Source organism: Pseudorca crassidens, chromosome 2 (assembly GCF_039906515.1).
Source record: "Pseudorca crassidens isolate mPseCra1 chromosome 2, mPseCra1.hap1, whole genome shotgun sequence".
NCBI lineage: Eukaryota > Metazoa > Chordata > Mammalia > Artiodactyla > Delphinidae > Pseudorca > Pseudorca crassidens.
In genome coordinates, this window is record NC_090297.1 from 101,170,507 (window position 1) to 101,314,685 (window position 144,179).

Sequence of the window (144,179 nt, forward strand, 5' to 3'; positions counted from 1 at the left end):
GTAGTTGTGGCTCGTGGGCTCTAGAGTGCAGGCTCAGTAGTTGTGGCACACGGGCTTCGTTGCTCCGTGGCATGTGGGATCTTCCCAGCCCAGGGCTCGAACCCGTGTCCCCTGCATTCAGGGCAGGCAGATTCTTAACCACTGCACCACCAGGGAAGCCCAGGGTCTCCTAATCTTGATGAGCTTCTCTGGTCCCTTTAATCTGGCCTCAGGTGGTTTCGTGGCTGCTCTTCCCTTGATTAACAACTGTTCGAATCTCCCCTTTGGAACTCAGGGAAGGTCATGGAGGCTGAAGTCTTGCCTACAAGAAATGGGGGACAAAAAGGCCTCTGTGCCCGGGAGCCCCACAGGGCCCTGCTCAGCATCACTGCCAAATTGGGTCTTTCCTGGATTAGACTATTATATTAAGCAATTAAATATTTTAATCTAAATGCATATAATTTTATTATTAGTTAAAAATCTCTCTCTCCCCCTTATGTTTGTTTCAGGCCACTGTTCTTGTTTCTTCACTGAATCTTAATTTGTCAGTCTACAAATTAGAGGTTCTTTCTAGCTTTGTATCATCCAAAAGTTTGAATAAGCAGGTCCAATGACAGAGCACTTTAGCCCAACACTGAAGACTTTTCTAAAACTGGCACCTATACAGTCATCCTGAGTAACTTTGCTAAACTAAAATTGTTCAACAGTTCTGTCATTTAGCCTAAAATATTGAGAGCTCCCTTGCCTGGCCGCTTCCATAGTCATTTAATTAGTAAGGGAAAGTTCATTTGTTAATAATCTGAGTGGGGCTCTTAAAATGCATATGCTTGGCAGACAGTACTAATCAGTATGAGGTTTCTGGACGCCTATGATGCTATTTACCCAGGTGGACTGATGCAGGAATTATTGCTTTGGCCTGAAGGCAATACACTCAGTCACTGAATAGTAGAAACATTTTGAAATGCACATGAGAAATTTTTGATTTGCCTTATTGTCTCAGAAGATTGAGGAAGAGCTGACTGGACTTAATTCTGACCGCAAAAGGAATCCTGACCCACCCAATGTCCAGAATGCCCAGTCTTCAAGAGCTTCTCTGTTGCCTTGTCCCATAAACCAGCAATTGTACAAGAGACTTCTGCAGTTGTGAAAAACTTCTAAGAAATTCAAGGACTTGGACAATAGGGGAAGGGGGAGGTATAGTCATTGGGAGGAAACCTAAGGCAAAGGAAGTTTTGAACACTGGGCTCCATGTTGAGAGAAGTAGACCAGGGACTGAGGGCAGAGGGAGAAGGAGGTTGTACTATATGATTATTTTCCCAAGACCGCAGACTTAGCTTGGACAGTTGAATTGATTCTTTCCCCCATCAACTGGTATGCATTATTATAAGAGACCAGGGTGAAGCAGTCACTACTCTCAAATCTGATCCCATATGTTTGAAATCTTTCAGCAAACTAGGGAGGCCAGTTATGAGGGTCCTAGCCTCCTTTTGAAACATTTACCAACTTACCAAAAATGTGGAAAACAGGATATTTGAGTGAAAGGAAAAAAATGTAGCAACTTGAACTGTGAATATCAACCTCTCCTTAAGCTATAACCTGAGGAGAGGAGCCATCCATTAGCCTAGGAGTTAGAGTACAGCCAAAGACAATTCATACACCCTGTTGTTTGCAAAGATTCAGAATATGTAGATCCTGCCTTATATGAGAATGGGTGAAGAGAAAAATTGTCCATGGAAACTTTCTAAAAAATACTATAGAACAAAGAAAATTTAACATAATTGTGGAAATTCAAGAAAGAGGACTTCTGTTTCTCATGAGATGGCAGAGATTGGAGAAACTCTCCAAGTTTAGAACATTTAAAGTTGCTGAATAATTTATTTAAATGCTTTGCTGAGTTTGTGGGAGAGTAAAAGAAATATTCAAAACCTAGAAATGACAGGAAAGTTCTGGACAGCATTTGTACACAGGCATATGTGGATCCCTAGTTTTCTAGAGCTTAGATTTTAACTGGGCAGAATACAGAGCCTATGTAAGGTAGGAGGCAAGTCAGATCTGAGACTCCTGTGCAAAGCAACATCACTGAAGGACAACATCCTTAGTGATAAATTAGGGGGAAAAAACAATGCCACAGAGGTAAATAGTGGGGATACTTTAATGTCTTAGCTTTGATTCTGAGGGGAGGAAAATAAGGCAAACATCTTCTGCAAAAATTCCTATCCCAAGCTTACCTTCCCATGTATCTGGGACCAAAATTCACAACAACTCTAAGATTGGAAAACCAACCTCCAAGCCAAATACTTATTCTAAAGAGGTCTCAAGATTAGTGGCCCACCCAGGTCCCTGAAAGAATCAAATGAAAATCACCTCTGTGGGAATATTTTTCAAATTTCAAACTCAAAAATTACTATAGATAAATTCCAAGGAATATGAACTTATAAATACACACACACACACAAAGAAACCACCATGTGGTAGAATCAGAAGACACAAGGACCGCAAAACAGAGGACAAAGCTTGAATATACTGGCATTGTCAAAAATAGAATGTAAACTATTTTTAATAAGCTTAAAGAAAAAAGAGGGCATTTAAAATGTTACAAAAAGGAAGAAGATTATAAAGAGTGACTGAAAAGAATTGAAAAGGAACCAAATAGAATTTCAAGTTCAGATTAGAAATTCAATGTGTGGATTAAAGAAGTTAAAGAACAGTTTAGAATCACCTAAAGAGAAAATTAGTGAATTGAAGGATAAACTGAAGACCTTACCCAGAATGATGCACAGAGAGCCGAGAGAAAATAAAAGGGAGGGGGGCAGGTATTGGGAATTATGGAGGTTAGCATGAGAAGGTATGCCATTATCCTAATCAGAGTTCCTCAAGGAAAGATTAGAGAATGGGTGAGGGTAAGGAGCAATATTCAAAGAGATAATGACTGAGAATTGTCCATCACTGATAAAATATATCAGTTCTTATATTCAGGAAGTTCATGTAGGATGAATAGAAAGAAATCCACACCTAGATACATAGTAGTCAACTGTTGAATAACAAAATGAAGATCATAAAAGCAGCCAAAAGATAGATCAATAGTCTGCAAAAGAATGCAGTTCTTAAGTAGACTTTTAAACAGGAGCAATGACAATGAGAAAACAATGGAAATATATCTTCTAATTATAAATCTAGAATTCCATCCCTAGCAAAATTATCTGTCAAAAATGAGACTAAACAGTTTCACAAAAACTGAGAGTTTACTACTAAATTGTTATTAAAAGAACTCTAAAGAGTATACTTAAGGTAGAAAAAAAATAAATGAAAAAACAAGCTCTGAGATGCAAGAAGAAATGGTGAACAAAGAAAATGACAAATGTGGGAAAATATAAATAACCATCAACTAAATAAAACAATTATAATAATGTCTAATCTTGAGGATTAAAAAAAGATAAAACTAAAACCATGGGGAAAACCACATGTAAATGGGGAGAGGGGTTTGTGATTAGCATTACAGTGTTCTAAGTTCTGTATTCAGGAGGATGGAAGGAATACTGCTTAACTTTAGACTTTTTAAAAGCTATATTGTGCATGTTGAAATTTCTAGGGTAACCAACAAAAGAATAAAAATTGTAATGATTTTAAATTAGATGAATAAAAATATTTTATTATTCACAATAAATATCAATGGACTAAATTTCCCAGTGAAAAGTCAAAGGTTAGGTTTCAGGAAATAAAAACAAAAGCAAAATCCAGTTATATACTGTTTACAATAGATACATCAAAATTTAAGGACACAGCAAAGTTAAAAACAAGAGAGTAAAGAAAGATACAACAGGTAAATACCAAAAAAGGAAAGAGGGGATAAGTAAAATAATATAGATTTAAAGGATAAAACATTGCTCAAGGTAAAGATATTGTCATAATTTATAAATGGTTCAGTTTACCAGGGAGGTAAAACAATACTAGATTAGTATACATATAATAACTATACATAACTATATAACTGTCTCTCTGTCATATATCTTTGTCATCTATCATCTGTCTAATTACTATCATAATGGGGGATTTTAATACATATTTTTTCAGTAATTGATAGTCAAACCAACAAAAATTAGTAAGGATATGAAATATTTGCATAACAATTAACAGTACACCTAAGAACTGCCGAGTGTTTATTTTAAACACACATGAAACATTTGAAAGTTTGATCACATAAAGCAAGTCTTAAAAATGTTAAAAGGATCAGCATCCTAGAGAATACAATCTGAGTACAAAATCAGAAATCAGTAACGAATATTATTTGTTTGGGGAAAAAAGACCCATGGATCAAAGATAAAGAGGAAATTAAAAGTTACTTAGAACTGAATAATATTGAAATAATACACATTAAAATGTGTGGATGGAGGGGATTTGTGGGAAGTAATGGCTGCATAGTTTTAGTATCTTTCTTAATACCTACATAAAGGAGCAGAGAGAGAAACTGGACAGTAAAACCAAGAGCCCAGGGATAACATTTGCAACCAAACTAAACAATATTTCCTCGAATCCTGAAGTACAGTTACAAGTACCACCACTCCAGCCACAAGATAAGCATGGTATCAGTGGCTGTCTGAAAAGAAGAAATGAGCTCAAGACGTCCCTGCTAAGGTCTGAAGGAGCTGGAGCAGAACTTTCAAAACAGACCTGCCAAGACTTCCTTCTAAGGCAGGCCCCATACTCAGGAGGAACTGCTGGGAGTAGAATCAAAATTGAGCAGGAGAAAGGCAATGGAGACAAAGGAAAGAGAAGGCTCAGATAAGGGTAGAGGAGACAAGTGGATCCAGGAAATCTCTTAGAGCAATTAACCATATTTTTTTTTTAACACAACATGGAAAATAGTAGAAGAGGAAGCTCTGTGAAATTAAAAAATCTGCCCTGAACCACATCTTCTTCTGAAACTGAACAACAGAAATGCATTGAGGTTTAATTCCATACCTTAAAAGTGAGCAACAAGAAAGTAACAAGGTCAAAACTCACAGGACGTTATTGTATGAAAAAATAGAATATAGAACAGAATAACAAACCTGTAGGCACTGAATGCACACTAGAGTGTGAAATAAAACCAAAACTACAATCTACTATTTCAAAATGAGCTAATGTATAAATGTTAATTTTCTGATTTTGATGGTTGTACTGTGGTTATATAGAAGAATGTTATTTTTAAAAGGAAATACAGATTAATGAATTTAGGCATGCTGGGAGCATCAGGCTGGCAACTTATTTCCAAATTGCTCAGGAAAAAAAAAATCTTTGCATAGTACACACAACTTTTTATAAGTTTGAAATTGTCTAAAAATTAAAATCTTCAAAAATAGAAAGAGGAAAAAATTTCAGATGAAGTGACAAATATTGAAACTAGACAAAGAAGATAAAACATATGAATAATAGCAGTCCCTTAAGAAGAAACCCAAAGCAAGGACACAAACAAATACTATTATAAAAACTGTAAATCAAGAAAACTTTTTTGAAAAAAATTGTAGATATGAGAAGAGTAAGCTGTGTAATTGAGAAAATTGACCCAGAATAACCAACACTGAGACATGTACAAATACAATTATTGGACTTTAAAGAAAAATATTTTAGGCATCCGGACAAAAAAGGCTATGATTTATAAAGAAAATTAGAGGTATCATCAGACTTTTTGACAGCAAAGCTTTATGCTGAAAGAATAACATTTTAGGTACCATTTAATTTTATATTAAAGAAAATATGAAGGAAGCATTTTATATCCAGGAAAACTGTCTTTCTAGTAAAAATATCAAAAACTGTTATAAACACATACAAGAACTCAGAGAATATTGTCCTCATGAACTCGTCCTGAAGAGTCTTCTAGAGAAAAATCTAAATGATTAGAGAGACATTATCAGAAGTGCTGCCACCTGGCCTCTATTACATCAGGGTCCTATCATCTCCATTGCCATCAGCAAGCTAAGTTGTATAACAACTTCTTTTGCTGTCAGCCCTGGCCTACAGAGGAGAACCTCCAGTGAACTTTATGGCTATGCTGGTGCCTATTTCACCAGTGTGTCCCCTATGGCCTTTGTCAATAGTGTGTAAATTATGTTCCAATGGAACATAATCATCTAGCAGGTCTTCTCATTGTACACAGTATATCCATGCCACCATGCCTGATTTCTTGAGATTTTTAATTTCTTCATCTGCCATCTGTCATGGCAAGTCTAGATTTCAACTCTGCTTTGTGTGAGCTATTGCTTTTTCAATGCTTCTGGAAGCCCTTCTAGTAAGGAGTGTGGACCATTTCCTTAGGTCCTTGTCAGTATATTAAGTCCTGTGTCTCAGTAGAATGCTTGCAAGTCAATGAATCTTTTCCTATACAATTTTATATTCTAGACTTATTCTAGACTATATTCTAGACTTATTCTAGACTATATGCAGTCACACTTAGAAGCCAGTCCCAAGCAAGCTTCTTCTGGAATACGCTGGCTAGGTCTTGAAGCTCCACTTCTTCCCTTACTAGGCCTAGCACACACTCTGTGGGTTTTGCTGCAGCTTGACCCTAGTTCTAGGAATAGTGAATGGCTAGAAGAGGAGATGGGGTGGCTACTGAGAGAGACACATGTTACTTTGCACAGATAAGAGCTCTGTACCCTCTTCCAACAAGAGGGGGCGGAGGAAGGTAAGGGAACCATGCTGACTCTTAATAAGAAGGAGTGGGCTACATCTGCAAGCTCAGAAGCTTCAGAGGAGTCTTAATAGTCAAAATCTTTAGGCCCAGTGACTCAGATGTCCCTATCCCATGTTTCAAGTTCCAGATTTTCCTAAACAAGGCCCTAATTTTGTCATAACAGGCCTACCTGGCTGTGCATTTAACTATCTTTGAAATTCAGCAGCTCTGACTATTAAGTGATAAGAAGAGATGAGAGCTTCTTTGTAAGCATCCAAAAAGGCCCTCTGGCTTTTACAACTGACTCTCAAGTGTTTGTTACCCTGTTCCTTATCTTCTATAGATAAATTCATGCTGCTTAGCAACAGCTATCTAATCCTGTAATCTTATAGCTACTATTTTCTCCATACATCTCAAACAACTGATACATTATTAGCCTGCTAGCACATTCCCTTTCTTCAGTACATTTTCCCAATTCATCACAACTGAAAATTTTAACAAATGGATTATCAGCTGTGCCAGGGACTGTTGGTATAAAACCTACCATCAATGATGGGATCTTCATTGCCAGACAAGCAGTGAGTGATTCAGCTTCAAGATACCATCTTATTGTCTGTTTTCTCTGATCATTTCTGATACTAACTGTTGTAGGTTGGGTTCTTCAGAAGCATAAGTAGACATTGAGATAGAGATTGGGGTACAAGGTGTTTGTTAGGAATCAACATCTGTGAAAGGAAGGGGGAGAAAGCAGAATTGGGCAGAGGAAGAAGTCTATCATGCAAGCCCAACAGAGCCTTGCTCAACTTGGTAGGAAACTCTGGAGCTAGTATTGACCTTCAGAGTGTCTGCCATTAGGCTAAAGAGACCAGGCCTTTGTACCCTACCTCGCTTAATCATGTGGTCAAGCCTGCATTAGGAAGGGCATAATTTCAGGAAGGTAGCTCTCTGCAGCTGAGGTAGATCCAGCTGTAGGCTGTCTACAATCCAACTCCCTGCAGCTGGGCAGCAAGTCCTTCCTTGAAGGGGGATCTGGGTGGTACATCATACATAATGGCTATAGCCTTTGACAGTCGATACTTAGGATGACCATAAAAAATTCAGTTTGAATGATGATAGCATATGCAAATATATTTTAAAATCATAATTGGTGGTAGTAGTAGTAGTAGTATTATCCTGAGGCAAGTATGTATGAAATATGAGATAAAGCAAATGAGTAGTAATGGGATGTTGTAATTCTATTACCCTTTGTATCCTTGAGGGGAAAAACAATTTATATATATTTGTGTATATATATATACATATATATATATAGTATATATATATACATATATATTTGTATATATATATACAATATATACACACACACACACACACATGTATAGTGAAGATTGGAACTGAAATTAATGCAATTGGAAACTAAGATAGTAAACCAATAAAGCCTAAGCTTGGTCACTGGAAAGAATTATAAAATTAAAAAATCTCTGACAAGATTGATCAAGAGAAAAGGAGAGATGATGTATGTAAATAATAACATAAAAGGTAAGAGAATATAATGAAAGACTTTATGCTAATAAAATTTTTTTTAACATCCTTATTGGAGTATAATTGCTTTACAATGGTGTGTTAGTTTCTGCTTTATAACAAAGTGAATCAGCTATACATATACATATATCCCCATATCTCCTCCCTCTTGGGTCTCCCTCCCACCCTCCCTATCCCACCCCTTTAGGTGGTCACAAAGCACCGAGCTGCTCTTCCTGTGCTATGCAGCTGCTTCCCACTAGCTAGCTATTTTACATTTGGTAGTATATATAAGTCCATGTCACTCTCTCACTTGGTCTCAGCTTACCCTTCCCCCTCCCTGTGTCCTTAAGTCCATTCTCTACATCTGCGTATTTGTTCCTGACCTGCCTCTCGGTTCTTCAGAACTTTTTTTTTTTACATTCCATATATATGCGTCAGCATACGGTATTTGTTTTTGTCTTTCTGACTTACTTCACTCTGTATGACAGACTCTAGGTCCATCCACCTCACTACAAATAACTCAATTTTGTTTCTTTTGATGGCTGAGTAATATTCCATTGTATGTATGTGTCACATCTTCTTTATCCATTCATCTGTGGATGGACACTTAGGTTGCTTCCATGTCCTGGCTATTGTAAATAGAGCTGCAATGAACATTGTGGTACTTGACTCTTTTTGAATTATGTTTTTTTCAGGGTATATGCCCAGTAGTGGGATTGCTGGGTTGTGTGGTAGTTCTATTTTTAGTTTGTTAAGGAACCTCCATACTATTCTCCATAGTGGCTGTATCAATTTACATTCCCACCAACAGTGCAAGAGGGTTCCCTTTTCTCCACACCCTCTCCAGCATTTACTGTTTGTAGATCTTTTGATTATGGCCATTCTGACTGGTGTGAGGTAAAACCTCACTGTAGTTTTGATTTGCATTTTTCTAATGATTAGTGATGTTGAGCACTCTTTCATATGTTTGTTGGCAATCTGTGTATCTTCTTTGGAGAAATGTCTCGGTCTTCTGCCCATTTTTGGATTGGGTTGGTTTTTTGTTTGTTTGTTTGTTTGTTTGTGGTACACAGGCCTCTCACTGCTGTGGCCTCTCCTGTTGTGGAGTACAGGCTCTGGACGCACAGGTTCAGCGGCCATGGCTCACGGGCCCAGCTACTCCGCAGAATGTGGGATCTTCCCGGACCAGGGCATGAACCTGTGTCCCCTGCATCGGCAGGCGGACTCGCAACCACTGCGCCACCAGAGAAGCCCCAGGTTGTTTGTTTTTGATATTGAGCTGCATGAGCTGCTTGTAAATTTTGGAGATTCATCCTTTGTCAGTTGCTTCATTTGCAAATATTTTCTCCCATTCTGAAGGTTGTCTTTTCGTCTTGTTTATGGTTTCCTTTGCTGTGCAAAAGCTTTGAAGTTTCATTAGGTCCCATTTGTTTATTTTTGGTTTTATTTCCACTTCTCTAGGAGGTGGGTCAAAAAGGATCTTGCTGTGATTTATGTCATAGAGTGTTCTGCCTATGTTTTCCTCTAAGAGTTTTAGAGTGTCTGGCCTTATATTTAGGTCTTTAATCAATTTTGAGTTTATTTTTGTGTATGGTGTTAGGGAGTGTTCTAATTTCATTGTTTTACGTGTAGCTGTCCAGTTTTCCCAGCACCACTTATTGAAGAGGCTGTCTTTTCTCCATTGTATATTTTTGACTCCTTTATCCAAAATAAGGTGACCATATGTGCATGGGTTTACCTCTGGGCTTTCTATCCTGTTCCATTGATCTATATTTCTATTTTTGTGCCAGTACCATATTGTCTTGACCACTATAGCTTTGTAGTAGAGTCTATGCTAAAAAAATTTGAAAACTTATGTGAGTGGGAAAAAGTCCTGGATTCAACGTTGTGAAAATTTACCAAAACTGATCCTAGAAAATATGAATGTTCATAGAAATGATCTAAGGAATTAAGTTTTAATGGATTTTCCTAAAAAGAAAACACTACCTTCAGACAATTTTATAGGTAGGTCCTCTAAAGTTTCCTGTGTCATCACTCCTGTTCAATATTTTACCAGAGGGCCTAGCCAGTAAATAAGACAAGAATTATAAAGAAACTTATGGAAAGGAATATGTGAAACTATTTTCAGGTGATAATGTTCTCAAATAGAAAACTAAAATATATAATCTGCAGGAAAATTAATAAAAATTTATGAAGTTTGCCAAATATGTAAATGTCTGTTGTGTCTATACAATGGCAATGTCCAGGTAGAAAATGCATTCATATTGAAGTTTAAGGGAGACCAATTAATAGCACCTTTCTTTGCAACCTGAGTTCTGAACCAGGCAAAAAGAGTAGGCACATAAATGCTGAAACACTATTGTCAAAAACGTTGATTGTGGAAAATATGGCTTAAATCTGTGTATATGGAGAGATTCATAATCCTGAATTCCAGAATTAGACAGCCTTATCCAATGAGTCACTTATAGCATAGGAACTCCAAAGGCCTCTTCTCTAGGGGACAAGTTATTTCTGTTAAGCTTTATGCATGCCTTAGGTTAACCAAGACCACATGTTCTCATAGGTAGAGCAGCTCACAAGAGGAAGAGAAGAAGGGGCTGGGCAAAAAAAGCTAAGTTTATCCTTCCAAACCATTAATCAGATTATGTTGCTTCTCTCTCAGGGCCAGCGTGAGTGAGGGGTGGAGACAGGCTAGGATTATTTCACAGGTGAAGTTCCCTCCTCATGGAAGGAAATCCTCAGAGCAGGAAAGGAGTTTCTCCTTCTTCCCCACAAAAAAGAATTTATAATATTACCCTTCCCACATACACCAAAAAATGTTCAGCCCCTAGGAAGAGATTTAATAAAAGATATACAAGATCTTTATGTAGAGATGTATAAAAATTTATTGAAATACATTGAGAAAGACCTAAATAAATGTCCATATTTATTTGACATGAGACATATCGTGGTCACAGACAAGAAGACTCAACGTTATAAAGTTGTTAATTTTCCTAAAAGTCAGTCCACAGATTCAATGTAGTTGTAATAAAATTATAAACAGGGGTTTCGAGGAATTTGAATAGCTATTTCTAAAATTAATGCAGATGAACTAAAGGTCATAAATAGCAAATACATTCCTGAAGAAAAATGGTAAGGTAGGAGGACTTGTTCTACCAGACCAAGTCTTATTTCAAGCTATGAGACAAGCTATTAAGACAGAGCAGTTTGGGTAAAGGGACAGGAAAATAGCCTGAATAGAACAGAATAGAGAGCCCAGAGGTAAACTCATATGTTTCTGATTAAAAAACAAAAAATTATATGAAAAGCTGGCATTGAAGATCAATGAATTAAATGAACCATTTAAGAGATATCACTGAGACAACTGTTATCTATGTGGAAAAATAATTGGATCTTATATACACAAATGCAGGACTTCAGGGAGAAACTGTACAATTTTTAGGGAAAAATATAGAAAAATGTCTTTTGACTTTGGGAGTAGCAAAGGATTTCTTAAAAGAGATTCAAAGGGGCAAACCTTATAAAAATTAGATTGATCAATTTGACTGCATTATAACTAAGAACTTTTTCTTTCAAAAGAAAGTAAAAAAAAAGCCATAAATTGTTAGAAAATAGTTGCAACTTATCAACCAATAAAGAATTAGTATCTAGTTTATATCACACATACCTATGAATTAATAAAAAAGATAAACAAAATATTAGAAAAAATGGACAAAAGACACGAACAAGCATTTCACATTAAAGAAACAACACTAGTTAACGGATGTGCAAAGATGCTCAACTTCATAAGGAATATCACAATTAGGCAGCAATTCATATTGCCCAGATTTATAAAATTAACAAATCTTACAATACTAAGTATTGTTGAGGATGTGGAACAATGGTAACACTCAGACACTGCTAGTAGGAGTATAAATTGATGCAACTTCCTTGGAAAACTCTTTGGCATTCCTTGGTATAAAGATGTGAATATCCTGTGATGTAGGAATTTCACACCAATATATAATATTTCCTAGAGAACTTGCACAGGTGCCCCAGGGACCATGAATGAGATTATGATTGTAACCTTATTTGCCACAGCAAAAACTGGAAACAATGCAAAGTTCATCAACACTAGAATGGATGAATACATTGTAGTACATTCATGTAATGAAATACTATACCAAAGTAAAAATGAATGAACCACAACTATATGCACTAAATACATTTCATGTTGAGTTAAAAAGTCATGAAAGAGTACAAATGTTATGATTCAGTTTGCATAAAGGTAAAAAGGCCCAAGGCTCAGGGCTTCACTGGCAGTCCAGTGGTTAAGACTCCACACCTACCACTGCACGGGGCGCAGGTTTGATTCCTGGTCCGGGGACTAAGATCCCACATGCCGCGTGGTGTAGCCAAAAAAAGAAAGAAAGGAAAAAAAGGCCCAAGGCTCCAGGTTGCCTTTAGCCCTGGCAAAAGAATCACATGGTCCAACCTGATGCCCTGGGGTTCCACACTGGGGTTTGAGGTCAAAGCCTCGGAGAAGAAATGAGCATTCATTCATTCATTCATTATTAAGTTCCTACTCTGGGCCAGGCACTGGCAGGAAAAGTGACAAAGTAGACTAGGTATTTGTCCTTATGGATTAATAGGGAAGACAAAATTAAATAATTATACAAATACATATATAATTACAAAATGTGGTAAGTGCTGTGAAAGGAAAAGCAAAGAAAGCAGTGAGAGTGTAATGAGAGTCCTTCACTGAGGTTTCATGTAAAGTACTTAAGTTGAATGTCACTAACACAGTGCCTGCCACATGGAAAGCACCTAATATATGTTTTTTGAGCGATTGCTACTTCTGCCTATTCTATTCATTCAACAAATATGTATCGGGAATATTCTCTGTGCTAGGTATTATTACGGGTGCTGGAGATACAGCAGTATCTCCTTGTAGAGACCTGGCCATAAAACCAAGCAAGTAAGTAAATTATATACTACATTTGAAGGCATTGAGATCTACTGAGAAAGGTAATGCAGGAAAGGGGGAGTAGAGAGTATTGGGAGGGTGTTGGAATTTAAAATAAGGTGGTCAGCAAAGGCTTTGTTTCCTTAAGAATGTGGCATTTGAGTAAGGCTCGAAGGTGGGAAAAAATGATCAATCTACAAAGGTAAGTATAGATACAGTTAATGGGAAATTGAGACCCAATTTAGGTAAGAAGAAGTAGTTACTTTCAGTTCAAATTTCCAAGCCCAGAGAACATTCATCCTAGAATGCATATAGAATCACACTAAAACAGAGACATATAAATATCTTTTAAAAAATAGAAAAAGATAGATTCTGGCACTGACCAACTGGTTAGATTTCTCTGTGTCCTTGGCAGAATTCTAGAGTGCATTAACAAACAGGTGATGTGTGAGCATTTAGACAAGGAAACAGTTATTGGTGCCCAAATATACCCTATTATATAATATGCCCCAATATCCTTTTTTGTTCTTTGTGTGTGCAGCACAGATTCCATGGGCAACCAATCTGAAATTCTACATAGAATATCACTCTAACTAGAGTTTCACAATGTGCATTAGCGTATTAAGAGCTCCACAGTAAATGAATTAGTTTAATTTTTTTTAAACTCAAGAACCACTCAAAAACAAAACCCAAAAAACTATTATCTGGCAGAAGGAGTATTCCATTAAACACACCTGAAGATACACTAAGTTAGAAGAAAGGATGAAAGATGGGATTAGACTAGACAGTGGAGGGGTTTTGGAGCAAGACTGGACTGGACTAGGCTAGAAGAGCCTTCTGTGAGAACCAGGAATAGCTGGGGGTAAGTGGTGTAGGGGGAGCCAGACTGGCTTAAAGGTCCAGAGGGAGAGCAGGCAAGCACAAGAGCAGACATAAATTCTTTAAGAACAAGTCATCCCAAACTAAATCATTTTTGATGGGTTTATAGAACTTGCAGATCAAGAGAATTCTGTAGACGCAGTGCATTTTGATTTCAGAAAGCATTTGACAAAGTTCCTTATAATATTTGTATGAAAAGAAAGGGTGGGAAGAGGTTAAATGAGAGCACAAATGTCTGAGTATGAGTTGTTAACCCAGTTATTTCCAAAGCACATTGATTGTTGGACTAATGATGCCAAAGTGGAGGGAAGTCTCTTAATGTCTTCTAGCCGGGGCAATACAGAGCAGTGGATAAGCCGACAGGCTCTGAAGCCACAGTACCTGGCCTCAAATCCTGCCTCTGCCATTTATTAGCTGAGTGACCTTGGGCAAGTTACTTAACCTCTCTGTGCCTCAGTTTGTCATCAGTAAAGTGGGGATACTAATCATACTTATTAGATTGCTATGAAGATGATATGTGTTAACTCATGAGAAGTGTTTAGAACAGAGCCTGGCACATGGTAAACACTCAATAAATGTGGATAACTGTTGTATATTCTGTCCTGGGCTCTACATACTTTTTTTTTTTTTTTAAATCTGGGCTCTGATTAACATACAAAAGTCAGTTTCCTCCTATAGCTGGGAGAAACAGATGATATGTTAGATGACAAAGTCAAGATTCAAGAAGATTTCAAGAGGCTAAATGAAGTCTTTAAACTGTGAAGATAAAAACTTCAGAGGTAAAGGTCAAGATCAGGTCTATACTTCAAAAAAATCAATGAAGTCCAGGATGAGGTGAAAGTGACTTAAAAGCCAGTTAATGCAAACACACACACACACACACACACACACACACACACAGATTAAACCATAGAATGCTACGATTGTCTCATTTTTTTTAAAGAACAAAGGATAAGAGAGGAAATGGTTCCAGTGCCATCCATACTCCACAGACCACATCTAGAGGATTTTATTCCTATCTGAGAGCTCCCTGCCTGACTGTAAGACATCTTCAAGCAGGAACATGTCCAGTGGGGCTGCTTGAATGGGGAAGAGCTCCCCAATCCCATTGGGTACGGGCCAGTTTCAGGAAATCGGGACTATTTAGCCCAAAGAAAGGGAGACTAGGAGGAGGCCTGACAACCGTCTTAACATATTTGAATGTCTGCCGTGGAAAAGAGGGATTTGATGTATCCTTTAAGGCTTCACAGGTCTGATGGTTTGAGTTACAGGGAAGCAGTCTGGGGTGGGATATGGTGGAGAATTAATAAATAAGAGGCCTGGACTGCCCCTTGAGTTGGCAAGCACCTGTCATTGGAAGACTCCCCCCGCCACAGAGGGGAGACGGCTCCCTCACCCCGACCCCCTGACCTAGAGGGCCTAGTGAGGGAGGAAATTCCTGCACAGGGAGGAATGTCCCGCTAGGTGGCCTCTAAGGTCCCTGCCGACTCTGAGGTTGGCCATTCTGAGAACAGGGTCTGGTGGGTTGGGGAGAATTTTCTATGAAGGAAAACATTTTATGAGTTTCTGTCTGGAGGGAAATGCATGGGGACACGTGGGAGCTGGCCTGTGGGTTCCTGCAAAGACGGCCATGAAAGAGGCCACTGCCCACCTTCACATCCCCAGCCCGCTTGCTGGGAGCCCGTCTCTTTTCACAGCAGGGAGTATGCCTTGGAGATAAAACCATTTTTGAGAAAAATAAAATAGAAGTGAGGCACGTGTGCATTTTGTAGAAAGGGAGTGCTTGTTTGGAGAGTGTTTTATTCTTCTCCTTCGGTTGTTTTCTGAGTAGCTTGTCAGCAGACCTCTTGGAGAGGCTTCCATGCTCTGGAGTGTGTTTCCAAGTGTTATAGGCACACATGTTTTGGAAATCTAAACAGGCTGTCTGAAGCTGCTTTTGAAATTGAAGAACCATTTTTTAAGTACTGTAGCAATCCATCTGAATTGAATATTTTAAAACAGTCCATGTTTGTATAAAGAACAGTTGTATCTCCGTGTCCTGAACATAACTTCTTCTTGAAGATGATTGGAACTTCTGTGATATTAAAATTTGGGGCCACAGAGGACCGATTCTACAGCAAAGAAGGAATAGCCCCCAGAAACCCTTTGTATCCACCATGGAGGATTTTCTCCTGCCTTCTCTCATTTCTGGGTGGATTTACTAAGGCTTCTGTGTCCCTGGTCCTGAGTGATAATGTAGCTAAACTGAAAAACGGGGCCCAGGTCTTCAGGAAGCTTAAAATCCAAATTGGGAAATAGTTTTACCCACCTCTTGGTGGTAAATTGTAATGGTTGGTGGTAATTGTAAAGCAGTTAACAGATGAGCAGTTCTGGCCATGGCCAGGATGGAGGTAAGACATGCTCACTAGCGCACATGCCAGTGCAATGCAATTTTTTTTTTTTTTGGTAGAACAACTCATATTTGGTATCTTCTTAGGAAACACAGTTACAGAGGGTTGGTTCCAAAGTCTGTTACATAAATCTCAAAGTGCCATAGCTAACACAACTGCTCTACTTGGCCTCTGTTCTTCAGGAGGCAAATTAGAAGGGAGTATCATGGAGGAACTGGTATGAACTTGTGGGCAGCAGAACGTGTGTATCTTCCACTTGGCGTTGAGCAGGAATGGAAAGTAAGAATAGTTAAGACAACTGCATTTGGTAACCCTGGTTAATTTATGCTCGTCAGATGGGTGGTTATATATTGTCATTCAAGATTCTTTTTTTTTTTTTTTTTTTTTGTGGTACACGGGCCTCTCACTGTTGTGGCCTCTCCTGTTGCAGAGCACAGGCTCCAGACGCGCAGGCCCAGTGGCCATGGCTCACGGGCCCAGCCGCTCCGCGGCATGTGGGATCTTCCCGGACCGGGGCACGAACCCGTGTCCCCTGCATCGGCAGGCGGACTCTTAACCACTGCGCCACCAGGGAAGCCCCAAGATTCATTTTTGAATCTCTGTCTTCTTTGACCTAACATCTGCTAAGTGTGTACTACCTGATTACAAGAGCGCTCTTATTACTGTTGAGGAGACAGATTTGTGAACACAAATTCCAATATGCTAGATGTAAAGAATTAACCAAGGCACCCCGTTTTCCAGCCACAGGACAAAAGGAATGCTCCAGGACTGCTTTGCTTGTCAGGTGTTCCAAAGGGAACCTTAAAAGTGTCTTTACTTTTTCAACTTCTGGTACAAGGACCAAAAAGAGGGGGAAAAATGATAGGAAGTGATAAACACTGTTTATGAAGAATGTGTCTCTTCTTTTTCCAGTAATAATTGCCCATGTGAAGGGATTATGCCATTATTTGCCCAATTCTCATGAACCTCACTAATGACACTGCTTTCGACATAGGGAAAATTATGTAAAGGGGGGGAAATTGGACATAAGGCTCACCCTCTTATCCCTGAAGTCTTCCCTGCTGTGTCCCTTGCTTAAAGGACGGGGGTTGCAGAAAGGTGGTTGGGTTTGGATGGATAACCATTACATTTTGTTAAAGATTGCAACATTATGCAGCCATTGTCCCTCCTCTGTCAGGATTTTTCCCCTCATGACTTTCATTTCTTTAGAAAGTGTTGGGACCATAGTCCCTGGTTTCAGGCTGGACACACGTCGTTCTCTTAGAGCCTGCTGGTCTGTATTCTGGAGGACACTGTCCCCCTGACTGCTGAGTACGCACAAGCATCTCATCTAGTCTTTAACAGGGAGCCCAAATTATCTGCTTCCTTTCCCCATGACTTTTTCCTTTAAGTTAATGAACTATATACCTGCTACCTTAATTTATTTGCTCCCAGCCATCTGTCTGCACAATGAGAATTGATTATCAAAGTGAAAAGAGGACTTTGGGGTGAATAATCCTTATCTGAGACCCTTTGAGTCTTAGTTGTCTCATTTATAAAGTAGATTGAAGGAATTTAATGGATGCAATTTAGAAATGGTAAAGGCTGTAAAAATACAAGATGCTGCTTACTACTGGTCCCAGCAATCCCACCTCTTCTTTCTGGCCTCCACTGCCTACTGTCAACATTTCTTAGAGCCCTTCTCACTACCTCCCTTCTCCTGATTCATTAACATGCATTCCTTGTTCTTAAAAAGAAAATGTATTTGCCACTACAGGAATCTGACTTCAACTGTCTGATTTTGTATTCCTTTAACCCTTTCGGTAAACACTGATTTCTTTTCTGTGCCAGGCATTGTGCTGATGAGGTCTACAAAGGTGTATAAGAGGTAGTCCTTAGTCTCAAGGCAATACTATAGAGTATGAAAGATCTGGATTTGAATCTTGGCTCTGACATTTACCCAGCCGGGTGATCTCGGAGAAGATGCATAATATTTGAACCTCAGGTTTCTCAGCTGGTGTTATAAGGAGTAAAGGCAATAACGTGCCTGACTGATCCATTTTGTTAGTCTTCTGTAAATGTTGGATGTTGTCGTTATTATTACTATTATTATGCCAGGTCAGCCAACCCCTGGAATTCATTCACTGTAAACAGCTAATGCAGGAAAGGAGCTGTGGCCCTGCCTGAGGTAGACTGTGTTTGAGAGAACAGGTAAACTCCCCTTTGGTGATGTCATGAAATAACTGAGAAGAATTTGGTGGGAAATACCAGTTCATTCTTGCACTGGGCCTGGTGTGGCTGGGGAAGCACAGATGCACTGCAGGGTGTGGCCATTCTCCTAATCACCTGAGGACATCAGGCCACCTGTCTCCCTTTCTTCCCTTGCCACCTCCACCTACATTTACAGTGTGTTTCCCATCTTTACACTTTGTCTTTCTGTTTCTGCTATGAAACCACAGATTCTGCCTGTATTACAGGGTAACTTTTATTTCCTAAGGTTTTGTCAGCTCCTAGAAGACAGGAAATATTTTACTAGTATTTATGCCTCCTGCAATATTACAGTAGTAGGTGCTCCAAAAGTATGCCATGTATAATTAAACTGAAATTCAGTGATACCCTGTTGATTATCTTATCAAAATTAGTTCCAAACTCAGCCCACAGTCAAAATCCTCCATGAACTTCATCTTCCACTATTCTTCAGGGCTGCTTTAGACAATTTTTCTTCCCTTCCCAATTTTCTCTGCTGTTCTCACCTCTTCTGGAGGTGCTGTTTTCCTCTCTTTACCTCATACTTACTTACTTCTTCACTTTTAATGCTGTGTTCATGTCCTACTTCTGCCACAGAATCTTCTCTTATTATCCAACTGACATGGATTTCTCATTCATTCATTCATTAATCTTTCATCTAGCACTATCTTCATTTAGTCTTGATTACATACTGTTTTATATTGTTGTCCAGTTGTTGCATGCTTTTGTGATATGATAGACATTAGTCCTGCTCGTCAGTATTTCTGGTTCTCCTCGTGGGCCCAGTAGGATTGTACCTAACCTACCTCTTGTTAGTCACACCATGTGACGTGCTTTAGCCAATCCAAAGCAGAATTGACAAGTGTCACAAGCAGGCAGAAGCTGAAGAGTCAGTGCATGACTCTCTTCTTCTCCTACTGTTGCAGTGACCTGTGACAGTCCACAGAGTCAACCCTCTGTCAGCCTGGATCCCTGAAGATGATGTGGAGCAGAGTCCCACCTCCATGACTTATGAAAGACATGTACCATATATGAGAATTTAAGCACTGATTGATTTAAGTTTCTAGAATTAATGTAACAAGGTGATCCTAACTGACACAGGTGTCTTGTTTCCTGAGTAAGGCTAAGCACAAGGACTGAGTCTTCACTGGTTCCTACATGTCTCTTGGGACCTCAAGGAGCATAGCACACATACCAGGCTCTTACTGTTTGTTAAATGAACACGTTTTAATCCAATCACAGCACCTTTGGATTGAAAGGGATGACTAAGGTCACCTAATGTTAACATTCATTTGTTTGAATCTCTTCTATGACTTTTCTGCCTGGTGTTTAGTCTGTTTAAACAATTCCAGTGACAGTAGACTCACACCATTCAAGGCAGTTTTTCTTTTGTTGTTTTTTTAAATTATGCTAGAAAGTTCAGCCTTATATTGATCCAAAATTGATCTCAGTGTAACATCCTGTCCTTGGTCTGAACCACCTCTCAAGCTGTAAGGGAAACATTGGCCCATCAGTCCTGCCCCTCACTGTGCTGTTGCAGAGGAGAGAGGGACGGCTCTTACTTGGGAGAATTTACGTCCATGAATTCCATGACCCAGGCTGAATTTTCCTCCTTGCTCAAGAAAAGCCTCAAAAACCTCCAGGTCACTCGCAGAACAGCTTTAGACATGTTACTAGGGCAGAGCCACCACATGAAGGAAGATCTTTTCTTTGGCCACTCTCAAGTTGCACAACACATTAGAGGGGTTGGAGGAAAATCAGGAGTGCTCTGTGATCATGAATTGTGAGGACAGATAGTCACTATGTGGGATTCCACTGATGTTTCCCTCAGATGTGATAAAGCAACCCCAACTGTTGGCCACAAAACCATCCAGAGACACTCCCCTCACCAGCCCTGATGACCTCAGCTGCGCTGTGTCTGGCCACAGACCCGACGCTTTCTCCAGGGAAAGTTCCATGATTAAAAAGCCATGGAAGCGTCCACTTTCAAGGGTGCTGCTGAATGGATCTGAATGGAAACCTGGAGGATAGTGATTTATTTCTCTGAGCTGCATCTCCAGGCTCTGCAGCCAGTGGTGGGCTCTGCAAAGGAGGGATTCGTTCCCCATCCTCCGTTCCCCCACCCCCGCCTCAAGAGCACTCACAGCCCTGGAGCTGTTCCAGCCTCAGAGGGATTTAGAAAGTTGAAAGCTCAGCAGAGGAAATAATATCACAAATGAAATGGTTTTGAACCATAACAAAATGAGTTTTCCTTGGAAACTGTTTTGTTTCTTTAAATAAAAAACAAAACCTCTCAGACTGCAGAAAAACATGACCCAGAGACTGAGGCAATTTGGTGAGCTTACACACGCCTTCCCACCCGGCCCCAAGCCCTTCTCTCCATTTGTCAGGTCAGATTGAACATTTGTGAGAAGCGACTTCTTTGACAACTAGACACTCCCCAGAAAAGCCTGTGACTTTCTAAGGCCAAGAGATTGAGTTTTCTTCAGGAAGATAGAAAGAAGATAATAGAAAAATGTGATAAATTCATTCAGTTCATCCCACAAACAGTTATTCAACCAGTCTGCTCTCCAGGCACTGGAGATGTGAAGAGGAAAAAGACCCAGTCCCTATCTTCAAGGTGGGAGAAATAGCCATTGAATCAATAATTGTAAAATTTGAGAGTATATATCACACACACATAAAAACATATAAACAGCCTGGTATGTGTAAAGTGTCTTTCTTTGGAGTAATGAACATTTGTTGAGTGCTACCATGTGTCAAGAATTCAATAGTTCTCACTAAAACCCAATGGAGGCAGAGGTACCATTACTATTTTCTCTTTCTAGATGGAGGAGTTGAGGCATAAAATGTCTAAGTAACATGCTCAAGGTCACACAGCAAGTAAGAGGTGACACCATGACTAATACCAGATATGTTTCTATCACCAGTGGATCCATCCTTGGAGTTATATACACACACTTTATTTGCCCCTCCCCACAGACCTGGTAGGTAGGAATAAATGTTCTTGCTTTACTAAATGATGACATGGAGACAGAGAGATTGAGTCATAACTCACCCACAGTCTCACTCTGTGTAATCACGGGCACTCTAGTAAGTGGCAGAGCCAGGGCTTGACCCCAGGTTTGCTCCCAGCAGTGAGCTCTGGACGATGGTCCTAGACAGTGGGTCAGGACAGACCCAGACCCAGATGTAGAAAAGGCTTTCCATATCAACTAGCACCCAGCACGGTGCCTGGCGCTTACTCTCTGTAAGGGTTTGTTGAATAAAATTTAACTTAAGCTCTACTTCAACACTCATAAATTAAGAAACTGAGACTCAGAGAGGTAGGCGATTTGTTTGAGTTTGCATAGCTAGTAAATGCAGTGAACAAAACTGGAATATAAGAAGGCTTTTGCAAGAAGACAAGAGCCTGGTTATTGTAACTGAGGCATGGCAGTATATTCGTATTTATCAAGACAAGCTAAATTGTGTGTGTGTGTGTGTGTGTGTGTGAGTGTGAGTGTATGTGTGTGTGTTGAGTGTATGTGTGTGTTTCTATAGTATTACCAAATCTTAGCGGCTGAAAGGTTCATAAAACAAAGGTTTATTTCTTGTTCATGCTTCAACCCTGTAGGTTGATGGGGGACTCAGCTCAACCTGGGCACTCAGGACCTAGGCTGACAAGGGCTCTGCCCTCGTATGATTTCACCATCTCGACAGAAAGCTTTGGAGTTTTCACTGCAGCACGGGAGAAGAGTACGGATAATTGCATACTGGTGCTTAAATGCTTCCACCAGAACAAGACCCCTGTCACTTCCCTTCACTTCTCACTGACTAAAACAGGTAAGGTGACCACTCTTAACTTTTAAGGGGGTGAGCAGTGTAATCCTCCCTTGTGCCTGGAGGGAGCAGAGAACTGGGAATGCTCGTGAGTGCTAACGATGTCTTCTTCAGTGGCCAAGGGTTAGGTGCTTAGGATCTGGAGTTGGACAGTTAGATCTTTGAATTCCATCTAAGACACTTCTTGACTGTGTGATCTTGATTTAGTCTCTCTCAACTGTGGATGCCTCTTCTGTTAAATGGGGACAATAATAGTAACATGTAGAGCACGTAGCGCAGGGTCTGGCACCATGAAAGCCCTCAATAAGTGTTAGTTACATCTATGAGGTCACAACCACTTGGGAAGTATTACAGTAACATTTGTGTTTTAAATAGTATAGGCCTGGGGGGCAGGTATGAGGGCAACAAGACCAGACACAGATACATCAGTGAGGAAGCTACTGCAATATTTCAGGCAAGAGATGTTGAGGGTCTACAGCAGGGCAGTGGTTACAGGGAGAGAGAGAACAGATCTGAGGAAATCAGAAGGTAAAACTGGCAGGATGAACAGCGATTCTGAGCTGTATCTTAAGGTTGCTTGTATTCTTTCCATAGTTGGTGGTCATGAGGAGGAGTGAGCACTGTGGCAAAGCCCTAAATGGGGAGAGACTGTTACAGGAGATGGAAGCAGCGATGGGAGCCCGATGCTACTCCCTCTCCACTCCCACTTAACCTAGGTTACACGGGGAGTGGCAGAATGAGAAGCCCTTGAGAGGGTGGTAGGGAGGATGGTGCCTCAGGAAGTGTCAGACTTTAGCTTAGACCACAAGGAAAGAGTACAAGGAATGAGGTTTCCAAGGATGCAAAGGAATGAGAGGAGGATACCTGTGCTGGTAGGAACCCAAGATGAATAAGACAGTGGCATGAATATGTGTTGATGGATTGGTTTGGAGCCAGTACCCATTGGGCTCTACACCCCTCCTAGGAGAGCCAGAGCCTGAGGTCTAAGGTCTGAGTGCTGGCAGTGCCATGGCCACAGGATCTTGTATAATTTCTCCCAGTGGTCCCAGAATCTTACATAATCGCTGTCTGATTAGTGTTTGTTAAGTTGGAAGGGAGACTACCGTTAGGGAAGAGAGAGAACCTGAAAAGCCCTCTTCCCAGCCAGACCTGAGATTGTCCTATCACCAGTGTTAGACTGAGGACATCAGGCAGTAAGTGTCACCAACATCTGATGCTGGACTATTTTGCAAGTCTATTCTTGTGAATTCCTCTTCAGACATTAAGTGCTGTCACTTTTGTCACTGCCTTTGAGCAGGACAAGGAGTGTCCCTGAGCTGAGGGTTCCTTGGACAGCCTCCATGATATGGAACTAATAGAATTTCTGTGGATAAAACCTTGGGTGTGAGCATATGGAAGGCTCTGCCTGTCACCGTGTTCCAGAACAGCTCTGGCCAGACGCTGCCCACACATGTGGGTCAGGGGAGGAGAATGAATGGGTCAGCTCAGCTGAGCATCAGTTAGCCTCGTGGGCAGCGCAGAGATAGCCCAGCCTTTCCACTCAGTGGTGGCCCAGTTCCTGTCCATTAGCTCTGCAGATTGCATGTGGCCAGTGGTGGCCCGTGGTCCTCTTTTCAGAGTACTCAGTGCCCTGCAGCACTCTCTTCTCTTGTGTTGGATGGTGTTGATGGATAAGGTGAACATACCTAGCAACGTTATCAGTCACACACGGGCTCCTAAATTGCAATCCAAAACCAAGTAAAAATGTTTCTGGATCAACTGTGCCACTGCTCCCCTCCCTCTGTGCAGGTTATAAAGAATCAACTTGCTTTCATCCTTCCTCCCCCAACCTTTATTCTATTTGCTCATTTAAAAAAAGCTATTATGGTAAAATATAACATAAAAATTACCATTTAACCATTTTAAGTGTACAGTTAAGTGGCATTAAGCACATTCACATTGTTGTGCAACCGAATCAACTTGGTTTTAACTTGACTGCCAAGGACCCTGGTTTCTATCTTTTTCACATTCCTGCAAATACAAAACTGCATGTAGCAGCTCCGTTGGTCCTCCCTGTGTATGCAAACCATGGGAAGGATGGCACCATGGAAAGTACTCTGAAATGCCATCCTCTGCTTGGTAGGAGTTGGGTACTGTTAGATTTCCTAGGCTCTGGCATTTTGCCTGTTAATTAAATGCCTCTTCTTGAAATGGATCCCCCACTGTGTGGACCCATATGCCATTCAAGGCGTTAAGACCCCTCCCCTCCCTTCATGTGAGAGGATAATCATGCCAAAACTCTTTCATGGTTATAGAAACTGGGAAAACAAAAATAACTCAAAATAACATAATATAACATGTCTATAGTTTAAATTTGTCTAACAAAATTGCAGATTGATAAGCCTTAGTTAATACTATCATTAAAAATTTAAGTTCTCTTGTTGGGAAGCCATCCTATGGGCCTGTGTTTCCTTCTCACTCAGCTTCCTCGTGTTGATAGTTCAGCCCAGTGTTGGGATGAAGTAGGAAAAGGGAGAGGAGAGGGTAACGTGTCAGTTTTGATGTTCCACTAGGGTGGCTTTGCCACCTGGTATCATTTCCCTGTTGAGATTGGAAGTTGACATCTCAACGAGCATAAGGTCTTCACACCTTTCCATTCGGCTGTAACAAGGAGAATCACTCTACAAAGACATTCCGTATCCAGGTAGAACTTCCTTTGGGACCTAGAGGTCAGGAAGGTTGGCAATGTGAGGGAAGCTTAGTTTAGAGAATCTATTCAGCCATTTGTTCAGAAAATCTTAACTGAGCGCCTACCGTTGTACCAAGTTGTGTGTGAGATGCTGGAGTAACTAAGAAGGATCAGGTGATTCCTACCCAGTAACTTCTAGTCCAGGGGGAGGACCCAGTTTATCTGTGTATGGATGACCTTGCCTACCCAGATGCTATGCTTCAGTGCAGGGTGACTCCCATGCTCTGGCACTGCACAGCCTGGTCTCATAAGAAGATGCTCTGAGCTACCCATCTCTGTACATGGAGAAAGACCCAGAGCTTTCTGTTTCATTCACATCTTGATCCCAACTTCCTACTCCATCTCTGCATTTACTTGGGACCTGATCTCCTACTTGATCTTCTTTTCAGGCCCAGGCTTGATGTCAGACTCGGGTTCTTTATCTTGATACTCAAGCATTCTCCTGTGGTCATTATAGTTGTATACTCATGTCCTGGATCTCTGCTCTTCTCTGCCCCTGGCCACTTCTTTTTATGACTTAGCCTGGCTCCTTGAACCTCCTCCTTACCTTGATCAGCCTGGCTGGTACCACCTACCTCACCTGGCCCCTTTTCCAGGGGTTAGAAAGCTGTACAACCAATTCTTGAATTACAAATTAGTTTCTCCCTGCTGCCTGGCTGAAGCTGAAACTGCTTTCTTCCTACTCTTAGTAGCTGTGTGCTCAGAGAGTACCATTTTCAGCCCATTTTAGCACAAGTCCAAGGAAAGCATCACAAAAAGAAAAGCAAGTGGTTATATCTGTGTCTGTAGTTACCTATACCTATATATCTTCTTTGATGTCTTCTTGAAGAAACACAGAAGCACTTTCTTTGCTTTATCTCATTTGGTTTACCTTTAAGGCTACTCTACTCCCTATAGGTAATAACCTAGATATAATTGGCAGACATTTTCCCCACTACTTAACACCTGCTAACACCCCATAGGACTAGTGTCCTGTGGAACACACTTTGGGAAAAATGGAGGCAACTCCAGCTGTCTTTCCAGAGATCCTGTGATTGTCATTAAGGTTTAGATTTTCTGTCAAACAAATCAAGGTAGCACCATATGTAAATCACCAAATGTATATGGACCAACCAGTCATTGGTGTCAGATGCGTTAAAATTCTCTTTGACTCTTCATGATTACAAATTATCCTCCACGTGACTATCCGAGTGATCTTTCTAAAGTAAAAATCGGAGCTTTACAGGCTTACCATTGCCTATGGGACAACATCTAAATTCTGGAGAACAAGGTTCAAAACTCATCATGAGTGATTCCTACCTACTTTTCCAGCCTCATCTCTCTCCTGACTCCTATGGACATCTTGGACTCTGTCCAAACCACTTTCCTATGGTTACCCACTATTCCACTCTTTCCTTTGCCTCCCTGCCTTTGCAAATGCCATTTTCTCTGCCTGGGACTTCCTTTTGTCCTTGTGTGCTCCAAGGCTCAGCTCAAATGTCTTTCCTGTAAAAGTCCCCCTTTGCCTTGGTAGGCAGAGCTAAGAGCTTTCTCTCACCTCACATTACCATTTATCATATTCATATCTATTCCATTACTAACTAATTGGATCATGCCTGGTTTTCCCACTTGACTGTGAGCTCTCAGAGGGCAAATACTCTTGTCTTATTCATATTTTTATCCTCAGTGTCTAGCACATAGTAAAAACTTAATATGTGTTTGTTGAAAGAATGATGATTAAATGAAAGAACAATAAAAGTAGAGGATGTTACCGCTTGGTTACAGATTTGTAGCCAGTGTTAAATAGTCCTGGAATGAAAGGAAAATGGGCTTAAAATTGCATGGTCACCAGCTGATTTCTTACCAACAAGGAAAAACATTGAACGAATGAAAAACATAGCTGAATGATGTTATCCTTAGGGAATGGTGAAACTATTCAGAGAAAGATATCAGAGAGGCACCTAGTGTTTTCTCATGAAGGACTTTGATTTTCACCCACATCAAATATTCTCTAGCACCCATAGTTTCTCCTTCTTCTTGCTTCCTTATGCTTTTCAGTAGGTTCAAAAACTCCATGTTAAATAAGAAAATCAAACAAAAACCCTCTACTCATGCTTGAAGTTCTATCTCTAAGATCCATGATAGACCCAATCAGGGTCATCATACGCACATAATTTATTTTGATTTCCTCAAGGCATTGACAGTGTAGCTCATGAAAGCCTTGAAGACAGGATGGAAAAGGTGAATTAAGAGTTATTTGACAATCGAGTTTAAATAAACCTGGTTGTAGATCGGACTTAATCTGGAATCAGGTCTTGGTGACAAGCCAAGCAGCTCTCTTCCATAGCCTCGTCTTCCTGCCACCTCCCTCTTCTGTGTTCTGTCCTAGCCATGCTGGCCTCTTTTCAACTTCTAGGACCTTCTGGGCTTTCCTCCACCAGACCTTTTGCATAAGGCTATTGTCTCCGCCTGGAAACTTCTTCACTTTCATCCTCACCGGGTTGATCCCACTCATCCCTTACCTCACACATGATTTTCTCCTCCCCAACTAGGTCAAACCCCTCTGTTGTGCTCACGGTCCCATGTACTTGTACTTGTAACACTCATCATGGTTGCAGTTTCTTTTATTTGTGGGATATCTTGCTCCTTCACTAGACCATAAGGTGATTTTTCTTTTCCCATGTCTGATTTTTCTCACCAACTTATCCCAGTTCTTATACAGCCCTTGACTTGGATGAACAAATTTATGAATAAGAAAGCTCAGGTCCAAGTTAAGCAAGTACAAGACTCGCAAGTCTGTGGAAGTCTGCCTGGGGTCCAAAGCTGATAGGAGCAAGCAAATAAACCAAGTGAAGGAGTTAGTGCTCAGACAAAGAGAGTTTGCAATGAGTTCCCTGGACTAAGGTCACATTTGTTGATGTTTCTTTAAAAGCTCCAGGTTGGCCTTATCCTTCCTAATAGATGAGAGGATCTGTCAGTATGTTGGATTATGAGATTAAGATTCATATAGAACCCAACATCAGTGATCATTCAAGTTATTGAGCATCTCTTATTAGTCTCATGCTCTCGCCTCTAGGGGGAGCTCAAGGCTTCCCCCTCCTCTCACAGGGTGCTCAAAATAGAAGGGGTGGGGCTCTTAGTGGAAGGAATAATGCAATTATAAATGGAGCTGGACTGAGCAAATGCTCTTATATTCACCCCTTTCCAGTTTGCTCTTGTGTTCTTTTCTCTTTCCTTTTCTTTTTCTTCCCTGCTGTGTTTGCCATCAGATGGGCTTGTTTGAGTTCACAGAAGTCCTGCTAGGGTCAAAGGTGCTCCTGTTCAGGTTGCCAGGGTAGGAGACATTATAGGGATTTGGAGGCCAAACCTATAATTAGGAGTAAAGATCAAGCTTTTGCCTGGTGCATTCTTGGTGTCTTTATTCCTTAGGCTCTCATCATGGTGGCGAGCAGCAGGTAGAAGGTATAGCTAACACATCAGTGAGCCAGGCACTGTGCTAGGCTCTGAAATAACACGATGAGTTAGACATAGTTCCTGCCCACAAAGACTTTAAGTCTCACTAGTCAGTAAGCCACATGCCTGTGTTTAAGCTAAATAATCACTGGTAAAATGGGAGATGGAGGAGTCCTGGTCTAATAATAGTGAGAAAACAACAAGACAAAACAAAAAACTAAGCAGTTGTAATTTACCATAAACTTGAAAGGAAAATCTAGAGTGATGTGGGAGCTGAAAAAGTTTTTGTAATTTTAGGCTCCATTGATAGATATATACTACGTGGATCAAAGGAGTTAATAGTCCTATTGTAATTAGTGCTGGCCAGTCCACATCTGGAGTATTGTATTTCCTTCTGGACACCACATTTGAAGAGGAACATGGACAAATTAGAGTGTGTCCAGAGAGGGTTGACCAGGATAGTAAGGGGGCTGGAAACCCTTTCATACAGGGATGATTGAAGGACCTGGGAACGTTTAGCCTGGGAAATAAAAGACTTAGGTGGGGGACATAATAGCTATTTTCAAAAATTTGTCATATGGAAAAGGGCATGGGCCAGTTCCATGTGTTATTCCAGAGAACACTTCCTAGGGACAATACTTGGGTGAATGGGTAGAAATGTTGGGGAAAGATTTTTAGTTTAATACGAGGAGAAACTTTCTAGCATCTAGGCCATCCAGCAGTGGACTGCACATCCTCTTTTCTTAGCACTTCACTTTCTTGTGTCCTTTTCTGCCTCTCCTTGTCAGGGTCAGAACTGGTTGGCATGTTCCCCATTCTTCCCTAACAATCTCAAATCTCTGATCCTTCTTGGTCACCCTAATGGAATGAAGTCCTAGAATTTGCTTCTATGTGAGTGAAACTAGCTCTTGACAACTGACACTCTGCTAAGCACTTTATAGAGGTGATATTGAATGCTTACTGCAAAGGTATGGGGTAGATAAAATTATCAATTTTATATAATTGTCTGTTTTACAGACAGAGAAACAGCTTAGACAACTTGCTCAAAGCCACAAACCTGATGCTATGGACTGAATGGTGTGCCCTAAAATTTATATGTTCAAGCCCTCACCCTCAATGTGACTGTATTCCAAAATGGGGCCTTCAAGGAAGCAATTAAAGTTAAATGAGGTCATAAGGGTGGGGCCCTGACCCAACAGGATTAGTGTCCTTATGAGAGCTCTTCTTCACCCCACTCTCTTTCTGTCTTTCCCACCATGTGAGGACACAGTAAGAAGGCAGTCATCTACAAGCCATCAGATGGGCTACAAGCCATCAGATGGGAGCCCTTGGCTGGCACATTGATCTTGGACTTCCCAGCCTCCAGAACTGTGAGAAAATACATTTCTGTTGTTAAAGCCAGTCTATGGTATTTTGTTATGGCAGCCTGAACTGGCTAATACAGCCAGTCAGTGGGAAAGCCAGGATTTGAACTCAGGAATTCTGCTTCCATAGACTAGTCCCCTACACACCCTACTATGCTTGCCTCTCCCCTACCAAAATATAAATTCGTAAAAAAATAAACAAAAGAAACCAGGTGGATTAGGAGTCTGGACCAATGTGGACTAATGGAACAGGGTGCTTGTTTTTTTTCCAGTGAATAAGGGGCAGAAGTGTAGGGCAGAGATAACATGTAGCTTTTGTGGGTGTGTCAAGGACAGTGATGTTCAGTGTGTTCTCCAGGATCTATCACTATTTGCTACCTGAGCTGTGCACAATGTCTTTGTTTAAAGAAAACAGTACTCAGATCCACCCTGTAGTCCAGATGGTCTGCACATGTCACCAGACTGAGAGCCCTCTTTATTTAGTGGCACAGTTAGGATTCTGATGTAAACATTGCCCTTCTTTTTCTGACACTCTCCCCTCATTCCACTGGGATCTGGGTATTCCATTTTCATCACATCTTTATTGCTTTACATAGGACAAAGGCTTTTATAATGAATAACAAAATTGAAAAGCTTTTTCCTCCTAAAAGCCTCTATAACTCACCAAATACACACAAACCACAACCCAATAAAGCCATGATTAAAGTCTATGTAGAATAAATCTCTCAATGAGTAGCATTTTGAGTTATGTTACCAGAAGTCATCCAAACCCTTTGATGTATGTTGGGCCCTCTTGCTTATAGACCTCTGTCCTATCATCACTTTCCCCAGCCATGAATATTATGCCTATGTGATTTCTCAGTGGAGAAGGAGTCTTGTCTAATAGGAGGCACAGGGGGAAGGCTTCCTGGAACATGTGGAGAAAAATAAGGAAAATGACCCAAGTGAAAGGTAAATCCAGAAACAGAAAATCAACACCAAACGGATAGTTTTCCCAGCTGGACTCCTTGCTTGTACTGAATCCAGAGGCTGCTGGAATAAGACTGATTTAGAGGGAATTTTGCCCACATTTTTGTCTTCTGGCTCTTGTTCTGTGTAGAATCATGTTGTTTAAAAACAAACAAACAAAAAACCAACAACAGTAACCAAACAAACTTCAATCTCTGAAACAAAATATTTTCCAGATAAATCTATATTTACGACCTAAAACTGCAAATCTCTGACACCGAATGATGCCAACCAATGAACTTCACCGAGTTATCTAAATATACAATTTCTGGTATATGCATACAGCATTCATTTGATTCTGTTGCTTCCAGCAACTATTAATTCAGGGAGAACTAAGTGGCCATCTGTTCTGATAAACTTTAAGTAGCTTGAATTCTTCACAATTGCTCCTAGCAAAGCTTCTCTTAGGGCAATTGAAAGCCTCACTTTTTTGTGTGTGTCCATGATATTTTACTCAAAATCGTGATATTTTTGCTTAATGGATAAAAGAGATTGTAATGGCAGCAGCAACTGTTGTAGATCCATAAAGGAGCCGACTAAAGAGAGAAGGAATCGAACTGGTTGTTATTTTTAAATGACATTCTTCAAATATAATAAACTGTGAATAAACTGTATATTGCCCTTTAACGGTGAGAGCCAGAGGTGGAAACTCCACATATGGCCACCAAGGGATCTGGTTTGAGGTTTTCAAATGCTTGAAGTGACTCCTGACATGGTTTGGCTATGAAATTCATCTGCTTAAAGCTGAAGGGAGACAAACTCTGAGACAGGTGAGAGCTACTTGTTTTATACATTTAACTGTGACATTTTTCATTTTTACAGCCATTGCTGAGAGTTATATCAAGTGTTATGTAAATTGTCCCGGGTACAGTAAAAACAGCCCCTCTGGGAAGTTTTAGGACAGTCCACAATGTCTGACGCTGATGAGAATGACTTTCATCTCTCTGTTATGAAAACAAAGAAACTGAGGGTCAGAGAGGAGAGGAAGCTTGCTCAGATTTATTTTGCGAGGGAAAGACTCTGCATCAGGCCTCCATTATGGTGCTTTGCTCGTCACTAACTTTTTCACAAGTAGGATGAGCCTGGTGCTGTGTGGCTGGTGCCTTTCTTTCTGTCTCAACGCCAAATACAGCTTCGAGGCCTGACTCTTGCGACCCTACCTCCGCCCCGGGCTTCTCTTTGGGATGAGTTTCCACCTCCTTGAGACTTGGTTGTAGCCCCCATCGCATTCTTCCCAACATGATATTAGTTGGGTCTGCCCCTTTCTGACTTCTCCCTACCAAAGAAGGACAGCAGCACTGACCTTGTGGGACAGCAGCTCAGGAGTATAAGACAGAGGTTAGATTCCCAGTGGCTGGAGCAGAGCCAGGACTGTTGTACCCAAGGCCAATTTGGACTCTAAGAACTAAAGAGATGAGTCTGGTTAAAGTTCCCAATGGAGAACTGAGGTCTAGACCAAGGGGAGGCCATATGTGGTCTATGACCCTGATACTCAAGAGTGTGGTCCCCAGAGCAGCTCATGGGCATCACCTGGGGGCTAGTTAGAAATTCAGGATCTCAGCCTCCTATCCTTTATATATTGAATTAGATCCCCAGGTGACTCAGGTGAACATTAAAATTTGAGAAGCACTTCCCTGGAGAACCCAGGGCAGGATCAGGGTCAGGGGCCTGGGGCCAAGGGTTTAGAACTCGGTAAGGATGTGAAAGGAGGTCAGGAATAAGCAAGAAGAGGCCAAGGTGAGGGGGCAGGGTGATTGCTGCCAATACCAGGGGGTGTTTGAGCCTGCTATCATGGGCTGTGGGTGTGTGGCTATAGATGTATCTAGACTAAAAGCTGAAAGAAAGACCAAAATCCTCTATCCAGCCTCCAACTCAGACATAGAGTCCTGGAGGACAGGGGGCCCCACTTACCCTCTGTCTACTCAGGGCCTAGCAAGACACCTGTATGTCATTGATGTGCAGTTGGTCTCTGCTCAACTGAATGAGTCCCCTCAGTCTCTCCTGTCAGTCACACAGCTTGGGTGATTATAGTGGAGAGGTGCCACTGATTCTGCATTTCCCTCCGGAGTTTCCTGGTGAGATAAAGATATTTTGGTATCTTCTGTAGCAAAAATCACCCTGCTGGATCAGAGAGGAACCAGCATTGGATTCCTTGAGAGTCTAGGCAGTGCCCCAGAAGGCCCAGGCTCCCACCTGGGTGGTGACCCATCAACGTGCCAATTCTGCAAAAAGGAAAATAAGCCTGCTGATTCTTGCTATTATCGCTGAAAAGTTCCTGCCTAGATGCCAAGTCCAGAGCCTTGCTGTGTACCTGGGAATCATTACTGCCAGCCTCTGCAGAACCTCAGGAATGAGCTCTGCTTGCAGCAGTCTTCCACTGGCAAGAGTTAACGCTAGGTGCAGCTGAAAGAATGTGAAGGCTGGAGAGCCAGCTCGGGGGATTGCTGTTGCAATCAGAAGACGGCCCAAGTCCGATTTCCAGAGTCCTTTGAAGGGATGCCAGCTCGGACACATGTTTCTAATTATCATATGCAACCTCTAGACAGTGTGCAGGTTGCACTTTCATTATGTCAAAGTGAAAGGAATGGTGAGGGCGAGATGAAGGGGAAAGAGGCTGCCAGGCCGGATGGAGACTGCACTTAGCCATGGCACCAAATGTCAGCCAGGGCATCAAGCTGGCCTCCAACCCAAGTCCGTACCTGGAGCCAGCAGTGCATGGTGCCCACTCTGGGGACCTCTCTTTTTCTTACTTACTTTGAGTCATGGAAACCCAGCTGATAAGCCTGGAGGAAGCCCCATATTCACAAGCTGTTTGACCAGCTCTTCGGCATCTGGTTGAATACAAAGACTGTGTGGACAGCATACGGGGACCTTACGTCCACCCACGGGATTTCACACTGTTATTCTCTGAGTTTTCCCAAGGTCTGTGTTTGTAGGAGAAGCTGGTTCCATGGCCAGTTTGTAGTTCAGAATGAGGTGAGAGAATAGGGGCGGCTCTTCTTTCTCTCCCATCCAGAGCTGGGCAACCTCGTGTTCGGGTTTCACCTTGTTTGTAGATCTGGAAGAAGTCCCAGCACAAACAATAATTTCGCTCAACTTCTTTTTCCAAACAGTTCAGAAGCTGTTTCCTTTGGAAAGTCTTCCCCGGTTTACTCTTTCCACCTGATTGCTTCTTATCACTGTGGCCATCGTCCAGAAGGTTTATTTGCAGTGATTCGTCTGTTGCTCTGTGTTTTTAAGTCAGTGTGTGGGTGCGTGTGAGTGAGGAATGTACACGTCCTGGCTGCTTCAGAGCTCTCAGGGGCTCTCTTTGTGTGTGTATCTGTATATTGTGGCTATATGTGGGCATCGATGTATATATAGCTGTAAGTGTATTTACCTAAGTTTTAAACACAGTAATTTACTATGTGCCACACACTGGACTAAGTGCCTTTCAACTCAACAAAGTGGGTGCTATCATCATCATCCGCATTTTCCATGTAAGAAAACTGAAGTGCAGGGAGTGAAGGTAACTTATCCGATATCACCCAGCCCAGCTAGTGGTGAGGCCAGGGTTTGACTGTGGCGGTCTGTGCTCTTCATCATGACACCAACCTTGGAAAGCTGCTTGGATGACTCCCAGGCAGTGGCTTCAGGAAAGACCTTGCCTTCAACTCAGACCATTAACCCATTTACTGCTGACACAGGGCGGGCACAGATGGGATGGGGTGGTGGTGGAGAAACAGATGGGAGCTAACTTCCATCTTAATTACCCTGGTTGAATGCCCGCCACAGGCAAGGTTGGGCCAGGTGCTGAGGGAGCACAAATGGAGCACTTCCTTGATTTTAAGGAACAGGCCTGGGTTGGAGGGATTCTCCTCAGGCTGCTGCTGCGAGAGGGCCCACCCATCTTCATCTTGGCCCTGGGGCCGCTGAGCCATCTCCACAAATCCAGGTGAACTTTGAGAAGGTCAGAGCTTTCCAGTTGCAGACGCAAGTGAATTGGAGCAAAACAGAGCCCATGTGCTTGACACGTGGAAACTCTCAAAGACAGTGGCATGGACATATATGCACTACCAAACGTAAAATAGATAGCTAGCGGGAAGCAGCGCATAGCACAGGGAGACCAGCTCGGTGCTTTGTGACCACCTAGAGGGGTGGGATAGGGAGGGTGGGAGGGAGGGAGACGCAAGAGGGAAGAGATATGGGAACATAAGTATATGTATAACTGATTCACTTTGTTATAAAGCAGAAACTAACACTCCATTATAAAGCAATTATACTCCAATAAAGCTGTTAAAAAAAAAAAAAAAAGACAGTGGTTTATAAACTTGCCAAGGGCTGGGGAAGTAATCACATCCCAGAGAGCCAGGGAGCAGCTCTGTGGCAGTGATGCGCGCAAACAGAAAGCACAGCCTTCCGGTGCTCTCCTTAAGGTGGTCTTGGTTTTAGAACCCAGAGGCTTGCTCAGAGCTAATCCACATGAACTGCTTAGTGCCGTGCTTGTGGAGAGCAAGCTCTTAGTAAATGCTGATGGTCGCTATCAGCATTGCTTGTCACAAAAGGAACCTGTGATACATCTGTAAAGCTGTCTGTTCACGAACCTCCTTGCCTTGTTGAAAGATGTCCACCCCATTCTAACAAACTTTCAGGGTTTCTCAGCCACCTCTACTTTTCAACACTAAAATTTATTATATACTTCTTAGGTGTGTAAATATATATATATCTACACACATGTATATTACTATTATTATCCCCATTTGACAGATGAAAAATTGAAACTCAGAGAAGCAAAGCGACTTGCCTAAGGTCACACAGCCTAAGCAGAAGTACTTTGCTTGTCTGATTCCAAATCCCATGCTCTTAACCATTACACTAGAACCTCTAGAATCTAGGTGGCCTTCCCGAGCCCAGATTCAAGCAGGATCTGGGCTGAAGAGCTGCTGTTCTTGATCTTACCCTTTGGGGTCTGGCTGTGCCACACCTGTATTCCATGATGTCCACTAGTCAGAAGATTTCCTTTACCCGATCTATATATCTGCCAACAAACATATATTTAGTGAGTACTAGCATAATTGTCACTCTCCTACAATTAACAGAGAAATTATTAAGTGCAGAGTAAATTACTTCGCCTTACCTTTGTATAGAACATGACTGTTTACTTTCAAATAGTTGGTTTTGCTTCATGCTCTCAACTCTGGGATCTAGGAATGATTATTTTCATTTCACAGCTGCAGGAACTGAGGTCAAAGAGGAGCTTGCCAAAGTTGCGCAGATAGGAATGGGGGAGCTGAGCCTAAAAGCTAGCTGACGCCAAGCCCAGTGTTCTGACCATCACAGTGGGAGGCTTCCTCAGCACCAGGGCCCTGGGGGCTCCCACTGCTCCAGTCAGGCCTGTGAAAGGAAGACCGGGGTCACTGCTGCGTGGGCCCCTGTGCTCTCGATAGACGCGCTTCCACTCAGGTCTGCTCCCCAGCCTCACTGTCCCCTCTCTCCAAGGGGACGAGAACACCCGGCCCTTCCCTGTCCTCTGCGCTCCAGGGCTGGACGGACCCTCTGCCCCTAATGCAGATTACGCTGAGGGGAAAGTGGTGAGACTTAGGAGGAGCATTCCTATGTTTCATGGGAATGAAAATAGCCCTTTGGTTGTTGCTGAACAGCTGTATCCCCGTGGTAGGTTTCCCGTTAGGATGGAATGCAGATCTAGGGCAGGCGGGTGCTGTGGTTGAGGGAGGGGGAAGTCACAGAGCCAGACTTGAAATATACACTAGAATCAGACACCATATTGCTCTTGTCTCCCAGAACGAGGAGTCTTGCCTCAAGCTGAGGCTAGCATGGGCCTTGCTAGGAGGGCTGGGCTGTGTCAGGCTATGTACGAGCCAGGGTCTGCACTCCTCTCTTGGGCGGGCGTGCTGGAGGGGAGAGGGAGCTGGGTGTTTGGGGACCCCGGGTAAGAAGACCTCAGTGAGGCAAGTGAAGGAAAAGTTTGTGGGATTTGCAGCTGCTGCTCTTCAGCAGAATATAGCGGGCAGTTTTGAGCTGTTTTTTCAATGTGTTCGAATGTCTGGGGCCGTGGTGACCTGGCTGGCCTCTGGGGGGCAGCCTGGGTGGGTCTGGAAGCCAGAGCTCCCCACTGTGTTGGGGGCAGGGTACAAGCTAGAGAAGGCCCCAGCTCCGGATGGTTTCTTGGATCCTTCCGACTCTTTCCAGCCAAACTGATATTCCCTTGCATTGTGTGAAAACCTTGGCTCCCACGCTGGGACTCCGGAGCTTGGCCTGGAGCAAATGTTGCCTTTGGGGCAGGCTATGGTGTTGGTGGGGAGTGGGGGGACTCGGGGGGTGGGGAGGACCTCCTCTTACCCCACCCTCAGCTTCGGTGTTTCCTCAGCGGCTAGAGGCTGCCTTCCCTCTAGGCAGGTGGTGGGGTCCAGGTCACCCCAGTGTCCTGCAGGGCTGGCGGTGGTTCTCCAGACCCTTCACGACGTTGTAGAGGTTCACAAACATAGCCTCCCTTCCCCGCAGAAGCTTCCTGAATGCCTCCCTCAGCAGCCCTCTCTCCCCACATCTAGGACCCAGCAGGCCTGTCCAGCCCTCGGAGGAAGGGCCCCCAGGAACTGTCTGTCGGAGGGGCCGGGAAGGACAAGGCCACTGGCACTGGAGTCCAGGAAAAAGCCACAGACACAGGTCAGTGGGACGACTCCCTCCCTGCAGCCTTTATCTGAACAAGTATCTTAGCACAGAATGTTCTGGTTGGTGTTTTTTGTACGTAAATCTTTATTCCAATTGCAGTAGCTTTGATAGGAAAAACAGGGCCCATTTCGTCACGCTTTTACCTTAATCAAATGTCTCTCGTGCCAAAGCTGTCTATGTTTCTAATTTGCCCTATTTGGATTGGATTTGGGGGCGGCAGGCCGTGGGACAGGGAGAGTTACAGATGAATGAATACCGCCATTTGCTTTTTTTGTCAGAGGGACAATTGGGGCCTGTTGTTACACAAACTAGATAGGCATTTTACCCTGGGGGAAAGGGGAAGGGTAGGAAAGCAAAATTTCCATTTCAGCTAAGTGCCCTAAAGGGAGAAAGTTTTTTGCCTTTGTGGAAAATACAAAAAACAAAACAAAATACAGACAAATAAAAGTTGCCGGGGAAGGTAGCAGCTGGAGAATGGGTAGAGCCCTGCTCCAGGCTGTACCCTGGAGTCCCTGTCATCTCCAGCTATCTCTAAGACACTCCTGATACAGTCAGTGATAATAAGCACATCCCCGGCTTCAAAAAAAACAAAACTAAACAAAAAAAGGAAACTACCCAGGGTGTTGGATCTCTTGCAAGCCTGGGGATCCTGATGCTGGTGAAGATGACACATCTTCCTCCTCTTTCTGCTCGTGCTCCCTGCCCTCACACCCCTCCCCTGCTCCCCTGTCTCTCCCTCTTGTTTAGTGCCCTCTGTCAGGGAGGAGCAGAGAGGCGTGTTCCCTTCTGGCTTGGCCCACCTCTCCTCCACCCCTTTCCCGGTTATTTGTGTTGGTTCTCACTCATCTTTGTCTTTTCTCCCCACACCATCTTCTCTGCAGTTCCCATGACCCCATCCACCTTTGGTCACTTGTGGAAGTCACCCAATTAGGAATTAAAAAGTTAGTTTCAGGCCGGCCTCTGGTTCCTCTGATTCTAGGCCGACGTTGGGGCCATTGGAAGTGGCTGTGGGGCCGTGAATGGGTGACGAGAGTGTTGGAGGCCTTCATGTTTTTTGGGGTCATGGAGTCTTTCTGCAGGAAGCCACTGGGGGATAAATTGAGGGCCAGCCATTAGAACTAAGGCAATCTTAACATGAAATCAGATCTACTGTGACAGGCCTCCTGAGATTATTTCGTTACAACTCTTCCAGGGAGCTTTTCAGCAAACAGCAGATCTCCCCCTAAAAAAATGAGCCAGGCTTACGGGTCTTTGGTGCCAGTCTCCTCCTATCTATCTGGTGAGTCCCTGAAGGACCCAGCCTGGGCCCCTCTGAGGTCAGAGGCAGCCCCGTGCCCGGCGGCGGGGATCTGCCTTCTGACAAGGCTCCACACATTTCCCCGAATGAGGCAATCAAGGCTCGGGAATCCGGGCTGTGGGGTGGATGATCCAAGGATTAGGTAGCTTTGGCTCTGGAATGCAGAACAAAGTTGCAATCCAGCAGACTTCCCTTCCTAATTACACCCGGCTTAGGCTAATTTAACCTGAACCCGGTTAGCCTTCCCTGAAGCGTGGCAAGGCTGGTTGGGGGGCGATGGGAGAGTCAGGGTTACAGGTGGGTCTGAGGGAAAGCCAGGGGGTGCTGTGTACCTTTCTCCCTGCAGCCTCCATCCCAAGGCTTGCAGATGGTCACCCTGGGCAAAATGACTGGAGGGCCGGCACACAGGCTGCTTCCAAAAATTTAATAAATAATGGTTCTTTAAAACTGTATAAACTATAAATTACCATGCAGTCCTTATAATTTAAAATAATTTACAGGTTGAGGTAGGGAGGGGTGCCGGAGAGTGTGGAGGGGGGAGCTGGGAGAGGTTGAGGGCTGTCGGGCCGGTCAGGCTCTCCTCCCAGCTTTCCTGCTGAGCACACACACGCAGGCCGTGTCGATCCGGATGAACCGCCAGGCGGCCTGCTTGCCGTCCATGGTCAGCGCCTTGACGAAGGTGTGGGTCGTGGTACAATATGAGTTCCAGTGCTTCGAGTCGATGCCCCGGCATCCGCTGTCGACGGGATTGGGGTCCCGGCACTTGGTCTCAAAAAAGTACTGTTTGAATACACTGTTGTTGATGTTCACCTCTCCCAACACCATCACCTCCTTGCCCTTGATGTCCGTGGCGGTGGCCTTGTCCCCCACCCACACGCTGACGCTGTCGCACACCGAGAACTCCCCGCGGTGGAAGACAGGGTGGGACGACGACCGCTTGCTCCTGTGAGTCCTGTTGAAGGGGGCGGCCCCGCCGGCCTCCAAGTCCAGACCCTGAGCGTCCGCGGCCGCAGGTGGGGGCTGGGTGCTAAACAGCACGCGGGGTGAACGCAGGCGCCTCTTTTTAAACAGTTCCGGGTCCACGGTGATCTTGCGGGTCTGCCCTGCCACCCTGGCGGCTATCGCGGCTGCCGGGCCGCTGTGGGCTCTGCGGAGGGCTGTGTCAAGGGAGTGCTGAAGGTTAGTCCAGTGGGCTTGGGGGATGGCGTGTCCTGCTGGGACATTGCTCTGGGTGTGCGCTTCTGCCTGTACGCCGATCCAAAGAGCTGTGATCAGAGTGTAGAACAACATGGACATTACGCTGTGCACCTGGAATGAAACAGAAGTGAGGATTATTCCACCGAGCACTGGGTGTGGAGCAAGGGCAGTTTCTGGGTCCCTCGGAGTTGACCTCCCAAGAGGATGATGAGGAGGTTTCTCCTGGTGGCTAAGAGCAAGGAGACCCTGGAATTGACCATTCAAACTGAGACGCTTCTGAGAGTGAAGGGCGGTGCTACAACAGTTACACTGGGATGACAGGCTTAAACAGGGCTGGCTCCGACAACCTGGGTGTCTGGGCACCCCATCTACAGGGTGCACTTTCCCAGGAAGGGACGGAACCCCTGAAATTCTGCCCAGTGGTGTGGTATGAACTCGGCAGTGCTAGTTACAGAATTCTTTGAGTTCTCTGCCTGCCAGCGAGGCAGCCATGGGCAGGCGGTGTGTGTGCACCTGTGTGAAACAGGATGGCTGGGGAGTGATTCTGACACCTCTCCCAGTGCTGTCTCCTGCCCAACGGCTTGACTCCCCTGGGAAGGCAGTGGGCAGGGCTGCTGGGGACTTGTCTTGAAGCCTCAGCACTGAACACACCCTCTTCAGACAGTAGCACCGGGTCAGCTCTGAGATCTGGTGACTGAAAACCCATGAAGCACCATGTTTGGCAAAAAAAGTGAACATAGCTCTGGGACCATCTTAGCCAGTCCGTCTATTCAGCCACCAGCCATCTATTCGCGTCTATAAATGTGATACTGATAATGGTTTCTCTTGGCGTGAGTGATGCCTTTTTCAAATGCATTCGCTTCTAGTTTCTTATTAGTCTGTGAGTTAGGTTAGGATTTATCATCTCTCTTTCATATGCAAGGAAAGTGATCCGCAGAAATTAACTAACAGGCCTACAGCTGCAAACAAAAACCGGACCAGAAATAGAATCCAAACATGACCCCTTACTAAGCCAGTCTCCCCTTCCATCCTTCCTTCCTCCCCCACTTTCTCCTTCATTCTTAAGTGCGTCTTTTTAAAAATTATTTGATGTTAAGTGAGAGTAGACCAAATGGCATAAGTCATCTGTCCCCACAAGGCACTGCCAGCCCCTCTTAAGCATGTGCCAGATGGGGCTCTGCACTGCACTGTACTGCTTCCCCGCCAGCAGCCACCCCCAGGCCAACTAGCTGTGGGACTAGCTCTGTTCTTGAGCTCACTTTCGGTGAGCTCCTGTGCACACCTGTACGTGTGTACCAGCCATCACCTCTGGAAAGCTTCCCCAGATCTTCCTGGTAGGGTTAGAGGCATCCCCTAGAGAGGGTATTAAACTTCCAATTTGATCTCTCTCCCTCTCTCTCCCCACAGGTCATTCTGCTCCCTGCCTGCTCTTCCAGCCTGGCATGGGTACCACTTCCTCCTTGAGGTCTGCTCAGATCACCCCAGCGAAAAGCCGTCTCTTCCTGTTCTTAACTTCAGAAGTGTGTGTGTGTGTGTGTGTGTGTGTGTGTGTGTGTGTATGTGTGTGTGTATATGTGTGTGTATGTGTGTGTGTATGTGTGTATGTGTGTGTCTGTGTGTGTTCTCTCCTACTAAATCAGTGTAGTGGAAAGAACTCTGCACTGCCTCTGGGGTTAGGAAAACTTGTTTGGATTCCTAGCCCTGATACTTGTTAGCAGAGGAAAGTCACTTAATCCTCCTGAGCCCTTGTTTCCTCGTTGATAAAAAGCAGGCAATAAACACTATTTCACAGGGTTGTTGTTAGGATTAAATAGGTGCTCACACACCTATTTAATTCTGAGTCATTCCAATGTCCTGCGGTCAAGGACTTTTTTTTCTTCCGTTATATTGCTGCTGTTTCACTCTCAAAGCACACTCCATACATATCTTTTCCTAGCACGTAGGTTTACCTCTGTCAGGCTTCTTCTCAAGACTAATATTTGAGCCTGTCTCCCCACTGGCCGCAAGGTCCCAGAGGGCAGAGCCTGTCTCATCCACCTGCGCACTAGTCACTCCACCCCTTGTCTCCCATGGTGGTTTGTGCATAACCCTGCGGCCTCTCTGCATGCTGTGGATAATCGTTTACATGTCTGTCTCCCTGAGAGCACTTTGGAAGCGGTGCAATATGAATTTACGGGGGCCATGTGCAGTGCCTGGCATGTAGTAGGTCCTCAAACTCTGTAAGGAAAATGAATGAGAGAGTGAATGGGTATGGCCAGAGCAGCTCACCATCTGCCTTCTTTCCACCATGATGCCTGGTTTCTTTTGGATTTTGTGCCTGTGACCACGTGCTGCGTTCCTAATCTGTTTTAAAGTGATGCATTCTTCTCTGTAATGTATTTCTATTCAGCTGGAAATAGACAGCTCTTTGATGAGATACCAAGAATAAAACCACCAAATTCATCTCTCTCTGGTTACTTGGGAAAATGTTTGTGTTTGCTCCAGTTCTCCAGCCAGCCATGCAGAGGAAGCAGTGACACATCTGACTTTTCGACCATCACTGGTTGTGCTGGCTAATGGTCCTGCAGATAAGTGTCCAGCTGATTAGTCAGTTGGCAGCTAATTCAAGCCCTTTGCTTTTGCCTTTTCTTGTTTCATTTCTTTCTGCCTCTCAGTACACATTATCTCTCATCAGGTAGATGAAGGGAGAAGAAATGAAATGGAAATTCATCCCTTTATATCCATGTTAGTAACACTTAGAATTTGGATAGGGAAATGACTAAAAGATTAAAATGTAGGATTTTGATGGTAATAAGGGACATACTGCTCCCTATTTCCAATTACCAGAGGTTCCCACCTCATTCTGGAGTCCCCTCTTTGGTGAGCTCATCCTCTTCTAAGGAGTCAACTGAAGTTTCTGTGCAGTTGATGCCCATGCCAGGATCTCTGGTCCAACTCCTCTTTTGAAAGCCCATTCTGAATCCCCAGCTTCCTGATGGGCAACTCCCCATGGATGCTGACATTTTAAATGCAAGACATCCAAAACAAAAATCTTTGTTCTCATAATCCTCACTAGGATCATCATTCTCCCCTTCCTCCTCGTTACTCAACAGAAGCTGCCCCATTGGGGGCCACTTGATGATTTATGAATTAGTTCCACAGCTACTCTCTCTTGTGAGCATCTCTCCCCATCCTCCTAAACATGTTTCTCTGCATTTCCTTTTTCTGTTACTGGAGCCACCATTCCTTCATTCACCAGCTCCAAGCCTCAACCCATGACTGGACTCTTCTCTTTCCTCTTTGACCTCCATCCAGCCCTTTTTGTCTGCTTCAGTAGCATCTTTTTTTTATTATTTGTATTTTAAAAAAAATTTATTGGCGTATAGTTGGTTTACAATGTTGTGTTAGTTTCAGGTGTACAGCAAAGTGAATCAGTTATACATATAGATATAGCCACTCTTTTCTCTTTTTTTAGTAGTATCTCTTGAAACTATACTTTCTATTCTCACCTCTATGTTTCTATTCTCACCTCTATGTTCCCGGTTCAGGTCATGGAACAGTCTCCCAGCTGATGTCCTGTACCCTCATCTGTCTTCTCCCAATGCCTACCATCCTTGGCTGCCCCATTTAACTTCTTAAAGAAGTGCTCTGATCATATCACCCTGCTCAAAGGATCCAGTGGTGAGTGGTTGTCTAGTATGCCACTAGGTTGCTCAGCCTGGCAGACAGACCCTGCTCTCCTTCTACTCCCTTCACATATTTTGCATTCCAGGCAAACAGAATTCCTCAGAGGCAGTGCTTCCCCCCTGTTGCCCTTGGTTCAAACTCTTTTGTGCCAGGCATTCTTCCCTCTGTCCCTCCCTGTGCCTTTTCTGCTCTCCACCTCCGCTGGTTAGAGTCCTTCCTGTTGGCTTTAACACCCACCATAATAGCCGCCTCCACTGGGGAGCTTTTCCTATTTCCAAAGAGACCAGTTCTCTCCCTTCTCCATCTCTAAAAGCATTTCCTTAATGCTCTTTTTTTTTTTTTTTTAAGATTGAGATATAGTAATATATATGTTTATTTATTAATGTATAAAATAATAAGGTCGGGAAGCATAACTAATAATTACCTTGATTTCGATATAGTGATGAGCATGGATTTTTTGCTATGAAGTGATAAAAAATATCTCTTTTGTTTCACATCTTTATTGGAGTATAATTGCTTTACAATGGTGTGTTAGTTTCTGCTTTATAACAAAGTGAATCAGTTATACATATACATATGTTCCCTCTTACGTCTCCCTCCCTCCCACCCTCTCTATCCCACCCCTCTAGGTGGTCACAAAGCACCGAGCTGATCTCCCTGTGCTATGCGGCTGCTTCCCACTAGCTATCTACCTTACGTTCAGTAGCGTATATATGTCCATGCCTCTCTCTCACTTTGTCACAGCTTACCCTTCCCCCTCCCCATATCCTCAAGTCCATTCTCTAGTAGGTCTGTGTCTTTATTCCCGTCTTACCCCTAGGTTCTTCATGACATTTTTTTTCTTAGATTCCATATATATGTGTTAGCATACGGTATTTGTCTTTCTCTTTCTGACTTACTTCACTCTGTATGACAGACTCTAGGTCCATCCACCTCTTAATGCTCTTTTATGGCAACGTATTCCCCTCTTATCCTCCCACCTAGAGGGTAAAGTCCCTGGAGGCAGAAACGCATCCTGTCCATCTTTGTCGTGTGCACGTGACCTAGCCCTCGCAGGGAGCTCCACCTCTTAAGAGTCAGTGAGTGTGTGAACAAGTCTCCTCCTTCTGTGTCCCTTAATTTCTCCATCTGAGTGGTGATGTTTAAGGTGTCTTCCAACTCTGACACTCTTTGGGTTTAAGCAAGTATAAAATTTTCTGCCCTGCCTAGAACTCTGCTGGTTCTACTCAACTGACTACACAGAATTCTTAAAGCCTAATGCGCTACTCCTCATTGCACTGTCCAGATAACCTGTGGTACCTGGTGGCATTTGATCACAGTGGAGGTTTGCATCGTGGAGAGATTGTTTTATTGTTTCATTGAGATTTTAAAATGTTGCAAATATATCTCTCATTTGGGTCTTAGAGTAAAAGGTTTTTTTTTTTAATCGACTTACTCATAACAGAATGCCCCTATAATCTTTAAAAAAAAAAAAGTCTTTTGTTTAAAAGTCATGAGTGGATAAGAAAGAAAAGAAAAATTAGTGTGTTTTCTATTCTAGTAATTGAAAGCACAAAGCACTGTCTACAAAAGAACATTCTCTCCTTGACGTGAACCAGGGGAGGAGTTTTATTTATTTTTTAAAACAACCTTTGAAGCCTTTCTTCTGAAGAGATGACAGTCCTCACTGGGGCTTCACTAAGCAGAGACCTGTGAGCGGGATGATTAGCTGGGGAAGATGCAGTTAGGAGCTCACATGATGGAACATGTTCTGTTTAACGTGTGAATGTTCTGTGTTTGTTCTGCTCCCACCAGAATGGAAGATAAATGACTAAAAGTTGAGGGACCCGTCAGGGGCCTTTTATCCATCTACTCAAGGTCCGCCCAGCTTTCTTCACCCTCTCCCAGGCCAAAGGTACATTCTGTGGCTTTCCAGTGGTTCACACACTCCAATAATAAGAGGAGTTTCCTGCACCAGGTGAATGATTTCACACAGGTTCTGGCCTCACCTGAATAGGTGATGAAGCTGCTGGGCAGAGCTAAACAACTGGTCCACCTCTGTGGCCAGGACAGCTGATGGCGCTGGGGGGCCCGGCGACCGTGCCTTTGGAGGTGCATTGTAGAGGGAGAGAGAGAATTCCTGCCTTCGCGGGAGGAGTGTCGAGAGTGAGCTGTTAGTGATTCTCAGGCTAGAGATTAGATCAGCGAACCAGGGTCACTAAGCGTTAGTAGAAGAGGAAATCCTCGTGGCTGAGGAAATCCAGCCTCCTCCTCCATCTCACTCGCCACATTACGAGTGCGGGTCAGGAATCGTTTCTTGTTTTACACTTGGCCTCCACTTGCAACGTAAACTGGCTGCTGTCTTCAGCCTGGGACTCAGTTGGGTGTTGGGGCCTGCATGGAGTGAGCTTCCCAGGGAGAAATCCCTGAGGCAGCAGCGCAGAAAGGCACGGACAGAAAAAACTCCAGCTCCTCTGCAAGCATCTCCCAAGCTGAATTTATTATGGGGAAGCGTGAACTGGAAGGGACGTCAGAGTTGATCAAGGCCAGAGGTTCAGTGCATTAGAGTCACCTGGAGGACTTGTTAAACCACAGACTGCCGAGCCCACCCCCAGAGTTTCTGATTCAGTAGGTCTGGGGTGGGGCCCGAAAATCTGCATTTCCCACAAGTTCCCAGGTGATACTGATGCTGCTGGTTTGGACACCACATTCTGAGAACCACTCATCGAGTCCAATCCTTGAACCTTAGAGAGGAGAGAAATGGGCCTTGGAGAGGATCAGCGACCTGGGGTTATGCAGCTAGTGAGTGGCCGGCTCTGCACGTGGGCGTTTGGCATTGCTCAGCCTCAGCTGCTCTAGAGGCAAGAGGCCTGAGGCCACACGCGGACTGTAATTGATGGGCCCTGGGCTGCGTTTACTCAACCTCCAACATCAAAATGAAAATTCTGTTCAACAGGATGTGAGTTTTACCGTCCTGAAGCCATAAATCCAGATTCCAGGGAATAGTTGGACATTTAATTGTTTTATATCTTATTTATCGGGTTTCTAGACATCATGCAGACTTGATCCAAAAGCACTTAAAATGCCCACGATAGAAATATGCAGCCAGAAAGCACTAGCAGGTGCAGGCACCTGTGGATTTATTCTCTACTCCAGGATGGAATGGAAACAGAATCTACTGGTCTGAATTCTTAGAGACACATCTTAAAATGAATGAGGAGAGATCATAATTACATCACGATCAATTTAATTGTCTCATTACCCATCACAACAAACCTAGTAGGTGGGTCTTATTCTTCCCATTTTAAGGAGGAGGAAACAGAGACAGTAATAGTAAATAACTTGACCACAGGCAGAAGCCTGGTGGAAGTGGAACTCACCCCTGTCTTCAGACCTGGAGCTCTCCCCACCCTCCACTCCACGGCCAAGGGCATGAAGAGTGATCAGGGACCTTCAATCTCATAAGATCACCTGCTCAGACAGACCAGGAGCTGTGTGGAGGGTCTGACTGGCACTGTCTATTTGAGACCCTGTGTTCTGTGCCTTCAGAGGTGTGTGGCTCAGACTCTTACCATGTCCTTGGAAGCCATGGGGCCAGCCTGAGAGCATGGGCGACGTCCTCTCCAGATGAGCTAGGAGGGCCACATGTGCTGGGTCACTAGGAGCCACCCGGGTCCCTGCTGATTAACAGCTGGCACTGATGCCCCATCCTCAGCCTGGGGCTCATTTCCAGTTGTCCTGGCAGCTCTAGAGCTAGGAACCTTGGTGAGACAGATGCCTCTCAGGTGCTTACCTCAGTGTGGCCAGGACAGAAAGCTGCTCCTTCGGAAAAGCTGTTATTGGGCCCAGACGCTGAGCTGAGCTTGGGTCCAGCATGCCATCCAGCCCCTTGGACTGCACGACCCCGGGCCAGGACTCTGTGGGAGGAGAGAGCTGGCATTAGATCGGCTCTTCACTACGTTCTCTAGTGGACGGGTAGCTGTGTCCCAAGCAGGAGGGGAGGGAGGGGCCAACACAACAAACCCTGTTTTCTTTCTTTCTTTATTTTTTAAATTAATTAATTAATTTACTTATTTTGGTTGCATTGGGTCTTTGTTGCTGCGCGCGGGCTTTCTCTAGTTGTGGCAAGCGGGGGCTACTCTTTGTTGTGGTGCATGGGCTTCTTACTGCGGTGGCTTCTCTTGTTGCGGAGCACGGGCTCTAGGCACGCGAGCTCAGTAGTTGTGGCACGTGGGCTCAGTAGTTGTGGCTCGTGGGCTCTAGAGCACAGGCTTAGTAGTTGTGGCGCATGGGCTTAGTTGCTCCGTGGCATGTGGGATCTTCCCGGGCCAGGGCTCGAATCCATGTCCCCTGCATTGGCAGGTGGATTCTTAACCACTGCGCCACCAGGGATGTCCCAAACCCTGTTTTCTTGAGTGTTGGGACTTTACCAGCATCAGGACCAAAGGAGAAGACAGAGCTCAGCTACCAAAATTGCCAGGGGCCTGAACTTGCACAGACCTGCGGCAGCACCTGCCTCTCACTCTTGTGCCAGAGCTCTTGGTTTCTGCCTGGACACAGTCTATGGCTGATCTTACACGCAGTGTCGGTGCTTCTAGTCCCACATCAGAGTCCTGCTCTAGCAGTCCCCTAATCCAGGATTGAAATGGAATTATTCTGTACATTATACCCGCAGATACAGTAGACCCAACTCTGGACCAGCATAACTAAGGTAAATTACTCAGAAGAAAAAGTCCTGATGATTGAGAACATGTTGGTGTTTTGATGAGAATCTAGAACAAGTCATGGTGGCAAAGAAGGCAACCTGACCACTTGATAGATAACAGAGAGCTGTTACAGAACTAGGATGCCAATCTCAGAGTTCAGATTTTAGGAAAGTCACATTTTACGAATCAGGAGCTAGGGAGCTGATGCAATGAGCTGATGCAAAAGTTCTATTCAATTTTAGGTTGTAGTTCCTAGAAGCAATGGTAGGTGTCTGTTCTTTTACTTCTATAAACCTCGTGTATGTAGGTGTTTCATTCATTCATTCAACAACATTTCCTGAGCACGTATTTCTGCTATGTGCCAAGTACTCTCCTAGGTGCTAGGGACCCAGCAGTGAATAAGATCAACAAGGTCTCTGCTTTTGTGGAGTTTATAGTCTTGTGTGAATAAACATCTTCAGATTCTTTACATGCCCTGCAGGTAAGCAGTGTATGAGGATAGAGGGTGATAGCAGGGTGTAGTGAGGGGCCATTGTAGACAGGGTGCTCAGTGGAGAGTTCTCCGAGGAAGTGGCCTTCAAGTTGATATCTGAAGGATGAGAAGGAATGGGGGAGAGAGCATTCCAGGCAGAAGGAACAGCAAGTGCAAAGGCTCTGGGGTAGAAACAAGTCAAAGATGCTGAGCATGTAGGGAAGAGACCAAAGAAATGAGTTGGAGAGGTAGAAAGATGTAGGGAGGAACTATGGTTTTACCCTATGGGCAGTGGGAAGGGAGTGGAAGGCTTTAAGCTAGAGGGTTACGTGACATTTTTTGTGAATGAATGAATGAATGAATGGTTATGTCTATTGCAGAACTTGTCATAGGGTGGGGTAGCTCTCCCACCAAAAAGGTTGTAGAATGACATCTTTATCCTTCCTGTCTAGATTGTCTTTTCAACTCCCAAACCCCTTTTCCCATCAAGCCTCTTCCCAGTGGGGGGCTACCCCCACCCCCCATCTTCCTGCAACACCCCCTCTCATCTTGTGCTATGGAAGCAAATGTCAGTGAAGCCACCATGGCCCCCAAGTCCCTGATCACACAGAGGAGCTGGAGGACAAGGAAGTAGAAAGGGCCTTGGGTGGTTTTCCTGCTGTTAGAAGTTATGAAATTAAGGACTGAGATGTTACTATTCCTCTTTCTGACCCACTTTACTCAGAATATCATTTTTCCTCTAGAAGTACCAGAAAAACCTACACGTACTCAACTGTGGTTCAGGCCTAGAGATGAACACTTACTCAAACACCCTAAAAAAAGTTAGATTCCGTAGCAAAGACCATTTTCAGGCTCCCTCAGGGTTGCATTGAGCACAGGAGAGGGAGGATAGCAGGTTCCCCACAGCAAGAGGTGAGTATTCTAGGGTCTTGTTGCATCACTCATGGGAAGAGGATCTGGTCCACAAACCCTTCAGCTGGGTGTTTGGACAAACCCGACTGATCACCAGATTGGCATCTACAGAGCTCTGTCCTGGCCCATTTTGCTCTCATTTGTGGGTAAGTTGCCAAGTATCTTTAAACATCTCTGAGGCTTCTCCGTAGAATGAGGAACCAGCAGGGATGATAGCTAAGGTCTCCTCCAGCTCTGATCGCCTGTGATTCTATGGGCATTAGTGTTTCCAGCCTGCATCCTTACTGAGTGCTTAAGGAATGCTTTCCTGCCTGTCCAAACACTGGGATTTATTTATTTCATTAATTAAACACTAAACTTGGAGGCGCTGCACCAGCCACTGTGCTAAGTGCTAGGGAAGCAAAGAAGAATGAGACACAGCTCAACTTCCAAGAGCAAGTAAGCTAGAGGTAAGGAAAGCAAACACATGAACAGCATTTAAAGCACAATATGTTAAGTATGATAGATATCTGACATGATATGGAAAACATAGTGGAGGGAGGAGTTTGTTTTATTTGGCCAGATTAGCCAGAGACATATGTTCATAGAGGAAGGAACATTTGAGCAGGGTTCTTAAGGATGAATAGGAGAGCATCAGGGAAAAAGGGAAAGGCATCACAGAGCCCCAGAAGTCCAACATGGCTTAAGAGGGAGTCTTGGGGGAGGGTGAGAAAGGTATGTGATGGGCCTTATACAGTAGCAGGTACTTAGGAGCTTGCAGAGCTCACTGCTGTGACCTATCTGCTGACTGTACCTTCCTATGTGACACAAAAGGCCTACACTTTAATCTTTGGGACAATTAGGGAAGTAGGAGTGACTCTCTTTGAAAATATTCTATATATTCCACTGTAAGGCAGGATGGCCTCCAATCCAGCTGATTAGAAGGAGAGAGAATGTCGATCTAAATCAAACATTCCACAACTCCTAGGCAGACCTGCCTTCTTGGAGGATCAACTCTAGACCGACCACAAAGGGTTCCCTGGCCATATATCTGCAACCTCTGGGCCAAGCCACTTTTGCACGCCAGGGTCTCCTGCCAACCACATCTAGATGCCTGATTGCTATACTTGAGATCCTGTGTCTTTGGCCTTCTCTTGTTCAGTGTAGGTACCGGTAGTTTACTACTGGAGAGAGCAATTTCCGGCCCAGAATCCTGAAACACTAAGTGATTTTCATAGATATTGTTGTCATTGATTTTAGTCTTATGCTAGTGGAGGTTGGGGGCTCTGAAATTAAATCCGATTTAAATATTACCAATTTCTAATGCAAAGATATTAGGAACAAACAACCCAAATGCGTATCTATTCTTAAACTCAGGTGGTAAAATCACTTAGACAGTTTTCACACTTTTATAAAAGCATGGAAATAAATCTCAGGACAGTGTTCTGTTCCTTCTTACAGGGCACGAAAGAATGCTATTGAAATCTGGTGTACCCCTTCTAGACCAGGACAATGCTGGCCTGTTCTGGGTCTCAGGCTTTAAAGCAGTATTTCTCAAAGTGAGGTCTACCATAGTACTGGCAATATCTTGGAACTTGTTAGAAATGCAAATTCTTAGGCTCTACCATAGGCCTAGCAATGCTGAGTGAAACCCAGCAATCTGAGTTTTAATCTCTGCAGGTGATTCTTACGCACATCCAAATTTGAGAATCACTGTTTTGGAGGGTCCCATTCTGGTCCCCTTCCAATTGCAACCTCTCCCTTGGGTGAGGGATCCAGGGCTGAGAGAGAGTGATAACCCAGAGTCAGCCTACTGCTGTGGGGTGCCTGCTTGACTATAACTTTCCATTTCACGATCCACATTATGTCTAGACCACGCCCCAGAACCCCTGAGCAACCAGACCTGAGTCAGCTAGAGCTAAGGCATCTTCTGAAGACCCCCTGAGGTTAAGCGTGTTTGTATGGCCCTCTCTGTTGACACTTGTCTCAGCCTCCCCTTCACTTTCATATGGTCTCAATGATCTTTTGGTCAATTTCAGAATACAAACTGTTTTGTAAAGCTCCCAAGGTGACCCCAGGCAAAAGCCAGGGCTGAGAATCACAGCTGTACAGGAGGAATGGGAAACTTGACATTGGCTTTGATGAGCTAGCAATTAAGAAAAATTATCAAGAAATTAATATACCTCAGAAAATATAAAGTGCAGGTATGGTCACATCATAGGCAACAAGAAGGTATGAGAATATAGCTTGCAGACTCTCAGGGGGATATTGCCCCTGTCTCCCCTTCCCACCTCCCCACCCCCGGCAATTGTCTAGATATAATTGACATTTGTGAGTTGGAAAGTTTTCTTTTTACTCCTGGCATGCCACTTAAAATGTTCTTTGGTGTTGGAGCTATGGTTAGCTTATTATTAAGTCCAATGATTATTTGCTGACAGTTTTAGTACCAAAAACTGGGGGATGCCTGACCAAAAAGACTTCTTGGACCTCTCATTCCTCGCAGGTGCTGGGACACAACGGCTAGTCCCAAGAGCAGTTTACACCACATCAAAAACGCTAGAGCAGCTGGAGTGAACTGCAGCCTCTTTCCTCCTAGATTCCACCTGCTGGAGTTCTGTGGGCTGGGAAAACTCACTAGAAAGGCTGGGCATTAAGAACATGTTGCTGAAGGCATAATAATAACTTTTGGTGCTGTCGCTGTGGTTTTCACTGCTGTAACTGTTCCCCTTAATTCTCCCCTCTGTTAGTTCTTTCTCTGAGCCTATACACAAAGAAAATTTGAAATCTTTTACATTGAAAGTGTGTTTTCCTCATTTTTAGCCTAACCAGACGTTTTCTCGTACGGAATATGACTGTGGGGTCTGCTGACTAGGAGCTTTTTTTGGGGGGGAAAAATTCAGTTTGGGTCATTTTGAGATCATTTGATGTGTTTTAACTGTTTAGTTGTTTTGGCACATCTAATAGGAAAATAGCCTCTGGCAATAAGGACTTAGGAAGACATTAAGGTTCAGCAAAACCACTGTTCTTTTTGAAAGTTTCAATGCTGACAACTCTAAAGTGCCTTGCCACTTTTCTCTAAAAGAGAAATGGTCCTGTGGCTCTTTTGGAGATGCCCAGATAAATTACAAACTCTTCCTAGCATTTCCCAGAGAGGCAGCTCAAGGAAGAAGTCATCATGGTGTTGACCCTGAGCTTCAGAATCAAAGAGCATTTGCTACAAACGTGCGTGGCCTTCTGGGGTGTGTGGCAGGCCACAATTTGCATGGTATTTACCCGACTGGATTCATGAGCTGTGGATGCATGAGCTGTGCAATGCCAATACCACGGAGAGGTTTTTGTAACGTGGGTAATTACAATGACACGAATGTTGTAGAAGATAAGGCATCTAAACACACAGCAGCCTTCCATTGTACAGTTGTGGGCAGTACATTTTTGCAAGAATATGCTAGTAAATAACAGTCCTTGTAGTGTAGCCCATCAGCTTAGTAATACTAATGATATATCTATAATGTACGTTTGAGTGCCAGAAACAATCCAATAGTTTCAAACCCTTCTGCAACCCTAAGAAAACATCTCCTCGTTTCCAACTGGCTGATCCTTAAACCACAAGAAAAAGATCCATTTCAGTTGCGCATTGGGCCTTTCCTGACTGTTGTTCTAATACTTGGGACTAAGAGGTATTGAGGGAAAGGGGGACTCTCAGGTTGGTTGGAATCAAAGTTTACATCCAACGATACCAGCGCCTACTGAGGCCCTCAGCCCACTGTAGACCGAGATGCCCACCTGGGACAGAATACATGAATGGAAACAAAACATTGCCCGTGAATGCTAACTCAGATCCAAGCTCTTTATTCCATTTGCTTTATAGGATTCAATGTCCTCAGCTCTTCTTGAGCTCGCCTTTTCCTCTCAGTGTATGGTACGTTTCCCAAGCAACAGGTCAGGCAATATTACAACACATAAGTCTGTAATGCAATTCAGATGTAACTTCAGAAATTAAGACAAGCTAAAGATCCATAGCCCTGAAAAAGACCCGGGAAAAGTCCTGGCTAAACAGATACACAGTGTTCTAGGGCTTTTAAAATGCAGGCAGTTCATCCTTCCATTAAAGAGGGATAAGGGACAAGCTGTGGGGCTTGAATGTAAAGATCCTAGCAAAAGGTCACCCTTACTCAAAGTGTCCATGAGATGAGGCCATTTCTGTTTGAGCAGCTGGACTTCAATCTTACTGCAAAAACTGCTGCAACCCAACCACCCTGCATCAAAGGAAACATGGCTCACAGGTAGCCAGCACCAAACACATCCTGGGGACACCGAGTCCCAAGGGCACGTCAGATGCCATCCTACTCCACAGCCCCCCTGGAGTGACAACTCCCTCACTCTTCCGTGCTGACATTTCCTGGCTTGTCTGCTGACTTCACACCCAGAAAATGACTCAAAGTATGAAAGAGATAACTTGGCCCAGCTTTGCCCAGGCATGCAGCACATGTGAATTCTAGGTAACCGGAGGATTACCTAGATAAGAGCTGGAAATGAAGAATTTATTTCCCTGTGTGTTTGTCAGGGGTCTTTGGGCTGTTTTAGCTACTTCCTGTGTATGCCTTTAACTATCCCAGCCCCAAGTGGGCGCCTACTACACAGGTCATATACGCCTGATGGGGAATGTCAGAATGTCAGCGGACTGGTTAACTGTAATGAGGGGCTATTTGATGGGCATTTTAAAGCTCACTTTAAAGAGTTTCATCTAGCTCCTTCATTACCCCAGGAGGAAAGGTCAGAGGAGATGAAAACCTGCTGTCCTCCTAAAGTCACTTGATTCTCATACAATTATATTTCAGAACATTCTCAAACTTCTAGTGTTTCTTCTTTTAGGCTTTATTTGACCGTGACATCATGAACAAGAGCAAAACCCTGCACTGGGGAAATTTACTCCAGAGCTAACAAGGAACCCACAGAGTGCATCGTCTCCAGGGACCCAGAACATTGTGGGTAGTTAGAAATTCCAAAGATGAAGACAGACAGTTTTCCCCGCTCCATCACCCCCCGCCCACCCCGCACACACAGAGAAAGAAACCAGACACTCAGCCACTCAAGAGGTAAGTTTAGATGTTTAAGATTCAAAGAAATAAAAACTATTTATTTTAGAATCTCAGTTGTTATTTTACAGAATTATAGGCTGTTAGAGCTGTAAAGAAAGGGTCACTAGTGACTCTGCACTTCCCTTGATGGCCACGTCAAACAAGGCCCTGAGGCCTGGGGCTGGTTGCATTTTAGCCCCACCACTTATCAGCTGTGTGACCTTTAGCAAGTGACTTAACCTCTCTGTGCCTCAGTGTCTCCTCTCAAAGGTCAGAATAATTATACCTTCTACCTTGAGTTGTTGAGAGGCTTAAACAGAATAAGCATTTAGCCCAGTGGCTGGCACCTAGCTGGTGATACATAAATGTTAGCTATTCTTATCAATACCATTAAAGACATTCAGCTATAATCAGGCAGTGGGTTACTGGCAGGCTTGGTGTAGAACAGAAGGCAATGCCTCCTGTCCATCCCGTGCCCTGGTCTGGCTGTCTCTGGCAGGAAGAAATCCTGTTTGTGTTACAGTTGTTGTCTGTATTCCAGTCATTTTGGAATGGCTGGCCAGGCACATGCTCAGTGGCCCCGTCTGAGCAAGTGTGGAACACAGTCAGTCGGCAGCTGCAGGATGATTATCTGCAGTCATTTGCTGACAAAGATGCTGAGTAACGAACTAAGACATTTGTTTTTGAAATGATCCATTTTCTTCAGCCTTGTCGTAGTCAGGGGCAGGAAGCTACTCCAGCTATGACTAAAACTTGCCAGGCCCTGTACAGTTAATAGCATCTTTGCTTAGGGTGATTGCTGCCTAACAGGGAAAGTGGATCACAAGGAGAATAAAACACGGAGGTATCTTCATGGTCAAATTTATGCTCAGTTAGCCAGGGATTTGGGACAGATTTAGGTATCTGCTGGCTCGTTAACTTTTGGAGGTCTTGGGTGTTTTTCTCTCCATGGGGCAGTCTCAGAGGTTAGGCCCTTAATGAATGTTTATTGAACAGAATTGAAAACTCTTCCCACAGCTGCACCAGTTTATTCAAAGTAAATCATTATTTCATACGATATTGGTAAATAACAAGTGGTCCCAATTTATATTCCTGGATAACTGGGTAAGCCCCCCTTTCATGTTGGCGCTGTGGTGTTTTATTTAAGAAGGAGAATGCCCCGTTGCTGGGCCGACAGGTGCACCGCTGAGGAACCAAGTGTCTTAGCTCTCAGCAGCCCCTCATTCCGACTTCATGACAAGCACTAAAAAGCACACAGGTGTTGGGCAGAACAAACTCCTTATTTCCAGCTTGCTTATTTTTCTAGTTCAGAATTTCTTCGGAGAAAGCTATGCTCGAGTCCAGCCACTGGTTATGTTGTGCAATCCACTGGGATGGCAGTCACCTCATTGTTTAGTTACAACCCATGAAAAGATGAAGCAAAGAAAGAAAAAAGCAGAGCACACACATAGGGAATGAGGGTGGAGGCTGCACGATGATAATGAAAACCATTTGTTAGCATTTCACTCCTTTCTTTGTGAATCAGCCGAGTTCCTGGCTCCAGGCCTCTGTCTGTGAAACACAGCTGCCCTTCCAAGGCCTTCCAGGGGCTCATCCCGCCATATCTGGTCTAGAGTGTCACCCTTTGTCCCCAGGAAGGCGGGTGCTTGAATGGCTGCCCCAGCTCCCTCTGGGCCCAGCTCTGGCCCTCACCTTCTGTCCCAGGGCACCTACCCCTCCTGTGTGAACGTGCCCGGCCTCGGTGCCTTTTAAGCCCTGCCTGAACCGGATTTGGTGCACTTTGTATATGCAGGGCTTTCCTCTTTGCCTGCATTGTGTCCACCCGTCTGTGTCCAGGACTTGCAGCCCCAGCTTTTTTTTTTTTAATTACTTCTACTTTTCTTTCTTTCAGCAGACCTGATTTCTCTATTCCCAAAATACAGACTGAAACATTTTTAAGGATAAAAACCAAAAATAAATAAAAATTTAAAAATAAAGCATAAAACAAGCAAAAACCTTTCAACAACTGTCCCCCCCCCCCAAATTTACAGCCAGTAGAACAGTATATGTCTGCCTAAGCATCTCTGTTTTGCTTGCATTGTCCCCAAGAGAGGAAGCACCTCGAAATGCACATGTTGTAGTTACAGGCAGAGACCAGCACCAGATGCTCTGTGCACTTGTGCTCATGAAGTCCTAGTACCTAAGTGCCCCACCGCCCTCTGCCTACTTCTCGAATCTATCACAGCATTTATACAAGTCTCTTATTCAGAGCCATAGAGCATGGAAGCATTATGTTCAACCGTCACCACCACCACCACTATCTCCACCACCATGACTGTCATTTCCACCACCTTGGCTGCCTGCATCACCATGACCACCACAACCTCCTCTATCCTATCATCACCCATCACCACCACCAGCATCACCACTTCCACCATTTTACCATCACCATTTCCACACCCCCACTATCAGTACCACCATCACCATTACTACCATCACCAGCATCACCACCACCACCACTACTAAAGGATTAAAGAACTTTTTGGAGTCAGGCAGGGAAGTCTGACCAGTGTTCCTCAAGGCCTCCTCTTAGGCTGAGCCAGAAGAGGGTCAAGACTGGGGGTCATTTAGTCTCTTCCAAGTAGTTAAGTGAATTGTTTATGTTCCATATAACTCAACTGAGTGGTGAACAGAGCTGGGTCTAGAAATCAATATTCCTGCTTTCCGTCTGTGTATTCCATCATACTGTTTTCCAGCACCCATTCTGGAAGTTGTATTTTTTTCTTTCTTTTTCCTGAGTTTTGTTATTGTTGTTAACTTTGTTTTTCCAGTAATATAGATGACATTATCTAGTTTAGATTTGATAAAATTATCTCAAAAGAAGAGTATCTATGACTATTCAAGGACGTTATATATAAACACACATATACTTCAAAAGGTAAAGAAGGAACTAGGTACCTCGTCCTCCAAAATGAGGCCGGTTCTTCCATTTGCCTGTGCATTGTTTGAGGATCAGTGCACCACTGTTGCCGACCACCTTTGAGCTTTTCTATTTGTTCATAATCTGAAGACAATCTGACTTTGTGTTTAGGCCCCTGCAGGAGGGAAAGCTCTCCCAGAGCCCTCCCCTCAGGTTCCAGGAGGTACTCCTCAGACTAGTGGGACTCCATGCAGTGATTGGCTCCCACTTGAAAGAGGGGAGTTCCCTGGGAGTTAAAGGCCAGCCCGAGTGTGGCTCCCTACTGGCCCCTCTGTGCCAGCCAGAGAAGGGCCGCCAGTGTCCCAGGAGAAGTTTAGCTCCCTGGGGTGCTTCTTCCTTATCCACTTGTTCAGACACTGGAAGTTTGAGTTTAGGCTTGTGGGGCAAAAGGGTGGGGGTGGGATAGAAGTCCCCCGAAGAGCCCCTTAAGCCTCTCCCTTAGGCTGCCTGAGAGGCATCAATAAGGATGGAATTACCTGTATTTTAGGTGTAAAATTAAATGTGGTGTAATACGATGCATTAAAATATGATAAGTACTTCACTAGCATAAACCATAGGTTAGAAGTGAATACAATTACGACCACTAATAATAAATAACAATTATTGGGTATTACGTGCCAGATACTCTACTAAGGGCTTTCTAGAGATTATCTTTTTAAATACTTATTAAAAATCTTCTGAGATCAGTATTATCCCCAGTTTGCAGATAAGGAAACTTGCACTCGGCGTGAAGTGGGGAAGTCCAAGTGCTTAGTGGATGTGTGAAGGACAAGAGCACAGGGCTGCTCTGTGGTCACTCCTCGTCACTGTTCTCCAGACTGCTCACAAATGTGACTGTTCAAAGGAGCGACAGCTTTGTCCTCTGGGCTTTGTACTGATGGCCAATTTCTGCTTCTGTGATATGGATAACGTATAGGTGGGATCCTGCATATTTTCTATTCTTGAATTTACCTAATTGCTTTTAAAAATCGAATGGTGGAGTCCGCCTGCCGATGCAGGGGACACGGGTTCGTGCCCCGGTCCGGGAAGATCCCACATGCCGCGGAGCGGCTGGGCCCGTGAGCCATGGCCACTGGGCCTGCGCGTCCGGAGCCTGTGCTCCGCAACGGGAGTGGCCACAACAGTGAGAAGCCCGTGTACCGCAAAAAAAAAAAAAAAAAATCGAATGGTGATCTCCTATCTATAGAATACCTTGACTTCTCCACTTCTCTGTCATGAGACTCTCCTTGTTTACAACCTGAGGGAGCCCACAGTCACTGAAATGCCCTCCTCGCTGAAATACTCTAACCACCAAGGAACAGATTCTGGATGGACCCACTATTCTGACAGTAATGTAGGTACAGAAGATAGATGCTTAGAATGTGCAGTTGTTTCTTACTGAGCAATTTATAGACATGGGAATGTGTCTATTCCATGTACTCTCATACATTTTCTGGATAAGATTTACTCTTAATTGTGAGACTGTGAAAAAACCGAAAAACAATAAAACACAGCAAGACAGGCACTACTCACTCTGGGCTGGGTTGTGATTCTCTGTTGGTTGGCTTTTTGGGTGTGAAGACCAAGCCAGAGACTGATGGGGCCAAGTGGAGTCTGTTAAATATTTCCATTCATGGACATGCCATAGAAAACCATCTCATACGTTTACAGGAAAACATCACATATAATATCTTTGTTGTGCTTAATCAGAACCAGGGTAAAATTCCAGTCACCAGGAATAGAAACTTACCCTAATGATTTCATTTTTTAGTCCAAAATATACAGTGTTTTCTCTGCCTGCTGTGTTTGTCACTTTCTAAAACAAGAAATTACCAAGCTATAACTTTGGTTTGAGGGATGCGGGAAAACAGTCAACTCTGAACAGAAATAAAGAGAGACTGAATGTCAAGGGTCCTTGGTGGAGGAGCATCCAGAAGTGGATTCAGTCTGTGGATTGTTGACTTTATTTCCCAGAACTGTGTGAATTACCCAATCAGTGTTCAACTGTCCATCCAGGCTCCAGGCTCTCAGCAGTGAGTACTTCATATATATATAATAGGAGTGAATCAAAGGCAGAGAAGGGGTTGAGTGAGCTACCACCAGTGGTTTGTGTGTGCGAGTGTGTGTGTGTATGTTGGTTTGTTTTGTTTTTTTTAAGGAAGACATGGTTGTTTTCACTGTTAGTAAATGAAATGGTCTTTTGCAAGAAGACTGAGAATCTCTTGCTATGAAAAACAGATAGGACGCTAGGCAGAAGAGAAGCACTTCCTTCTGATTTGCCACATTGAATTACATTGAACTGAGTAAATGGTTTAATATTAGGAATCATGCTTCTCTATGTGCAGCAGATTAATGGTTTTTATTTTAAGCTCTGGGGTGAAAATCTGGCAGCTTCTTTAGCCCACCAGCCTACAGCCTTCAGAAACTCTCTTTGAAAGAGACAGGATTGCTGTCTTCTAACGTCTCAAGAATAAGCGTGAGCAGGAAGAGTGCAAATCATAAGAAGGCTCTTCACCAGTGAGCAATAGCTGTCACCTACAGGCTGACAGCGACACTTTGGCAGACACACCAGAAGGGCAGACATTGGCCATGAATTATGCAGCTTGGCCCCGTCCCCACTGGGCACCATGGGGGATCTGAGTAATGCTGGCACTGAGGATGGCCCTGGCTCTGGTGCAGGATCTGCAGCTTTCAGTTAGGGGCCAGCCTGGGGCTGGGTCCAGGTCAGGGACAGGGAGAAACGCCTTTCTCATTTCCCATCAGCTTGGAGCTTGAAGAGTGTTTGTGGCATGAATGAATGAGTTCTGAACAGATGGAATCAGACCAGCCCAATGCCTGCAGGCACTGGGACAAACTCAGTGAGCTGGGGTTCGCCCTGCCCTTAGGAAATCTGATGTCATCATAGAGGGAAACTGAAGACAGGGAATGAGAAAGATGGAACTATATAGTAAGAAGCACTTGAGAGAGGAGGAGAGTGGGGGGAAGTACAAGGGCAGTAAAAGAGAGGAGAGAGAGGGAAAGAAAATGACGGAGGGCAGTGGGCAAAGTGAAACAAGGTGAAGAGGGGACCCAAAGGGCAAAGCAAGGAGAGGGGAACCAGAGGAAGAAGGAAATGGAAGAAAGACACACAGATTGAGAGAAGACTTTGAAGATGGCCTTGGCCTCAGCTCCAGTGAGAGGGAAGCAATCCCCGCACAAGTCACAAACAGACACACGCTTCAGCCTGTGCCGGTGAGACGTGATTCCTAGATTTCCCTGGAGAAATAGCCCAAGCAAAAGGTAATCAGAGCCATTTATAATTAGCAACTCCCCCGGAAGAACCCAGATTTCACCGATCTGTCTTCTGGTGACCGTACAAGATAATTCTGATGATGTTTCAGTTAACAGTCTATTAGAATATGATTTTTGCTGGAAAAATTCCAAATTTGAGCCCAAACCCAATGGTAGCATTGTCTTGGCAGAACGACACAGAGATCTTGCTCCATAGGTTAGGGTAAGGCCATATCCTAGGGTACACAGCGACTTCAACACAGAAGTCCTTCATCACAGAGCCGCCATGCTGGGTGTGCCAGACCGGCCCTTAAAATAAATGTGATTGAGTGACCTCACAACTATCAGTCAGAGAAAATGCCTTGGAAGAGAAACTGTGAGTGAAAAGGACTAAAGGACAACATCAGGGGAATTGGGGCTTCCCACTGATGCACAGATCCAGCTGGACTTGGTTATAGTGTAAACTTTGTTTAATCAAATCCTCTGTCATTGGGCTTCCTTGGTGGCGCAGTGGTTGAGAGTCTGCCTGCCGATGCAGGGGACACGGGTTCGTGCCCCGGTCTGGGAAGATCCCACATGCCGTGGAGCGGCTGGGCCCGTGAGCCATGGCCGCTGAGCCTGCGCGTCCGGAGCCTGTGCTCCGCAACGGGAGAGGCCACAACAGTGACAGGCCCGCGTACCGCAAAAAAAAAAAAAAAAAAAAAAATCCTCTGTCATTAATAAAACCCCTAACCAAATACAAACACAGATAAATGATGATGTACTTGGATTTCACATTGGGCTCGCATCGCTGCTTCACCAGGTGTCATCCACAAATCTGAGATGCAAGCTGCTGGGGCTGGAGCTGCAGAGAGGCTGTCTTGGAGGTGTGCTTCCGCCACTCCGTTTGTGGCACTGCCATTCCCCTGTTACTGCTGCTCAGCCAGTCAGTGAAGGAACTGAGGGGGAAACCACGGGCTCTGCCCAAGACCCACGATCCTTCTCTTCTCAGTGAGGCAAACGTTAAAGGCAAACCAGGAGGGTGGGGCATCTGGAAACCACCCCATAATAAAAATGGTTGAAGTACGATGTCACAGATTCAGGAAACCTTCCACAGGGAGGGGAGAAGAGATGCCCTCCATCGTTCCAGGAGAAACAACTGGGTCGAAAGCACAGAAATGGAAGAGAAGCGGGTCCTACCTCAACACTAGGTTGCCAACGATATCCAGCAAAGGGAAACGGCTGCCAGCTGAGGTAGAATTCCCTGTCACGAGCCATGTTCAATTCAGGCTGAATAAATGTCATAGCCTCTCATTATAAGAGTATTAAGCTTGTGTAAATTATCAGCAATTAGAACAAATAAAAGGAGGGAGGGAGAAAAGGAGGGAAGAAGGAAGGAAGGAAAGGAGAGAAAGAGAGAAAATGAATTACAATGTGAATAATGAGAGTGAGTCTTTCTGTAATCCCACCAAACCAGCACAGGAGGTGGAGATACAATTCTTCCATCAGTGTCAGTTCCCATCCACCTCTCCTTCTGTGAGCCTGGGCAGATTTGGTCTGAAAGATTCGTCTGTTTTAAACAATATGGCCTCTTTGCAAGCCAGCTACATCCGGTGCTCCACTGAAGAAAGAGCAGTCTGTTCCCATACTGGAGGAAAAACCAGCTGGTTAAACTTATTGAGAGCCATTGTTATACTTCAGCATGGAGACTTCCTAAGGGGTTTTTGAAGGTAAATTTGGCTACACTTCACTGCTCCCTTATACATTGACTTTAGAACACAGCCCTGCTGGAGGACAGGTAGATAGTCTTTAACAGCAGGTGGATAATATTAAAATAAAACAAATTTTAGATAGATGCAGATATTAAAGATGAACACAGGGAAAAAAGACTGAAGGGAAATACAGCAAATGTTAGCAGTAGTCAAGTTAAAGGATTATGGGTGAGTGTGTTTTATTCTTTTTTGTGGCATGGGGGATCTTAGTTCCCGGACCAGGGATCGAACCCGTGCCCCCCTGCAATGGAAGCACGGTGTTTTAACCACTGGACCACCAGGGAAGTCCCATGTTTTATTCTTTATACTTTTCTGTATTTTCTAAATATTTTGCAATGAGCCACAAAGAGCTTTTACAATCAGAATAACATATTTTAAAAGTTTGACAATTGTATATTTAAAACTGTAGAAATGTCCATAGATTTCACCTATTAATCCCACTTTTGAGATTTTATCCCACAAAAATAATCCTAAGAAGGAAAGAGCTATACTCATGGCTTTTTTTCCCTCAATTATTTATAATTGCAAAATCAGAAGCCAAGGTTCTTCAATAGTGGGATAGTTCATTAGTTACTCGGCAGAAAATCTTTTTCTAGAACTTCTGTGTAGTCATTAAATATGAAAACTGTGAAGGCAGTAAGAACAAGGATAAATGCTTATAATCTAGTGTGGAATGGCAGTGGGGGGACGGGTTAGGGAAGACCATGTATGAGATCATTGCAGCCAAGGGAAATCACACACGCACAGGAACCAGGCCTGGAAGTAAATATCTAAAATGAAAACAGTTGTACTGAGTGTTAGAACTTTGGGTATCTCCTTCCCTTCTCCCCCATTTTCCAAATGGTTCATAATGTCATTATGATGCCTTTATAATGAAAATAAGGTCCATAAACCTTTCCTTATGTTCTTTCTGTAAACCCTTCAGGTTTCAGGTGATACCAGATTTGTTTCTGTGTTCATGTTCCCCTCAAGGTGCCGAGCCTGGGCTTCTGCATTCTGCAGAGGAGCAGTCGGTGTTGCTGACTAAGCCACCAGGTTTATTTTTTGACTTTGGGTGGCTGCAGGTGGGGGACATGCTCAGTCTGTGAGCAGCCTCTTTGTTTACTCAAGCTACAGTTGTACTGCATTGAACACAGAATAAGAAACTGATGGATGGTTTCTATGTCTGTGGACACGCTGTCTATGCTTGGAAGTTCTTGGATACATATGCAAATAGTTGGGAACTCGGATTCTCCTTCATCTATTGTGGACTTAGGCGGTTCTGTTCCCCCAAAGCTCACATAAGGTTTGGTTTTAATGGCAGCTCCTGATTACCTGTTCTATGGAAGGAAAAAATTGTAAAGAAACCACCAAGCTATTTGTAGGGCATATTATTTGGTTGTGTTCACCCCAGGCTTGGGGGAAGGGGGCTGGGGGGAAGAGGGGTAGGAAGGTTGGGAGGAGGGTAGCACGAACATTGAACACATGCCTGCCCCTCTCCAGGAATAACACTAGAGGCTTATCAGTGTGTGGCTCACTTGCACGTCCCAGACAGACAAGGGAACTGAGACTCTGAGAGGTTAGGTAATTTGTCCCAGGCCACACAGGCTAGAAAAAAGGAATTATCTAGTTCTAAAGCACAGTAAGCATTGATTTCCATGCTCTGGGCACATACTAACAGATAATCCACAAAATGAAAAAAAAAAAAAAAAAGTCTGGCACTGACTTTAATCACCAGGGGTTCTTTTGTAGTCAGTGGTTCTCAAGCAAGGGTGATTGTGACCCCCAAACCCCACCCCAGGAGATATTTGGCAACATCTTGAGACATTTCTGGTGTCACAGTGGAGTGGGGAATTGCTACTGGCATCTCACAGGTAAAGGCCATAGATGTTGCTACCATCCCATAGTGTTTGGGACCACCTGCCACAATAAAGAATCATCTGGGCTGAAACGTTAATGGTGTTGAGGTTGAGAAACCTTGCCCTGTCATAATAGAACCCAATGTAACTTATCCCCACTACATTCACTTCCTTATTCACTTATGACATTAAGTTTCTGTGCTTCTGAACAATTCTCAAATATATAAAGTATCTGAGGTGCTGTCTGCTTACTGATCGTGTGATGAGGAACCACTCAGCATACGTAAATCAAATAAATGTGCATCTAGATGACAATGCCAAGTTCAAATCTGAAATTTATGAAGGGAGTTTACAGTGAAATTGCCAGCAAGAAATTAACAACTCCCCTAGTGTTACCAATTGTGGCTAACCCTAATCTGTATTAAATTCTACAGTGAATAGCTGAACATTCTTCTGAGCCTCAGGATTCCCACATGTAAAATCAGAAACTTGGCTGTTCTCTGATAACAAGGTCAATCACTAAGATTTAACACTTAAGCTATGTCTATAAGCACAGTAAATTGCTTTGGTTTGCTGTTCCTTGCCTATTTGGAGGGCCAGCTCCAGGAGGGCCATTAATTTTGTTACTTCTATGGCATCAAGACAGCCCCTGGATAACTAAAGCTAATGAATTATTCAATGCTTTTGTGGTTCACCATAATTTTGCAGGCATAGGATTGTACCGATATTTGAGAAAAACTCTTAGAAACTCTGCAAAACTAAAAAGGACTCAGGGGTCATCTAGTTTAGTCTTTAATCAATCAAGTAGTATTCCCTGGATGACCTACTATGTGTCCAATTCCATGCTCAGTATCAGAGAGAATACTAGACAAGCATAAAGCACAAGCTTAACCCTCAAGTAATAAACAGTATAGGGGAGGAGATGAGACAAGAGCACAGGAAATATTTAGTGAATAACTTGGGTTCTAAATTGTGTTGTACGGACTGTTAGCAAAGACGGGGTTCAGAGAAGCCTCAATCGCATGGAATTGTTGATATTTTTTCACGTGTTTACCTCTCCCATTACACTGACAGCTACCAAGAGTGCAGGGACCTTGACACTTTCTTCTTGGTGTCTAGACAGAGCCTGGTTTGTAGAAGCCAACAAATTAATGTCCATTTAATAAGTGAATGAATGATCTCAACAGGAAGTGGACCTTGATCTTGGCCTTGAAATCACAGGAATGTCTAAAATCAGTGTTTCCCACCCCTGGGATGTCAAAAGAGATTTGATAAAACAGGGGTTCCATGGTCAAATGCATTTGGGAATTGTTGGGTTAGAAACAGCTTTCTTTAATCAGAGCTTTCCATGTGCTAGTATGCATTGGGAATCTCTAGAAGGATTCACTTATCTGAGGTCAAACTTATTTGATCATGGAAACATTTTTTACTGAAGATTTGGTGACATAAATTTGAATCAGTACACCAAGAAATTCGCTTTGAGACTAGTTAATTTAAATTATCCAAAGAAAATCATTTCTTGGATTGATCAGTGCTTCGAACACAGTATAATGGAGCCCATAAAACTGTGATTTGGGGATTTTCAAGAGAGAGGAAAAAAGAAGTCCTGTCCCTCTAAACCAAGCTGTGTGAAGGAAAGCCCGGAATACATTTTATGCTGTCCTTGAGCAGTTCTCATAAGTGGCCTCTTTGCCTCTCTGGTTTAGAGTGTCCTGCTTGGCCTGATGTAATGGCTTAAGCCTTGGATGGACATTTTTTAAAATTTTGGATGAGTCTTTTCTTAATATTCCCAGTGGGCTTGTACTTTTTTTTTTTTTAATGTCTTTTGCCCTGAACTGCTCAACTGGGCTTGATAAATTCTCAGCAGACTGCTGGCCCCAGAGCCCTAGATGATCTGGGACAGCTGCTGTTTGTTTTTTGTAAATTTGCACTTGCTTTGATTTTGGTGGGTTTCCTTACATAGTTTCCAATTATAAGGATCACGTATGGGCACCAATCCACTAAAAAGGTAAAAGCAAAAATGCCTATTATGTTGTTTCTTTACCTTATTAAAAGTTTCTTTTTTTAACTTTAATATAGCTTTCAAATGTACAGTTGTTTTTCCTTTTCTAATCAACTTTTGAAACAAGTCTTCCAGATCCCAAAGGGTTTTTATTAAAAGACAAAGCAGTTTAAAAATAATTGATGGTGAATTGGGGAGTTGAGTAATATTCTATTGCCATTGGGAGAAAATACAAGCAGACAGTGACACATTTTGTGAATTATTTCTGTTTAAACATCTGAGCCTGAGGTTACAGTTGAAGGCAGAGTTAAATCCCTTTCTGCAAGTAGCTTTGCTTTTAAGATAAATTTGTAAAATGATTCCTAGTACATTGTGTCATGTTCTAGCCCAATGTATAGCCTTGAATTTTGTACCTGGATTCCTTCCAAAGGAGCGGGTTGTTGGGAATGGGCCTCATGATAGTACATCCTCATCTGTATCAGGGCTTGGGGGCATGGGTCCAGAGGATGACACTGCAGAAAGACCCTGGGTCATACCACAAACAAACGGATGCAGTTCCCAAGTTGAGGAACAAAGTTGTCAAGTCCTGTAGAAGTGTAGCAGAATCAGACAGGAGCCAAAATCCTGGTGTGTCTGACTCACCAAGGTTTGTCTACATGGTTCTGTGGAGGATGTATGGTATACCCTTCCCCTCTAAGACAGACCCTTGACCTTGGTGGCTCTGGGCCAGTCAGCCCTCTGGTCACATTTGCCTCTGTTGCTTTTCCCAGAGCTTGGCTTGGGACGCTCGCTCTGCTGTGACTGCACCTCTGTTTTCTCCAGCACACAAAGCTCCATTTGTGCTGCTCTGTCTCCCCAGAGTTGCTGCCTAAGTTATAAAGAAACACTGGGACCATCTCTCAGAAAGATTAACAAACCCTCTGGGCACAGCGCCCCTTACAGATGACATGAACTGGATTTAAGTCACATAATTTGTGGGTAGTGCTTAGCAGTTGTTCAGTTTAATTCAACACACATGTGATGAGCACCTGTTCCGTGCAGGTACCCCATGCTAGGGACTGCAGGAATTACAGAGGGGAATAGGACTGGTCTAGTTGGAGTAATGAGATAAGTACACAAACGGCTAAACTGAAACACAGAATGACAGCATATTGTTAATTCACTTGTTTAGCAAATACGTAGAGAACCTACTACCTGCCAAGGCCCTATTTTAGATATGGGGGTACAGTAGTGGACAAGGTGAAAAAGTTCCCTGCTTTAAAGGACCTTAAATTCTAGTGGATATGGACAGAAAATAAAGGACAAATAACCAACAAAATGTCATTTGGTGATAACTGCTAGAAAAAAACAGCATGATAAGGGTTTGGGAATTACAAATTGGGGACGTGCTAGTTTGTGACAGGAAGGTCTTTCTGATGAGGTGATGTTTACAGAGATCTGAATAGAGTGTGGCAGAGAGCTATGCAGGAATGTGGGAGAAACCTTCTAGGCAGAGAGGATGGCCAGTGTAAAGGTCCTGAGGCAGGAACGTGTTCGGCTGAAGAGAGCAAACATTCCCCTGCGGCTGGGGCAGAGTGATCCCTGGGGAGAGTGGCAGAAGATGGGATCTGAGAGGCAACTGGGACAGCTCTTTTAGGGCATTATGGACCTTGGTGAGGGCTTCGGACTTTATTCTGAAGGAGAGAAGAAGCCATTAAAAGGCTTTGGGCAGGAAAGTGACCTGATTTGATATATTCTAAAAGGAGCACTCTGGCTGAGCTTGCACAGTGGGGACCAAGAGTAGAAGCAGGAAGATCAGTGAGGCGGCCCCTGTAACAATCCAGCAGGAGGTGGTAATGGTCAGGGCTGTCATGGCAGTGGGAAGACACCGTGAGTGGGATCTACTGAAGGAACAGAGTGAACAGGATTCCCGAATGGACTGGGGTATGGAGGAGTGAGGAAGAGGAGAATCAAGAATGACTCCAAGGCTTTAGCATCCAGCAGGATGGAGCTGTGATTTCCTGCGATAGAGAACACCAGGGAAGGAGCAGATTTCAAGGGCAAAATCAAGAGTTTGGTATGGACATGGTAAATTTGAGATCCCTATTGGACAAGAGTGCAAGTAAGCGGTTAATATGGAAATCTGGAGGTAAAGGAGAGAGGTCAAGAGCCGTAAATGTAAATTTTGGAAATACTGAGATTTGGAGTTTGTCTGGGATAAGGAGCCCGGAGAACTAACTCACTGAGGTTTATTACGTGATTCAATTTCTGACCTTCGTTTTTCTGTAGATGAAATTAAACAAGTCTTCCTGCTCTGAGACCCCCCTCCCCCTCATCCCCCTCTGTGCCTTCCCTGGTCAGTCTCAGGAAGCTTCTCAAAAGCAGTCACTCTGTCTTATTTAGCTTCCTATCCTTTATACTGTCCAGCATATACCTGGCATATCAGAGGCTGCAAACTTGCTGTTGAGTTGCATTGAGCAAACCATTTATCAAATACCTGCTATACCTCCGGGGCTATGCTACGTGCCGGGTGATATTATGAGTAGTATAGGGCACCAGTGGGGAGTCAGTATCCTTACACATCAACCACTAGAGAAACCAAGAAGCCATCTGTCAGAGTGAAAAGAGATGCACAAACAGTCAGGAAACAGTCAGGGGCCTAGGGTCTGGTCTGGTCTTTGTTAGTGACATCCGGTAAGTCATCACACATCTGGGCTCATTTTACATCTGTAAAATGGTCTGGACCAATTATCTCTAAGACTCCTTTCAGTCCTAAATTTCTGCCTCACCAAATTATGCATTATTTATAGGAGTAACTGGGATGAGATCTAAGACCTGATGGAGGCTGGAAGACTTGAGTTGGGCCCTAGATATTTGTTTCACACTCATGTATCTCAGATAAATTCAAAAAAGAAAACAGTTGATATCTGCTCATTGCCAACCTATTTCTTTCTTTCTTTTTTTTTTTTTGCAAATATATATATATATATATTTTTTGCAAATATATATATATATATATATATATATATATATATATATGGCTAATGATAGCTAAAATTTATCAGATATCTTACATGTGCCAGCTACTGTGGTAAATACTTTAAATGGATTATCTCACTTAATGCTCGTAATAGCTCTACGAGTAGAGTTGTTTGGTTTTTGTACAGAGGAGGAAACCAGAGTATATATATTTGCTTAGGTAAATCTCAAAAATCAAACAACCAACAAACAAACTCACTCTAACAATATTTTACTCAGATTACGTAATTTTAACCTAGAAAATCTCAAAGAGAGTCAATACAATTTTGATTAAACTTTTAAATCTTAGAGCAACTGAAATAGTTTATTAACTAACTAGCATTTTAAGATGTATTTTTCTCAAATGACATTGCATATTAAGAGAAGAGATTTCCCCATAACTTCAGGATTTGTTTGTAACAAGTGGAATATTATTTGGGGATTGAGTGTAATTTTCTCAAACAAGTATGCACAATTCCCGATATGCCATCATGCTTTTTATTCCAATCCCACTACTCAGAGATAACCAATGTTAACATTTTGGTCACATCCTGCAGCATTGTCTTTGGTACTCAAATTTTCATACCACTTTAGCTATCTAGAAGTACTTTATTTTGGCATGGGCCTGGCCCCTCGGAGTGTGTAATGGAGGAGGGAAGGCCTTTCTCTTGCCCAGTTGGTAAAAATGGAGTCTTGCACGGGGGTGAGTAGGTGGAGTCATGGCTCTTGTAATTTTCCAATGTGATGACGCTTGCGTGGAGCCACCATGTGTTTGCAGGGCAGCTCTGAGGGCTGGGCATCTGATTTCAATAAGCCCAGAGAGCAACTCCATCCCACAGTGCATTAGCAGGCAGACACATCTGCTCTGTCTCCACACTCCACAAGCCAACAGAAAGTTGCTCTTGTGGAGCCTGTGGTCCGGCTTGACAACCAGAGAGAGTAGTTGCTGTTGGAGCCTGTCCAATCCCTGTGGAGGTCAAGTTGTGACCCAGAGCCTTTCGGAGCTTAGAAGCCAGGCTGGTATTGTTCTTTATGGTTAGTCGTGTTGTCTCAATTAGAAACAAAAAAATCTATGAAGTCTGGATGCAGACTTCTCAAGTCTGGAATTCCTCCCACATATGGAAAACAGGACTCACTCAAGGAAACGATGCCACTGTGTTTGTCACCCACATACTTTGGGATCTGACCACAGAGAATAATTCGCACTTTATCCGAGCTCTCTTCACCTGGGACTGATAAAGAGCTTCCACTGAGTAGAGCCGCAGTCAGGAGACCCCAGTCAAGTGACTGTGTGCGGCAAAGTAAACGCTTGGCTCTCACTGTCGAACTGGAATCCCATCCCTGCCGCTGGCAGGAGTCCCGTGTCACTGAAATGTTTGGGTAATTATTGGCAATAAGATGTTTTATTTAACAATATTTAGACAATGCACATGATAACATAAACTCGTGAGTTATTTCACTGTTAATAAAGAAAACATCCCTTGATCTTCAGACCGTGTGGCTTTCGGTGGAGTAAACAGATAACCCTGTGCTGCTCTAGGAGATGGTAAGCGGACAGCATCAGTCTTCACCTTTCCCTCCCACAAAGGCTGCCCCTCCCCTGGCCCCACGGTACACAACTTCCCCCTTCTCTGGGCTTCCCATCCTCTCTCGTGGCCTCTGTTCCAGGACCCAGGGGGGCTTCCCAGGGGCAGGCTGCAGCCAGATCCCGTGGAGCCTTTGTGTGAATTAGTGGAAGGTGCCCTTCCATCAGCAGAGCTCCCACTCACCCCCTCGGCCGGATACCCGATACAGGACACAACCTGCACAACTGCCGTGGAGAATGGGGACCGCCCACAGTCCCTCTACGGATGGCTGGACAAGGCTGCCCTCTCGACTGCCTCACTGACTCACGGGATCTGGGTCAGGACCCTGGAATTATGGCGCATTGCCAGAAGGGTCAGTAGGTACCCTTGGACTCCAAGGCAGTGTCAGGAGAGGAACAGCAAGGGGATGTAACTTCTCTGCACAGCAGCCGGCGGCTGTCTCCACATCCACCCGACTCTCGTCTGCATTACTGTGGGCAGTTCACCAGTGCCAACCTCCTTTGGCACATCTGTGGCCTCCAGCCACCCTCTCTCTTTCATCATCTCCTCTGTGCTCTAAATACAGAGCACCTACAAACAGCAACTGCTGCGGCATCACCATGTCCTACCACCCTGGCGGCCCACCTGCTGGTCTTCCCCCCACATCCCCTTTGGGCAGCCTCTGTCCCTCAGTGCATCCACTGCCAGCCTGCGTGTGCAGTTTGATCATCTGAGAACCTAATTCAGGAGTAGGTGTTAGTAATGCTGCCCTGATCATTTGGGTTTTGCTTTTAAGGGAAGCCATCAGGAGACCCACAGTCCACCTAAGGGGTGGTGCCCAGAGTGTGCTATGGGCAGATAACGTTGGGTGGCTTCACAGCACCCCCTAAATTATTCCCTGCATACTCATGCCTGGCTCTAACTGAAAATCCTGGCTGGGAGACTTGCTGGTTGGTGTCACCCGGCCTTTAAATCTGATGAGAGGTTAAGCTAGTAAATGGTTGAGTTTCCATAGCACAGCGGGTGCCTTCCCCAGGGTGAGCCAAGTGTGAGCATCACGGGCTCCCATCCGGAAGCTGGGAGCTGATCAGAGGGAATCATCTAGAGTGTCCAGCTTCTTTTCCCACCCAGACCCCATGGCTGGTCTTTTCCTCCAAGATTCTCCATCTCACAGCCCTCCTGACTGCCTCATCTGCACCTGCACCATCATCCAGAGCCCATATTCTGTGTGCACAGCAGACACCACGCAGACACACAGAAACACACACACACACACACAGGTGCACACACGCCCTGGAAACAAAGGTACTTCCACTGTAAAGCACCACCTCTGCCATGTCCACCTGCTTTGCTTCCTGTCAGTCTTTGTAAGAACTCAACACTCACTCTTTCTCTTGGCAGATCCCTTTAGAAAACTGGGAGGACAGTGAAGGTGCAAGGATAGTAGAATCAGTTGTTTTTAAAACTTGACCAGATCATCTATATTGTGACTCTGACCTGTGCTCACCTGGTGTTTCCTGTGCCTAGAAACAGACTGGGAAAAACAGCAGTGGTGCCACGTCCTGATCTCGTGCCCTCAGCTGAGCGTTCAGCCCCTGGTTCTTGTGCCCCGAGCAGCCCGAGTTATATTAAGGAAGAACAATGTCAGCCTAGCAGCCTCAGCCAGGCCCCGAATTCCTGAGGGGTCAAAGCCTGACCGGAGATCTGCCTGACCAAGTGTCTCATAGAGGTGGTTGATAAATATCATTAGATGGCAAGGGGCTGACGAAGACCACAAGAACGGGCTCTTTCTTAGAAGCCAGATGGCCCAGGGTGTGACATAAACAGCCCCAAGGCCCCAGTCACTTGTTGACAGTGCCTTTCTGGGAATAGGCTCTTGGAAGAGTCTCTGCAGGAAGGGGACAGGCATTTGGCTTAAAGGGCAGGGTCTGTGCTGTCCACAGCAGGAAGCAGGTAGAACGTAGTTGGAGCCCATGGTGTGTTGGTAAAGGCGGTTCTCCAAAGTGGGATGGACCTTGATTTGTAGCATCTGCTGCTTTCTGGGGTGTAAATACTCCCACCGTGGCTAATTTCAAGCTACCAGTGTGACCTCACTGAGTGTGGAGTTGGGAAGAGAAGCTCGCGGAGGATCAGGTGAGAGCCTGTCGGAGCCCGCCTCAGCACACCAGTGTCGGAAATATCTTCCTGGGTGAGGAAGGGAGACTTCCCTTCATCTGGGGAGCATCTCTCCTTCTCCTGCCTACCTTTCCGCTCTCAAATGAATCATGCCTTCCTCCAGGAACCATCCCTGCCCCCCTAGGACCCCCTCTCCAATGGCATGTGGATCTCTCACATGGAGCACTTCTCAGAGTGGAAACCGCCCATTCCTTTGTGTGATTCTTGCCACTGTCTTCCCAACTAGTCTATAAGCCTTGTGAGGGAGGAACTCTGTACAGTTTTTGTCTCCCTTGTATCAGGGATGCCTGGCACGGCTCCTGGCACAAAATCGGTGCTTGTGAAATAGCTGATGAAAGAGTGAAAAAGAGAAATGACCTGAGACCTGAGCTGGGCTTGGTTGGTGACCCTGATTTTAGACAAGGCACTTCACCTGCTACCTTTCTGGCTTTTTTTCCTTCTTTTTCAAAATTTGTATCTATATCTCTATATAAAGACTGAATGATTTCGCATGATTCTTTCAATGCTAAGATTCTATGGATACTTGAGTCAGGAAGGTAACGCAATTTTTGAATGTTTGCAGCTGCTTCAGCAATGTCTTCACTCTTTCATGTGAGGTGTGTGGGTGTATGTATGTGTGTATATGTGCGTCTGGTTATAAGTGCCTGTGCATGTGTGTGCGTGTGTGTGTGTGTGTGCATGTGTATGTGTGGTGTGGAGGGTAGGCGGGGCAGACGGCGGAAACATGCGGAAGGGGGGGAAGAAAATCTCATAATGAAATGTTTTCATTTCCTTTTCATGTCCAAGGCCACCGGGTCATAGAAGAATCCATCTGACAGCCAGCCCTGTGGTATTAGATTCATCCCAGTGATTCTTTTTCCCAAAAGGCTAAAGGCTTCATTGGAATTAAAATGAAGTAAGAACTGCCGGTCAGTTCCTAAGTCCCTTGTGGGCAGGTCCAAGTCTTAAACGTCCTATATCCTGCTAAAGCCCAGAACAGTGCAGTGAGAAGCCAGTGACACCTGCTGAATAGTTAGCTTTAAGGCAGACCTCACCTTGGCAGTAGGAGTCAGTCCTAATCACCAGTTTTGTTGGAACCAAAATATTCCTCCATTTTTATAGGTTTACTCAGGAACACATGGGCAGAAACATCCTCAGAACATTTTATAAATTTCGGTAGCTTTGATCACAAATCAGGCAACCTACAATTTACTTCTCCTTGAGTCCAAGGAAGCTAGAGGACCCTTCTCTCTGGGATTGCTTTTCTGTCCCAGTCCAGCACTTTCTGGCAAGACCAATGGCAAAAGCTAAGTTCTGGGCCCCTTTCCCTTTTACCTGTTGCTGCATAAATTCATTTCAAGGGCCATGGTTCCCTCGCTTTTGTGACCATCCCAGGAATGAGAGGTGAGAGCGAGGTGAGACTACCACCAAACCCCTTGTAAGAAAGGAAAGGAGCTGTCCCCTGTCTGTGCATAGCATGACATTGCCTTTCCACATGACAAAGCCACATGGAGGCAGCAAGGAGTGGATCCCAGAAATCTGTGGGAGTAATTCTTAGCTGGCTGTAAATGCTCTGCGACAGGGACAGGCCCTTGTGGGTCGGGGAGAGGTGCTCCAGCCTAAATCCTGGAATAGTGCTTAGGAAGCTAGGTTGCACTTTCTACATGGACTCTTGACCTGAGTAAAGAGTTGCAAGAAGACCTGGCATGGGGAAGACAGGTTGTGATAACAACCATGACAACAAGAACCCTAAACTTTTCAAGGCTGACGTGCGTGGTGCTATGTTAACCATCCATAGGCATTATTATATTTAATCATCATAGCAACCTTATTATTACTGCCATTTGACAGACGACTTAACTGAGGCTTACCCCACAATTGAATGGTAATCACAGGGACACCGTGACGTTGAACTTCTGCCTTCCTCTGCTAGGGATTTCCTCCCAGTGTTTTAAACTCCATTCCCTTTCCCTCTCACTTCACAAAGACCTTAAGCTCCAAAATATTTCCATGAGTCATTGACTGATGTCTGAAATTTTACTTTCCAAGATTTTAATAGCAAATAGCTGCCGTTACAGCTTTTTATGTGCCAAGTACTGTGCTGTTACATATATGCTCTCATTTAACCACTGCTTTATAAAGGAGGTATTATTATTATTGTTATTCCAATGTTACAGTTAGGAAACTGAGAATCAAAGGGAGTTTTTATAATATATGTAAAGTCGCACAGTCAGTAGGAAGGAAGGACCAGGGCTAGCCTTTTGCCTGCTCTGTTGCCTCTGAGTGGTTCACTGCCTTCTGACCGAGGGAATTTGATGGCTGCTGAGAGCGTTTGCCCCTGGGATAAGCATCTGTCTGAGCCTTTGTCGGCCATGTATTTCTTAGTATGAACGAAGGGTCAAAGATCAGCCTTTGATGGAGTAGAAGTTTGAGAGCATCAAATCTCTATATACCAAGGAGACCTAATGATGGAAGGGGGATCCAGTGACAAGTGGCAGACAGGTTTTGTGACCAAAACGTCAAAGTGAGTGTCAGCGGCTCTCTGAGGACGCAGCAAAGAGATGGTTAGTTCAGGGGTGTTTTATGGCTTTCAAGAATGTGGGACAGACAGAGTCATCACCTTAGCTCTATGAGGCACATGGGGCCCAGGCAGCTATGAGACTACATCTGTGGGGAAATCCATATTTCTATGGACTGAGTCAGGGCTAAATTAGACATTGGGGTAATGTAACGCATCTGAATTTCACCACCATTATATCATTCTTTAGACCTTGTAAATGTTCATGATGATATTTTTGGTAGGTTGGAGTAAGCTGTCTACATCTGAGGTGTATTACTCTAAACTTACATTAACAGACTAATAAAATAGGGTGTTGGTCAGCTAATCCCCTATAGTGATATCCTCAGAAGTATCCAGGCAGCAAAATGAACCAGAGCTGCGAGTAAGTGTTCTGAGGTGGCCGTGAGGGCACAGACCCTGACCATACATGTCACTCGGAGGAGATGTTGGGATGAGTGGAGCTATGTACCTGGGACGAGGCATTCCCCTCCCGTGGGGGCTCCATGATCTACAAACTCTGGGATCCTGAGACCTTGGAAAAATAATCCGTGATGTGAACCCAACCCTCCTCAAGAACTGGACATCTACATCCTATCGTGAGGTGGCACGGGGGGGCTGACCTGGGGCGGTGGGGGGCACCCACTCATCAGCTGGCATGTGCTGCACGTGGACTACACATTGTCACGTGTGGCATTATGGGAATTGCTTTTTTAAACTGAAGCCCAGGACTAATGTTTGGCAATGGCTCAGAGTGCTTGAAATCAAGACTATCCTGGAACCACATTTGCATAATTATCTCATGTAATACCAACTAGATATGGGTCAGTATGTCTATTCAGGACACAGTCTCTGCCTGGCTACGTGAAAGGTCTGATTTTACCCTTTGCTGGCCTTTCTAATGGCCCAAGTCCAACTCACAGTTGTCTCACTTGGCTCCTGGAAAACTTAGAAGAACCCCCAGTTCCTTCTCCAGGAACTACTATCAGCCCTTCAGGATGAGCTACCCAGAGATGTTCCCTGGAGATGGCTTTTCTTCCGTCCCAGACCCCTCCCTCCCTCCATACTGAGCTCTGCTCCTGATCTGAACCAACTGGAGCCTAGGTTACTCCTTCCTGCTCCTGCTTTTCTCCCAGTCGCCTCTCTTTCCTGGCTCCTCTCTTCAGTCACACATCTTAGACCCCTGAGCCCTCCAGCTCTGCTCTCCACCCTATTGAATGTTAAAGTCCACAGCTGGCTCTAATCTACAAGAGGTGCCCCCAGGTACATTCAGGCTTCAGAGGAGGCCACAGCCCTGCTCCATTTGGGGCCACCTTAGCTGAAGGGGTGAGGGCTGCACAAACTTGCAAAGCAGCCCATGTCACACCTCCTCCAGGAAGCCTTCCCCTACGTGCTGGATCCCACTGATGGTCTCCTTTCCTAACCTTTTGTAGTAATCCCCGTCTGTGCCATATTTACCAACCATTTATTCATTCAACAAATACTTCTTGAGCTCCTATATGTGATGCAGCCCTTGGTGAACACAACAAAGTCCCTGTCCCCATTCTTACATTCCTGTGGAGGAGAAGGATAATAACCAAGAAAACAAATAATAGGACTAAGTACTGTGAAATAAAGAAAGTAGGGTAAGGGAACAGAACCTACCATGGCAGGGTTTGGTCGAGTGGGGATAGACATTAAATTACGGTGTTCAAGAGGTGACATCTGAGCAGACCTAAACGATGAGCAAAAGCTAACCATGTGAAGAAGACCTGTGGGTAGAAGTGCCCCCAACAGAGGAAATAGCAAGTACAAAGGCCTAAGTCAGTAGCAAGAGTGATATGTTGAAGATATAGCAAGAATGTCAGAGAGGCTGCCACGTAGCAGGCGATTGGAGGAGTGATACAGGACACAGGAAGGAGGGTCAGGGTCCAGATCACATAAAGGCATTCTCCGCCTCACCCTGCTGACATTTTCAGCCAGATAATTCTTCGTTGTTGAGGGCTGTCCTGTGCACTGCAGGATGTTTAGCTGCATCCCAGACTCCACCAACTAGATGCTGGTATCACCCCACCCCCGGCCCCCTCCACGTGTGACAATCAAAAATGTATGGTGTTGCCCAATGTCCACTGGGTTAGGAACCATTGAAATGAGCCCGTGGCAAGGGTATGGATTTTATTCTCTGTGTAATTGGAGGGTTGAGAGCTAAGAAATAACATGACATGATTTACATTTGTAAAAGGGCATTGTGACTGCTGTTGGGTTAAAAGGCTGTGGGAAACAAGAGTGGAGGCAGGGAATCCAGGAGGAGGGCCCTGTGTCGTCTGGCTGAGAGGTGATAGTGGTTGGGACTAAGAGGCAGTAGTGGGATGCTGAGAAGGGACTGGGTTCAGAACTTATTTGGAAACCAGTGAGACTTGCTGGTGGATTGAATATAAAAGGTGATGAGGAAGGTCCAGTCAAGGATGATTTCTAGATTTGGGGTCTGAGCAACTGGGAATAATGATGTCATTGTCTAAAATGGGGAAGACTAAAATAAGACTCGGAGAAAAGTAGTTCAGGGGTCAAAAATTCTCAACTTGAGAGGTCCATTAGATCTCCAAGTGGCCATGACAGTAGAAGAGAAGAGCCTGGAGCCCAGGGGAGAGTCCAGATTGGAAATAGACGTCCAGAAGGTGTAGCTCACCTTTAATGCCTGGGGGAAAGAAAGGACCCTGGACTGAGCTCCAGGCACTCCAATATTTAGAGGTCAGAAGAAGGAAAAGCCAGCACAGGAGACAGAGAAGAGGGTCAGTGAGAGAGAGGGGACATTAGGAGAGCTTCTCATCCCCGAGGCATCGTGGCCTGGCAACCTCATCCACCGTGGACTGTCCTCAGCCAGCTCACTGCCTAAGCGGGGAGCCCCTTGGGCGCTCATTTGTGATCAGCACCAAGGACCACTATAAAACTGGGTTTTGGACAACCCAAGGACTTGGCAGGGGTCACCTTGTTTAATCTTTGCACTAAGAAGTAAGTGCTACTAGTTCCATATCACAGCTGAGGAAACTGGAAATCAGAGAGCTGCAGTGATTTGCCCTCGATCACATGTGTTTTTCAACGCCACTCCTGGGCCTGGAGCCCTGGAGAGGCTGATTCCACGTTCATACTTTTTCCATGGCACCCTTGGCCTCAGTCTCGCAGGGGCCCACTCAGTGCCTGGCACAGGCCTCCGTTCCCACCATGGTGGGAACAGCTTGTTTCTGCCTAGGCTTGAAGTGCCTTCACATCTGCTACTGCATCTGAGACGGGCAGATGGGAGCTGGGATGGCTCATGCAGGGTAAGTGACTGTCAAGGTTCCTCACCCAACTAAGGGCAGAGCCAGCACTGGCGCCAGGAGTCTCATGGTCCTTGTCCAGGGCTCTCACATCTCACCTCTTATACCTACAGTCAAGGTATCTTCCCAGCTGGCAACCATATTCAAGGCAGCAGCCCCATCTGGTAATGCAGGGGCAATATTATTATTCTCATTTTACTGATTAAGAAACAGAGGCTCAGAGGGGTTCTGTGATTTGCCCAAGTTACACAGCTAGGAAGAAGCTGAGCCAGAAATAATCCCCAGTTTCCTAGCTCTCAGTAGTACTGAGTTGAAATAAATAACCTATATCTGACTTAACCATTTTTCTTTCTTACATAACAACTTTCCCAATCCATAAAAGAAATAAGCTTCAGACAGGTTTGTGAAATTTTCCCAAGCACAAGTATTGCCAGTCCGAATTCTGCAATAGGTCCATAATCATTTAAGAAGTGGAAATGGGTAGAAGGAGGACGTTCTGTACACTGTGCCAACTTAAAATTCCTTTCTTTCCCCTTAATCATAAAGGTGCTTTAAAAATAATCTTTGAAACATATTTGTTGCTTTATTAAGCCTTCTACTTTCTGTCCCACTCTTTTTTAGAAAAAATCAAAATAATACTTAAAAGCCCCACTCCCTAAATATTTTCTTTCATTTCCAAGATACAGAGATGCTGACACATGGGCATGAAATCTGGAGTCAGGCTTTGGTGTCTGACCTCCTGAAAAAGAAAATGAAAACATTTCTAAGTGTTCACACTTTCCCCGTGAGAGGACAGACACAATACCCTTGAACCCAGATGAAAAGAAAGGTAATTCGTTTCATGCATAAGAAATATTCTTGGTGGTATGTCATATTCTGGGACAATTGATTCCATTTGTCATTGCAAGTTTCAGAAAGGGTGGAAATATGCTTTTTCTTCCCCCCCTTTTGGGCACAAAAATGTTAAGTCAGCATTCACTTTTTCTTCAAAACAAAACAAAACAAAACAAAAAACCCAGGTGCAACAGTGATGGATTTAAACAGCCTCTTAACTGCTTTGCTTATGGTCCAGTCAAGCTCCCGGAGCTTGGCTCAATATAACCCACCTGCTTAAGGAGAAAGGGGCTGGGTATGATGTCACAAATGTGTCTCTTCTGCTATAAATGTTATTTAAAATGTGCAACTGGCCTGGTGACATTAGTTTTACAGGGAATAGTGGGATGAGTGGTGGAAAAGCACGGAGACTCTTACAGAGATGAAAATTACACCAGATCCACGTCTGCCTTCTCCCCTTAGGCCCCCTGCCCTGCAACCTCAAATAGAGATGTCTTAACTGCCTGGAAAGGAGCTTTAAACCTTTGGTCTGGATAGGAATTCAGTATTTGAGGAGATGTCACTAATAATCCTCTTTGAATCTGAGTGGTGAAAATGGGGCCCAGGGGGAGGGCATTTTACAAGAAAAGAGCTGGAATGAGCCCCAGGCGAGCACGGGAAACAGGAGGGAGAAAGGTGAAGCTTCCGTCTGAACAAAGAGGCGGCAGTTTGTCATCCCTGATCTGTCTTCAGGGGCTGCGTTAGCCAGGCTCTCAGGAAAACTGGGGCATATCATCTTTGTGGCCCCTGGTGTGGGTCCGTCTTCCACACTTCCAGCTGGAAAGGGGTGGTCTGGGGTCAGTGACACATTAGGGCCAGGTTGAGGACCGGAGCCAGGATTAGGGTTTGGTTTACCTGAAGCTGTCAGCTCCAGGACCCATGCCAGGAGCCTCTAGGCTGTTTATACCAGGAGAGAAACTGAAACCCTCCACATTGGGGCCGCCTGGAGCCTCACTCACGAGAAAATGTTAGGCTCTCTGCTCTGGGCAGGAACTTCTTAAGAATTTGACAATGTCAACATTTTAATGGTATCTTAGCCCTGTTGCCCTTACAAAAATATACTGAGGAGGAAGGATGTGATTTGTGGGAACAGAAGCTACATACAGAGTCACTATACCACCACATTAGGACCAAAGCATTCATCCCGGTCACAAGGCCAGGGAAGGCTGGGATACCCCTCTGATGGTTCTTAGTGACAGGGAGGGGGATGTCTTGGGCCCCTTGGACAATTACTGTCATGATCATGTCTGGGGAACAGAATCACAGAAAGATGGCTATGCAAACGTGACATAGGGAAAGACGGTAGAGAAAAGTAGGGACAAAGGTGAGATACGATTGCTGTTGTTTCTTCGCTGGGTTGGCCAGAGAAGCAGCCAACCTCAAGGATAGAAACATCTAGGGAAGTCACGGTTCTGATGAGGTTGATTAGTCTCAAAGAAGAAGATAAAGAAGGAAGAGGAGGCGGGGGCGGGGGGGAAGGAGAAGACAGGTGATGCCAGTGGCTCTTGCTTCCTGAGGCCTCCTTGGTGGCAGGCACAGTACCAGGCACTTTATCTTAGTCACTTAATCTACACAACAGCCCTATGAGGAAGCAATTAGTCTGACCTTACAGATGAGGCCGCTGATCCTTACAGTACTTAAGTTACCCAAGATCACACAACTAGGAATCCCAGAGCTGGGATTTAACCCCAAGTTTGCCTGGCTTCAGAGCGATGCCCTTTCCTGTACAACGCTGTTGTCCGTGCCAGTAGCTTTTAAACGTTTTTAACCATGACTCACAGTGAAAAAATAACATTTTCCATCGTGATCCGGTATGCACACATATTGTGTAAATGTATATACAACTAAAATAAAAGTTTTATGAATACCTTCCCTTTCTCCATGCAACGCATATTGATTTTTAAAAAGTTACTCTACTTTTTTCTTTAAAAAAAAAAAAGAGAGAGAGTCGTACTACTTGATTTCGCATCCCCCTAATGGGTCTGTAGTTTGAAAACCATTTTTCTTTCCTTTACTCTAGGGCAGGGTAACATTTGAAATGTTGGTCAACTTCCTGCTTGATCTTGTTGGACGCTGGACGGCATCTTTGCTTTGGAGGCAGGCTGCTAATTATGCGCCCTGGACCATCCCTCTGATGAGGGGACATCATTAATCAAATATTTCAGAAATGACAAATATCTGACAAAGCCATTCACTTGGAAAAGAATCAGTCCAGGAAACCATCCAGAAAACGTAATCGCTGATCTCAGGCACCGGCTAGTAACATTTTAAGCAGTTGATGCATGCTTTTGCAAAAGAAACAATTTTCTCTGCCTTCAGAACCTAAAGGACACATCTGATCTGACGGGGCAGTGCAGTCACCATCTAACAGTAAACGCCCAAGGAAAAGAACAATGCAAGGGGTTGCTGAGACTCTATCACTCCACCATCAAGAAGAGTGTTGTCTTTCTCATGTCTGGGTGAGTACACCCAGGATCTGAAATTAGACTGCTTTGCAGTGCGGTGTGTATGTCTCCACCCTGGTTTAGGATTTGGGGGTGATTTTGTTTCGGCAGCTAAGGGCAGGGACAGGGTTGGCTGGATCAGATTTAGATCATGGAAAGTGAGGTCCAGATCAGGTGGCTTCGGCACAAGTCAGCCTGAGGAGCCGCGGACTCAGTGACTTCACTCCAAGCAATGTGTATGCTAATTGAGAAAACATGTTCCTGTGATGGCCTCATGCAAAAATCCAGATTTATGAATTTTTTTTTTTTTATTCCTAAGAATTCCTTGAATATTTGCCGTGCGTGTCTATACAGCCTCCCGGAGTACTTTTCCTTCTTATGGAGTCGAGTTGTGTTTTTCTGCTGTTGGCCCAGGTCAGGTTTTTAAAGGGTGGCATTCTGACAGAGCAGGCGGGCACATGGTCTCAGGCAGTGGGGAGAAGCAGGAAGAGGTGGGGAGGGGAGCAAAATAGCCTACACCTTCTGTCCTTCTCTTGGGGCAGGAAAAGCAGTTGCGGCTCAAGTCCTCAAAAAGCAACTGTTCACAAAGCTCAGTGACGGGCCCTTCTTCGTGCCTCTGGCCCTTTAATGCCCTCTGGACTGGCTAAACCCCACCCACCCAGCATTAAGACAGGACTCAGGCTCGCTGGGCACTGCCAGTGTTCCAGGCTCTGGGCTAAGTAAGGGCTTTCCAGCCCTCCCTCCTGTCATCCTTGCAACCGTCCCCCGAGATCAGCATTATGAGTCCCTTTTACAGATGAGGAAACTGAAGCTTAGAGGGATTAAGTAATGTGGTTATAGAGGCAACGAGAGGCAAAGCTTGCCTCTGAAGGTAGTTCTATTTTGTGCCAGGGCTGCTTTTATACAATCCTACCCGCCCGCAGGACATCCCCTCCCTCAGGAAGCCTCTGGAGAAAGCACCGCGCCATTCAGACCTCTCTGAGAGCCACACAGCTCGCACTTCTTCAACTAGTTTCCATTTTGATACTGGTCTCAATTGCTCCAAGTGTATTCTCTAGATGACAAGACAAAAGAAGCTGCAGACAGATTTTGTTTGGTCTGCACAGATGTTTTGAAAAGTGAAGACACTATACATTCAAACTCAAAGTTTTGACTCTTTTGGAAAAGTTGGAAGATCTGGCCACATTAGACCTACAAACCTGCAAAGCAACAGACGGCCTGTCCCCTTCTGATGGGCATAACCTCTCTAGTTTACTGCAGGCCCCATTGGCTCATGGCCTTACCTCATTTACGTTATCTGATGAGCCTCTCTGAAGCCATTTAAATGTTCGCTCTAGAGCCAGCTCCTTGGGCAGGACCGTCATTTATATTTATTATGATTCTCCACAGTGCCCAGGCCCCTGGTTAGCATATTAATCAAGATGCTAATTGAGAGAAGGAAAATCAGTCCAGTGACCTGATGTCCAGTGAGCCTGCCTCCCTGGGGGTGAGGACTGTTCCCCCTTTAACCACAGGTTATACGCTATTCAGCAACAGCTGGCCAGCCACTGACCCTTGGGGTGGGAGAGCGCAAATGCCCGCCTGGCTGCCATAGAGAAATTCACCTCCTCCTCTTCCTTCTCTTGTAAACTTGATAAGATACATAAAATCCTGAGGAAACAAGTTGTTGGAGGAGGAGTTGGCTCTGCGGGGTAAGGAACTGAAACACTCCTAAAGCTGCCAGTACAAATGGCCATTCGCAAGAAATGCCTTATTTAGAGAGCATTACATAACATCTCTGAGATACAAGTCTGAGGAGAAGTTTGCCTCTGAAAGAAAATTGCAGGAGGAAATCCATGAGTTTCCTTTTACTCAGATATTGTGAGGCCAGGTGAAATGTTTGCTTCAAATTCCATCAAAATGAGAATGTTAATTACAGAAGGTCAAAATATAGGTGGGTAAGTTCCTAGAGAAGCTTCAGTGCTTCCGGAAAGCTTTCTTCTCCTAGTGCAGCAAAGCTTTACACATACAGAGGCATAAAAAATGCAAAGATGATGTTGTCCGATCTGAAGTGAAAAGCATAAAGGGAGGACTCCCTCAGATCAGTACCACAGAGGGAGAACATGAGCGAAGGGAACTCGTGTTTGTTGAGTGCCTGCTCAACTGTGCGCCAGGCCTGTGCTGGTGTCCCATCAGTATCATCCCACTTGATGTGCACAACAGCCCAACAGAGTAGGTCCTACTGTTCTCTCTGTTTCACAGAAGAGGAACATTGGGTACAAGAGACGCCCTCCTGCATCTCTGGTCTCCTGGTGCTCAACTTCCTCCCTGCTCACCTAGTCCAGCCGCCTGCAGGCCGTTAGAGTCCAGCACGACTGCTCCTTCCTTCGAAACCACAACCCAAAGGGAGCCTGCCTCTCTCGGCGTCTCTCATACAATGTGGGAGTTCAGCGTATGGTTACTGACAAGGATGAGGTGATTGACCTCCAAGCCGGGCCTGGTCAGGTCCAGACATGGGACGGCACTTCTCCAGACTGGACAAGTGAGAAACGCAAGTCACTTTAACCACACATCAGATCCATAGTGATGGGGGGCAGAGACAGGACCTCCCTCCCCCAACCCGGGCTGAGCTCTCATGGCTTCCAGCAAACGGCCCTCCCTGGGCTCACTCGGGCACAGCGTGCCGCATGCAGACAGATGATATATTCCACCAACCCTGGCTACCGAAGGAACAGCCAAAGGAAATGGGAAAATCAGCCCATCTGTACCAAACAACAAACACTTTGTGGCTATTGGGAGACGATTCCAGTAGTAGCGGATTATAACTGCCCTCGATGTGGAATAGCTTCTGTGGGAAGCTTGGGCCGTTCATTCCCACTGACGTCGGAGCTAGATCGTTCCACTGGCAGAGCTCTCCACCTGCAGAGGCCCCCACGGGCAATGCCAAAACATCTCCGTCTGCTTACCCCAGTGGGGAATATTCAGGGAAACCCTGACTGTCTGACTGACTCATACTACCACTAATAAAAAGACGCTCCGTGTGTGAGGCTGGCCAAACCTGGCAAGTCAAAAGGCCTTGTTGCTAGTCCCACTTGCCGGATTGCATCATCAGACCGGTCTCAGCCTCATTTGGGAATCTCCTTAAGTCTCCAGTGTCCGTTTTTTGGGGCCTCATTAGGAATCAAATTCAAACTCTGCCAGTTCTACTGCTTTGGTAGTTTTCTCTCTTCTACTGCTTGGGGGTGAGTAGCAAGCAATTATATCCTCCAAAGTCATTGTTCATTTTAGCCATTTGCACTACGAATAACCAAATGGTCCTATTTTTTGTCCCCCAGTGAGACCTTGGGGCAGAGGAAAGGATAAGTGAGAATAAACCCAGGGCTACGAGCACCGTCCCTCCAGCGTAGCATTGCTAGCCTGCTTTTTCAATCAAATGTCACATTATTGATTCCCATTGATTCTCACAGCTTGGGCACTGTTGTATTAATTTGATATCAACATGTGCCCATGTTGTAGGAAGTGCTGTCCGTGCTGGGGAGGGTTCTGCTTCCTTGTTCTCTCATTCAGAGCAGGGACCTCCTGGTGCCAGAGTGTGATCCGTTTAGTAAAGGAGAGAAGGATTTCCTCCCAGTGCTGTGGACACCCGGGGCAGGCAGTCTGCCTGTGTTTTTAATAGCATATGGCAGAGAAAGAAGCTGCCACGCTCTAATACCACCCATCCCTCCTCCCCACTCTTTCTGGTTTTCTTTTCACGTGGGTCATTTGTAGTCACACTCCACTGACAAAAGCAAAGGATGGTGCCCAGCGGGACCACAGCCCTGCCAGTGGCTTCCTGGAGCCTGATATGCTGGCTCCTGGAGGATGAAGCCCAGGGCTGGTCCTCTGAAGCCCCAATTCAATGATTAAATAATAGATGACCGGAACATAGGGCCTGAAAGAAAAGCCCTTATTGGTAATTGCCAAGGGACTTCTCAACCGGGAGCAGTATTATCCTTGTAATAAGCATTTAGCCATATATGGGGGGAGGGGATTTGGGGTTGCCACCATTTCTGTCATTTTAGTAGGGGAGGTAGGGATACTAAACTTCCTGCATTACATAAATAGGTCATTCTCAACCCAGAATCATCCCCAAATGCCAATAGCCCCATTGAGAAACACTGTTGACCCACTACCCTTGTCCTATAGATTGGGAGAGTGAGGGCTGGGAAGTTTAGTGACTTGCTCGAGGTCACAAAGCTACTTTCCCTCCTGTCTTACAATTCAGGAAACTACCACAGGAAGTTTCCTCAAAATACAGGAGAAAGATATCAAGAGATCATTTCAGTGTGATTCCTATTGAGGCCAGTAACCTATAGAAACTCCTCCAAAACATGGAAAGTAACCCATAGAAGAGTAATGAAAAAATCTACGATGCTTTTTTATTGTATGTTTTCATTATTCTCGTCTTGGCTAAATTTTGTGGCTCAAGGTCTATCATCTCAGCTTAAATGGTGACAATTCCATCCTTGTGCACAACCAACCAAAAGGTCAATGACCTCAAAGCCTCAGCCTCTCCAGCTGCATTTCTGCCTCAGGGCCACCCCGATTTTACTGCTATTTGGAGTTAGGATGTTAACGGTCTCCCCACTGCCAGGAAGCAAGATCCCTAGTAAAGGGTTGGGGAAGGGTCTTTCATCTCCATTTACTTACTAGAGGCCACCATATGCTGTTCTGTGAAACTGGTCCATCCCAGAGTTGATTTCTCAGGACCGGCTGAGCCTGGGAGCTGTCAGTGTAGCTGATGGTTTGCAAGATCAGAGGTGCCAGTCAAAGAAAGAGAAGCCTTCTGGGGACATGAGTTATCTGCTCAGAGACTATATATGAGTCCTCAGCGAGCTTTCCACTGCCTGCTGGGAGCAGAGAGTAGTTTTCCTGCGGCTCCAATGCAGTTGCCACTGAAATAAGGCACTCCACGAATGTGCAGCAGTAGTGCTCAGCACTCATTTAAAAGTAAAGTTGTGCGATTTTCTCATCAGTTTAATCTCAGTAATGTTGAGAAACTTCCCTCGGGCTCCAGCCTTGCCCTGCCATGCCCTACCCTCCCTGCTGATGTCGGCAGCTGGGGGCCCCCTTCCTGGCCACCGCGCAGATTTCTCCATGGAAGAGGAGAGTGTGAAGCCTCATCCCTTGCTCTCTCTGGCCCTCTGGGTGGGGGAGACGTGTGGTGGGTGATAGGAGAAGGTGGGAACCTCACTCCTTGACAAAGGTTAAGGGTATGGAACGAGTCGCCAGGTGCCCTGAGTAGACCCAGTTTTCCAGTTCTCTAGTGGGTCTGGGCTGCTCTGGGGTAAGATGGCTGTCCAGGGACGGCGTGGCACCAGCAGCTGGCTGTAAAATCCTCTGAGGTACTCCTACAGTCGTGTCAAAACATGTGTCCCTGGGCCCCAGAGACCTTGGTTTCCCATTCGTGGTGCCTCCTGACATTTTTCCCTTCGAGACTGCCCTTTGTCCCACCTGCACAAAAACACTGGGAAAAGCGTATGGGGGAGGAGTTGACAGCATGTGATGTTAACCCCAAACCCCTTCGACGACCCAAGTATGAGGAGAGTTCATTTCCTCTGCGAGTCCACACCAGCAGGGCCAGTCTCAGCCCCCAGACCACTCTCACTCACCCTGCACCCCCAGTCCTCAGCTGCCTCTGAACCTCTGGGAACATGGCCCATAGTGGATTGACATGTGGGTTGCCCAGACTGACATACAACTTCTTCCACAGAAGAGACATCTTCCACATCCAATGTAGTCTCTCTTCAGTAGCTCTTCAGAAGGGGAAAGTTTCAGACATTCGATAGCAAATTGTAAACACTGCACAAGAAGAGCTGGCAGGGCCCAATGGCTGCTGCCTTTCTATATGCTCTGAGAGGGAGAAATAGTCCCCTCCAGCAGACTTGACTGACAGCGTCAAGAGTTTGAAGACCCTGGGGAGGAGATACTGGTGGGCCCTCCACTTCCATTTCTGAATTTAAGAATGCAGCTGGCCGTGCGCGTGTGGGGGGAGGAGGGGGCTGGCTGGCAATGGGTGCGCCCAGAGGATGGAACCAAGACAATTAATCAAGTGCATTTTCTCCAGGAATTCCGTTGGCCTCAGAAGACAGAGGGGGCAGAGATACCCAGGAGAGCCCTATTTTGGTTTCCAGCTGGGAACGTGCACTGAGTTTTCCTTAATACCCATAGCGCCCAAAGGCTTTGCAGTAATACACTTTAATGCATGAAACACCCGTAAATTATCCTACAAACTGTTACAACTTCCAACCTGGAACAACTTGGAAAAACCAGCTTAGCAAGCAGGCTCTTTTTTAATCTCTCAAGTCACAAGAGAAGAGAAAGTTCAAGCAGAATACACCTTCCATGAGAATCTCAGAGGTTTTTTGGTTTGGGGGGTTTTTTTTGGAAAGAGAAAGGAGAGTTGTAATCAGAATGAAGCTGCTTGTTTCCGATGGCTCAAAGATGCCACTCCTTGACCCCAAGTCCTCTCCCTCCCCTGGGTCTTTGTCGCTTGGACCCAAGGCGCTGCCCGCCCCACCCCTCCATGCCAGCTTCTCCCACACCTGGCGGCAGACAGCTGGAGGTGAGGCGTGAGACCCACGTAGCAGGACCTTCCATGGAGGTCCCTTGGCGAGCAGGCTTCCCCTATCAACCCCTGGGGCCCTCACTCGAGACTCCCAGCCCTCCAGCGACACGCGGAGGAGCCCAGAGACCCTTGCTCCATTCCCTGCACCAGGTCCAGAGCCCCCTGCCCAACTCGTCCCCTTACCTGGGGACAGCGTAGCGCTCGCGCGGGACTCGGCGCACACCCCAGCCCGCGCGCGCCGTGCACTAGCCCTCCGCGGCGCAGACCACCACTCCTGCGGCCCCAGCGCGCTCGCAGCCCGCGCATCCCTCTCGCCACGCTCTTTCGCTCTCCCTCACTTGCGCGCTGTCTCCGTCTAGCTAGTCCCCGGTACCGCCGCGCGGCGACTGCAGGCGCCAGGGTTGCCTCCCGGACTTCGGGCCATCGGGAGATCGGGAACTCCACGACCTGAGAGAGCGCTGCTCCCCACGACTCGCCCGCCCGCCGAGGCTCCCGCGCTCCCGCACCCACTGGGGACGCTCCTCTCATGGCCGCACTTCAGCCCGCGGAAGCCTCGGCGGGTGCCCGGAGATCTCGCCAGACCGGGATCCATGCATACTCTCCCCAGGAGCCCAGCCACGCCGGCCCGCGCCCGTGCCCGCGCTGCGCCCCTCTCGGGCTGGGCTCGGGGCAGCCTGACTCACCGCTGCGCTCCCCTCCGGCTCCCAGCGCTCTCTGCTGTGCCGGAGCGCCGAGCTGCTCTAACACAGGCTTCTTGAATTCTTAGCCCCTCCTCCCGGACTCCTGAGTCACCCACTCCAAATCCTTTCCCCTACTCCAACCCTTCCCGGCCCCAGCCCCGCACCTGCTCTGGCCAGGCGGAGGTGCCCACCAGTAGGGGATCCTGGGAACGAGAGATCGATCTTTCCCGGGAGGGCCGGTTCGACCCAGCCAAGAAGGGGTTCAAACCTCCAGAGGTCAAAAGGAAACGCACGCGGGTTGGAGGGGCTGCGCGCAAAGCCCGGCTGGCCAGGGATTTTCTGGGGCACCAGGAGTGGGTGCTGGTCTCGCTTGCCAACGGGCCAACAAGCTCGGGGTGGGCTGAATCGCCCGGCCCACCCCGCACCTCCCCGCCTTTCCCTCCCGCGTCGCCTGCAGCCAGTGACTGGAGCAGGGCACGGGAGTGTCTGCCGGCGTCGTCCTCCGTGCCCTAGGCTTCAGCTGCTCCTGGCAGCCGAGAGAGAAAAGCCCAGAGACCCCTTCTCCCGGGACACCTCCCGTCACCCTGGGAGAAAAGAGCACCCAGGGGAGCTCCTGGAGATACAGGTGCCGGGGCTTCTCTGACACGAGGGAGGACTGTGGCCCCAAGAACCAGAACCAGCTAGAAGACCCTGGGGGTAGGGGCAAGTCCTGCGTAGGGACGAGGGGCAGAAGACTTAGGCATCAGCACCTAGAATCAGAGCATTAACTTAAGGCCCTGACTCCAGAAGTTTCCTTCCTGCGGTCCCCCATCCTTCTGAAATTGGAGGCAAATTTGTCTGGCTGTGTGTGATGTGTGCACTTTTCTGGGTAGAGGGTCCGCAGCTCTCAACAATTTTGCAAGAGTTCTGTGACTCTAAAGTGACCTAGGCAGAGAACCTGCTGCTTCACCCCAAGCCCTACCTAAATTCTGCTTTTCCTCCACCATCCATACTTTCAGTGAGGTGGGATCTCCTAGATTGCCCTCCAATATTTCTTGGGTTCCATGGATACAGACCTTGATGGGAGAACTTGTCTGACCCATGGCCCATACTAGCAAGGCAGAAATACCCCTTAAGTCAGATTTCTACCAAATATGAATCATTAATTGTAATAATGTTCTGGGGGATTCGTGGGTCTTTGAAACTTCATACCACCATCTCCTCTGGTGTTGAGCTTGTAGATGTTTTCCTTCACTTCTTCCTTGAGCAAATTGCATGCTGAACCCCTACACTGTGCCTGAGTCAGCAGGGGAAGAAGGCATGTAGGGAGAGAGACAGAGAGAGGGAGAGGCAGAGTCTCCCTTTATGGGTGAAGCCATGGCAGCACAATTAAGGTGAAAGTCACTCTCAGGTGCCGGGATTTAGTGAGGCACAGGAGTTCCTGCTCTAAGTCCAAGGGTGGCCCTTGTCCCCCAGTGGAGGGCACTTGAGCAAGGTGAGGCCCTGCTTAGACACTTGACACAGATTGGGCTGAGTTTTCCGCTTCTTTCTGTTTTCATCTTTGCTCCCATACCTAAGTTCACCCACTTATGTATGCTCTGAGAAGGATGAGGTAGGAGAAAGCCCCAGACTTGGAAGGGAGTTTTAGGTTTGATATGACCTTGTTATTTCCCAGCAAAGCCTCATCCGCTTGAGTTGCTGAGATACAAACTGGTAGAGGAACACACTTTGGAGGTGAGTGTAAGTGACCAGAGCCACCGTGAATGGCCCTTTCTCTAGAAGTAACATCAGAGTCAGGGTGATCCATTAGGAAATTTATCATTGTCAGTGAAACAAAACAATTTCCAGACCATAGGACAAATTCATTCGTCAATCATGTTACTTATAAACTTGTTTGAAAGCATCAGCCCTAAGCCTTACATAATAGCTGTCCAAGAATCTAGGGATGAAGTTGAAAATTTTAGAATAGCAGAGTCTTTGGTTGTTGAATACAGAGCTTTTATATGTGTCCTTGTGATATCACCCGGAAAGATAAAAGGATTTGGGGCACTTGTGGTTCTTTTTCATGAAGTGTGTAAGAGGGAAATTTAAAAGTGATGTAAGCAGGATATAAGCCTGGATACCCCCCTCCCCAAATTGTTGATCACATTCTGATGGCACATTTGGTTTAATAAGTGCTCCTTTCCATCCCTGAATAGCTCTGTTTCTGTCCCTGAGCTTTTAGGATCTGGAGTAAATTATAACACGTAAATAACAAACACACACTCCAAAGATTGATTATTGGGCGCCTACTGTGTGCCAGGCCCTGTAACATGGCCATGGTACCTGATCAGAGAGCTTGTGTTTTTGTGGCGGCTGGATTATTAGATCCCAGCCACATTTATCACCATCTCTCGTGGTCCTAGCCCGAGGTCTAGTGCACAGTAAGCATTCGGTGAATGCTTGTTGAATCCAAAAATGGTCAGAGCCATTTGTGGCTGTCAGACAACCCATCTACACTGGACTGGTTTCCAGCAGGTTCCAGGTCAGACCGGCCTTGGCACAGAGACACATAGCCAGGTGTCTCTTCTCTTGCTTCTTCCACATTCACGAAGGGCCGAAACAGAAACGTCTTCCTCCTGGGTCATTGAGACAAGGACTTTAAAGCCTGGATTAATAGGAATGAAAACAGCTGAGAGGGCAGCGGGCAGAAGGAATGGTGCAGACAAACAGAGGGTAAGACTGTTTTCTGTACTAGATTTTCTCGAAAGCTTTTTCTCCAGAGTATCAAAATAACCAGCAGCTGATGCATTTGCTGCCTTGGAGGACAAATTTGGGCATGCGCAGTAACTGTTGTTATTTCTGAGGATTCGGAAGCCTGCAGCCGTCAACAGCAACACTCAGCCTAGCACAAAGCTCCCGCCTCTCCCTTGCTTCATTCCAGGAGGCCAGGACAAAGTGCGCACGCTATTTACAACACCAGGAGGCTCCGCAGCGATCTGCCGGTACTGATGGAATCACCGGATCTGCTCGCAACACGTGTGAAGCAGAAATATTGTCCCAGTTGCTGGAGGAAGTGATAGCTTCAGTTCAAAGATTTTTTTTTCCCCCTTTCTTCCAATCAGAGTGGAGAACAGCTTCAGAAGAGGAAATGTTTTATAATGCTTAGTGAGACGACATGGTTACAAAATCACAGAGAGGATCAGTCATTTATGCAGGAGGACACGGTTCAGGAAGGACAAGGGCGTAGCCAAGTGCAGATGGCCGGGGTCAGGACCAGAATTCAGGCCTCTTGACTTCTAGGCAAGTCTTCTTGATGCCACACTTTCTGAAAGCGGCTGAGGGAGAGACCTCCCATCCCCGGCCTAAGTGGGAAGGCTGGTAAAGGAGTGAAGGAAGGCCGGGTGCAGAGAACACTGCAGTCGGGGGGGGGGGGTCCCGCTTCTCTTCTGGGGGACCATCCCTGCGTACTCACGGGGCCTCTCTCTGATATCTCCTTTCTCCCTCTCTGATATCTTCAATTGCCCCATCTCTGCAGGTCCCTTTCCTTTTGCTTGTGAGCGCTCACTCGCCTTTTCTCTCCTCAAGAAACCACTGGCCCTCCTGCTGCCGAACCAGTGGATTTCTCGACTTCATTCACTACCAAATTCCTCAGCAAAGTCAGCGAGACACCCACCATCTCCTTGGTTCCCCTTAACTTCCTGCAATCTGGTTCCCATCTTCTTCCCCTTCCCTTCCATTCCCGCTACTGAACTGATATTTTCTCCTTCAAGGTCACCAGTTGCAATAATAACACCACCACCAACATAATAATGGCAGCATGTATTGAGTGCATCCCTAGTTTCAGGTCCTGGACAAGGCCTCCTCTGGCCCAATCAGTAGGTATCATCTGTTTGTAACTAAGGAAGCTGAGGACCTAAGAGGTAAGTCTCTTGCTCAGCGTAAGTCAACGGTTGAGCAGAGATTTGACCCAAGCCTGTGGTGCTCTTGCTGTTCGACCCCCATGCCTCTTCCTCCCTCAGCCAAGTTCAGCAGACTTTGCCAGTCCTCGGCTTCCTCTCCGATGACCTCTGGCACCATCACTTTCCTTTCTAGGCTTCTGTGACTGCGTCCTGGCTTAACATCTACCTCCCTGATTTCTCCGTCTGCCCTCAGACTGCACATGCCTCCCATGGCTCAGTCCTGGACTTACATCCTTTCCCATGCATCTTCTTCCAGGTGTTCCCTCCTTGTTTTATGATTCCACCCTTACTTCAACTCTGACCTCTCACACATGCCCCTCAGTCACTGACATTTTGAGTGTCCCTAAGTGCCAAGTGCTACCTGGGTTCTTGTTTTAGACCACAGGCACGAGCACTAGCAAGGGCCCTGTTGCCATTCCCCCTCCACCCTCTGCACCTCCACCCAAAGTCTTTGTTCTTAACTCAACCTGCAGCAGCCTGGAGGATCTCATCCTTGGAACCAGTCCGAGAACCTAGCTGGGCTCAGAGTAGTTTGGCTCTTCTCCAGCGGGGGCACCGCAGTCCAGGAAAGCTCCCAGCTTGGAACTGGGAAGATTTAACTCCTCGAAGGTCGTGCGACCTTGGGAGAAAGATCTATCCTCTTTGAGCCATAATAAGTGTAATTACTTATAATTATATAATTAAATATATTAAAGTAATTTCTGAGCACCTTCTACGGGCGAGTCCTGTTTTAGGTGCCGGGGATTTAGCAAGTGAACAAAACAGCCTCTAGTCACATGGAACTGAATTTCTACAAAGCTGCTTCACCCATCATTAAATAGTTATTTAATATACAATATATACCAGGCCTGTAAAAATATAAAATTGTGATTTAGTTGAGCTTGACTTGGAAAGAAGGCTGAGACAGATGAAACAGGCACTGACCTCCTCAGGTACAGGGTCTAGCGAGCCTCCTAGTGGATCGGAGTCTCTCCTCTGCTCTCCTGATGCAAACAGCTGTGAGCCTCCCACTTCCCAGACTGGTCCAGCTCTGTCCGCACAAGGGCCTCCAATGACCCTATGGCCACCACGTGGGCAGCCCAGATCTCGTCTTCGTGGGTGCTGTGTTCAGACAGCTCTGAGGCTCTCCCCTTCTCTCCCACTAGGGCGAGTCCTCAGTGCTACTCGGGAGCCCCCACAATACTGCTGCTGCTCCAGGGTCTGCACCCAGGTCCTCATTCCGCAGCCCCCACCAGCCCTGGCATCAGGCATTCCTACTGGGGCCACTGCAGAGATGCCCCTGGGGCAGGGCCCCCTGAAGATCAAATTCTGTCTGTAGAGCATCACGGCTGCTCTTTCCCGTCCCGTGGTACCATGTTGACACTTAGTGATCTGTGATACTGAGGCACAGGCAGGAGCCTCACACCCTCCTTGTAAGGCTCCTGTAGAGGAGTCTGGGCTGGGTGGCTCTAGGTCACCTCAGTGGTCCAACTCAACGCATGTATTACAGTCCTGGGCAGGATCTGTGTTAGGTACAAGGAAACAAAGATCAAGAAGAAGTGTTTCGGGCTTCCCTGGTGGCGCAGTGGTTGAGAGTCCGCCTGCCGATGCAGGGGACATGGGTTCGTGCCCCAGTCCGGGAAGATCCCGCGTGCCGCGGAGCGGCTGGGCCTATGAGCCATGGCCGCTGAGCCTGCGCGTCCGGAGCCTGTGCTCCGCAACGGGAGAGACCACAAGAGTGAGACGCCCGCGTACCGCAAAAAAAAAAGAAGTGTTTCCTGCCATATAGAAACTTGCTATCCAGTGGGGAAGCAAAATGTAAACTGATACGATACATCCCAGGGAAGATATGGAAGCTCGGGGGATGGAGCGTTTGACCAACTTGGAGCTTCAGAGACTCTTCATTGTTGTCCATTGCAGTAGCATAAATTCCATATTCCTTAAAGCCCTGTGTCATCTGGCCCCTTGTGCCTCTTCATCTTCCCCTATTGCAACTTCCTTTACTTTTCTACAGCTCCAGCCTTAGTGACTTTTTTTCAGTTCATTTAATAAGCTGTGCTGGCACCTCTGGACCCCATATTCCTTTTTCAGTGCTTCAAAAACTATCACTCCCCAAGCTCCATCATGCCCATTTCACTTCCTTTGAGACTCATCTCTCAGAATCTTAGATGACATTTCTAATGAGGTGCTTTCCTTGATCCCCCAAGTCAAGACCGGGTGCTCTTTCTAGGTACTTCTGAGGCATTCTGTATTGCACAGAGCAAATGCTTAAATATATGTAAATGAGCTAAGCTTTGAGGCATGAGTCAGAGCCAGGGAAGCATGTTGGGAAGCACATCATTTCAGACAGAGGGAAAACTTGAACTAAGGCGTGCAAGTGTGAAACAGCATGGTGCGTGCAGGAAGCTGCAGTCGGTTCAGAATTAATGGGGCACGAAGTGGCAGGAGATGAAGCCGGAGGAGTCACAGGTGAGGTCAAGGAGGTTGTGGATTATGGAGGGTAAGACCAAGTGCAGGGAGGCCCCCCGGGGTCTGTAGTCATTCCCAGGCAAAATGGTCGTTCCTCAGTGTCATCTGTCATGAGGAGGGAGGGAGCTGGGGTATTTACCCTCCAACCTCCGTTCAAAATTGGTTGAAGGCTATTTTGGGGGAGGGGAGAATAGTCCCCCACCACTAGTAGTTTGCCTCCTTTACTCATTTGAACACACTCTTGCAGCCAGAGAAAGCCCCCAGGTACTTGCAGAAAAAGGCCATCAGCATATGCGCCTCGATAGTGAGATCTGAGGACTGATGGCACCAGTACCTTATGCTACACATTCTTAGCCTGATGCTCCAAAGTCTTCCATTTCTCTCCTCCCAGTCTGCTCTACTTGGATTGAAACATAAAGTTCACATCCAAGTGAACAACAACGATGACGCCTGAGCGGGGCACTGGGAGCTAGGCATAGAGAGGAGACACGTTCAAAATAAATGCAGGGGTAAGTGTGTCAGGACGTGGGGATAGTTGGATGAGGGGATGAGGGAGAGAAAGGGGTGTCCTGGATGTCCCCTGGCTTCCTTATTTGCATGACCAGGTAAATGTTTGTGCCAACTATGGAGATGGTGTCAATGATGGAGCCTGTGGGTGGCTGGGAAGCAGAGATCTTCAGTTTAGGATCTGGGGGGACCTGTGGAACCCTGAGGGGCATCTGTGCAGCATGAAAGTCTGGAAGTCAGGAAGGATGTCAGGGCTAGCAGTCTCTGCCCATTGCATGCAGGCTGAATGGAGCCAGAGGCATTATCCCAAAGTCTCTACTGAGGACTCCCTCCCTCAATGCCATACTCTCATTCCTCTACCATATTGGTACCAAACCAACTCTGGGGCATCTCCCAGAGGCCTGAGCCCAGGGAAATAGGCCACTTGCTCCAATATTCTCTGTTTCTTTCCTACCCGTTTCTGTAATACTCACCACCACCTTTAGGAGCAGGCCCAAGACTGAGGGAAAATGAGGACCCTGGCCAATGATCACCTGGCCTGGCCTGTCTTACCCCTGCCCATTCTCCTCTGCTGGGCTGAAGGGAAGTGCTTTTTCCTCCTCCTTTCCTCAGCCAGACCTCCTCTTAGGTTACACTCTGGGCTCTCCCCTCCTTAGGCCTATAGTGAAACTCTGTGATCAAGAGCTCCAAGTCTGGCTCTTGATATTTTAATGGGAGCTTACGGAATTCAGAGACCAACCCCCACCCCACTTTTTTGACTCTGAGAATGCTTGGCTTTCAAAACCATTGTCTTGCTATGAACTCAAAAATCCTATTCTGGATGTGGAAAGCTGAACATAGACTCTTTCTTTCTCTTTGCATCCCAGCTGCCACAATCCCAAAAGTCTCCTATGAAAACCACATGCCTCTGGAAGAATAGGAGGAGGTTGAATACTGGGAATGCAAAAGAGAGTAGATATACACATCCTTGTTACATTCATACAATAGGCAAGAGTCTACCATCCCCACTAAACTATAAAATCCTAGGAACTGTCAATTCCTAGTACCCATAACACCTGGAGTACAGTAGGTCCTCAACAAATGCATATTATTGAATGAATCAATGGAAATTCAGAGTTTGAATAACCAGACAGAGGTCACACAACTAGCAAGTAACTAACCTAGTCTGTGGGCTCCAAGACCCATGCCCTCAGCATTACAACTTACTGACTAGTATTTGGAAAAATTCTTAAAGAACCAAGACTTAGGTATTTAAAATCATGTTTTGTCAGCATGGTAGAAGCTAAGAAGACTGTAGACCATTCAGGTGTGCTGGCTCACTTAACAGTGTAATCCCACCATGACCCTGGCCATGCTCCCTTAGCCCCACTCAGTCCCGGGCTGTATTCCTGTTAAGTAAACAGCATTTTGGGAGCAGCAGGGAGTTCCTGGGATCCGTTTCCGGTACTGGTGGTGTGCCTGCTGAGATGCTGAGAGGCAGCAGATGGGGGACACGCATCACCCCTGCAGGTAGCACCTTTTTTTAAAAAAAATTAATTAATTAATTAATTTATGTTTGGCTGCTTTGGGTCTTCGTTATTGTGCGTGGGCTTTCTCTGGTTGCGGTGAGCGGGGGCTACTCTTCGTTGTGGTGCACAGGTTTCTCATTGCAGTGGCTTCTCTTGTTGCGGAGCATAGGCTCTAGGAGTGTGGGCTTCAGTAGTTGTGGCACGCGGGCTCTAGAACACAGGCTCAGTAGTTGTGACGCACGGGCTTAGTTGCTCTGCGGCACGTGGGATCTTCCCGGACCAGGGCTCGAACCCACGTCCCCTGCATTGGCAGGTGGATTCTTAACCACTGTGCCATCAGGGAAGTCCAGGTAGCACCTTTTTGACAAGGGTCTTGGTGCCAGCAGGACTTCACTTCTGCCAGACTGTGAGCCTGGCAAAACTTGCCTCCATCTGAGGGACCAATGATCACCCTTAGGTTTCCATTCTGCTCTCAGGAAATGGCCTGGGATAGTCACTGGCCCTGAGCTGAAAGGGACTGAAATCCATTGGTTCTCTCAGGGGTATCTGCATTTCAGTGGGCAACAGAACTGGCTCAAGACATGGCAGAGCTGACTTGTAAATTGGGTGAAGGGGACATTTGAAGGAACACAGGATCTGGGGTGTGCAGGCCACTGAAATAATTTCTCATTTGTTCATGGACAGGTGTATTGACATCCATGGATCATGCTTTCTCTGGTATCTGGGCCTTTGCACATGGTCTTTCCTCTTCCTGGGACATTTTCCGTGCTCTGTGTCCCCTTCACTAGGCTGACCCTGCCTTGTCTCTGAGGCCTCAGCGCAGATATGACTTTGGAGGCAGCCTGACTCCCCAGTGTGGGATAGGGTCCTCCCCTGTGGCCCCATCACCCCCTCTGATTGTGTCTCTGCAGCGTCTGCTCTGGATTACAAAAGCCTGCCTGCCTGTTGGTCTCCCTTCTCTCTCCCTCAACAAGCTTCTCTTGGTGGTGGCAGGGGCCGTGCCATCCCCAGCGCCTGCCACAGTGCCTGCCACAGTAGACGCCCCATTTTTCATTGTTACTTAACTGCATGTTTACACACATGCTTCTCAATTCTTCATTTGCCTTCCTGTGGATGTAAGTGAAACACGCGTAACCACGGTTTCTTTCTTAGCTTATACCTTTCCCCAAGAGGAGCAAAAAAAGCCTGGGCTTTAGAACCCAAAAGATCTGGGTTCACAATTCCAGTTCTTTCACTTATCAAGACCCACACATGTAAATTAAAATGAGGCCCGCCTATAAGGCATAGGAGGGACTCTGTTTAGCAGGTGCTCAACACAGACTTGGGTGCATCGCCCCCTCCACCGCACCCGCATGCACACACGCCCCGTGCAGACGTGTCCCACGCATGCACGCCCCACATGCCCTGTCGTGGGCTGAGCTGGATGGATCGTAGCAGTATGTGCAAGAGACCAAAGGAGGTTTGAGTGACCACCACAGGGTTAGAGAAGGAGGGGCTGCCAGATGCTACAGGACAACGAGGGGCCAGGATGCAGACCGGACCTCTTCTTCTCCAGCCTGCCTGCTCCTCTGGGCAGTGGAATGTCCTCAAGCTGTCTTTCCTCCTTCATTCCGCAAACCTGCAGAGCTTTTTCATTTTTCCAGGACGGAGATTCATCTATCGGCATTCTAATTTTAAAAGTTCCCCATGTGCAGAGCTGACTTTGATCTTCAGCAGGAGTTTATTTCTTCCTATTAGCATCACATTATACAATCTCTGACAGGTTAATCACAGCTCTTGTTGTACTGTTTATTCTACACACGGGATAATTTTACTTTCAAAATGTTATTTTAATTAAGAAGGAAGTACATGAGGGGGAAGGCACTGTCCTGACAGACAGGCTTCTGTGATCCCACAGAGCAGGTGTATGCCTGCAATGCAGTGTCTCCAGCAAGGACTTCAGGTCCCAGCCCCAGGGAGGGAGTCAGTCCTGGGCTCATAGGATGTCAGGGGCGGACGGGGAAGATCTTGGTTAGATATTTTTCTGAGAAATTTTCTTCTTTGTCTTTTTTGGATAGTTTGCCTTTGTGTTATATAAAATAAAGAATGTGATTGACGTTTAATCGAAGACTGTATTGGCATAAGGGTTGGGCCTATGGCCTTCAAATTTCCTTTATCCTAGGATGGAGTCCAGCCTGCCTCAGCCACTTACTACCTCTGTGACCTTGGGTGAGTTTCTTAACCTCTCTGAGCATCAGATTCCTCAGAGGAGGAAGAGAAGGTGGGCACATGGGAACACTGGGAGGTTTAAACAAGACAACGGAGGGAAGGCACTTTGGGATGTTCTTTGGCACAGAGAGAGTACTCGGTGAAGCGATCATTATTTGAACCACAGATACATTTCCTTCTTCTCATGTGAAGCTGGGATGAGAGAGGGGGGAGACGCAGACTTCGCCAACTTGACAGTTTTTCAGAGCCCCCCCCCGCCGCCCCCCCGCCCCGGTTTGGAAAGAGTAGCCACTTTGAAACCACAGAATCCAGAAACACATTTCAACCTCACCATTTACCCTCAAGCTCTGGACCTAGAGCCAGATACCAAGCGGGTTGGAGCAGCAAGTTCATTTTTTTCAAAAAGGAAAGCATTTTGTGATGAGGGGAAAAATACTTGCACAAGAGGGCCGAGAAGAAAGGCTCTGATGTGTGAAGTCGTCTCTCTGGATTGAAATGAAATAAAGAGCTACTTTGCTACCCAGGTCTTAGGATGGAGCAAAGAGCTGGTTTAAACTCTGCATCTGATGTGTCCTTTGGTGAAGCTAAATCCTCATTAAGTCATGCCGTGTCAATGCCAATATCATACTGTCAGACCTGATTGGTGTGATTAAGGTGATGAGAAGGCCTCCTTAGCCCCCTTGGAAATGAGTCTACGTTGTCACAGAGGAACGGCAGCTGCTGAAGGACTCTAATCCCCGTGATAGAACCTAAGAGCCATCAGGGCCTGGACCAAAAAGCTACAGAAATGAAAAAAAAGAAAAAAAAAAACCCTAAAATCTCTACAGGATAAAACCATCTTTCTCACGTGGAATTCTATATTAGGTCCCATCGGAATAAAGTTCAAGGGGCAACCACACTTCTTTTGCTGTGTTAGAATCTTGTCATTTCAAATATTGAGCCCTCTGAGATCAGGTATGCAGCGTTTTTCATCTCTGCGTCACTGGCAGATCTGAGTACTCACAGTACCTGGCAGAAATTGAATTCAGTAAAGTTATTCCAAGAAATGGGCCATTGTTTGGGGTCATTTGCTATTGAAAAAATCTTTGTTATAATGGGACTTAAATACTGTTCTTTAATAACAGCTGGGGTCTGTTGGGGGGGGGAATAAAGGTATAAATGGGGTAGTAACTGAAGACAGCACATACAGCATTGTCATTAGTGGGATTTAGAATGCAGTTAATATATGAAACAGGCCGTGTGTCCAGAAGCAGCGCACAAAGTCATTCCATGTGTGGCTGTAGCGATCTTTCCAAAGTCCTTGCACATGTGCAGGGAAAGGCAAAATTGGTTTGCATTGGAAGAAAGGGAAGTTTACCCAGGACATCAAGTGCAGTATTTGTAGATCACTCAACAGAGGCATGAGGCACAGATTATGCCTTTTTATGGGGATATTTCTTTTCCAATGAAAGCAAAATCATTGGAAACACTGTCTTAGTTAACCTTATTTTTATAGGCTTTCATGTACTTTTCAGCACTTTTATATAATACAGATATTCATTTAAACTTCAGAAGGAAAAGTTAACACGATTTCTCTTTATTCTACACAGTTTTTTCAATACTGGGTCTGATAAACATTACAAACTGTCTCTCGGCTGCCAATGGCTCTGAGAGTTGCTATTTGGCATCTAAAGCTGTGAATCTCTTCTGCAATGTTTTTCTCATCAGGTTATTCTTTACTTTCTTCTCAGAAGAGGAGATTCTAGTCCGTACCTCTTTGTTGCCTCTCGCCACTCTGCCACGTGTAGGAAATTGCTGATCACTAACTACCTAAAAAGGTGGTTTGGCTTCCCTAGACACCAAAGAAGGTCTAAGACAAAAGTCACTAAAAATGGCCATTGTCCAAGATTTGCAAAAGTCAGAGAAGAGTTTCAGTGGTAACGGTTTCAAATAGCTGTTTTAAAAGGTACAACAAATAATAAAAATCTAACAAAAATTATAGTCAGGCACTTTGCAAATTTAAAGCCTGACATAAAAATGCAGAATCAAATGATTCTAGTTAGTGTGCCAGGATGCAATGTGCCAGGATATGAAGAGGAGAGGAGTGTTGGAGCTGTCTGTTTTTAGCTGTGCCTGACCCATGGAGAGCAGCGCAAAGAATGCTTTGCAAGAAGAGTGGCACAAAGCTGGCAGGGCAGGAAAACACCAAACAAGACAGAGGGAAGAAGGGACTTGAACGTGCTGCATGCTTGCCAAGTGTCAGACGCTCACACACAAAGTTGAACAGGATGTATTCTTTTCAGGTCCTTTTAATAATTTCTCTTCTCAGGTTTGGTCTTTGGCTTAGGACCAGTGAAGTCAAGGTTAGTGTGTTGGAAGGATTTGCAGACTTGAAGGAAGATGCTCCTGAGTCCTGCTTAGGACTGGTCCACACAGAATAGTGGAGGAGGCATTGCTTCTTTTACATGGCTCCCCCCTCTCCTCCCTGCATCCCTTCCAAGGCCCATGCAAGGCCAAGAGCCCCCTACTCAGGCTGGACAAGAAGGAGGAGGGAAAACAATGCCCTAGGAGTCAGGAGTCCTTCTCTTTGGATCTCAACTCGATTCTAATTTTCTACATGACCTTGGGCAAGATCATTTATCTCTCTGGACCTCAGTTTCTTCAAATGAAATGAGAGGCTTGGACTAGGCTTGATTTCAAGGGTGTCTCTGAGTTGCTAAAATAAATCAATCCACATTAAAGAACCTCTCTACAAATAACTCAATTTCATTTCTTTTTATGGCTGAGTAATATTCCATTGTATATATGTGCCACATCTTCTTTATCCATTCATCCAATGATGGACACTTAGGTTGATTCCATGTCCTGGCTATTGTAAATAGAGCTGCAATGAACATTGTGGTACATGACTCTTCTTGAATTACAGTTTTCTGTAGTGAGATGGGTAGACCTAGAGTCTGTCATACAGAGTGAAGTAAGTCAGAAAGAGAAAAACAAATACCATATGCTAACACATATATATGGAATCTAAGAAAACAAACAAACAAACAAAGAAATGTCATGAAGAACCTAGGGGTAAGACGGGAATAAAGAAACAGACCTACTAGAGAATGGACTTGCGGACACGGGGAGGGGGAAGGGTAAGCTGTGACAAAGTGAGAGAGTGGCATGGACATATATACACTACCAAATGTAAAATAGATAGCTAGTGGGAAGCAGCCGCATAACACAAGGAGATCAGCTCAGTGCTTTGTGACCACCTAGAGGGGTGGGATAGGGAGGGTGGGAGGGAGGGAGATGCAAGAGGGAAGAGATATGGGAACATATGTATATGTATAACTGATTCACTTTGTTATAAAGCAGAAACTAACACAACATTGTAAAGCAATTATACTCCAATAAAGATGTTTAAAAAAAAAAAGAATAATATACTCCTCTGTATGCCAAAAAAAAAAAAAAAAAGAACCTCTCTAGTGGGTATTTTCATTTTGAAATAAGCTGCCTGGAAAGGGCAATGCTTATCCAAGAAGAATGGCTCTTTGAAATGGTGAAGTTTCAGGCATTTTGCCTGCCAAATGAAAAATAGAGTTCGTTTTTTGAAACGTGTTGGGGGGGCAGGGGCTGGGTGTGTGTGTTGCATGAAGGGGGTGGTTTAGAGAATTGAGAGCTTTCTTGTCTGTCTAGTTGCCAACACCATACACCTTGGGGTCATCGTCGACTGCTTTCTTCCCTCCCCCACCTGCCAACTCATTAGCAAATATCCAACTCATTAGCAAATCCTAGTGGTTCAGTTTAATATATTTAGAATATGATCACTTTGCATTATTTCCAATATTACTGATGATCAATAGACCATCAACTGCATCTCTCACCTAGCTGATACAATACTCTCTTAACTGCTTTCTCTGCTTCCAACCTTGTCTCTGAATACCAGCTGCTGCCAGAATGATCCTGCCAAAACGTCTCTTCCCAAAACCCCCTCTTGGAATCTGTATTAGTCAGTTTGGGCCAGATTATGCTGAGGTAACAGACAACACCAAAATCGAAGTGGCTTAACCTAATAAAGCGTACTTCTTTTTCAAAGTGACCACATCACCTCTGCTCCCATGCTGTTGACTGAGCAAGGCACGTGGCTACACATAGCTTCAAAGGGACAAAGAAGAGCAATCCTATCCTGAGGTCAGAGGGAAAAGACAGGAAATATTTGGCAGAAAGCATAATGGCTGCCACAGCTCCCATCTCACTCAGAAAATATCCCAAGTCCTCGTCACGCCCTCCAGGGCCCTGCGTGGTATGACTTCCCAACCCCTTACCTCTGTCTCAGTTCCTTCTAATTTCTCTCTCCTTCCACTTCAGCTGCTTCACACTCCAGGCAGGCTCCCTGTGACATTGTGACTTATAATAAGAAATGTATATTTGATCCTTGACCCATTTGTGACACAGAACCCCTCAAACCATTAGAATGGCCTGTGATGAAAGCCATAAAGGTGTCTCCTGTTTTGTTAATGAGATGACTTTTGGATCACACCTAAGGATGGAAGCTGGTTACCAGGAGAATCAACCTCATGACTGGAGAGTTGGGACTTGCAGTCCCACCCCCTGACCTCTGCAGAGGGGAGAGAAGCTGGAGGAATCAATTTCCAATGGCCAAGGACTTGATGTCATGTCTATATAATGAAGCCTCCTTGGAAACCCAAAAGGATGGGCTCAGAGAGCTTCCAGGTGTGAACATGGGGAGATGGGGGAGAGTGGTGCCCTAGGAGACGGCATGGAAGCTTGGTGCCTTTCTTTATACCTTGCCCTGTGCATCTCTTCTAACTGGCTGTTCCTGAGTTATACGCTTTTATAATAAACCAGTAATCCATAGGTAAAATGTTTCTCAGAGTTTTGTGAGCTGCTCTAGAAAATTAATCCAACCCAAAGAGGGGGTCGTTGGAACCTCCTGTCTATAGGTGGTTGGTCAGAGGAAGCATAGGTGACAACCTGGATTTGTGATTGGCGTCTGAAGTTGGGGGGGAGGGTAGTTTTGTAGAACTGAACCCTTAACCTGTGGATTCCGTGGCTATCTCTGCATAGATGGTGTCAGAATTGAGTTGACTTGTAGGACCCCAAGCTGGTGTCAGAGAATTACTTGGTGGTGTGGAAAGCCCCCAGCCTCCCATGTTGAAATTGGGTGCAGAACCTTTATTCCTCTACCAGGGCCTTTGCACTTGCTATCTGCTCCTCGGAATGCTCTCCCCGCCACCAGATGTTTGTATAACACACTTCCTCACTTCCTTCAAGTCTTCGCTCAAGTGGCCCCTTAATATTGAGGATTCTCCTGACCACTGTAATTAAACATACAAACCACCCTCTCCCACACATACACCCCAGCACTTCCTATCCTGCTTCCCTGATTTTTTTTCCTACTGAACTTATCACCTCCTAATATAACATATAACCAACATTTATTTTATGACAGAGTGTGATCATTGGAAGCATGGGCTCTGTATTACTTAGCTTCAAGTCTATGACTCCTCTACTTCTTGGTGGTGACCTTGGGGAGGTTATTTGACCTCTCTGTGCCTCACTTTCCTTGTCTGTAAATTGTGGTTAACAATAGTGCCTACCAGACAGGGTGGTGGTGAAGATGAAATATGAAAGCACTTAGAACAGGGACTGGCACACAGCAGTAGCATTTGTTATTCTTATTTGGTGTCTGATTTGCTGCTCTAGGCTGTCAGCTCCATTGGGCAGTGATTTTTGTCCTTTTTCAGCCCGGGCCCCAGAGCAGCATCGGGTTAACAGGAGGCACAGCATGAATATTGGTTACGTGAGTGAGTGAGCGAGTGACTGATTGAACAAGTGGAGCATTGGGCAACCTGGCCAGCACTCTGGCCCCAAAGTCCTCAGGCCTCGGCATGGGGAGGCCTGCAGAGGAGATAGCTTCTGCCACCAGGCCACACTGCACAGACTCAGGGTCCCCGAAACACCTGCCTCCACCCCTGCTCAGGACTCCCCTGATGCAATGATGAGTGATGGGTGGCTGGATTCATTTTATCGGGAATTATCCTGCTGCTCTTTGAATCTGAGTCTAAAAATGGCTCTCCGAATGCAGAAGAAAACTGAGCCGCTCTATAACGATCAACACTTCATCGGCAGTCAGCCGCGACTGTGACCTTGAACCCTGCACTCTCCTCCCGTGGTGCAGATATGCCTGTCCTACTACAAACTGACCACTTGCCACTGTTGTGTTTTGTCTCCAGTGTGTCCCTGTGGGGAGCTCTGAAGGCCCAGCAGCTATCACTGGGCCAGGTATGCCGTCGGTGCTCTCAATATAGTGTTGTTCAATGAAGGACCCACCAGATTCAGAAACCCACTAAGTAGAAGTCAGACTGTTCAGATCCTCTCCAGTTTGTGGCAGGGAATTTCAATCTCCCGAAGTGTGGGAAATTACAAACAGAGCTACCAGAGCCTCATTCTCTCCTTATAATTGGACAAATTAATTTAGCAGCACAAACTCGAAATGTCTTAATAAGGAGCATCTGGATTCCTGGGACGCTGTAGTGCCTTGCAGTCTGGCATATCAGACCTTCCCAGGTGGATCAGCTGCCTGAGGGAACTCAGGGCAAAATCAGCAGTTTCCTGATCTGTCCCATGTAGGGTGCACCAGAGCTTTCTGGGCTGAGACTGGCTTAGGATTACAAAGCAAAGTGTAGATACTGAAAGAAAAAATTCCTGGCAGTGAGGATATGTGAGGGTGATTCGTGTTCTTAAATATATTACATACGACGGTCTTTGAGGAGTGTAGAGGTGAGGGGAGACCCAGGGGGAGTATCAGGTACCATAATTCTTAATTCTGGACTCAATTCTGTTTGCCAGCATCTGATTCTGTGTGATTGGTGGGGAGTCTCTTGCCTGTGTGCTGCTACTCTCAACCTCCAGGCCCTAAGGGTAAAAAGTCAGTGGGATGGGAGCATGTCCATGGTTGACAGGAGATAAGGAGGGGGAGTCACACAGTGCCTTTCTTCTCCACCTTGGAACCTGCTACAGAAAAATAATGGCGAGAAAACGATGGTGAACATGTTTGCTCAGATGTGTACATGGCTGTACTTTACTTGCTGGGTACCCCCCGCCCCTTACCCTACTCTGTGCCTCTTCTGGCCCCCATTCTTTTACTGGGAAAACAGAGAAAGCTGTGCTGTGACTTGTCTGGGGACTTGGCCCTGGCAACAGTTGTGAAGCAGGTAAAGCTTACCTGTCCTCATACTTTTCTATTATCTTCCCAAACCCTTTGCTTCTCAAAAGCTTGAGGGACCCAGGCAAGTTCCTGATTTATTTTTTTTAATTTACTTACTTTTTAAAATTTTCTTTAATTTATTTTTTTATACAGCAGATTCTTATTTGCTATCTATCTTATACACATCAGTGTATACATGTCAATCCCAGTCTCCCAATTCATCACAACACCACCACCCCTTCCCCAGCCGCTTCCCCAGCTTGGTGTCCATACGTTTGTTCTCTACATCTGTGTCTCAATTTCTGCCCTGCAAACTGGTTCATCTGTACTATTTTTCTAGATTCCACATATATGCGCTAATATACAATATTTGTTTTTCTCTTTCTGACTTAATTCACTCTGTATGACAGTCTCTAGGTCCATATACATCTCTACAAATGACCCAGTTTCATTCCTTTTTATGGCTGAGTAATATTCCACTGTATATATGTACCACAACTTCTTTATCCATTTGTCTGTCGATGGGCATTTAGGTTGCTTCCATGGCCTGGCTATTGTAAATAGTGCTGCAGTGAGCATTGGGGTGCATGTGTCTTTTTGAATTATGGTTTTCTCAGGGTATATGCCCCATAGTGGGATTGCGGGGTCATATGGTAATTCTATTTTTAGTTTTTTGAGGAACCTACATACTGTTCTCCATAGTGGCTGTATCAATTTACATTCCACCAACAGTGCAAGAGAGTTCCCTTTTCTCCACACCCTCTCCAGCATTTGTTGTTTGTAGATTTTCTGATGAAGCCCATTGTAACCAGTGTGAGGTGGTACCTCATTGTAGTTTTGATTTGCACTTTTCTAATAATTAGTGATGTTGAGCAGCTTTTCATGTGCCTTTTGGCCATCTGCATGTCTTCTTTGGAGAAATGTCTATTTAGGTTTTCTTCCCATTTTTGGATTGGGTTGTTTGTTTTTTTAATATTGAGCTGCATGAGCTGTTTATATATTTTGGAGATTAATCCTTTGTCCGTTGATTTGTTTGCAAATATTTTCTCACAATCTGAGGGTTGTGTTTTTGTCTTGTTTATAGTTTCCTTTGCTGTGCAAAAGCTTTGACCTTTCATTAGGTCCCATTTGTTTATTTTTGTTTTTTATTTCCATTACTCTAGAAGGTGGGTCAAAAAAGATCTTGCTGTGATTTATGTCAAAGAGTGTTCTTCTTATGTTTTCCTCTAAGAGTTTTATACTGTCCGGTCTTACATTTAGGTCTTTAATTCATTTTGAGTTTATTTTTGTGTATGGTGTTAGGTAGTATTCTAACTTCATTCTTTTACATGTAGCTGTCCAGTTTTCCCAGCACCACTTATTGAAAAGACTGTCTTTTCTCCATTGTATATCCTTGCCTCCTTTGTCATTGATTAGTTGACCATAGGTGAGTGGGTTTATCTCTGGGCTTTCTATCCTGTTCTATTGATCTATATTTCTGTTTTTGTGCCACTACCATATTGTCTTGATTACTGTAGCTTTATAGTATAGTCTGAAGTCAGGGAATCTGATTCCTCCAGCTCCGTTTTCTTCCCTCAAGATTGCTTTGGCTATTTGGGGCCTTTTGTGTCTCTATACAAATTTTAAGATTCTTTGTTCTAGTTCTGTAAAAAATGCCATTGGTAATTTGATAGGGATTGCATTGAATCTGTAGATTGCTTCGGGTAGTATAGTCATTTTCACAATATTGATTCTTCCAATCCAAGAACATGGTATATCTCTCCATCTGTTGGTGCCATCTTTGATTTCTTTCATCAGTATCTTATAGTTTTCTGAGTACAGGTCTTTTACCTCCCTAGGTAGGTTTATCCCTAGGTATTTTATTCTTTTGGCTACAATGGTGAATTGGATTGTTTCCTTAATTTCTATTTCTGATCTTTCATTGTTAATGTATAGGAATGCAAGAGATTTCTGTGCATTAATTTTGTATCCTGCAACTTTACCAAATTCATTGATTAGCTCTAGTAGTTTTCTGGTGGCATCTTTAGGATTTTCTATGCATAGTATCCTGTCATTTGCAAACAGTGACAGATTTACTTCTTCTTTTCCAATTTGTATTCCTTTTATTACTTTTTCTTCTCTGATTGCCATGGCTAGGACTTCCAAAACTATATTGAATAATAGTGGCGAGGTGGACATCCTTGTCTTGTTCCTGATCTTAGAAATGCTTTCAGTTTTTCACCATTGAGAATGATGTTTGCTGTGGGTTTGTCATACATGGCCTTTATTATGTTGAGGTAAGTTCCCTCTATGCCCACTTTCTGGAGAGTTTTTATCACAAATACATGTTGAATTTTGTCAGAAGCTTTTTCTGCATCTATTGAGATGATCATATGGCTTTTATTCTTCAATTTGTTAATATGGTGTCTCACATTGATTGATTTGCATATATTGAAGAATCCTTGCATCCCTGGGATAAATCCCACTTGATCCTTTTAATGTATTGTTTGATTTTGTTTGCTAGTATTTTTTTGAGGACTTTTGCATCTATGTTCATCAGTGATATTGGTCTGTAATTTTATTTTTTTGTAGTATCTCTGTCTGATTTTGGTATCAGGGTGATGGTGGCCTTGTAGAATGAATTTGGGAGTGTTCCTTCCTCTGCAATTTTTTGGAACAGTTTGAGAGGATGGATGTTAGCTCTTCTCTAAATGTTTGATAGAATTCACCTGTGAAGGCATCTGGTCCTGGACTTTTGTTTGTTGGAAGATTTTTAATCACAGTTTTAATTTCCTTACTTGTGATTGGTCTGTTCATATTTTCTATTTCATCCTGGTTCAGTCTTGGAACTTTATACCTTTGTAAGAATTTGTCCATTTCTTCCAGGTTGTCCATTTTATTGGCATAGAGTTGCTTGTAGTAGTCTCTTAGGATGCTTTGTATTTCTGCGGCATCTGTTGTAACTTCTCCTCTTTCATTTCTAATTTTATTGATTTGAGTCCTTTCCCGCTTTTTCTTGATGTGTCTGGCTAACAGTTTATCAATTTTGTTTATCTTCTCAAAGAACCAGCTTTTAGTTTTATTGATCTTTGCTATTGTCTTCTTTGTTTCTATTTTATTTATTTCTGCTCTGATCTTTATGATTTCTTTCCTTCTACTAACTTTGGGTTTGGTTTCCTCTTCTTTCTCTAGTTGCTCTAGGTGTAAAATTAAATTCTATTTTTTTGTTGTTGTTGTTGTTGTGGTACATGGGCCTCTCACTGTTTGTGGCCTCTCCCGTTGCGGAGCACAGGCTTCAGATGCACAGGCTCAGCCACCATGGCTCTCGGGCCCAGCCGCTCCATGGTATGTGGGATCTTCCCGGACCGGGGCATGAACCCGTGTCCCCTGCATTGGCAGGCAGACTCTCAACCACTGCGCCACCAGGGAAGCCCTAAAATTAGGTTCTTTATTTGAGATTTTTCTTGTTTCTTGAGGTAGGCTTGTATAGCTATAAACTTCCCTCTTAGAACTTCTTTTGCTGCATCCCATAGCTTATGGATGTCATTTGTCTCTAGGTATTTTTTGATTTCCTCTTTGATTTCTTCAGTGATCTCCTGGTTATTTAGTAATGTCTTGTTTAGCCTCCATGTGTTTGTGTTTTTTATGTTTTTTCCCTGTAATTTATTTCTAATCTCATAGCACTGTGGTCAGAAAACATGCTTGATATGATTTCAATTTTCTTAAGTTTACTGAGGCTTGATTTGTGACCCAAGATGTGATCTATCCTGGAGAATGTTCCATGCACACTTGAGAAGAAAGTGTCATATGCTGTTTTCAGTTGGAATGTCCTATAAATATCAATTAAATTTATCTGGTCTATTTTGTCATTTAAAGCTTGTTTTCCTTATTAATTCTCTGTCTGGAGGATCTGTCCATTGGTGTAAGTGAGGTGTTAAAGTCCCCCACTCTTATTGTGTTACTGTCGATTTCCTCTTTTATAGCTGTTAGCATTTGCCTTAGGTATTGAGGTGCTCCTATGTTGGATGCATATATATTTATAATTGTTATATCTTCTTCTTGGATTGACCCCTTGATCATTACTTAGTGACCTTCCTTGTCTCTTGTAACAGTCTTTATTTTAAAGTCTATTTTATCTGATATGAGTATTGCTACTCCAGCTTTCTTTTGATTTCCATTTGCCTGGAATATCTTTTTCCATCCCCTCACTTTCAGTCTGTATGTGTCCCTAGGTCTGAAGTGGGTCTCTTGTAGACAGCATATATATGGGTCTTGTTTTTGTATCCATGCAGCAAGCCTGTGTCTTTTGGTTGGAACATTTAATCCATTCACATTTAAGGTAATTATCAATATGTGTGTTCCTATAACCATTTTCTTAATCGTTTTGGGTTTGTTTTTGTAGGTTGTTTTCTTCTCTTGTATTTCCCACTTAGAGAAGTTCCTTTAGCATTTGTTGTAGAGCTGGTTTGGTGGTGCTGAATTCTCTTATCTTTTGCTTGTCTGTAAATCTTTTGATTTCTCCATCGAATCTGAATGAGATCCTTGCTGGATAGAGTAATCTTGGTTGTAGATTCTTCCCTTTCATCACTTTAAATATATCCTGCCACTCCCTTCTGGCTTTTAGAGTTTCTGCTGGGAAATCAGCTGTTAACCTTAAGGGAGTTCTCTTGTATGTTACTTGTCATTTTTCCCTTGTTGCTTTCAATAATTTTTCTTTGTCTTTAATTTTTGTCAGTTTGTTTACTATGTGTCTCAGCTTGTTTCTCCTAGGGTTTATCCTGTATGGCACTCTCTGTGCTTCCTGTACTTGGATGGCTATTTCCTTTCCCATGTTAAGGAAGTTTTTGACTATAATCTCTTCAAATATTTTCTAAAGGTCATTTCCTTCTCTCTTCTCCTTGTGGAACCCCTATAATGTGAATGTTGTTGAGTTTAATGTTGTCCCAGAGGTCTCTTAGGCTGTCTTCATTTCTTTTCATTCTTTTTTCTTTATTCTGTTCCATGGCAGTGAATTCCACCATTCTGTCTTCCAGGTCACTTATCCGTTCTTCTGCCTCAGTTATTCTGCTATTGATTCCTTCTAGTGTAGTTTTCATTTCAGTTATTGTATTGTTCATCTCTGTTTGTTATTTAATTCTTCTCGGTCTTTGTTAAACATTTCTTGCATCTTCTCGATCTTTGCCTCCATTCTTTTTCTGAGGTCCTGGATCATCTTCACTATCATTAATCTGAATTCTTTTTCTGGAAGGTTGCCTATCTCCACTTCATTTAGTTGTTTTTCTGGGGTTTTATCTTGTTCCTTCATCTCGTACATAGTCCTCTGCCTTTTCATTTTGTCTATCTTTTTGTGAATGTGGTTTTTGTTCCCCAGGCTGCAGGATTGTAGTTCTTCTTGCTTCTGCTCTCTGCCCTCTGGTGGATGAGGCTATCTAAGAGGCTTGTGCAAGTTTCCTGATGGGAGGGACTGGTAGTGGGTAGAGTTGGGTGTTGCTCTGGTGGACAGAGCTTAGTAAAACTTTAATCCGCTTGTCTGCTATTGGGTGGGGCTGGGTTCCCTCCCTGTTGGTTGTTTGGCCTGAGGCAACCCAGCACTGGAGCCTACCTCACTCTTTGGTGTGGTTAATGGAGGACTCCAGGAGGGCTCACGCCAAGGAGTACTTCCCAGAACTTCTGCTGCCAGTCTCCTTGTCCTCGCGTTGAGCCACAGCCACCCCTCGCCTCTGCAAGAGACCCTTCAACACTAGCAGGTAGGTCTGGTTCAGTCTCCTATGGGGTCACTACTCTTTCCCCTGGGTCCTGATGTGCACACTACTTTGTGTGTGCCCTCCAGGAGTGGAGTCTCTCTTTCCTCCAGTCCTGTTGAAGTCCTGCAATCAAATCCCACTAGCCTTCAAAGTGTGATTTTCTAGGAATTCCTCCTCCCGTTGCTGGATCTCCAGGTTGGGCAGCCTGACGTGGGGTTTAGAACCTTCACTCCAGTGGGTGGACTTCTGTGGGATGTGTTCTCCAGTTTGAGAGTCACCTACCCAGCAGTTATGGGATTTGATTTTATTGTGATTGCACCCCTCCTACCGTCTCATTGTGGCTTCTCCTTTGTCTTTGGATGTGGGGTATTTTTTGGTGAGTTCCAGTGTCTTCCTATCGATGATTCTTCAGCAGTTGTGATTCTGATGCTCTCGCAGGAGGGAGTGAGCCCACGTCCTTCTACTCTGTCATCTTGCTCTCAGTCCCCTTATTTTGTTTTTAAATGTCGGTTTCCTCACCTGTAAAATGGTGTTAATAATAGTATGCTTGTCCATATAGTTGCTGGAGGATTCGATGTGATAGTTCCCATAATGAAAGTCTGATATCATCAATACCTCCTCTCAGGAAAGGCTCTGGCATCAGTAAGGTGCATGTTTGAAGATTTAACCTAGCATTTCCCAGAATGGTTGCCTTTGAAGTTGAAGAACTGAGCAATGTGACTTCTATGGAAAGAGCTTTGGCATCCAGAGAGTACCTGCGGGAGATGCTTCTGGGGGTGAGGCTCAAGTGCCCCTTGAAACACACTAGGGAGAGAGTTACCCACTCCTTCCAGAAAAGATGCTCTCTGCTTCCTTCCTGAGAGGGTGACAGGACCAACATGCACTTGTAAGTCCTTTGCAATCTGCCCCTCCCCCACCTTTTACTCTGGAAAAAGTCTCTTATTATATAAAGGCAGAAAATATGTCCTCCTTGCCCTTGTTGCCCTATGTTCAGATGTTTACATCATGATCATATTCATAAATCCTAGAGTTTTCAGCTGGAAGACAGCATTCTAAAAGATTGCCATGTGTGCCCCTGGATGAAGGAAACCTCTGACTTCCCAGCCTGTTCCAGAGAAAATTCCTATTAAACACAACTTTAGTTCAGTACTGATTAAATATCAGCTTTTATCAACAGCTCAAATAAAATTTCCAAATCAGCAAATCAGAACATTCCATGCACAATATATGCCTACTTTGGCATCTGTCCTTGTCGCCCCCCAGTGAGGTGGAAGTTGCCAGTGAGATCTGTTTAACTTAGCTGGAATGTTATGCTAATTGGTAGCATGGAGATGCACAGAGGCCTGACTTTGGATCCAATGGAAACCATATAGAAACAGAATTTTGTTTTTTGGTTCCAAGACCATTGGCTCCTAGAGTCTTTCTGCTGTCAAATCACTGCAGGGCCATTTGTTTATGGAATTTGTTGTCCAGGGTGGAACACAGTTTGGGGAAGTGAATTTAAAGAGATTTAGTCCTACAAGGAGGGACTCATATGGAAAAAGATTGCTGAGAAAAATTTTTAAGATTCTTCTGCAGATACTCCTATATGGTCTACAGATTTTGGAGGTGTGTGTGCGTGCGTATGTGTGTGCATTTAAGAATACTACCGAGGCCTCACTTTACAAAAAGCCAATAGGCCAATAGCCCACAACCCAAACTTATACAGAAAATAAGGGAGATTTTTCACATCATAGATGCATTTTCCAATGCTCCTTAAGTGTCCGATATTTGAAGATATAATCCACACTATCAGGAATAAATGAACAGTGAAAAGTGAGGCACATCTGTAAGAATATTGTTAGAAAACATTTCTATAGGATAAACTAACCCTCTTGCAGAGCCCCACAAACTGAGTTTCAGAGCTTAAAACACATAAGGTATGAACTTTCATCCTAACAAACTCTACCTTTTAACTTATTATTTGGGATAAAACATTTCACAGCTTAATAGTAAACTCAGTGTACAAGGTTATTGAGACAAGTTGCAGCCTTTTATATGCTGGCATTTATCTGCTCCCTTGCTAGATCACTCTTTTCTTGGTCCTGGACGTTTGTTTTAGAGGTCTAACCTGGCCCCCACCCAGGCTCCATTAACCTGTTGTTAGGCATGTGCTCTTTGTGTCTTCAGCACCCACACCCCCACCTCATTCTGTGTTCTTCGGGTGGGGCTAAGCCCACAGAATCAGTGTGAAGCATGTGGCCAAAACCAAAAGAAATCAGTGTGTCACATTCTCTGGCCACAGAGCCTGGTTCAGGAATAGGAATGTGGCCCTATCAGAGCCAGTGAGATGTAATGGGATCTTGCTGGGATTTCTGGAATAGGAGAGGCCTCCCTCTAGGCTGTCCTTCCAGCTTGAACCTGCGGCCAATTTAGTTTCACTGGGGCATGAGCTTTTCTGAGAACGGAGCCTTGAGAGAGTAAGGAGAGCTCAGATACTGGGAGAGAGAAACAAGGTAATAATGACAGCTCTGAACACCTGTAGCCAGCCATACCTGAAGTTAGATCTGTGTCTTTGCCAGCTCAGGCTGCTATAACAAAATACCATAGACTGGGTGGCTTAAACAACAGAATTTTATTTCTCACAGTTCTGGAGGTTAGAAGTCCAAGGTCAGGGTGCCAGCATGGTCAGGTCTGGTGAGAGCTCTCTTCCTGGTTTGCATATGGCTGCCTCTTACTGTAGCTTCACATGGCAGAGAGAGAGAGAGCTCTCTGATCTCTTATAAAGGCACTGTTCTCATCATGAGGACCCCGCCCTCATGATCTCATCTAAACCTAATTAGCCCCAAAGGCCCTACCTCCAAATACCATTACAATGAGGGCTAGGGTTTCATATGAATCTGGGGAGAATGCAAACATTAAGTCTATAACAACCAGCCTCTAGACTTATAAGTTGTGTGGACCTACAAATTAACATTTTGCTTTAGACTAACTAATTTAGGCTGGGCTCTTAGTCACTTGTAGCTGAGCCTTAACTGATAAAGAAATACATCTTGGAGATAGACATATTCAAGTCCCACCCACTAAGAGTTACCATTTGCTCCAGGATTAAAGCTATTTCTTTCTCCTCCAACCCCACTTTCCTGCCCCTTCTCTCAAGCACAGGTGTGCCCCATATTGGAACATTCTGTATCAGAGTTTTGGATCCTAAGTTGCTTCATATACCTGCTTCCTGGCTGGAAGTTAACTCAACCAATTACTCTGATATAAAGGCTATAAAAAGATTTAGGCTAAGCTCTGTTTTCATTTTCCTCCTCTGTGACTTCCACAATAAATCTTCATATACTTTGAGTTTGTTTTGGGCCATAAATGGTTCCATAGAACTAGTCTCATAAAGGCTACATTACCTGCTATTTTTCAGAGTGACTGGAATAAAAAATCTGGGCAACCAGAGAGCAGTTTGATGATCTAGAAAGTAGTAGTGGACAACCATGTTTTGGGCCAAAACATTCCAGCTTTGCAGGGTTGTTTGTATAGATTGGTCAATAGTTATAACTGTGGCAAATGCATAAATGACCACTTCCACTGCAGTACTGGAGTCTCTAGCAGGCATTGTCAATCTTGTTTCCAGGATGGATGGGGAAGCTGGAAGGTCTCTAACAATGGATTTGGTGTGAGCTAAAAAGAAAATATGGCAGGTGGTGGAAAAGTTGGGTTTTGCAGTCACACAGACCTGGGTTTGAATCCCAACTCCACTGTGGAACCCTCAAGTCACTTAATCTCTCTGAGTCTTAGTTTCTTCATCTGTAAATTGGGAATAATAATAGTACTTACCCCATAGAGCTGCTATGAGGATTTTAAAGTTCCTAAAACACAGCCTGACAGATAAACATGCAATAGTTTCCTCCATCTCTCCACCATAATGCAATGGAGCAAACAATGGACCAAGAATCAGGAGATCCTAGTTCAAGCCCTGGCTCTATTCCCAATCACTATGACACTGTGGTAGCAGAAATGATATCATTATTGCTATTTTATAGGTGAGGAAAATAAAGTTTAGAGACTTGGACAAAGCCACAAGGTAGGAAATGGAATTGGGAATTGAATCCACCTCGAAAGTCAAGGCGAATTCCATCCATCCATCCTCTCATCCACCCATCCATTTATAGAGCAAATATTTAGTTAAATATCTACCCTGTACCAGCCAGCATAGCAAGTACTTAGGTTACAATAACGAACAAAATAGTCCCTGCCTTCAAGGAACCTAATGTTCTGTGGAGTCCAGTCGTTTCCTTTCTGCTTCACAAGGTAATTCTGAAACCCACATGAGAGAAGAGATATGAAAGTTATTTGTTAAGTATAAAGCACAGTAAAATGAAAAATATTATTATTCTCTGTTCAAACATATTGCCTATACAATAAGATTTCCCCAAATGCTGACTTGAAGCTGAGAAAATGCCTAAAATACAGGTGAAGGGGGTTGGGAAAGTTGAAAGATCTTAGTTCAAACCCTAAAGCTCTGTAAAAACACCTCAGGGCTGACCCCAGATGTGGCCCCAGGCAAACTATAAAGAGGTCCCTGCATCTGAGTCCCAGTGGCTGAGGAGATGTTCTGGGTTGTGCTTCTCCTACAGTGTCTGCCTTGGGGTCTGACAGTGGCAGTGCCCGGGATCTGACTCTCACCTTGCCAACCGACCTTCACATGGATGCTTTCTTTGGACTATCTGCTGCTTCTTGCTTCTGGCATCTGCCTGGTCCCTGAATCTGACATCTCTTTGGCTCTCTTCTCTTGCCCATCCCTGGCACCCAGAACCAAAGACCGACTTACTGGCACTCTGCTTGTCCTGTAAGGCAGTTAAAATCTTAGGAAGAAAACCCAACTGTAAAAAATTACATTTTAAAAAAAGTACCTACCACCTTCCAGTACTCATTTCATTGGCATCTGAGTGACTGCCACTGGGCTGCCTCAATGGAGGAGGTCCTGGACCTTAGGCCGCCTACCCTGTGTGGCAGCTTATGGACTCTGGGCTCCCAGTGAGCATGAAAGGATGATTGGGAATAATTTAGGGGATGAAAGAACCACAGGGAATGACCTCTATCTGGTCAGGGTGGGGCCCTGGGGTCACTTTGGCTTTGTGGCCAAGCTCATGCCCCATGGGTCCTGAGATGAGCCGTTACATCTGTCAGGTTTCCTGTTGCTGACAGGTGGACACCTCAAGGCTCACATGCTCTCCTCAAAAGGCCTGCATGCCCTCCACTTTCTGCTGGGCCTCCAGCAGGTGCATCCGCCTCCCGTGAGCATCTCCCTGAAGGGAAGGAGACTGGGCGGGTGTGAGACCTTGCTGCTCCCTGCAGGCGGGGGACCCAGAGCCCAGGGCCTGTGCGCTGTCTTTCTCCTTTCACTTGAGCTCCTTGAAAGCCGAACCTGGGGAGGGCCGTGTGGCCCTTCCTCACGTCCAGCAAACGCTGTTGCCACCCGCAGAGCACACCAGCCCCATTCTGCCTTCAGGCTGGCCTCCAAGGGGCTCTTCCAAGTTGGTGAAAAATCCCATCATCCCAGGCCCCCGAGTGCAGGGCAACTCCTGGCGTTCCACAAAAGTCCTCAACTAGAACCTGTGCAGCTTTTTAATACATGGCTGGGAAAAAGAAAAGTGAACGTTCCCAGTATTTTCCCATCCCCATTCCCTCTTCTACCAAGAAGACCTTAAATGAAGAGGGGAGGGAAGCTTCATACCAGAGGCAAGTTTGCAGTGAGAATCTCTGAGTCTATTTTTGTCCAGAACCATCTGGACACAAATCAAGAATCTAATTTTTCCCACTACTTTCTCTTTTTTTTTCCCCTTTGTACTTGAGCTGACTCTGAGAGCACAGAGTCTGAAACCAAGTCTGGACCACAGAATTCCTCTAAAACATAAAGAGTAAACAGAAAGAAAATTTCACAGAGTTCCACAGATGATTGCCCCTGCCAACATGGCCTGTGGCAGCTGGAGCCCCTCCTTCCAGGACCTTCTGGAGGCACCAGAAGGTACAGTGAGAAGCTGGGCGAGAACTGCAGTGGCTGGCACCTGGCTGCCATGCACCTGAGGCTGTGGCTGAAGTGTGCTGTGAGCACATCTCCCTTAGAGGGAGATCTAAGTCCATCCATGTGACAGCCATCAGCCGACCCCCAAGAAGCACTCACAGGCTGCCAGTGGGGTGAGTTCAGCCTTCTCACTCGCTGTGGGTAGCTTAGGAACCTGCTCAGCTGAGCAACAGTGCCAAAGTGACAGAGACCCTTGATGGAGGACTGAAATAGCACCCAGTTCCTTCCCCAGCCTGAAGTATTTCCCCTTTTCCCCCGTGGTTGAAGCCCAGGCCAGCCACATACCCTGACGTATCAGTGCGGAGGGTTTCCTTAATGTTCTAGAGGGAGAGGGTTTCAGACCAGTGAGATTTGGGTAGAGCGGCAGATTTTCTTTAAAGTTGTTTGTGCCAGACAACTTTGGCTTGAAAATGAAGTACCTGAAGTTCTAGGCTAGACATCTCGTATAATAATAAACATTGACTTTGGGGCCTGAACATCGGGAACTTAGCTTTCTGCTTTGTTGGTTCATCTAACAGAACCAGACAGATGAAAGTGGGGGCTTTATTTTGTGTGTTTTTGTGAGGCTATTGTGAAAGCAGAAAAGGCTGGCACAGTCTGGTCCTCCAGTCTTACTCTCCTTGTGTTCCTGCCGGGATAGGACACTGCTCGTGGTATCCCAGGGCTCATGGTACGCCCAGCCCACTGGGCTGTCTTGGGCAGGACACTTGCTTCCGCCAGAGTGAAGAATATTAGGGAACTCCTCATCGGATTGAGCCTCTTGGAAGAGGCAAGGAGCCAGCTGGACGCCTGATGCGCCTTCAGTTGCCAGCAGGACAGATGTATCAAGTCAGGTTTATAGGAGAAGTTTTCCCAGACTGCTATGTCCAAACTTCTGTCCATCCTGCTATAACCTCTGCTGTCAGATGGATGAAAACCAGACCAGTCCAGCCTTGGACCAGAGCTATACAGATAAGGACTCAAAGAAGAAACTAAAGGAGTGTACTTTTTCCACTTGAGCAGAAAAACCAGAGACTGTAGGAATTGGAAGGGAGTGGCCTCTGCATGAGACTTGAGGTGACAAGACAACAAGTGAACACAGGGATGCATGCTCAGAGGAACTTCACTAGAATGTCTCATGGCATACTGGACCTGGGACCTTCTGGATATAGAAATGACCATAAAAAGAAACCAGACAGATTCCCATGCAGAAAAAGTGACCTCTCCTCTGAATTCCATGCTTGGAAAAATACTTATTTAGAGGAAGACAAAAAAAAATCTACACATAGCAAAACCTGGCTCTTCAGATGGCTTGACCTAAGAACACGGCAGAAGCTGAGCCTGGAGAATAAGCCTGCAGAGTGCACACTTCTGGGTGGGCTGTTGTCTTTTTTGAGTTCCCCGGCCCTGAAAGTGTGACACTGAGACCATGGGTGTGAGGAAGTCTATCTCATTCCAACCGATCGTCTTGAAAAACGTGTTGAGTCATGGTGGATCATGTTAGAGACAGCCTGGATGGGTTCTTTGGAACCAGAGTGGCCCTAAGGCCAGCTCTGGTCTCCACCATAAATGGCAGGTGAGGGGAGCAGAAGATGGCTTGCTCACAGGACAGTCATCAGTGGAGAAAATCGCTCTAAGAAACAAGTATTAGAGCAGGCAAATTTAATAGTGGATTGTAGAGGCCCCTATAATAGAAAAGTAGCATCGATGTGATATTTAAACTCTAGGATTTTATATTACAGGTGCTATAAATGGTCTTAAACTCACAGAAACCTATAGGGAAGAATATTAAGAAATTACGTATTCCTTTTGTTTTCCCTTTTTTCATTATTTTGCTTACTCTAATTTCCTAGGTTTCCAACTTATGTTTAAAAGACAGTTATCAGATTTCTGATTAGTTAGGATAAAAGAAACTTTTCCTTACAAAAGTTTTAAAGTCTTTTTTCTTAATTTTGAAATTATTTTAAATTTATCAAAAAAGTTGCAAAAATACTGGAGAGTTTTCTTCACCTGGCTTCCCCCAAAGTTACTGTCTTATATAACAATCATACATTGATATAAACTAACAAATGAACATTGATGCAGTACTATGAACCAAACTACAGACTTTATCCCACTCTGGTCCTTTTTCTGGCTCAGCAGCCAATCCAGGCTCCCATATTGCATTTAGTTATCGTGACTCCTTAGGTTCCTCGAATCTGGGACTGCTCCTACATCTTTCCTTGACTTTTACAACCTTAATATACCTTTTTAAGCTTCTTATTTTGAGATAATTGTAGATTCACGTGCAGTTGTAAGAAATAATACTGAGCGATCCCTGTACACGTCACCTGGTTTCCCTCAGTATTAGCATCTTGCATGACTAGAGCACACCAGGAAATCGACATTGTACAATCCATGGACTTTATTCAGATTTTCCCATTTTTATATGGACTCGTGTATATCTGTGTGTGTGTGTGTGCTTGGTTCTGTGCAATTTTATCACATGTGGTTTTGTGTGGCTACCACCAAAAGACAGTTCCATCACAAGGATCCCTTGTGGTACCCAAGGAGGGAGCCGCAGTTACCTCCCTTCCTCTCCCACCCCCTAAACCCTGGCAACCATGAATCAGTGCTCTATCTCTATAGTTTTGTCATTTCAAGAATGCCATATAAATAGACTCTTATAGTATGTGACCTCTCAAAATGGGTTTGTTTTTTTTTCACTCAGCAAAATCCCTTGAGAGCCATCCAAGTTGTTGCATTTATCAATTGTTTGTTCATTCTTCTTGCTGAGTTTTCCATGGTATGATGTACCCCAGTTTATTTAAGCATTAATCCGTTGAAGGATATTTGAACAATCTCAACTCTTTTGAAGACTACTGGTCAGTTTTTTTGTAGAATGTCTCTTTTTTTTTTTTTTTTGGTGGTACGCGGGCCTCTCACTGTTGTGGCCTCTCCCGTTGCGGAGCACAGGCTCCGGACGCGCAGGCTCAACGGCCATGGCTCACGGGCCCAGCCGCTCCGCGGCATGTGGGATCTTCCCGGACCGGGGCACGAACCCACGTCCCCTGCATCGGCAGGCGGACTCTCAACAACTGCGCCACCAGGGAAGCCCTAGAATGTCTCTTGATTTGAGTTGGTCTGATGTCTTCTCATGGTTAGATTGTGGTAGGCATTTTTGGCATGAATATCACAGAAATGATGTACCCTTCTGAGTTCATTGTATCAGGAAGTACATGAAGTCAATTTATCTTATTTCTGGTGATTGATTGTTAACCTTGATCAATGGGTTAAGAGGTGTCTACCCCATTTTTCTACTGCGAAGTTATCGTTTTTCCCCTTTGTAATTAATACATATCTTGGGAGAGATAGCTTTCCTTAAAAGAACTTTAGTAAGTATGGAGGGTGTATTCCTAGCTTTCTTCGTTTACCTTACCCTGCAAGCCTGTGCCTAAACCTCTTGGACCCCTGGCCCAAAGCAGAGCCAGAGCTTGTCGTGAGGTGGCAGTGACTGGAGAAGAAGGCATTATCCAAAATGGAAACCAAATACGCGTCTTAAGCATGCTCTCCAATGGCAAACCCGGACAGGCAAAGCCCAACTAGGAACGCTGGCACTCTGGGTAAGGGCACACTTTTTGGTAGTGTCTTCAGGCAGGGCTCAGCAGCATCCTGGATGGCAGAGAACTTGTCTCTGTGGAAGTAAATGAGGCTGAAACTGTGGCCCCACTCAGAGTGCTGAAAGGAACAATGGTCAGTCACCTGCCTAACCCGGGACCCATCTGCCCCTCCTTGTCTCCTGTTATAATAGAGGAGGAGTGCCCCCTACCTAAGGCCAGTCCCCCCTCCAGCTCTGCTTTGGCTCCTATCCCCTCCTGCTTTCTTGGGAACATTATACTATCAATTTTACCATCTTTCTCTGTTATAGTCAATTATCCATCATCACAGCTTAAACCATCGATAGTTAAACATGTTTAAGTCTCTCCAAGCTTAAAGGTTTTAAGAATATAATAAGGTAAGTTAAGTGAGTAAGTCATGAAGGAAAGAAATGCCCTGAAAATCCCAAGGGCCCCAAAGCTCCAAGGACATCTCCAAGTGACTGGCTTCAATGGCCATGTGACCCAGTTCTGACCAAAGTGATATCAGAAGACATTTTTTCTTGCTTTTAACTGAAAGACATCTAAGGTCAATCTTCTTTCCCAAGAGGGTGGAAACAAGGACGTATGTAGCCCTGACTTCTATAACAGCCATCCTACAACGGTGATGTGTTATGAATCAGGCTTAAGATGAAACAGCCATTGTGGACAGCAAACTTGGGAGACATCTATGCCTTGTAAGATGCTGATCCTTCTCAGGAAAAAGCAGGACATAGCATGGTTTCAGGAAAACCTAGTTTAACTTCTACCTCTGCCTCCTACTAGCCAATTTCTTCACTCTTTCATCCTCAGTTTCCCCATAAGATGAGAATAATAATAGAAGGTCTTATGAGCCAGGCACTGTTCTAATTCACTATGTCAATCATTCAGTATTTACAAGACCCTGTAAAATGTATACATTTATTGTCCACGCTCATAGATGAGAGGATGGACTCTTAGGGAGGTTAAGTTTCTAGCCCAAAGTCACAATGCTAGTAAAAAGCAGAGCCAGAATTCCAACCAGATTCTGTCCAACTCCAAGTTCAGACTACATATTTGGGAGGAGGTATGACTTGAGTTTGGGTCCCTACTATCTAGCACAAGGCCAGCACATAGTAGATTTTTTTTAAATTTTATTTATTTTATTTTTGCTGCTTTGGGTCTTCATTGCTGCACGGGCTTTCTCTAGTTGCGGTGACAGGGCTACTCTTCGTTGTGGTGTGCGGGCTTCTCATTGCAGTGGCTTCTCTTGTTGTGGAGCACGGGCTCTAGGTGCGCAGGCTTCAGTAGTTGTGGTGCATGGGCTTAGTTGCTCTGCAGCATGTGGGATCCTCCCGGACCAGGGATTGAACCCGTGTCCCCTGCATTGTCAGGCGGATTCGTAACCCCTGCGCCACCAGGGAAGCCCATAGTAGATGTTTACTAAATGTTTGTTGAATGAGTGTGGACTCTCTTTATGATTCCTGCCAGCACAGAAATTGAGATGTTCCTTTAGTAAGCAGAGAAGTGCTGAGATTGGAAAGTATTAGAACTTCAACTACAGACAAGTTGTGATTTTTTTGCTGGGGAGGATTGAACATCACCAAGCTACAAATTAGGGTTATGCTCTGTGTCCCTGGAAGCCAAAGCTGTGCTTTTGGCCCCCAAGCTAGGGAACTGTACATAACTCTGATACATAGAGCTCTCTTTACACGCATATGAAGGGCTAATGAGAGAGTAAAATATTTTTACTTGCACAGAAGGAGACTCCATCAAGATGACAAAAATGCATCTTCATTGTGAGGAATTTCTTATGAAATATTATGATTATCTCCCATTGAGAAAGGGTGGAGTGAACATTATTTTGAATATGTTTAGGTTTAGCATTTGAGTATGTTAGTTTAGGATGCCAGGGAATTGCAGACAGCCTTGTAATGCTTTGCATAACTTGACCACACAAATGCTTTAATTCCTGAATATAAATGTCTTATATTGGGCTTCCCTGGTGGCGCAGTGGTTGAGTCTGCCTGCCGATGCAGCGGACACGGGTTCGTGCCCCAGTCTGGGAGGATCCCGCGTGCCGCAGAGCGGCTGGGCCCGTGAGCCATGGCCGCTAAGCCTGCGCGTCCGGAGCCTGTGCTCTGCGACGGGAGAGGCCACAACAGTGAGAGGCCCGCGTACCGCAAAAAAAAAAAAAAAGTCTTATATCAGATAAGGCAATCAAGCCAGCACTAATGAAGCCCCTGATTCTGATGTAATAGCCATGGTGGAGACAACCTCATGAAAAGTAGGCCTGTTTCTCATCAGTGGAGCTGATGAGGAGCACTAGAATTTGCCAGAACCGAGTCACAGTCTGGGTTACAGCAGTCGATACTACATTCATTCTGTTCAGATGATGCACTAAGACCCAGTCCTTTTCCTTTGGTTCTCCCTGGACAAGAGCTTTGGCAAAGACCCACATGCATCTGAAATTTAGTCCAAGGGATCCATTAGCACTTCATTTGTCACTCATCCCTAAGGACCATGATAACATCCTGTCTTGGGATCAGAGCTAAGAGAGTAAGGAAAGAGGCAGTTGGAACTATTTCCTTCTTTGTATACTGACCCAAGAAAGAGATCCCTTTTCCTTTTTTAAAAATAATTAATTAATTTTTTTATTTTTATCTGTGTTGGGTCTTTGTTGCTATGCACGGGCTTTCTCTAGTTGCTGCGAGAGGGGCTACTCTTCATTGTGGTGCACAAGCCTCTCATTGCGGTGGCTTCTCTTATTGTGGAGCACGGGCTCTAGTCACGCGGACTTCAGTAGTTGTAGCACGTGGGCTCACTAGTTGTGGCTCATGGGCTCTAGAGCACAGGCTCAGTGATTGTGGCACACTGGGCTTAGTTGCTCCACGGCATGTGAGATCTTCCCCGACCAGGGCTCAAACCCGTGTCCCCTGCATTGGCAGGTGGATTCTTAGCCACTGAGCCACCAGGGAAGGCCCCCTTTTCCTTTTGATTAATGTTCAGACTTTAAAAAGTGCCTAATTTGGTCGGGTTGTGCTGATGGGTTAGAGACACTAAGAAGATGCTGTCTGTAATTTCTTTGAATAAATTAGGAGCTATATTCAAATTTAATTTCTTCCACCATGAAGGATGAAATTGACAAAAGCTAACCACATGGCTTCTGCTGCAGTGTTTGGAAATGATACCCCAGCAATCAGATTCTGGTGGTGCAGGACTCTCTCCACAAGTTAGGGAGCGCCTGTCATGGTTCTTCATATCATATAGGAATTTATACTGCTTTAACCATCGGCGTCGTCTGAAAACTATGACTTTTTGTGTTCTGCCTGTTTCACCCTCTTTCACCCACTCAACCTGGCCAGGTACTCAGCAATTACTGTCTTTAAAACCTTTTATCCAGTTGCTTGACTTATCAATTTTATCACCTTTGCCTCCCCAAGAGGGTTAGATTGGCCTCCCAGAATTTCCACTGAAGGATTTATTGTTGAAACTGCTTGCTGTGTAAAGGTTTTTAATTAACACGATTTAATTCAGACGCTTCCTGTTTTCAAACTCTCTGCTTCACAATTGTAATGTGACTTTTCCTTATTGTCTCACAATGTTGAAAACACATATCCCACCATAACTGGTAAGATTATCCTGTTTTGCTTATTTCTTCCCCAACATGTGCAGATCTGGAGAAATGCCATACAACTTCAAAGATGATGCTATCATTACCATATTCAAGGGGAAATAAGAAAGCTGATGACAGTAACTGTTATAGTAGTTTCACTCTCCATTTCTCACAAAATCTTTGCCTAACCCTTCTTAGATAAACTATTGAACATGGGCTTTATGCAGATCTGGGTCCAAATCCTGGCTGCTCTACTTACAAGCTCTGCAAACTTGGGGAGTCTTTTAAGCGCTCTGCCTTAGTCAGGACTGGCCAAGCTATGCAGTGGTAACAAACAATCTCAAAATTTCAGTGGCTTCAAACCAAAAAGCTTTATTTCTTGCTCAGGCAAAGTCTGACACAGGTCTGGCAACCCTCCAGCACAGCTGTTCTCCTCACAATGGCTCAGCTTTAACTCTCCGCATCCATACTGGTTTCCATGATCACCATGGCAGAGGAAAGATTGGTGGAGAGTTAAGCATGAGGAATTAGATGTTCTGGGACTTCCCTGGCAGTCCAGTAGTTAAGACTCTGTGCTTCCACTGCAGGGTTCAATCCCTGGTCAGGGAACTAAGATCCTGCATGCCACATGGCGTGCCAAAAAAAATTTTTTTTGAACAAATAAAAAACTTTTAAAAAAGGAATTAAATGTACATATCCAGAAGTAACCCACATCACTTCTGCTCACACTTCATTGACCGAAATTGATATGGCCACAACTAATGTCAACATGGCAAAAGATAACTACTCACATGTGCCCAGAAAGAGAGGAGAAGTGAAGACTGGTAAACAACAGTCATACCATGTTCTCTGACTCTCATTTTCCTCCTCAATAACATGGGAATAATACCTACTACAATGTATTGTAGTGATAAGTCAGTAGGATAATGTATACAAAATGCTTAGGATTCAAAGACTCAATAACTGGTAGCTTTTAATATACACCTTTTTGAAAACATAGTAGAATTAACATAATTTCACTCTATTTTGCATGAAGGGAAGACAGAAGGCATAATATCAAGAGTTCTACAAGATATTTCCAATAAAAGCACACTCATGCATAACTGCTATTTGAACCACTTGAGTTCAGCATGTAATTCTTTGCATCATGCAAAGAGAAGAGAGGACATACATCAAAATATTAGTATTAATTACCTCTAATTGTGAAGCCATGAGTAATTTAGTTTACTTTTTAATCAATCCTGATTTCTCTGAATTTTCTACCATGAGCACATATTATTAATGATAATAGCTTATTCCATTCCAGGCACTCATTTTAATTTTTATCATACATTATGATATAGATACTATTATTATCTCATTTTACAGCTAAGGAAACAGGTTAAGTAATTTGCCCAAATAATAAACGGCAGAGTCAGGATTTGTACATGAATCAGAAAATAATAAATATTATTTTTAATAGTGTAACATAATCATGGCCTTGATATTAAGTGTACAGTATGTGCCAGACATTGTATCAGGCCCTGTGGAGGACACCAAGATGAGAAAAATATAGCTTCAAGGACGCTACCATCTTGTTGGGGAGGTAAGCCACATATACAGACATAAGAAGTTCATAATGCAAGTCAGTAAATTAGAGACAATTATTCAAGGGCAGGGACATGGTCTTTTTCTTATTCAGGATCTGGCCTGGAAGAGCTGCTTGATACATATTTGCTGAATGAGTAAATGAATAAATAGAATTTCAGAGCATCTAATTTCACTGATGAGAACATGAGGGTCTAGAGAGGTTACTTGGCTTATTAGAATCATGCAGCTATTTAGTGGGTGATACTGAGACTGACTGTCAACCTCCTGCTTTCTTCCCCAAACAGCTGCACCAACTTGTCCAGAGGAGAGGCTGACTCTGGGATGGAACAGGCTGAGCAGAGTTAGCCTTCTGCTTTGCCATGTCAGAGTTAGTGGTGTTGCCCTCATTCATTCTGCAGCACCAGGCCCTGAAATGTCTCTAGTCAAGGCCACCCAGACCTCCATGTTGCTTCATCCTGTGGACACTTCTCTGTCTTCATGTTACTTGACCTTTCAGCAGCATTCAACACAGTTGACTCCTTCCTCCTTCTTGAAATGCTTTCTCCTTCAGGCTTCTCTGAGAGCACAATGGTCTATTTCTCTCTTGGTCACTGCCTCTGATCTCCTTTGCTGAATTCTCCTTTCTAGCTGACCACTAAATGCTTAAGTTCCTCAGGAGTTAATCTTTTCTCTATCAATACACTCTTTCTACATAATCCCAACCAGTCACATCGTTCAACTACCATCTGATGCAGGTGACATGCAAATTTATATCTCTATCCCCAATCTTTCTCCTTAGTTCCAGATTTCTATATCCACATGCTTACTTTTTTCACCTGGATACCTACTACGTATCTCAAACTAATTTCCCAAAATCAAATCTATATTTTCCTCCTTTCTTCCACATCTAAATAAATGGCATCAGAAACCTCCCAGTTGGTCAAGATGATAACCTAAGAATCAGTTTGAGTGTTCCCTTCTCTGAACTGTCACATCTAATCTACCAGTAAGTCCTCCTACCCTCTGCCTCCAAAATATGTTTCCAAATATATCCACTTCTTTTATTTCCACTTCTCTCATCCTAATTCCTGCTTGGACAACTTCAATAACTCTTAACTGGCTCCCTGCTTCTATTCTCGTTCCTATTCTAACTCATTCTCCACATAACAATGAGAATGATCCTTTTAAAATGTAAATCAGATCTTGTTCCATTTCATTTAGAATAAGATCCAACTCGTTACATGGAAAATCTGGCATTTGCCAACCTCTCCGGCTTTCCACATGCCTCTCTCCCTCGTTCCTGTCCCCAATCATCCTGAAGTCCTTCCTGCTGAAGTTCCTTTTCAAATGTTCTTTCATCTGCAACATTCTTCTAGTGGTATACTGGAAAGGGCTCCTCTGGCTTGCCAGAGCCAGATATGTGCCTTTCTTCTCAGCTCTGCATTCAGTGATGTCATGTTGGTATCTGGAAACTGGCTCTGATGTATTAACACTATGAAAATCAGCAAAACTACAAATCAGAGCTTTCTTTTATTTTTTCTTTTTTTGAGAGCCAATTAATCAGAACATCACTGCCCTTTCCGCAGCTCCAGGATTTAACTCAAATGTTACTTTTTAAGTGCTGGTTTTCTGACCACTCTATATCCAAATAGTGTTCTCTTCCACCTCCTAGTTGATATTTAGCATATCACCCTTCTAACTTCTTTCATAACACTTAACCTATCAAAGTTGCTCTTCCACTAAAATGTAAGCTTTGGGAAGGCAGGGAAAATGTCTGTTTTGTTCTCTGCTCTATCTTCAGCACCTAGAACAGCACCTGGCACATAGTAGGTGCTCAATGAATACATGTTGAATTTTGAATAATAAGCTCCTGTCTTGCTTCCACCAATTATCTTCACACTGATCGTGGTCTGCTCCCTCTGGATTCCCCCTCAACTGCTCCCCTCAAGCTCCTTACTTAACCTTCTCAGAAGATGTCATCATTGCCTATATCACAGAAAATATGGAGCTCATCATTTGCTGCCCCTCATCTACCAACATCTGTTCACACCACTTTCTTTCTTTCTTCCCACTCTAGGAAATTGTCTCAACATTTATTAACCATCTACTGGGCAAAGGTAGGTTCCATACTTCCCTTGTCATCAAGAATAGGTCAGACTGGTGAGGAACAGAGGCCCTTCTTTTTTTCTTTTGAGCCCCTCCTACTTCCTGTCTATGCTTGGGTCCTATTCTTGCTTAGTTATCCTCTTTCTCTTCTGTAATTCCAGATTCTTTTTCTTTCAGCTGGTTGCCTTCTCCCCAGCCTGTGACCATGTGCAAGTCAAGCCTATTCTACAAAACAAGTAAAAAAAAATTCCTTGACTTCCTGCCCTGTCTAGCCTCTGTCCTCTCTCTTTCCCTCCACAGTCAACCTTTGTGAGAAATACCAGTACTTGCTGTTTCCACTTGCTTACCTCCCAGGCTTTCCTCCGGCTACTAAAATCTGGCTTCTCCTGCTACCACTTGAAAGAAGCTTCTTCCAATACCTAGGTCACCCTGTTCCTGATATTGCTGATGAGCACTTTCCTCTAGAAACTCTTTCTCCTTTGGTTTCTTCCTTAGTCCCTCTTCCACCACTCTGATAATTCTTTTACCGCTTATTAAGCATATGAATTAAGACCTATTATTGAATCCCTATCTTACAGATGAGGAAAATGAAGCCCATGAGGTTATTTCTTGCCCAAGTAAGTGGCAGAACTTATATTCAGGCAGCTTGACTTTTTTTTTTTCGCACACACACACTGTAGTTTATTTTTACAAGAGATAAATACACTGACACCAAGCATTGTAAATGGATGACCACAACAAAAGCAACAATGATTGCAATTACCAAACACGAAACACACTCGTACTATGTCATAATATTGACATTCAGTCCAGTAGTCAGGCAGCTTGACTTTAGAGCCCCATGTTCTTGATCAGTATGCCATATTGCTTCCCTTTTCTTCTCATCCAACTCTCTCTCCCCAAGCAACCTCACTCATGGTCTTGGTTTTAATTTTCCTTGCTGTCCCTATTACTCTAAAATCTACATTGTCAGGCCAACCCTTTCTCCCAAATTCCAAACCTGTGCATAAAGCCTACTTATGTGCAAATCTACTACACTCACCCACAGACACCTCCAACAACATATCCTCCAAATTGATTCTTTTGTTGTATTCCATTATGCCTCTCTTCATTTATTCACTAATTTAACCAGTACCTATCGAATACCTATTACCTTCCAGGCTCCACCAGTAAGTATTAGGGATATAATGGTGAATAAAAAGAGTTAGTCCTTGCCAGCAAAGAACGTACAATCTAATTGGGACCAAAAAAATACACAAATAAGTGGTCGCAATGCAACACATGAATTGGTATTATAAGCATAAGAATAGTTTGCTATTGAAGCCTTAGAAGGGCAACTAATCCACTCTTGATCGGGTTATTAAGTTGTATGTCAAGAAGGTACTGTTTAAACATAGCATAGTTTGAGTAAGGCATTTAACAAAGTTTTTCATTGTATCTTTTTGAACAAGACAGAAATGAGGCCAGAGATAGCTGGTTGAAGGATCAGTAAGTGGGTGCTGTTGTTTAATGAACTGAAACAAACTTGGGGATGGGAAGGAGTTTTTAATGGCTTGTCAAGGAGCCCCATATTGAGCCTCATCCTATGAAATGTCTTCATCAATGGCTTAAATGAAGGATATGTTTGGTAGATTTTCAGCTGAAAATAAGCTTGAAGAGAGAACTAATATGTTTATTGATAGAAATGGCACACACACGCAAAAAAACAAACAAACCTCCAGAATGGGAATTCCCTGGCGGTCCAGTGGTTGGGACTGTGCGCTTCCACTGCGGGGTAGTGGGGACCGGGGGTAGGGGGATACGAGTTTGGTCCCTGGCCAGGGAACTAAGATCCTGCAAGCCAAGCAGTGCAGCTAAAAAATAAATTAATTAAAATCCTTAAAAAGCAAAACAAAACAAAAAACTCTGGAACAATGAAAAGGAAGAAAGAAACAAGATGAGATTTAAATGTAAAGTCCTATGTTTTAGTTCCAATAGTGGACAAATACTAAATGAAATAGATAAATAGATATGACTTAGCTTTTTCTGAAAAGAAAAAAAACTTTGAAGTACAAGTTAGTTATAAGACAAGAATGCAACTTGGTTGCCAAAATTGGCAAGTCACTAGTAAGGCCGTATTAGAGGAAGGAAGAAGAAAGGGGAACGTGTATGTTCCTCTGTATCCGTATTACTCCTCAAGACACATGAGGAGTTTTAAGAATTACTCAAGAGACATATAAGTGATAACATACATAAAATATTTGTCTTTCTCTGTCTGACTTATTTCATTCACTAGACCCCATATTCTCCAGGTCCATCTATGTTGTTGCAAATGGCAGAATTTAATTATTTGTTATGGCTGAGTAATATTCCAGTGTGTGTGTGTGTGTGTGTGTGTGTGTGTGTGTGTGTGTGTATAAAATACAAGTATATATAATATATATTTTATATATATGTATAATATCCATTATCCATTCATCTTTATCCATTCATCTGTTGATGGACACTTGGGTTCCTTCTGTATCTTGCCTATTGTAAATAATGCTGCTATGAACATTGGGTTGCATGTATCTTTTCAAATTAGTGTTTTCTATTTTTTAAAAAATTTTATTTATTTATTTACTTATTTTTGGCTGTGTTGGGTTTTCACTGCAGCGACCTGGGGCTATTCTTCATTGCAGTGCACAGCTTCTCGTTGTGGTGGTTTCTCTTGTTGCGGAGCACGGGCTCTAGGCATGCGAGCTTCAGTAGTTGTGGCACGTGGGCTCAGTAGTTGTGGTGCACAGGCTTAGTTGCTCCATGGTATATGGGATCTTCCTGGACCAGGGCTCAAACCCGTGTCCCCTGCATTGGAAGGTGGATTCTTAACCACTGCGCCACAAGGGAAGTCCCCAGCATTTTCATTTTTTTCAGGTATATACCCAGGAGTGGAATTGCTGGATCATATGCAAGTTCAATTTTTAGTTTTTTGAGGAGTCTCCATACTGTTTTCCATAGTGGCTGCACCAATTTACATTCCCATCAATAGTGTACAAGTGTTCACTTTTCTCCACATCCTTGCATTTGTTATTTGTAGACTTTTGTTGATAGCCATTCTGACAGATGTGAAGTGATATCTCATTGTGGCTTGATCAGCATTTCTCTAATAATTAGTTATGTTGAGTATCTTCTCATGTGCCATTTATTGGCCATTTGTATGTCTTCTTTGGAAAAATGTTTGTTCAATTCTTCTATTCATTTTTTAATTGGGTTGTTTGTTTTTTTGTTGTTGAGTTGTATGAGCTGTTTATATATGTTGGATATTAACCCCTTACTGGTCATGTCATTTGCAAATATTTTCTCCCATTTAGTAGGTTGTCTTTTTGTTTTGTTGATGGTTTCCTTTGCTGTGCAAAAGCTTTTAAGTTTAATTAGGTCCTGTTTGATTACGTTTGCTTTTGTTTCCTTTGCCTGAGGAGACAGCAAAATATATTGCTATGATTTATGTCAAAGAGTGTTCTGCCTATGTTCTTTTCTAAGAGTTTTATGGTTTCAGGTCTCACGTTTAGATCTTTAATTCATTTTGAGTTTATTTTTGTGTATGGTGTGAGGAAATGGTCTAATTTCATTGTTTTACATGTAGCTGTCTAGTTTTCCTGATCTATAAAATATTGAATCACTATGCTGTATACATTCAGGTACTAATATGATATAGTAAATCAACTATACTTTATTAAAAAAGAACTGATCAAAACAGAAAAGTTGACAAATTGATGTGGGTTGAGAGGCAGTTGTCAAGATAGTGAGGAACTGCTGAAGGAAATGAGAATTTTTCTTTTTTTTTTTTTTTGCCTTTCTTTATTTTTATTTTTATTGGAGTATAATTGCTTTACAATGTTGTGTTAGTTTCTGCTGTACAATGAAGTGAATCAGCTATATGTATGCCTATATTCCCTCCCTCTTGGACCTCCCTCCCCCACCCTCCATCCCACCCATCTAGGTTCTCACAGGAATAGAGATGTAGATGTAGAGAACAAACATGAGAAATTTTCATTTGGAGAGGACAAAAGAGGAGATGTAAGAATTGTCTCCTGAAGACTTCCCTGTACATATTCTGTGTAGGTCTAAAGGGCACTATAAATAGGTGGAAGTTAGAGGAAGGGAAACTTTGGCTCAATAAAAGGAATAATTTTTTAATACTTAGAGATAAATGACAATGAAATGGGCTACCTTTCTGAAGAACTGAATGTCTTATCACTGAAAGTTATAAGCAGAGGCCAGAGAATGGTGGTGCCTGCTTCATTTGAGTAGTTGAGCTAAATAATATCTAAGTATCTTCTAACTCCATATATCTTTGTCTCTTTTGGGAGGATCTGAGATGAAGAGGGAGAGTCACAAATGACACAGTCTGCAAACAGCAAAGAACAGACTTTGTGTACATGTACCTTGGAAGATACATGTTCTTTGCCCAACCATTTGTGCACACAATTAGCAGTCACTATCAGTGGTGTTATCTTTAAATGCAAAGCACATGACATGGATAAAATGTGCACAAATACATTTCTGCCCAAGCAGTCAATTAAAATAAATTACAGTGGATGAAAATGCCTAAATATATCTTTATATGTTTAAATAAGAGACCAGTTCAATTTCAGCTCAAGAACACTTTTATAACCCACCATGAAAGATGGGGTGATTTAAAAAAAATTGTTTGGTTTTTACGACAAGAAAAAAGAAATTAAATATACACAGCACTATTTAAACAACATCAAGGCTACGATTCAAGAAAACAAAAGGCAGGAAATTCAAAGTTGAGGTGTGATGTGTTATCCTTCATTCCAGCTGCTATGTCCATCATAGTGGCAGCTGAAAAGAAAATTAAAACACTGTGGAGGCACAGTTTTAAAATATATTTACTTAAGAGAAAACATGGCAAAGATCTTTTGTCCTATTTGTGGGAGAAAGGATTAAACACTGACTCATCAGAGTGTCTTAAAAACATTTTACAAGTTCAGAAAATATTTGCTAATTCCTGTTTCACTTACCATATGTAAATCAGCTGTGTGATTCAGAGGATTTTTCTAGCAATTGATTGAGTTAAGTGAATCTGTTAGATTTATCTTTGATTTCTAACGGATCATGTCAAAATAAAGTACCTGTATCTAGTCCTGTTGAAAGTAGCCACATAGATGGAGCAGAAACTGCAAGAGAAATCAAAGACATAAAACAACAATGCTTTCCCTTCTTTTTGGCACTTGTCAAAAGAGGAGGAATTGCCCATGGTGTGGGCGCACTCACCTGCTGTCCATAGGGTAAGGTGTTTCTGTTGTGGTACTGACAGCAGCTCAAGGTCTTGCTGTTACTGATGTGGCCTGATCTCCCCAACTTGCTTGCCTAAGGGACGGGAGAGCATGTTTTTAGAAGTTATAGTTGTAAATGACATGGGAGAATAAGAATATGATGAGTTGGCAAAGAAAGCAAATCAAGAATCCTGAAACCTGTGTGGACAGAAGGCCCTAAGCAAAGACAAGAAAGGACCCTGTCCAGGGCTTCCCTGGTGGTGCAGTGGTTAAGAATCCGCCTACCAATGCAGGGGACATGGGTTTGAGCCCTGGTGCAGGAAGATCCCACATGCCACGGAGCAACTCAGCCTGTGTACCACAACTACTGAGCCTGTGCTCTAGAGCCCGTGAGTCACAACTACTGAGCCTGCGTGCTGCAACTAATGAAGCCCACGCACCTAGAGCCTGTGCTCCACAACAAGAGAAGCCACCACAATGAGAAGCCCGTGCACTGCAACGAAGAGTAGCCCCCACTCGCCGCAACTAGAGAAACCCCACGCACAGCAACAAAGACCCAACGCAGCCAAAGATAATAAATAAATAAATAAATATTTTTTTTAAAAAAAAGAAAGAAAGGACCCTGTCCATCTGGAAAGACACATGCACTGAGTTATGCAGTCGTAAGGATGGATTTGCCTTGGTCTGTCCTGAGCTTCCATGTGATTCCTCTGGCCTCCTTGGCATTGTGTTCAGGGCTGCTCTCAGTCCATCCCAGCCAGCCTTTGAGGCTTCCTTCCCCTTATTCTGCCAATCCTATGCTACACAATCCTCACTGGACTACTCACACTTCTGACTTTGCTATGTTCCTGGTTTCACCAGGGATGTCCTTCCACCCGACCATTCAACTCCAGTGGTTCATCTTCAGGGCGTAGCTCAGATGTTGAAAACCCCTCTCTACCGGCTCTCCATAAAGTAGGCAGCACACTGTTCTACTGTTACTTGATTCCCTGTTGTCCTCACATGGTAAATTTTAGGCTCATGGAGGATAAGAAGCTCGTCTTTTCCATTATTTATTTAATCTTACCATATTGTTTATGTTTTCATATCTTCAATAGTCAGGAGAGTGCCTGGTGCATAAAAGTGTACCATACACTTTAAATGAATAAATGAATGATACTGCTAAAAGAAGCACCTAGTTACAAGTAAAACATTGATATTATGTTAGATGGTTTTTGGTTTAAAATCATTCAGTCAAGCTTGTTAAGGCAACACTTCCTGGACTTTATTTACTTTTTTCAAGTATCCATATGTCCATTGAAATAATGTTAAATGATTTTAAAAAGAGAAACTTTTCGGAGGACTTGGGGTAACTCAGTGACACTGCGGTGCCATGGGGAAGCATTCTGAGGGCAGCACCAGGCCACGGACTAAGAGGTGCACGCCCAGGTGCCCACTCCAAGGATGCTCCCCCACCGCAGGATACAGTCAGCAGGCAACCTTGAGTGATCCGCAGCTTGGGTCTGCTTCCGCTGCAGAGAGTGGCCTTGCTCAAGGTCACATGCTCCCTGGGGCAACCCTCAGCCAGTGACTGAGTGAGGTGGGGAGAGAAAGGCATGACCATTCTTGTCCAATGTGGACCACTCTGCTGGGCAACGTTCACCCCGGGGTGCCCCACCGGGTTTGCCAGGACTTTGTTGGGTCTACACTGTGGTTTGACTGGTCCCTTCACCCAATCCTTCTTTCTCTCCCTTCCTTTTACAGGTATCACAGAATTTGCACCTGAATTTCTGTCTTAGCAGCTGCTTCCAGAGAATACAGCCTGCAACACATAGGAAGACCGGAAGTGTCTTTTCTTTGTTGGCCAGGGGAGGATTAATTCAAGGAATCTCAATTTAGGCTGAAATACTCTAACCATTTGTGTGTCGTAGCCATACAAGCTTATATTGCAAAAGGTCATGTTGGGATAAAAAATATTGGTATTATATCATTGTGCCGCTCAATCACATAGAATTAAGCATTAAAACAGCATTCCATGCAGGAGGCAAGATAAGTCCATAATTTAGAGCTCACACTTGGGGATCAGCCACACCTGCTGACCAGTGGAGTGACTTTGGACATGCCACTTAAACACTCTGGGGCTCAGTTCCCTCATGTGTAAAAATGGGAAGCAATAATATTCACCCCAAATGGTTATTCTGAAGATGGAATGGGATAATGCATCTAAAGGGCTTATCACTGTTCCAGGCAGTGTAAGCCCTCAATGAAGGGTCGTTACAGCTGCTGTTGCTGCCACTGCCGCAGCTGCCACCTGTTCTGCCCCTCTAAGCACAAGGACCTTGATTCCTGTAGTCACCTTGTGGAGCCTAGTTGTACCTAGCTGTACACAATCACATCATCCCCAATGGTTCCATCATCCCCCAAAGTTGCCCCATACCCCTTTGCAATCAACTCTCTCCTCCACCCTTAGCCCCTGGCAACACTGACCTGATTTCTGTCACCATGACAGAAATCTAGAATTCATGTAAGTCTAGCATTCATATGGACGAGTACATCGGATGTAGTCTTCTGTGTTAGACTTTTATATTCAACAAAATGCTTTTGAGATTCATCTGTGCCACTGTAGGTATCAGTAGCTTGTTTCTTTCTATTACTAAGTAGTATTCCATTGTTTGGATCTACCACAATCTGTTAATTCACTCACCAGTGGTGGACATTCACTCACCAGTGGTGGACATTTAGGTTGTTTCCATTTTTTGGCAATTATGATAAAGCTGTCATAAATACTTACATATAAGTCTTTGTGTGAACATGTTTTCATTTCTCTTGAAAAGATACCTAGGAGTGGAAGTGCTGGGTTGTATGGTAAATGATATTTAACTTCACAGGAAACTGCCAAATGTTTTCCAAAGAAGCTGTACCATTTTGTACACCTATCAGCATTTTATGAGAGTTCCAGGCGCTCTACAAACCTGTCAACACTTGGTATTGTCAGATATTTTTAGTTTATTTTGTCTAAAAAAATTAGCCATTTTGATGTGTATCTATATAGCTGTACTTCATTTTGGTTTTAATTTGAATTTCCCTGATGACTAATGATGTTGAGAATCTTTACATGGTCTTTCACTTGCCATTTACCTATCTACTTTGGTAAGGTGATTGTTGACATCTTTTTTCCAAATTTCACTGGGTTGTTTTTCTTTTATTGGGTTTTAAGAGTTCTTTATATATTCCAATACAAGTTATTTATTAGACTTATGTTTTGCAGGTATTTTCTCTCAGGCTATAGCTTGTTTTTCATTTTCTTAGGAATTTCTTTGAAGAGCAGACTTTTTTTTTTTGATGCCCAATTTATTATTTTTTTTGCATTGTCTGTGCTTTGTCCAAAAAAGCTCTGGCTCACCCAGGGTCACAAAGATTTTCTCCTATGTTTTCTTACAGATTGATTTACAGTTTTAGCTCTTATGTTTAGGTAGATGACCCATTTAAAGTCAATTTTTTATACAGTGGAAGGTTCATTTCTTTCTATAAGGATATGATTGTTCTAGCACCATTTATTCAATAGCGTATTTTTCTCCCATTGAATTACCTTGATACTACTGTTGCTAATCATTTAACCCATATGTATCAGACCAGTGGATGTCAAGTGAGGGCCATTTGGCCCACCCAGGGGACATGTAGGAATGACTGGAGACATCATTGCTGCTCACAAATGTAGGATACTGCTGGCATCTAGTGGGTAGCGACTAGGGGTGCTGCTGATCATTCTGAAAAGGCCAGGTACGTCTCCCAACAATTATACAGCTCAAAATATCTCTCATTCTTGATATATAAATTTGTGTCTTTTTTCTACTTCCTGATCAATCTGGGTACAGTAAAGTGATCAGCTGTGCCAGTTGTACCCAAGCCTGATGGGATCCTGAAATGTGGAATGTTCAGCACTAACACTGGGAAAGTCCCAGGCAAACCAAGGATGAGTTAGTCAACCTAAATAAACATCAGGCTTATCAATTTTATTGATGTGCTCAGAGAACCAGCTATTGGTTTCATAACCTTTCCTCTAATTATCTGTCCAACTTAAATTTTATTGGTTTCCACACATTTTTATTATTTCTTTCTTTGGTTTACTTCAAGTTTAATTTGCTTTTATTTTTCTTGCAGGTGGAAGTTTAATTGATTTTGGAAATTTTTACTTATATAATCATTTAATGCTATAAATTTCCCTCTAAGCATTGTTTTAGCAGCATTCCACAAATTTTGTTATGTTATATTTTCATTTTCATTTCAGTTCAAAATATTTTCTAATTTCCCTTGTGATTTCGTTTTTGACCCATGGTGTATTTTTAACTGTGTGGTTTTAATTTCCCAATATTTGGGGATTTCCCAGCTAACTTTCTGTTATTAATTCTGGTTTGATTCTGCTACAGTGAAAGAATATACTTTGTATGGTTTCAATCCTCTTGAATTTATTGATACCTATGTTATGGCCCAGAATATGATCTAGATGAATGTTTTATGTGCACTTGAAAATGTTTACTCTGCTCTAGTTGGGTGGTGTGTTCTATAAACGTCAATTAAACTGGTGTGTCTACTTATTCTATTAATTACTGAAGAATATTAAGATTTCTAACTGTATTCATAGATTATAATCTATTTCTACTTTCAGTTTTATTAGTTTTTGTTTCATTATTTTTACACCCTTGTTATTAGGTGTGCATATACTTAGTATTGTTTGTCTTCTTTTGTTCTAGATTAATTTTTTAATAAAAATTGTATATGTTCAAGTTGTACAACATGATGATTTGATAAACATATACAGATGACCTTTGAACAGTTTGGGGGGTTGGGAGAACCAACCACAGGCAGTCAGAAATCCAAGTAGTGCATATCTTGCTTCAAAAACAAAGGAATTGATAAATGACTCATCTAAGGGCAGGAAGATGAAACAGTTTGGATAGAATCAGGACTCAAATCCTAGTTCTTTTGATTCCACAATATTGTGATCTCTAATTGAACACAAACTTTTCCCCACACTTAATTAATTTAAAAATCTATAAAATGAAAATCTAGGTACTATATTTATTGAAAAAAATCTGTGTGTAAGAGGACTACACAGTTCAAACTTATGTTGTTCAAGAGTTAACTGTATACAGTGAAATGATTACTATAGTCAGTATGTCTTCTTGATAAATTGATACAATTATCACTATAGTCAATTCTACAAAATTGCATGTAACTTTATAAATATTGTTAAGAGATATTGTTTTGTAAATATTCAATATTCTGCTAATTTGATTTTGAATTGTAAATGTCAAGTATTCTGTTTTGGGGGTTTTTATGTTTTATTATACTTTGCTAAAAAGGAAAAATTGTATATTTTTAGAATGTTTTTATGAGTACATTTAAAGTACTGAAAATAAAAAATTAAAAAGAAATGTCCATCTTTATACCTGGTATTATTTCTTTTCCTGAATCAAATTTCTGATAGTATTAAATCCACTTCAACTTTCTTTTGTTTGATGTTTGCATAGTATACTTTTTCCTGTCAGCATCTTTTTATGTCAAATGAGTATTTTGTAGGTAACATATATCTGGATTCTGCTGTGGTTTTTTTTGCTGTTGTTGTTTGTTTTTCAGGTTCGTTTTTTTTTTTTTTTTTAGTCAAATCTGACAATCTCTGCATTTTAACTGGAATGCTTGGACCATACATGTAACTTAATTACTTACTTAGTTGGGTTTAAATCTACCACCTTGATATTTGTTTTCTATTTTTCCTACCAATTCCTTATTCTTTTTTTTTCTTGCTTTTTAAAAATTAATCAAGTATTTTTAATGATTCAAGTTTACTTCCACTATTGGCTTATTATCTATGCTTCTTTGTTTCATTATTTTAGTGGTTCATCTAGCATTTACAGTAAACATCTTTGACTTTTCACAGTCTACCTTTAGATAGTACTATATCTCTTCATTGATATTATAAAGATCTTGCTATCTTATACTTCCCTTCCAGCTCTTTCCTTTATGCTATTGTTGTCATCTATTTTATTTCTTCATATGTTATAAGCAATACAATAGAGCATTAATTTTGCTTCAAATCATCTATTATCTTTTAAATAGATTTTTTTAATTAGAAAATTATCTTTGTATTCTGGTGATCATTAGTCCTAGGTCAAAATTCAAATCTCTATCATTAGTTTTTCTTTTACCTGAAAAACTTGAAAAAAAATTGATTATAATACACACCTGCTGGCAATAATATTTCAGAGATTTTTTTAAAGCACTATTTCATGTTCATTTTTGAAAGATATTTTTGCTGAATGTAGAATTCTAGATTGAATTTTTTTGGTATTTCTTTTTTATTGTGGTAAAATACACATAACATAAAATTTACCATCTCAATTACTATTTTTAAAGTGTATAGTTCAGTGGCATTAAATACTTGAATTTTTATTCTAAGTATGTCAGTCCATTGTGTTCTGTCCTACTTGTTTTGATGAGAAGTCTACTATCATTCAAATGTTGGTTTCTCTGTATATAATTATTTTCCCCACTCTGGCTGGCTTTAGTATTTTCTCTTTATCCCTGGTTCTCAGTAATTTGATTATTATATGCTATAGTGTGATTTCTTTATGTTTATTCTACTTGAGATTTGTTGGGTTTCTTGAATCTGTAGACTCACATTTTTTGTAAAATTTAGGAAAATATTGGTATATTTCTTCAAATATATTATCTATTTTCTCTTTCCTCTTCTTTTGGAACTCCATTTATATATATGTTAGACCACTGATATTGTCCCATGGGTCATTGAGGCTCTGATCACTTCTTCTCAGTCTGTTTTCTCTCTGCACTGCATTTCTGATAGTTTCTATTGCTATGTCTTCAACTGCAGTGCTATTTGCTTCTGTAGTATTTCATCTTCTCAAGTCAATAGATATATCTTTCATTTTAGTTATAGTTTTTTTAACTTAAACTCATCTGAGTCTCTTTAATATCTTTATCTTCTCATCATGGTGATGCTTTCCTTTACATTCTTGAGCAGAGGAGTGTATTAGTCTGCATGGGATGCCATATCAAAATACCCCAGATTGGGTGGCTTAAACAGCAGAAATTTATTTCTCACAGTTCTGGAGGCTGACAAGTCCAAGATCAAGGTGCCTGTCAATTTGGTTCCTGATGAGAGCTCTCTTCTTGGCTTGCAGATGGCAACTTCCTCATTGTGTCCTCACATGGGTAGAGGAGAGACTGAGAGAAATAGACAGACAGAGAGGCAGAAACAGAGAAAGCACATGCTCTGGTGTCTCTTCTTATAAGGATACTGATCCTATCAGGGCCTCACCCTTATGACCTCATTTAACCTTAATTACCTTCTTATAGGCCCTATCTCTAAGTACAGTTACACTTGGGATTAGGGCTTCAACATATGAATTGTGGGGGGGGTGTGTGACACAATTCAGTCCACAGAAAACAGTATATTTATAATAGTAGTTTTAATGCCTTTTCTGCTATTTTCATCAGCACTGTTCTTTTCTTGGTCTGCTTCTGACTTTTGTCTTAGTTATGTGTCACTTAACTTGTTTCTTTGTATGTTAGCCATATTAGAGTAGATGCTAGACATTGTGAATTTTATCTTGTTGGATGCTGTATTTTGATGTATTAATTTAAAGAGTGTTTAACTTTTATCGGCAAGAAATTAAGGTATTGCAGGTAAGTTTGATCTTCTTGCAATTTGTTTTTGTTTTTGTTTTTCTCCTCATTGGGTCTTCATTTATTGGACACCTCTATTCATGGAAAAAAATTGATCTGAAGCTTTATATGGGAACAAAGATAAGCAATATTCCAATGGGTCTTTATGTAGATTTAAGCATTATTATATAATTTTAATGAAATAACTTTAATAAGTAGAAAATATCAGGGAAAATATTAGCTACTATTTTTTAACTTTTTATTTTATATTGCAGTATAGTTGATTAACAACGTTGTGATAGTTTCAGTTGTACAGCAAAGTGATTTAGTTATACATATACATGTATCTATTCTTTTTCTAATTCTTTTCCTATTTAGGTTGTTACATAATAGTGAGCAGAGTTCCCTGTGCTATACAGTAGGTCCTTGGTTATCCGTTTTAAATACAGCAGTGTGTACATGTCAATTCCCAACTCCCTAACTATCCATTCCCCCCACTCTTCCCCGCTGGTAACCATAAATTTGTTCTCTAAGTCTGTGAGTCTGTTTCTGTTTTGTAAATAAGTTCATTTGTATCATTTCTTTTTAGAGTCCGCATATAAGCAACAACATATGATATTTCTCTTTCTCTGTCTGACTTACTTAACTCAGTATAACAATCTCTAGGTCCATCCATGTTGCTGAAAATGGCATTATTTCATTCTTTTTAATAGCTGAGTAATATTCCATTGTATATATGTACCACATCTTTGTTCATTCCTCTGTCGATGGATATTTAGGTTGCTTCCATGTCTTTGTTATTGTAAACAGTGCTTGCAGTTTGTTTTTAAATGCTTTTAAGGCAGGTCTGGAGTTGTCTTCATTGCAGGGTTAATTTAGCTCTAATTCTAAGATTCGACCTTTCTGGAATGTGTATTTTATGCCCCATGTATTATACATCAAAATTTCTCCATTTTGTCCAAAGAGAATTTGAA

General features: G+C 44.0%; 1 protein-coding gene across 10 annotated transcripts; it reads right to left on the reverse strand.

Moving 5' to 3' along the window:
• Nucleotides 1–39,322: 39,322 nt before the first annotated feature.
• On the reverse strand, nucleotides 39,323–89,923 carry NGF (nerve growth factor). Of its 10 annotated transcripts, none has more exons than XM_067727370.1 (5): nucleotides 89,853–89,885; nucleotides 62,289–62,418; nucleotides 61,874–62,139; nucleotides 47,548–47,671; nucleotides 39,323–40,220 (listed from the first exon to the last, which is right to left on the reverse strand). In XM_067727370.1, the coding sequence occupies exon 5, from the start codon at nucleotides 40,206–40,208 to the stop codon at nucleotides 39,483–39,485; it is 726 nt and encodes a 241-aa protein (XP_067583471.1). In that variant the 5' UTR covers nucleotides 40,209–40,220; nucleotides 47,548–47,671; nucleotides 61,874–62,139; nucleotides 62,289–62,418; nucleotides 89,853–89,885; the 3' UTR covers nucleotides 39,323–39,482. The 10 variants fall into 10 exon arrangements, with proteins under 10 accessions (XP_067583471.1, XP_067583472.1, XP_067583473.1 ...); XM_067727371.1 differs by having other exon boundaries at nucleotides 62,289–62,378; nucleotides 89,853–89,870; XM_067727372.1 differs by lacking the exon at nucleotides 89,853–89,885 and adding an exon at nucleotides 67,114–67,132 and having other exon boundaries at nucleotides 62,289–62,378.
• Nucleotides 89,924–144,179: the final 54,256 nt, after the last annotated feature.

Excerpts from the sequence above, each read along its gene's own strand:
- NGF (XM_067727368.1), bottom strand. The coding sequence starts at position 67,157 with ATGAGGCCCATTCCCAACAACCCGCTCCTTTGGAAGGAATCCAG. Across the intron at positions 47,672-67,113 it reads CTCCTTTGGAAGGAATCCAG|AGTCCTGGCCCGGGGTCGTG; the intron begins GTACAAAATTCA and ends CTCCTCCCACAG. Across the intron at positions 40,221-47,547 it reads TCTGTCCTGGCCACACTGAG|GTGCACAGCGTAATGTCCAT; the intron begins GTAAGCACCTGA and ends GTTTCATTCCAG.